Source organism: Pristis pectinata, chromosome 9, assembly GCF_009764475.1.
Source record: "Pristis pectinata isolate sPriPec2 chromosome 9, sPriPec2.1.pri, whole genome shotgun sequence".
Classification (NCBI taxonomy): Eukaryota; Metazoa; Chordata; class Chondrichthyes; order Rhinopristiformes; family Pristidae; genus Pristis; species Pristis pectinata.
Genome location: NC_067413.1, coordinates 73,021,803 through 73,165,981, shown reverse-complemented (window position 1 = coordinate 73,165,981; position 144,179 = coordinate 73,021,803). Strand labels below are relative to the sequence as shown.

The 144,179-nt window shown below is 39.4% G+C and overlaps 3 protein-coding genes across 4 annotated transcripts; 2 read left to right on the top strand and 1 right to left on the bottom strand.

The window, feature by feature from the left end:
• Positions 1 to 57,462: 57,462 nt before the first annotated feature.
• Positions 57,463 to 66,946, bottom strand: mrpl15 (mitochondrial ribosomal protein L15). The gene is made up of 5 exons (XM_052022835.1): positions 66,798 to 66,946; positions 61,740 to 61,897; positions 60,456 to 60,621; positions 58,638 to 58,761; positions 57,463 to 57,892 (listed from the first exon to the last, which is right to left on the bottom strand). The coding sequence occupies exons 1-5, from the start codon at positions 66,894 to 66,896 to the stop codon at positions 57,549 to 57,551; spliced, it is 891 nt and encodes a 296-aa protein (XP_051878795.1). The 5' UTR covers positions 66,897 to 66,946; the 3' UTR covers positions 57,463 to 57,548.
• Positions 66,947 to 67,023: 77 nt separating this feature from the next.
• lypla1 (lysophospholipase 1) lies at positions 67,024 to 95,415 on the top strand. The gene is made up of 9 exons (XM_052022834.1): positions 67,024 to 67,566; positions 74,351 to 74,382; positions 75,891 to 75,956; positions 79,750 to 79,797; positions 82,089 to 82,159; positions 88,171 to 88,244; positions 89,611 to 89,712; positions 92,397 to 92,573; positions 93,964 to 95,415. The coding sequence occupies exons 1-9, from the start codon at positions 67,054 to 67,056 to the stop codon at positions 94,015 to 94,017; spliced, it is 1,137 nt and encodes a 378-aa protein (XP_051878794.1). The 5' UTR covers positions 67,024 to 67,053; the 3' UTR covers positions 94,018 to 95,415.
• A 14,068-nt stretch (positions 95,416 to 109,483) lies between these two features.
• Positions 109,484 to 143,865, top strand: tcea1 (transcription elongation factor A (SII), 1). Of its 2 annotated transcripts, none has more exons than XM_052022941.1 (10): positions 109,484 to 110,115; positions 115,488 to 115,550; positions 120,231 to 120,336; positions 125,551 to 125,638; positions 126,140 to 126,285; positions 130,739 to 130,795; positions 133,982 to 134,136; positions 138,843 to 138,989; positions 140,864 to 140,935; positions 143,569 to 143,865. In XM_052022941.1, the coding sequence occupies exons 1-10, from the start codon at positions 110,041 to 110,043 to the stop codon at positions 143,575 to 143,577; spliced, it is 918 nt and encodes a 305-aa protein (XP_051878901.1). In that variant the 5' UTR covers positions 109,484 to 110,040; the 3' UTR covers positions 143,578 to 143,865. The 2 variants fall into 2 exon arrangements, with proteins under 2 accessions (XP_051878901.1, XP_051878902.1); XM_052022942.1 differs by lacking the exon at positions 109,484 to 110,115 and adding an exon at positions 110,128 to 110,624.
• The last annotated feature ends 314 nt before the right edge of the window (positions 143,866 to 144,179 follow it).

Here is a 144,179-nt window from a genome sequence, read left to right as displayed (position 1 = left end):
ATATTATATTTAGGATTTCCATGCAACTTCCTTTGTGATTTAGTTGTAATGATGCAATATTAATATTGAAAAGGGTTAATTTTTATATGATTGTCATCATTTCAAAATTTAGATTTTCCTATCTGAGATATTTTAATGGGTCATCACTGGGCTAACAATAACATTAATCAGGTCAGCTCGACTGTTAGGTCCTCTCAGTAATGATCATTGTACACTTAATTCCCTGATCTGCTTGGTTAAGAGAGCGAGAAGCCTGAACACGCATTAACTTTGTCAGTGTGTTTCTTGGCTGATTGTTGGGAGTTGAAGTGAAGTGATCTTGGAATGAACCTGCTTCTTATTCTGTACCATGTGGTGACTCTTGGTCTTTGTTCAAAGATTCTATACAACAATGCATCTGGAATCAGATACTTGACATTAAGGAGAAACTCAGGACACCACATTTTGATGTCCAATACAATTCTCATCCAAGCTTGCAAAAAATTTACCAAAATATTAACAATATACAACCTTATAAGCATACAAATTAAGAGCAGGAGTAGGCCACTTGACCCCTCAAGTTTGCTCCATAATTCAACATGATCATGGTTGATCTGAGTGTATCCTCAACTCTGCATTCCTGTCCACCTATGGTAACCTTTCAACCCCTTACATATCAGCTACCTATCTACCTCCGACTTAAAATTATTCAAAGACACTGTTTCCATTACCATTTGAGGAAGAGTATAAAGACTCACATTCTTCCTTAAATAGGTAATTCCTCATGTTTAATCAGAGACCACTAACTCTGGATTCTCCCACAAGAGGAAATATTCTCCAACCTATTCTCTATCGAGACTCCTTAGGATCTTACATGTTTCAATCTTGTCCCATCTCACTCATGTAAACTTCTGTAGATACAAGCCTTTTCTCGACCTTTCCTCACAAGACAATCAATCCATTCCAGGTATCCCTTGAGTAAACCTTCTCTGAACTGCATCCAATGTATTGGCATTCTTCCTTAAATAAGGGGATCAATACTACATGCAGTCCACCAAATGTAACCTCACTAATTCCTAATATACTGAAGCATACCCTCCCTACTTTTGAAATTCAATTCCCCTAGCAATAAACCATAACATTCCTTTGGCTTTCCTACTTGCTGTATCTGTTTATTAGCTTGTTGCAAATCATATACAAGGTCATCCAGGTCCCTCCACATTTCAGAGCTGTGCAATCTCTCCATATTTAGGTAATATGTTTACTTATTATTTGTTCTGAGAAAATGGAAAATTTCATGTTTTCCCGCATTACACTCCATTTGTCATTCATTTTGTCTATCTATATCTATTTGTAGTTTTCTTATGTCCTCTTCACAACTTACTTTCCTACCTTTCTTCATATCATCAGCAGATTGAGCATTATACCCTCAGTCCTTTCATCCAAGTCCCACCATCAACCCATTTGGCACACCATTCATTACATCTCACCAACTAGAAAAGGGCTAATTTATGCCAATTCTCCATTTCCTACGGCCTATCCATGCCCATATGTTACCTCCTACACCAAGAGCTTTTATTTTCTGCGATAACCTTGATGCAGTACCTTATCAAATGTCTTCTGGAAATTTAAGTATAGTCCATCCATTGACTACCCTTTATCCACAACACATTTTACTTCTTCAGAGGACTCCAATAAACTAGTCAAACATGATTTCCCTTTCACAAAACCATGTTTACTTTTCCTGATTATATTGATTTTTTCTTAGTGCCCTGCTATATTAATAGCTTCTAGCATTTTTTCCATGACTGATATTACTTGCCTGTATTTTCCTGCTTTCTGTCTTTGTCCCTTTTTGAATAAGGGAGTTACATTTGCTGTTCTTTAATCCAATGGCAGCTTTACTGAATCTTGGGAACTTTGGAAAATTACACCCAATGGATCATTTCTTTTAAAACCCTGAGATGAAGTCCATCAGGACCCAGAGACCTGCAGCCTGCATCTCCAACAATATTTCTAGTACCACTCCCCTGGTGATTGTATTTTTCCTGATGTCCTCTTTATTTTCCAATTCCCAATTTACAGCTACTTCTGGGATGTTGTCCTAACAACGTCCCCTTATATAGCACCTTAAATATAGTAAAGTCATCCCAGGGCACTTCAAAGAAATGTTATCGATATAAATGTTAAACTGAGCCACATAAGGGTATATGGCCAAAAGCTCCATTAGAGAGATAGAGGTTAAGACCGATTTTGAAGGAGAAAAGAGAGGCGGAGAAGTGAAGTTGAAGTCATAACAGAACAATTAAACTTGGAGATGAGCAAAAGCCAAGAGTGCAGATATCTGAGAAGGACATAAGGGTTGGAGGGGATTACAGAGATAACAAGATTAAGGGAAGAGCATGGTGGAATTTGAAAAGGACGAAAGCTTTATAAATGGAGTCTGTATAGGTCAGCAGGAACAGGGATGATGAATGAACAGGTGTGACTTGGGACACAAGCACCTGTATTTTGGTTGGACTCAAGTTTAAGTGGGTAGAACAAGGAAGGCTGGCCAGGATTGCCTTGGCGTAATTAAGTCTAAAGGTAACAAAGACATGAATAAGCAGCACATAATGTGTTGCAGAAGAAGTCTTTTGTAACCTGATTTCACCTTCAGATGCCCTCACAGTTTGTATGTGCCATTTGAACTTACCAACATGGAGAGAGCCAAACAATGTAATATTATTATTCCTCATATCAATACTTAACTACAAATCAAGGCCTTTTATTATTTGTGTGTGTGTGTTTTTAATGTGCCAGTCAAGCACTGCATGAGGTGAGAAACGAAGGAATTAGCTGTTCAGAATGCCAGCTTCCTCGCTGAATCACAGGTCGTCTCGCACCGCCAGAGCTGAATTCAGATTGGGCGATGCTTACAATTTGATTTACGAGTTAGTAGGCACCCAGTTGGTTGCATGAAATCACAAACATGTTCTAAAGGTCTTTGTGGTAATTAAAACTTTTCAAATTAAGTTGATGAATTAATTGAAATTCTAGAAGCATGTCATTAAATGTGAAGCAATAATCCCACCCGGACTGAAGGTCACCTGGATTTGAATCAGTTTCTCTGAAACCTGGAACTCTACCATTTCAACCTCAGCATTGAGCTCATTACTTGTTTTTCACTCTTTTAGCCTTTTGTGAATGTCATCCGAATAAAAACAATTTAAGTAGAATTACTTGAACACATTCACGAAACAACAGAAATTAAGAAATATTATCAAGTATGTATAGTCACTTAATTTACTTGAGTTGAAATCAGCATCTGATTCCACTATAGCAGAACTGGTAGGTGATCTAGACCTCCAGTGACCCAACACTTGAGGCTCTTATTTTCCAACCTGAGATCTTATCCATTTGTGGTGGTGATTCAGCTCCAGAGGATGGCTCCTCCAGCCCAGCCTCTAAAGAATAGGCTGTGACAGTATCCAGCTGATACCTGCAGGTAAGCAACCATAGGAAGCTAGATCATCAGAAGGGCTGGCTTTAGGAAGAGGCAAAGATATGTGACTTCTCCAGCCATGTCAACTTGCATTATGAAGGGAGGGCTGCGAGGGATGGGTAGCAGCCACTTGAGCTTGTCATGATTCGTGTGTGCTGTGGGACAGATTAAGCAAGGATTAGGTATGTCAACATCCTCCTCCAGCATTCCTATGATGGATGGCACATTTCCCTTGAGAAGAAAGCACTGGTATGGAAACAGGTTTTGCCTGCTTGAGGGAATGCCTTCCCATGCAAGAGAATAGAGAGTGTTTAAGGGTAGCCTTGTTGTTTGAGACACATCGCTCTCTCTTATAGTCCATGCCAACAAAGCTTCTCTCCTCTGTATAATGTAAGGCTGTTTTACTGAGCAGGGTTAACCCCTGCTGGAGATGTCGTTCTCTTGATCTTCTTGCCCTTCTGTTCTTTAGACTCCGTCTCATAGCCTGTGTCTCAAGGGAAATACAGCTGATATGTGCGGTGGCCACTAGAATAGATCCTGTGGCAAGGACTTTAACCTTGACCACCACAGAGAGAACAGTACAGGCATGAGAGAATGGTTGAAGGTCTTCATTGAGAATGTGAATATATTAATCATAAGAGATGTCTAGGTAGGATGCAGTATCTCTGAAAATTCTCTGGGAGTAAGCTACTTGCTGATTGACATGTCTTTGCCTCTTGCTCTGGGGTTCCTAGCCTACCCTGAATGGCCATCCATGACTTTAACAATGCATCCAGTAAAAAAGTGCTGCCAGGGGAGTTGTTATGGGCCAGCCAAGGAATGAATATTCCAGTAGCTAAAGGCTAAAGAGTGCAGTCCTGGTTATTTTCAACACAAATCGTGCAGAAAGATGATGCCAGAAAACTGCCAGGAGCACTAATATGGATTGCACACTGAAGCGCCCAGTCCATTTTCACAAAGGGTGCAACTTCACCCAGAGATATTGGTTGTATATTTTGGTCTGTCCTGGGTAGCACCCAAAAATCCTTTGAATGAGATAGAACATAGAACAGTACAGCACAGGAACTAGCCCTTCAGCCCACGATGTTGTGCCAAACCAATTAAACTAATGTTACCTAATTACACTAATCCCTTTTGCCTGCACATGGTCCATATCCCTCTATTCTCTGCATATTCACGTCATTGAGTCTATTGTTCTTTAAGAAGTGAATTAGGCAACTGTTTGAAAAGAAAAATATGGGGAACACATTGAAGAATGGAATCAGTTGGTTCATGGGCAAAACGTGGACACAGATCTTATCCTTATTATGACGGGGGGGGGGGGTGGTGAGGGGGGCATTTGGCCAATCATGTCCAAATGGACTCCCAGTCCTGTAATTCCATTAGTCCAAAACCCATATCCTTATCTTCCTGCACTCCTGCAACTTATTTTCTCACATATTTGCCCATGAAATCTCCTTTGGTTCTTTTTGCTCTTAATCAACACCAGGGATGATTTAGCATGTCTTTGGAATGTGAGAGGAAACCAATCTAGAGGAAAGCCATGCAATCATGGTGAGTATATATAAACTCCACAAAGACAGCACCCAAGGTCAGGATTGAACCCAGATCCTGGAGCTGTGAGATGGCACTGTGCTGCCCATAAATTTTTAAAAAAAGCCAATCACCTCCTGTTGTATGGCACCTGCATGGTGATGTTCCAGTATAATTCACTGCCTTCAGAAAAATAAGGCAAATTAGGCAAATAAAATTGGTTATTTTATACTTTCATTATTTTGCATTCTATTTTATTATGCCAGTCAGCTGGAAGAGAGGAAAATGAAAGATGATATCAAGTTGTTACCATCTGACTTGAATGGCTAAAGCTGATTTTCTTACTTCTGAAGTAACTTCAAGTGATTAGTGGCTTCAGACCAGGTTCAAATCAAATCTATTTATTATCTTTAACAATATCTAAACCTGCACATCAATCTACTTGTTTCTCTTGAGAGGGCTTTTGCTAAGTAAATGCAACTGTTAAAGTAATTAAGTCAGGAATGCTACAGAAAGTTGACTTAATCCATTAATTTGGCCCATGAGTAAGTGAGTCACGGCAGTGGAATTAGTTCTTCCACATGCAACAGGAAAAAACTGATATTACTGCAAAACGTTGTTGCGTCAATGTTTCAGAAATTGGCCTTGTAATACATTGAGTCAAGGAAACAGACAGATGGCAGCTTTCTTCATTATCCTCACAATGTTATCTTTGCTTAGGAAACATTTTTCTTGCTTTAGGGAATTCGGGAAAGCTCAAAGCAACTTATAAAAATATCGTATTGTCGTTATCTTTAAAAATCAGTTTTTAGCAAATATTATTCAGGGAATCGCAGAATCCAGGATAAGATATCCTGAGGTGTGATTCTTACGACTCCAACTGTGTGCTGTAATCCAGGATTCCTGCCTCTAACAGCAGTCGTCTTCCGAAATGGGTTGGTTTCCTTGCAGTAATGAAGCTTGATAATACTTACCCATGTTTAAAAAGGCATACAGCCTAATCACAATACCGATTACGTTGACTGCTGCAAATGCTGTATATTAATTTCCACAGAGGAAATTCATGAAACCCCATGAGTAATTAATCCCATTGGATTATTTTTTAACATGCATGAAAGAGAGAGAGAGAAAATATCAGCTTTGATCAGTGTTTTGAGGTCTGCTTCTGTACAACTCTCCTGCATGCCCATCTCCCACACTCACAACTCTTGCTTCACTTGACTTCCCCACCCAAGGAGTCATACAGTCATAGAGTTATACAGCACGGAAACAGGCCTTTTGGTCCATCTCATCTATGCTGTTCACCTGCCAATCTTCCCATACCCACCACCCCACCTGCCTTTACCACTCATCCTATCCCCCAAACCATTGACTGCCTTAAGCACAAATTACATGACCTCACCCACCTAATATCCAACAACCCCTCATCATCAATCACATAAGGCCTCTCCCACTGACAAACACATGCTTCCCCATGCATCCCACCATCGATCGTGTTCCTCCAACTTCGTGCCTCTTTCCCCTTTCCACCCCCACAGACCCAGTTGTGGTCCTGACTTGTGATTTTCTTTTTGTAGTGGACATGTGCGTGTGAGTGTACCTTTAAGAATTAAGTGCACCATGTAACATAACTCTGATACATCATTGCATGAGACATTGTTGTTTTGTTTAAGAACCACTCTCTTCAATAATGGTTGTTCTGATGTTAAAATGGATCAGTCTGAATGATGGTACTTGCAGCAACACTAAAGAACTCCACGAACACTACATTATTCAAACTCTGAAAAGGCATAGTATATGAAGAAAGGATCTTCCCTTGTGTAAGGCTGATTCAGAATCCCAGTGCTACACTAAAGAAACCAACAGAGACTATACTAACAATGACCATACTAACAATGAGTGACACCACAGTGTGGTGAAACCTTAGGCAGGTTTTCCAATTAAGAGCCCATCAAGTGAGGAAAAAATGGAAGTGGGAGCTATGTTCAGGAAGCTTGGTAATTATAAGTGGACTCATATGGCATCATTGTACAGAGAGTCAGCTGTTATAAGTTCTTGGGAATACATACAGCAGACGACCTGTCCTGGTCAATGAACATCTCTCCCCTCGCCACGAAGGCACAGCAGTGTCTCCATTTTTTACAGCAGCTGAAAAGAGCAAACCTGCCCTCCCCCACCCTCACCAAATTCTACCGGGGTACCATTGAGAGTGTCCTGACCAGCCGCATCTCTGCCTGGTATGGCAACTGTAACATCTCTGACCGTAAGTCTTTGCAGAGAATTGCGAGCACAGCGAGGAAGAGCATTGGAGTACCTCTTCCCTCCATCTCGGGTATTTACAATACACAATGCACACGTAAGGTTTATAGAATCATAGATGACCCTTCTCATCCCTCCCATGACCTATTCGTCCCACTGCCGTTTAGCAAGCGGTACCGGAGCATCCGGGTCAGAACTACTAGATTACACAACAGCTTATCCCCCAGGCTGTCAGGCTCCTGAAAACCCTGGTAGACAAATGCCGCATCAAAAGCTCTGGTTTGCACAATGGTGTATAAGAACTTTGGCTGCTGCTGAACATGTTTATACAATGAGTACAACACACTGAGCTTGTATTTATCTTTGTCCAACTCGGTTTTACACTAACTCGGCACTAAATTTGTATTTTGTATATACAGTTTATTTGCATTATTTGTACTTGCACTATTCCTTTTTTTTGATTTTTGTTTGTGTTTATTGTATGTCTTCTGTTCTATGTATGTCCTCTGTTGTGTGAGTCTGGGGGAAACGACATTTTGTTCCACCATGTGTTTTTATAGCATGGATGAATGACAATAAAGTAACTTGAACTTGAACTTGAACCCAGTATACATACATGTGGAGTTGTTACTTGGGATCTCAGGGAGAGGCACAGAACAGAGGAACGTGATGAAACAAGAAGAGAGAAAGACAATGTTGTTTCTAGCACTAGGGCCAGATGTATGTGAGAGCACCTGAAGTCAAGGAAGAGATCTTATATCATAAAAACATTGAAGGGACTTTTCAGTCTGATGTTGTCTGAAGTTGTTAAGAGAACTCAAGTAAAGCTGGTCATTATAGTTAAAAACACTCAAGGAAGCATGCAAGATTACCAACAGAAGAGAAGTGGCCAATGAGAATATAAGAGTTAATTCTGAGGTTACAAGCAAGGAACAGGTTGACTGAGTCCACAATGGTAATGTGGCCTTTTCTCGTCAAGACCAAGTCACATGAACCATCTCAAGTTGTCTTGGCAAAAAGCCAGCACATCACAAGAGTGCAAAAGATGGTAAGCTCTGAGTTCTGTAGGTGGAATAGACAGGAGACTTTGCCATGGATGCCTTGCTATAGATGCTATGGGGGGACAAAATGTCCACCCTAGCCTTCAAAGATACAACAACTGATAGAGAAATGGTCCCTCTAGTTTTAGAAGCAGGGAGGTAAGTCCATTAAACAGATCTGCTGGAGCACTGTACATACACCAGTTTTGCACTGCAAAGAGGTGGAAATAGAAATATTCAATGTTTTTTGTTCCATATCTGAAGAGAGTGTTAAAGATAATATGTGTAAGGCCATCACATTGATTGAGGGAGCAACATAGATACCAAGGCTAGTCATTCTGTGGTGGGTCAAGATGATGCATATGTGGAACATTTCCACCATGCACTAAGGCAGACCAGGGCGGTGTTTTGCGTCTACTTGGGAGATGTTCTCAGAGCCATCAGTGTAATATAGTATTGGGTGCCTGGCAGGGATAGTTAGATTCAATTACCTATCATAGGTGAAGTTATGGACATATATGATCTATCTGACTCAGTCAGATTGAGGACTGTACTGTTAGAGGACTCTAAACCTTGGGTAGTGAGGAGAACCAGAAGTCACTCACAGTCCAGGCTGCACTAGTGCTAGCTGAGCAGAGCACTGACCAGGTGAGCTTGCAAGGTGTCAAGGAGTCTACAGCTGACAGACAAATGTAGACAGACAACAGGTTGCAACTCAAACCAAATGGTTATAGGAAACAGTGAGTGACTGTCTGTAATGAGATTATCAAAGAAAAGAGATTTAGAGTTTGCAAATCAGCATCTCAACATGTACAAGGTAGTTTTTCAGAAACTACAAGAAATATGGCTGACAACTTAATGTACATGGAAGAAGAAAAGCCTTCACTCTGTATCGAGATAAAGCAACCTAAGTCATCAGATGAAGCTGGAAGGTTTACAAACACTGGTAGCAATTTCAGACACAGATTCGGTCATTGTGACTGGCTATGATGATTAAGGCTTAGTTTTCTCAACAAAATTCTCGACTGTGAGCTGTAGTTAACATCTCTATAATGATCAAGGTTCCAATGGAACAATGCAAGATAGAGAACATGTTTGTGTTTGAGTATAAGAGCTGAAATGTCATGTTGCAGTTGTACAAAACATTGGTTACGCAGCACTTAGATGATTGTGTACAGATCTGGTCACAACACGACAGAATGGGTGTGGTAGCAATAGAGAGAGAGAGTACAGAATAGATATACCACGATGTTGTCTAGAATGGAGGGCTGTAGCTATAAGGAAAGATTGGATCACAGAAATGTAAAAGGCTGAAGGGTGACCTTACGGAGGTTTATAAAATTATGAGGGACATTAATAGGATAGATAGAGTCTTTTTCCCAGGGCAGGGGACTCTAGAGGGCATATGTTTAAGGTGAGAGAGGAGAAATTTAAAGGAGATCTGAGGGGTATGATTTTTACACAGAGGGTGGTGAATATTTGGAATGAGCTATTAGATGTGGAGATGTTAGAATTAAAAGGCATTTGGTCAGGTAGTTGGATCAGAAAGGAGCAGAAGTATACATGAATAAATGGGATTTGTGTAGATAGGCATCATGGTTGATATCGATGAAATGGGCCACAAGGCTCCATTTCTCAGTACATTTCTATGATTCTATTGTTTAATTGCATTTGTTATAGTTATTAATGAGAATTATTATACATTTGCATTAAGATTATATTAAGCTTATACTGCCTACACTGAGTTCCATCTTATGTAGATAATTATATTAATGTAATAATTGGAGATGTTAACTACAAATTACATTGAAGAGTCTGAGTGATGACAAAACTAAGAAATGAGCAAGTTTATATCTGGTTGAATTACTTCCGTAAATAAGTAGTCAATTGATAGTATAATTTAATACATGTAGGTGGTTTTGTAAATTTGCTTGTATTTATTATCCCTTGAAGGGGAAGCAGTGAAGTTTATATGAGCATAAGCAAACCTTTATGAACTGAATATACCACATAATATGGCCTTCATACATTATTATCCTATTTTTTGCTGTTTAGTTTGAGAATGGCTAGCTTCAATAAAGAATGTTCTGTTGTTAACACGATCCAGTCTGAGGTATATAACTTGCTGCAACAATAGAGAAACCTACAGACACTACATTTTTCTAACTCCGCAATGGCATCGTATATGCAAAAAGACCAGCCCTTGCACAAGGCCGATTCATTTCAGAGTGGAAAGCCCATGATCAAAACGTCATGGAAATTCTACACTGAACACTATTTACTCCTTTAAGGCCTTCCCCGCAACTTATCCCTTTGCCTGTGGTTTCAATCACCTCTCCCCGCGTAGGTGGGTGTCAACCCTTTCTGACAACACTCATTTTATGTGCCTTGGAACATTTTGCAAAATTAAAGGCACCAGATAAATAAAGGTTGAAGTTTCTTTGTTGATGCATTCTCCACTTGTTGGGGTGAATGCAACTGCACCAACCCTCAAGAATCTTTACTTCATCTGACCAAAGTGTTCTGATTTATTGACACGAGTCTATAGGTCTCTCCACCACCTCTGGCATATTATTGCTGCAGTGTGTTTTTCCTTATATATTCATTCAAGGGAATGTGGGCTTTGCAGGCTGAGCCAGCATTTTCCCATCCCTAGTTGCCCTTGAGAAGGTGGTGGTGAGCTGCCTTCTTGAACCGCTGCAGTCCTTGAGGTGTGGGTATACTCACAATGCTGTTAGGGAGAGAGTTCCAGGATTTTGACCAAGGGACGGTGAAGGAACAGCAATAGATTTCCAAGTCAGGATGATGTGTGGCTTGGAGGGCAACTTCCAGGTGCTGGTGTTCCCATGTTTTTGTTGCCCTCATCCTTCTAGCTGGTAGAAGTCGTGGGTTTAGAAGGTGCTGTCTAAGGAGTCTTGGTGAGTTGCTGCAGTGCATCCTGTATATGGTACAAACAGCTGCTGCTGTGTGTCGGTATGGTTGTGGATGGGGTGCCTATCAAACTGGCTGCTATGTCCTGTATGGTGTGACCTTCAGGAGTGGTGTTGAAGCTGCACTTATCCAGGCAAGTGGAGAGTCTTCCATCACACTCCTGACCCGAGCCTTGTAGATGGTGGACAATCTTTGGGCAGTTAGGATGTGAGTTACTCATTGCAGGATTCCTAGCCTCTGACCTGTTCTTGTAGCCGCATTGTGTATAAAGTTACTCCAGTTCAGTTTCTAGACAATGGAACCTCGAGGATATTGATAGTGGGGGATTCAGTGATGGTAATGCCATTGAATGTCAGAGGGCAATAGCTGGATTTCCTCTTGTTGGATATCGTCATTGCCTGGCACTTGCATGGCAAGAATGTTACCTTCCACCTCCCAGCTTAGGCCCACACTTGGTTGTGGACTGCTTCATTTTCTGAGGAGTTGCAATCGGTACTGAACAGTGTGCAATCATCAGTGAACATCCTTACTTCTCTCCTTACGAATGAAGGAAGGTCATTGATGAAGCAACTGAGGGTGGTTGGGCCTAGAACACTACTACCCTGAGGATCTCCTGCAGAGATCCTGTAGCTCTGTGGCTGAGGTCATTGACCTCCAACCACCACAACCATCTTCATTTGTGCCAGGTATGATTCCAACAGCAGAGGGTTTTCCTCTGATTACCATTGACTCCAGTTTAGCCAGGACTCCTTGGTGCTATACTTGATCAAAAGCTGCTTGATGTCAAGGGCAGTTACTCTCACTTGAACTCTGGAATTCAGCTCTTCTGTCCTTGTTTGGACTAAGAAGATAAGGAGGTCAGGAGCTGAGTGAGTTTTGTGGAACCCAAAATGGAGCCTCTGTGAACAGGTTGTTAAACAAGTACGGCTTCCTTCCATGATCCCTAATGATCAAGAGTACACTCATGGAGTGGTAAATGGCCAGATATACCTGGGCAATTTAAGATAAGATAAGATAAGATAAGATATTTATTTATTAGTCACATGTAAATTGAAATACACAGTGAAATGCATCTTTTTGCGTTACTGAGAATGTGCTGGGGGCAGCCTGCAAGTGTCGCCACTCTTCTGGCGCCAGCATAGCATGCCCACAACGCCTAACCTGTACGTCTTTGGAACGTGGGAGGAAACCAGAGCACCCAGAGGAAACCCATGCAGACACACGGTGAGAACGTACAAACTCCTTACAGAGAGCGGCGGGAATTGAACCCGGGTCGCTGGTGCTGTAATACCGTTATGCTAACCGCTACACTACCATGCCGCCTAGTAAGATTTCTTTATTAGTCACATGTACATCGAAGCACACAGTGAAATGCATCTTTGCGTCAAATGTGCTGGGGGTGGCCCGCTAGTGTTGCCACGTTTCTGGCGCCAACATAGTATGCCCACAACTTCCTAACCAGTACGTCTTTTGGAATGTGGGAGGAAAGCAGAGCACCCGGAGGAAACCCACGCAGACACGGGGAGAACGTACAAACTCCTTACAGACAGCAGCCAGAACTGAACCCAGGTCGCTGGAGCTGTAATAGCGTTACACTAACCGCTACACTACCGTGCTGCCCATGCCGACAATTTTCCATATTTTCGGGTAGATACCTGTGTTGTAGCTGTATTGGAACAGCTTGGCCAAGGACACGGCAAGTTCTGGAGTACAAGTCTTCAGTACTCTTGCTGGAATGTTGTCAGGACCATAAACTTTGTTATATTTAATGTTTTTAACCTACAGGACTTATGGCAGAGACAGACCAAGAATTCTACGACAGCATCTCCGAAAATTGCAAAATGTACAACTAGAAGGAAAAGAGCAGCAGATGAGTATGAACGCCATCTTCTTCGTTTCAAGCACTGTCCTTACAGGCTACTTATCACACATTTCTTTATTACGTCTAGTTCAAACTCCTCAAACTCTTGCATGCCTTTACATCAGCCTTGGAGATCATTCCCCTCATAGACTTAAGCAGTTCAAAAAAGCCAAATGCCACCCATTCACGGATAATTCAGAAACCAACAATATCCACTTCCTAAGAATAAAATAAAAGTGAAAAGTGCATCTGCTCTATTTTAGATTTTTCTCTCATCATTCCTTCTCCCACACCTCACATGAATAAACAGGTCAACAACTATGTTATCCCATGGACCCTCACATCCATCAGAATCAGAATCAGGTTTATTATCACTGGCATATGCCGTGAAATTTGTTGCTTTGTGGCAGCAGTAAAGTGCAAGGCATAAAGTTACTGTAAGTTACAAAAATAAATAAATAATGCAAAAGAGGAATAACGAGGCAGCGTTCATGGGTTCATGGGTCGTTCAGAAATCTGATGGCAGGGGAGAAGAAGTTGTTCCTGAAACATTGAGAGTGAGTCTTCGGGCTCCTGTACCTCCTCCCCAATGGTAACAATGAGATGAGAGCACATCCTGGATGATGAGGGTCCTTAATGATGGATGCTGCCTTCTTGAGGGACCGCCTCTTGAAGATGTCCTCAATGGCAGGGAGGGTTGTGTCCGTGATAGAGATGGCTGAGTCTACAACCCCCTGCAGCCTCTTTTCCCATTTGCTCTACTTCTGACCTGCTCTTAACTACATCACAGGTACCCTCTATTCCCTGTGCAATTTTCTGGATAATCAAGTGCCTCCAAGGTATTGTTGTTCACTACTCTTTCATCTTTAACAGTATTTATTGTTCTCTAAGCACATCTCAATCCAAATGCAGCATATCTAAAATTCATAGGAGATGCAATTTTTTTCCCATTCAACTTTTCTAACATCAGTTGTATGTGAAGCCCAAAATTTCTCTTCTCTTGTTGCCATATCCATGTTGATGCTGTAACCTTCTTACCATTAAGCCAAATGTAGGTTTATTAATTGAAATACCCAATACCTCCAGCAAAATTGTGAGTATGAGGTTGTGTGGCTCTCTGACAAATCCATTCTATTATTCATACTCATAAACTTTGTGTCTTGGAAATTCCAACAATGCTTTAATCAACACCAGCTTGTATGGTTGTTCTTCAGCCTTCTTTACTATGCACTGACATCAGGTATTTATTTTAAGATTAAGATATCTTTATTAGTCATATGTACATCGAAACACACAGAATTATAACTAATTAATACGGCCAGTTTTCCGTTCATTATTGATAAGGTACTGCGGCTGAAAAGCTTGAAGATATCAAGGCTGTAATATATTTAATTGTCAACAAAGATTATGTAAAGCAAAAATCTGCAGGTGCTGAATGTCTGAAATCGAAACAGAAAATGCTGGAAACACTCAGCAGGTCAGACAGTACCTTTGAAGAAGGAAAAAATATCTAATGGTTCAGATCAATGATTTATTAGTTATAGACAGTTGCAGTCTGCTGTATTTTCAGGATTAACGAGCACTTGGCACAGCATTCAGAGTGGTTTCATGCAAGAAATGTTGAAGGTGTTGACAGACCTTAAAGAATGGACGAAGCATATCGGGAAATATCGGGTAAAAAAAATTTGGAGGTTTCATGGGTTTCGCTTCGGCAGGCGTCGGGACTTCGGAACAGATAAGTTTTTCTTTTTTTGTTATAAGTTTTTTTATTATTTGAGGTTTTGTTTTATAAGCTTATTTTTTATAAGTTTTTTTAATATAAGTTCTCATCAGGAATAGTGGGGGCAGGACTGCGCAGGCGCGTGACGTCAGCAGGTAAAGTGCGGGCAGTTTAAAAAGCAAACCGCCATATCCAGCGGGCAGCGTCGGAGCAGGCAGCTGAGTGAGTGGGAGCAGAGTGATTTGGGCTTTGGCTTAAGGGGCTTTGGCCTAAAGGGGCAAGGTGGGAGAGTAGCTGGTAAGTAAAAGTAAGGTTTTAACTGTTATAAATTTTTAAGCAGGAAAAACTAGGTAGGGGGAGAAAAAAGAATTAGTTCAGATGGAGGACAGGGTGGTGCGCTGCAGCTGCTTGATGTGGGAGCTCGTGGACCTTGCTGTTGTCCACGATGACCACGTCTGTAGTAAGTGCTTGAGGCTGGAGGAACTTCAGTTCAAAATTGATGAGCTGGACTTGCAGCTTCAAACACAGTGGAGCATCAGGGAAGGAGACAGTTATGTAGATGCTGTACATCAGGAGACAGTCACCCCCCTTAGAGCAGGTACTTCTGGAGTCCAGGAAGTAGAGAGAAGGGTGACTGTCAGGGGAGGGAAAAGGAAAAAGAAAACGAACAGGCAGATAGTGGAGAGGACCCCAGAGGCTGTTCCCCTCAATAAGAGGTTTTCCACTTTGGAGGCTGTTGAGGGGGACGACTTGCAGGGATCAAGCAGCAGTAGCCAGGTCTCTGGCACTGGGACCGGTCCTGTTTCTCAGAAGGGAAGGGAGAAGAAGAGGAAGGTAGTAGTGATAGGGGCTCGATAGTCAGGGAAACAGATAGGAGGTTCTGTGGCAGTGAGCATGAATCCTGGATGGTATGTTGCCTCCCAGGTGCCCGGGTCCAGGATGTCACTGATCGGGTCCACAGGATCCTTGAGTGGGAGGGAGAACAGCCAGAAGTCGTGGTTCATGTTGGTACCAACAACATCGATAGGAGGGGGGATGAGGTCCTGAAAAGTGAGTTTAGGGAGCTGGGCAGAAGGCTGAAGAACAGGACCTCAAGGGTAGCAATCTTGGGATTGCTGCCAGTGCCACATGATAGTGAAGGTAGGAATAGGAGGAGATGGCAAATAAATGCGTGGCTGAGAAGTTGGTGCAGGAGGGAAGGTTTTAGATTTTTGGATCATTGGGATCTCTTCTGGGGAAGATGGGACCTGTACAGAGAGGACAGGTTACACCCAAACCTGAGGGGGGCCAATATCCTTGCAGCCAGGTTTGCTAGGGTGGTTCGGGAGGGTTTAAACTAGTTTGCGAGGGGGATGGGAACCGGAGGAATAGGTCAGAGGAAGAAGGTGATGGGAAAAAGTCAGATCTAACAGGTAGAGAGGCTTTGAGGAAGGAGAAGCAGAGTACAGGTGATAAAAGTAGTAAGGCGGATGGGCTAAAGTGCATTTACTTAAATGCAAGAAGCATCAGGAATAAGGGAGATGAACTGAGAGCTTGGATAAGTACATGGGACTACGATATTGTGGCTATTACAGAGACATGGCTGACACCAGGACAGGAATGGATATTGAATATTCCTGGTTTTCAGTGTTTTAAAAGGGATATGGAGCGGGGGAAAAGAGGAGAACAGGTCGCGATACTGGTCAGGGACACTATTACAGCTGCAGAAAGGGTGGATAATGTAGAAGGATCCTCTCTGGAGTCAATATGGGTGGAAGTTAGGAACAAGAAAGGAGCAGTTACTCTACTGGGAGTATTCTATAGGCCCCCTGGTAGCAGTAGGGATACTGAGGAGTGGATTGGGAGGCAGATTTTGGAAAGATGCAAAAATAAAAGGGTTATTATCATGGGAGACTTCAACTTCCCAAATATTGATTGGCACCTGCTTAGTGCCAAAGGTTTAGATGGGGCGGAGGTTGTTAAGTGTGTCCAGGATAGCTTCCTGTCACAGTATGTTGACAGGCTGACTAGAGGGGATGCCATATTAGATCTAGTTTTAGGTAATGAACCGGGTCAGGTGACAGATCTATCGGTGGGTGAGCATCTGGGGGACAGTGACCACTGCTCCATAACCTTTAGCATTGTCATGGACAGGGATAGGAGCAAAGAGGATGGGAAGATATTTAATTGGGGAAAGGTGAATTATGAGGCTATAAGGCGAGAATTTGAGAGTGTAAATTGGGGTGACGTTTTTGAAGGGAAATGTACTGTGGAGATATGGTCAATGTTCAGGGATCTCTTGCAGGATGTTAGGGATAAATTTGTCCTGGTGAGGCAGAGAAGGAATGGCAGGGTGAAGGAACCATGGGTGACAAGACAGGTGGAACAACTAGTTAGGAAGAAGAAGGCAGCATACATAACGTGTAAGCAGCAAGGATCAGATAGGGCTCGTGAGGAATATAGAGCAGCAAGGAAGGAACTTAAGAAGGGGCTGAGGGGAGCAAGAAGGGGACATGAAAAGGCTTTGGCAAGTAGGGTTACTGAGAATCCCAAGGCTTTTTACTCGTATGTGAAGAGCAGAAGGATGGCTAGAGTAAAGGTAGGTCCAATTAAAGACAAAGGTGGGAAGATGTGCCTGGAAGCTGTGGAAGTGGGTGAGGTTCTCAATGAATACTTCTCTTCAGTATTCACCAAGGAAAGGGGTCTTGATGACACTGAGGACAGTGTTGGTAAGGGTAATGTTCTAGAGTATGTAGATATCAAGAGAGAGGATGTGTTGGAGCTGTTGGAAAATATTAGGACAGGTAAGTCCCCGGGGCCTGATGGAATATTCCCCAGACTGCTTCGTGAGGTGAGGGAGGAGATTGCTGAACTGTTGGCTAGGATCTTTGAGTCCTCGTTGTCCACGGGGATGGTACTGGAGGATTAGAGGGTGGCGAATATTGTCCCTTTATTCAAAAAAGGTAGTAGGGATAGTCCAAGGAATTACAGACCAGTGAGCCTTATGTCTGTGGTAGGCAAGCTGCTGGAAAGGATTCTGAGAGATAGGATCTATGAGCACTTAGAGAATCATGGACTGATTAGGGACAGCCAGCATGGATTTGTGAAGGGAAGATCTTGCCTCACTAGCCTGATAGGGTTCTTTGAGAAGGTGACCAGGAAGATTGATGAGGGTAGTGCAATAACTGTGGTCTACATGGATTTTAGTAAGGCATTTGACAAGGTTCCGCATGGTAGGCTTCTTCAGAAGGTCAGAGGCCAAGGGATCCAGGGGGGCTTGGCCGTGTGGATTCAGAATTGGCTTGTCTGTAGAAAGCAGATGGTTGTGGTGGAGGGAGTGCATTCAGACTGGAATGCTGTGACTAGTGGTGTCCCACAGGGATCGGTTCTGGGACCTCTACTTTTTGTGACATTTATTAATGACTTAGATGAGGGGGTGGAAGGGTGGGTTAGCCAGTTTGCAGTTGACACAAAGGTCGGTGGTGTTGTGGATAGTGTGGAGGGCTGTTGAAGCTTACAGAGGGATATTGATAGGATGCAGAGCTGGGCTGACAAGTGGCAGATGGAGTTCAATCCGGAGAAGTGCGAGGTGGTACACTTTGGAAGGACAAACTCCAGGGCAGAGTACTGGGTGAATGGCAAGGTACTTGGCAGTGTGGAGGAGCAGAGGGATCCAGGGGTTCATATCCACAGATCACTGAAAGTTGCCACATAGGTGGATAGGGTAGTTAAGAAAGTTTATGGGATGTTAGCTTTCATAAATCGTGGGATTGAGTTTAAGAGCCACGAAGTAATGATGCAGCTTTACAAAACTCTGGTTAGATCACACTTAGAGTACTGTGTCCATTTCTGGTTGCCTCATTATAGGAAGGATGTGGAGGTGTTGGAAAGGGTGCAGAGGAGATTTACCAGGATGCTGCCTGGATTAGAGAGTATGGATTATGAGGAGAGGCTAAAGGAGCTAGGGCTTCACTCATTGGAGAGAAGGAGGATGAAGGGAGACATGTTAGAAGTATACAAAATATTAAGAGGAATAGATAGAGTGGACAGCCAGCGCCTCTTTCCCAGGGAACCAATGCTCAATACAAGAGGGCATAGCTTTAAGGTAATGGGTGGGAAGTTCGAGGGAGATGTCAGAGGGAGGTTTTTCACCCAGAGAGTGGTTGGTGCATGGAATACGCTGCCTGGGGTGGTGGTGGAGGCTGATACGTTGTTGATACGTCAAGTTCAAGAGATTGTTGGATAAGCATATGGAGGAATTTAAAATAGAAGGATATGTGGGAGGAAGGGTTTAGATAGTCTTAGGAGTGGTTTGAAGATTGGCACAACATGGTGGGCCAAAGGCCCTGTATTGTGCTGTATTGTTCTATGGTTTTCTATGTTTTTTTTATGGTCAATAATGTTTCTATAATAATATTACATTTTAGCCTTACATCATTAAAGGGAACAAACAAAATCAGCCTATACTGTACCTCCCAAAGAGAAAAATATATGATTGGATTATTATAAAGGGGCAGTTAATATGTTTCTGCATATAGAAAGGATTGGAAGACTAAAAATAGAAATTCAATTAAAGACCTTCCACTTTGTGGCTGAAAGATGAATAGCTGGGAGTTAAAAATCAGAAAGGGAAAGGTCAGTCATGCCATTGATACCCAAAGACTACCTCACGTCACAATCAGCTGGGTCTGTGAACAGGACCACGTACCAGATTTACCACAAGATAAATATCTGCAAGAGCTTAATTGTTGCTTCCACTACGTAAGCCGTGGGATGTCTGTCTTACTGAGGCTTTTGAATTGTACTGAAAACAGACTTCAAGTTTGTGCATCTCTCTCTGCTGAATTGTGGGAGACACTATATAAATAACACAATAAGGACCTGGCAGATTCCTTTACTGCATATAGCAGCACCTCTGGAGTAATCTAATGGATCTTTGTTCCATTTTCTGGGAAACTGATTATTGAGTGTTTCCTTGTCCAAGGTGTGTTTTATTTTATATGAACTTATCTGGTGCTCCTGACACAAAGAGTCAGTGTGCAAGACAGCAGAACTGTGTTTTCAGACCAAAGAACAGCAGAGGTACATAAATATTATATCCACCAGCCCCAATCTTATTTTCCTATTAACTTCAATGCAAAGGAAAATCAAGCATGATGTACAATTGGTAGCTGATCCCTACCACCACTTTAATGCCCCTGTCTAAGTTAAAAGATCCAGAACCTACACAGAACCCTTCTTGCTACTGAAAGATGACCTATCATATGGTGTAGCAGCCATTCTATCTGTGAATGGCAGCACCACAGCAGTCATTCAGTCACTTAACACTCCTGCTGAGCATATTCTTGAATGATGTTTGTAACAGAGTAATTGTTGACATTACACAGCAGCCTCCCACCACAGGTCCTTTGCATAGATCACACTTTGTCATGTGTATCCTGCAGCACATGTTCCTGGACTTTGGAATGTGCTAGCTGATGACACTCAATCATGGACAGTTCTTTATGCTCGAAGACCAGTAGGTTTTGGGCTAGTCACAGTACCTCTTTTGCCAAGCTGATGGTCTATTGGCAGTGACTGAGACCTGCCTCAGCATGCAACCCAGGGAACACCCCATGGAGAACTGAATCATATGCTATCAGGCTGTTATGAATAAACCTGGAAGGATACCAACACATCTCTCTCCACATCTTCATATTTTCTCCATTTCCCCTGCCCCCCTCTTTCCTTCAGCTCCCTCAAACTCAGCAGACATGAAGGCAGCTTGTGGATATGCTGAGGTTCTAAGACTATGGGAAGGAGCCCCACAGAGACAGAGTTGCTCACCAGCATCTTGTGAAAATCCCAGTGCATGTTGGGACAGATCTGATGATGATATATTTTGTCAATGGTCTCAACCATCTGGTTAGAGAAATGCCCGATTAGATCCATCTTTCGCCCTCCATCAGGATTTAAACACATTCTGGGCTGACTATTATTCAATGGCTTTGTAAATGAAATGGTTCCCCTCAACAACTTCTCTGCCTGGGAAGAGTAAGGTGTGCCGCAGGGAATATTGAATATAAAAACAGAGAAGTTACCACTATATCCTATGCCTGCTCAGCTAGTGTAGTCAGGTCCAGCCTTTTCATAATAAGGGACAGTTAGAATCACAGCACAAAGTAACAAAAGAATACTTGTGTACCAGAGGTCTATATACATCTGTAAGCAGCCACACACAAAAGTGGCCATCAGGGTCTACGCAGCATTGGAAATGCTTTTCTTCTTTTGTCTGGTTCCTTATATAGAGTATTTCTGTAGATGCAATCTACCTTGGTCAACCAGATGTTTAACCTCTTTTATATACAATGTTCAAAGGACACATCATATGTGATGTCTTCATAAAATAAATGAGATTGTAATAACTGTAAAGCATGAAGATATTTATAGTAAATGTTTTAAATATTGCCTGTATTTGTATGAACTGTGTATGTGCAATTTTCAGTGGTTTTTTTTCTGTGAAATAGTTAATTCTGTATATAAAAAAACAATTGTTAAATAGTGTTGTAAAATAAAGCCATGCAATTAGTCCATACATCAGCAGATTTTTTTTTGTGTCTGATTGTAACCCTGAAAAGCACCTTGGGAAGTTTTATATGATGCACAGTTGAAGCAAGGGCTCTTAAAAGGGCTCACTCTAAATTCAAAATTATATTTAGTATGATTGTGGTCAACTGGTGATATTTAACACTACTTCATAAAACTGCATATATGCTTTTATTTTATTAAGGCAATACTTTTCACATGTTTTGTCAAACTTGATCCTTTATTTATTTTAATGTAATATGATATTTCAATTACTGGTAACAACATAGGATTCAAAGAACAGTTAAAATAGAGGATGCTAACAAACTGAATACATATTGCATTGCTGCCAGTTGCATCATATTCCCTTCTATGGCAAATATCTGGTAAAGTACTAGAACACATCATCCTGATAGTAAGAATGTTGTGCTATTGGAGTAAATAGAACATTTTCTTTGGATTTCAGAATTATGACTTCATGAGACAAACTTTGGAATGAACTTAAATTAATTATATTTTGAAAACAGAAGAAGAGTAGCATTATTTAAAGTTATTCACACTTGGAGCAGTCTGTCAGTAATTTAGAAGAACTAGGTATTTTAAATGAACCTGTATGCAATTGAAATTCGGACAATGAAGCACCAGAAGGCTTAGTTTAGCACTTTTCACTTGTGAGTGTGTGCACTTTTCAAAAATTTATAGTTTAAGCTTGGTGTTTCAATTTATTAATAATAATAATTTCTTTTTTAGTCACACGTACGTCAAAACACACAGTGAAATGCATCTTTGCATAGAATGTACTGTGGGCAGCCCACAAGCATCGCCATGCTTCCAGCGCCACATATCATGTCCACAGCTTCCTAACCCATATGTCTTTGTAATGTGGGAGGAAACCAGAGCACCCAGAGGAAACCAACGCAGTCATGGGGAGAACATACGAACTGCTTACAGACAGCAGCCAGAATTGAACCCAGGTCACTGGCGCTGTAATAGCATTACGCTAACTGCCATACTACTGTGCCTGCCTTCAACTACCAAACCTATAATGGAATAAACCAAATACTTGCATTTATGGCTCCATGATATCTTGGCAAATTTTGGCGTGGATCAGGACAATAAACCTTAATGTAAAGTATTGTTAAAACTTAGTTTTCCTTGGCAATTTAATACGACACATACATCCTTTTAGCTAAAGTAAACATTAATAAAAATGTTAAAATGTAGAATTTTCAAGCACTGGTTGAGTTACAAAATATGTGTGAATGAGATAGTGAGTGTCTTAGTAGTTTCTAACTGGCCTTCTCATAATACGACCAGTGCTAAAGCCAAGCTCTAATTCTGATGAAGCATTGTACTTGCACTGCAGGTAGTGGCTCCGCTAACAACTCACAGACACATTCAATTCACTGCTGTTCTTAGTCTCAGATTAATCAGCTAATTACTAGTACTTGAAAGAATGATTATGCAATTTTGCCCAATTCCTGATCCCCACTCTCCACAAAACAAAGACAGGCTAAGAAAAACTTGCCAACCTGTGCTAGGAATTGACACTATGAATGAAGAGGGGTATTACTCAAATTGTCAGTGGTCTACTTCTGAAATTACATTAGAGAATATAGTTATGTTAGTTCCTTCTTGCATTCAAACAAAATGCACCTTCCTTTCCTTAAGCAAATGCATTTAATATATCCATTTAAGTTTAGTGATGTTACATTTTCAACAGCATATTTCTTTCTGACAGTTATGCCTTTACAAGTTAAATTATTAGTAAATGAACAGTTGAATTTATCACTTTTATATTCATTAAGGGAAATTGACTGCAGATACAATTTTAGCAGTAAACTTACAGCAATTGGAAGAATTTTAGGGGAATCAGTTACTTTATTACGGTGTGAATAGAGACAGAGGCTTATGGCTCAACCCTAAATTTCAGTTACCAGCTGGATTAGGAAGTGTTTGTTGACAATTTCTGAGTTAGATGAATAGACAGCAATAGACAGAAACAACATATTGGATCATAATCTTCTGTAAAAGTATCAGTGAAGCATATGGCACTCATTGTTATTCATGCCAATACACACTTAAATACTGATTTCCAAAGATTGCCCTCTCTAGACAGTGGTGCCAAAATGGAATCTTGTTATCTGCCTTATGATTGAAATGCTTTGAATGTCGTGAGGTTGTTGTAGTTACACAGTAGGAAAGTTTATCAGAGAAATGTTAGTCTTGTTTATTTCAATTCTCTTCAAATAATATGAAAAGTATTAATCACTGCCAAACAGTCTCTCTAGTATTGAAAATAAACCACTGCAGGCGTAAGGTTTTATTCTTCCATTTTCCTTGTTGTTAAAAATGCTAAATTGAAAATTCAATTTTTTTACCTTTTCCTTTCTGTGTTTTTTTTCTCTTTAAATATAATCTTTCTTTCCTTTTTTTTTCAGTCTTTCAGAGGAGAATGTGGAGGCAGATACAATTATAACGCTTGTAAGGCATTCAGACAGGTACTTAGATAGGAAAGCCATAGAGGGATATGGGCTAATGCAGGCAAATGGGATTAGCATACTCACCAATTTTTATAGATGCACCATAGAAAGCATCCCATCTGGAAGCAGCACAGTTTAGTATAGCAACTTCTCTGCCAAAGACTGCAAGAAATGCCAGAGAGTTGCGGACACAGCTCAATCCATCATGAAAACCAACGTCCACTCCATGGACTATGTTTATACTTTGGAAAAGCAGCCAACATAATACTCCCACTCTAGGCATTCTTTTCTACCCCACTTCCATCGAGCAGAAGATACAAAAGCTTGAAAACATGCACCATCAGGCTAAAGGACAGCTTCTATCCTGCTGTTATAAGACTATTGAATGGATCTTTTGTATGATAAAGACCTCATAACCCCACAGTTTACCTCGTTAAGCTCTGCACTTTCTCTGTACCTCTAACTGTAACACTATATTCTGCATTCTCTTATTGCTTTTTCCTTGTACAACCTCAATGTACTTATGTTGTAAAATGATCTGTATGGATGGCATGCAAAACAAAGTTTTCCATTGCATCTTGGTACATGGGACAATAATAAACCAATTACCAATTACCACCACAGTCAGTATGAAGGAGGTGGGCCAAATAGGTCCATTTCTGTGCTGTGTGTTTCTATGATTCTATGTTGCCCTTCTACAACAAGTTATAGTTCATTTCTGGTGAAGTAAGCATCATAAGAAGTTATTTTGTAAAACTATCCCTTCTGTTGGTATTCTTGTGCTTTTGTAATCAGTGCAGGTTCGTAGGGATGAAGTAAGTGTAATGGAATTAAGTTACACTATCATAAAAGCAGACCCCTCCTTCATTGGTTCAAAGGCAAAAATTAAATAACCTTTCTGCAAGTGTTTTCCCATTTCTAGATTTATTTTAGATATTGCTACTGAGAAAAGGACAAATCAATGCTCTGGTTCTACTCTAAATAAAATGTTCACTTTGACTCAGGCAAATATTTAATTGCTGCATGTACCTGCATTCAAGACTCAATTTATGATGAGCTGAGCAAGATTTGCAAAGCCAAAAACTAGCACAATGATTCACTCCTTGTGTGCTCATGTGGGAACAGTAGAATAGGCTACTACTTTGCCTGTACTGTGTTAAGAAAAATTTTCCCACATAGGTTTCAATTTTTATTTAATTAAGCATTAAAAAAAGGTTTTCAGAATTTTTCTAACTTATCATAAAAGCAAAATTCAGTACTGTATCTCTTGTCAGCAGCAAGGAGGACAAAGCAACTCAATTTAGTATGGAAGGCTTTTACTTCACCAAACTGTACGGTCGGAGTTAATGGCACTGGTAGTTGTTAACAGGACAAATGTTCTATCAATACTTTGCAGGTTTTCATTTCTTAGAAATTTCAAACTTCCAAAGGTCATCTGTGTTAATAGTGCTCAAGAGCTTTACAGTGATATGACAGTGTTTATGAGTAAGGTAACCTATAGAATATTTAGGTAAATAAAAAATCTTATAGCTACTGCACCAGAAGATCAAGGGAATTTGGAATCTGCTGGTGTTGTGCAAGTATCTCTTTTTGTTTACTCACAAAGGACATAGTTCGGAAGTGCTGTAAGTTTAATTACATTCAAATTAAACATTTAAATGTGCCTAAAGCTTATAACATATGACATTCATTTTTGATGAGCTTTTTATTCTGTCTATTTAGTCCTCTGTGTGTTGGCACATTAAATTTCAGTTAGAGCTTGGCCATTTATTTTTTGAGATGTGGGCCACATTCATCACTGATCCCTAGTTCCCTGCAATGGAAGAGATGAGCATTCTCCACAGTCCTTCTGATGAGTGAATTATGGAAATTAGAAAATAGTCAGGGATTTCACTGGGGAAAATGGAGGGTTCACTGGGGAAAATGTGTCTTTTAGGATGGATGAACTAAAATAGGATGACTGGGTTTCCTTGTCCATTTTTATCTTATATTGTGATCTTTCATGAAACAGCAGAGGGAGTGCTTTCACTGCCAGCCTCAATACCATAAACAAAAGGGAAAATAAAGATCAGTCAGGATTCCCAATCCAGAATGCTGTGAACTGACCACTGCTTAGAAGTTTGTATGCATATTTGTGTGGTCGTATATGAGTTTAGTGAGAATAAATTCTTGGCTGTGACAATCTTCATGATTGAATTCCCTGTCAAAATTTATCTTCAGTGTACACCCATGAAGAATGATTATTTGAGCAAGTAGAGAAACAAATAAATAAAAAGAAAATTAAGATATGGGGTAGGGGACACATTTTTTTGGAATGTCGGTTTATAGTCTATTTCTGATAGTCCTTCATAAAGTGGTGCCTTTGATAGCCCTTCATAAGGTGGCAATGAGCTGCTTTCCTGATAGTTGCATTCTTCTGGTGAAGGTATTTGCACAGTTTTGTTGGGTACGGAGTTCCAGGATATACACCCAGTAACAATGAAGGGACAACAATATATTACCAAATCAAAATTTCGTGTGACTTGGAGGAGAACGTGCAGATGGTGGTGTTCCCATGATCCTACTGTCCTTGTCTGACTTGGTATGGAAAGTCATAGGTACAGAAGCTATGGTCATGGAAGCCTAGGTGAATAAATGTGGTTCATATTGTGGATGGCCCACACTGCAGCAATGATGTAACAATGATAGAGGCAAGGAATGTTCAGACCTGTGGATGGAGTGTATTGTCATAGACTGTTTCAAGCTTCTTGTAAGTTATGAGAGCTGCATTCATCCAGACAAGTAAAGAATATTCTATCACACACTTGACTTATGCCTTGTAAAGTGTGGAAAGGTTTTGGAGTATCAGGAAATGAGTCAATCACTGAATGGGTACCTCGCTCTTGTATCCACAGTATTTATGAGGCCGTTTCAGTTAAGTTTCTGGTCAACAATGTCCCCCAAGATGTTGATGGTGGAGTGACTCGGCAATAATAACGCTATTAAATGTCAAGAGTAGGTGGTTAGACTGTGTTTTCTGGAGGTGATTATTACCTGGTACTTTTGTGATGTGAATGTTATTTGTCATTTATTAGCACATTCCTGAAGGTTATCTAGATCTTGCTGCTTATGGATTTGTAAATGAAATTGAACATTGTGCAATCATCAGCAAACATTCCTGCTCCTCACCTTAAAGTAGAAGGAAGGTCATTGATGAAGTAGCTAGAGATGGGTGGGCCTTGGACACTATCCTGAGGAATTCCTGCAGTGACATCCAGGTACTAGGAATGATGTGTAAAGAAAATCAATATTTGTCACTGTCAATACACAATGTATGCTGAGGTATTTTTTCAAGTATTTTTAGTACGATGCTAAAGCTGATAGCGGTGCTTAATGTTGAACAAAAGTTGGATAGCTCGTGCTGGAGACAGGCATTATAAATTGTGGGTTTGTTCTCAGTGAGTAGTTCAGTAAAAGAAAACCAGGGTGTAGTTCCAGGATGTTAAATATGAGCAATAAATAAGAGGATAGATCCATGGGGGAAGAAATATTAAGGGGAAAAAAACAAGCAAAACCTCAGCCAAAATGGTTTGATAAATTTAACAAGAGGTCTCTGTGTGAGTTGTCAAACTTATGGGGTAATAAAGAACTCACGCAATCCAATAAATTATGGAATTACAGGTTGTTTTCCAACAACGCAAAGCTTGTTCTGCCAAAAAAGTCCAGTAGCTCTTTGAACAAAGTTATATAATGCAATTTCCATGATTTATTTCTGACCGTTAGAGAATGTTTGGAAGTTGGTAAAAAGGTGCAGCCAGACATTCAGTCGCTGAATGCTGTGTTACTCAGCATTAGTGGTCAAAAATTGACTTTAGCCAAAGTGAAATAATCATTTCTTAGTCATTTCATCTCCCCAGAAATTCTACCAGGCACCTCCCAGTCTGAGTCAACAACAATCTGCCGGAAGAACTCAGCGGGTCGAGCAGCATCTGTGAGATGAAAGGAATTGTCAATGGTTCTGGTTGAAACCCTGAATCAGGACTGAGAGTGGGCAGTGGAGATGGCCTCTTTTTAATGGCCATCTCCCCTCTCCACTCTCAGTCCTGATGCAGGGTTTCAACCCAAAACAATTACTTTCAACCTACAGATGCTGCTTGACTCGCTGTTCCTCTAGCAGATTATTTGTAGCTGCAGATTGCAGCACCTGCAGTCTCTTATGTCTCCAGTTTGAGTCAACCTGGAATGTACTAGTCAGCAGCATTACACCAGAAGGCCAACAGATTTCAGGCAGACCAAAAAGTGGCTTTTACTGAGTTGATGATCTTTTGGTAGAAGTTGATATTTGTCCTTGTATGCATCCCTGGGATACCTTAGCACGACAGTCAAGGATCTAATTTTTTTTAGATATCACTACTGTAATATAAGAAATAAGATAGCCCATTTTGTATATCAAGCTCCGATGATCCAAATGAGCAAATAATTAGTTATATTAATTTTGATTGAGGGATAAATATCAGTCAGGACAGCTGGAATAACTTCCCTACACTTCTTTAAAATGGTTTCATGTGATCACTAACATCTAACTAATAGAACAGACTGTGACTCCGATAGGTTAGCACTTGCTCAGTCACGTGCTGACATGTCAGTCTAGTTTGGTGTGCTCAAGTCTATGGAGTGGAACTTGAATCCACAACTTTCTTATTCAGAGTTTAAAAAACCTTTATTAGGTTATTCCTCTGATAAATATTGGTTTAAGGAATACTTTTATTTATTTATTTATGTAAGTTATGTAAGCTTAGAAACTGGATCCAATAGAGCCTCTATTTTAATGTGCAAACTGGAAAATTAGCCTTAGCACTTCTGTCCAGAATTAACTGTACAGCATCTAATTTTCCCATACCTAATGACATCACAGTTGTGCAGCACCTGGTTCATCCCTTGCCAGTATAAATTGAAGCCTTTGGATGCAAGCTGCAAGTGATAAGAAGATTGAACAACTCACAGTGAAGTCACCAATGAGTCATTACTTAAAGAGTCTTGCACACAGCATCTGTCATCCTTAGTTTTCAATGCTCAGAATCCTTCAAACCTCATCTTGGTTTGTTCCATCCATGACTGTGGCCTTTTTATACTGCTGCATGCTGCTATCTTGACCTCATGGATTATCCCACAGTTCACAGAGATGGGAGGACCAAGGACTCAATCAAGACAAGCAATCACATGGACCAATTAACGCAGAAGATCTCCAATGCCCCCCTTCCCTGAATTTTCCCTCACCTTCATTGCCATGGGGAGAGTTCCCTTAAGATCTGACACCTTCCCAGTAATCAGCAAGGCAAAGATACAGCAGTTGGAAGCTTTTCAATTCACTCCCATTGCAAACCATACAGTTCTCATTTTAGCATATGAAATCATTGTAAACCATGGTAAGGCTGCCTTAACATATTTTTGGCTAATTCCATCATTTACTGTAGAGGATCCAGTTGTCCACTAACATTATTTGCAGGTCATGTTTACCTCACGGAGAAAGGGTGAAATCCAAATTGCAGATAATACAAATTTAGTTTGGTGATCTAGCTCAAAATAGTCAGAATTTTGAATGATTAACAAGTGTTCAATGATGAACTGTTTAGAGTTTTCAATCATAATCTCTGACCGCTGTTGTCTGCGATGTTTATTAATGATTTGGATGAAAATGTTGATGGGTGGATTAGCAAATTTGCAGATGATGCCAAGATTGGTAGAGTTGTGGACAGTGTAACGGATCATCAAAGAATACAGCAGGAAATAGATCAGTTACAGATATGGGCAGAGAAGTGGCAGATAGAGTTTAATCCAGGCAAGTGCAAGGTGTTGCACTTTGGAGGCTAAATGAAAGGAGAAAGTATAAAGATAATGGTAGGCCCCTAATAGCATAGAGGTACAGAGGGATCTTAGGGTCAGGGTCCATAGTTCATTGAAAGTGGCTACAGCAAGTGGATAAGGTAGTAAAGAAGGCGTATGGAATGTTTGCCTTCATTGGCAGGGGTGTTGAGTATAAGAATAAAGAAGTCATGCTGCAGTCATATAAAACTTTAGTCAGACTACATTTGGAGTATTGCATGCAGTGCTGGTTGCCCCATTATAGGAAGGATGTGGAGACTGTGGACAGGGTGCAGAAGAGGTTTACCAGGATGCTGCCTGGATTAGAGGATATGAGCTATAAGGAAAGGCTGGATAAACTTGGGTTGTTCTCCTTAGAGCAAAGGAGGCTGAGGGGAGACCTGATAGAGGTTCTTCAAATGATGAGAGGCATAGATAGGGTAGACAGTCAGAATCTTGTCCCCAGAGTAGAAATGTTAAACACCAGAGGACATGCTTTTAAGGATAGAGGGGGGAAGTTTAAAGGTGACACGAAGGGCAAGTTTTTTATGCAGGGAGTGGTAGGTGCCTGGAATGGGTTGTCAAGGGTAGTAGTGGAATCAGGCAGTTTGGCGGAGTTTAAGAGGCTTTTGGATAGAGACATGAATATAAAGGGAATGGAGGGATATGGTGATACACAGGAGGAGGACATTTAGTATAAATTGGCATCAAGATCAGCACAACATCGTGGGCTGAATGGGATGTCCAGTGCTGTACTGTTCTATGTTCTATGTTCCACAAATCATAAAACTCCTATTGTAAAATCCTATTTCAGTTAGATGAAAATTATTAAGAACTACTACAATATTCAGCTTACTTATTTCACCACTGAGTAAAGTTGGCCTTTTATGCTTCATTCATTTACAATGGAAAGGTCAGAGAAATAAAATTATTTTTAGGAAGCTTGATAGTGAAGACAATGATTGACATTTTTAATCTACATGCATTCACTTTCAGGATGTCATCTCTCATTCAAACTCAGTGCAACATAAACAAAAAACAATGTCAGACTATACTGAGGTCAGTAATGCATTTAGTTGGCAACACTCATGTAACATAATAAGTTGCATGTAGTTGCCTGACATGTCTGTTCTGCTTGAGGAGTATGGAGTAAGATCTTTTATGGAATAACCTTAGAAACACAGCTTTATACAATGGTTAGAAATAGTAATTTTAAAGGTTTTTATTCTACAGTACTTTCTTGCCAACATGGTTCTTTCACTTGGTTTTCTCTTTACCTGATTTGTAACAAATGTCATCACAGGCTTGATCCTTATAAAAGATGGATTATGAATAGCTGCCTTTTTTACAATTGATGCTTTGCTTCAGAGCTGGCACGTTGCATTGATCAAACCATTGTTATCTGTTGTTGACTAGGAAGTTATACACGGTGGTTTTTGTTCTGTTATAATTGTTATCATTTTTTAAATACTATTTAAGGGTGAAACCTCTCAAATTAAGTTGACACAGTTTTAATGATTTGATTGCTAACATCCCTGCAGTCTCATTCACTAGAAAATAAATCAATACTTGAGCATTTCTAAAATTATTCAATATGATGTCCAACTATGCTTAATCTATAATATTATTTACCATAATGGAACATGACTATTGCCAAGATTACCATGAATAAGTACACAGCCTCACCTACATTTTTCACATTTAATTTGTTCTGTGATGTGATGCAAACTTGGTCCAGTTGTGCCCTGAAATTATCAGAATATTGTACATTCCAGCTCTCGTTCTGGTGTCAGTACAGTGATTTAACCTCCAGGTCTCCCATACACTTAGATGAGGTGATAATTTTCTTTGTGCTTATTCATGTTTGTGTTTGTCCTTCTGAAGAGAACAGTGTGGCAAGAAGGGTTTGAACAATGTACTTCAATTAACACAAAATGTTATCTATCACCTATGTAGCAATTATCAAGGTGATAAAAATACATTATGTGAAGACACTTATGATATTCTAACAATGTGATGCAGTATTTAAATCCACCATTATTTTAAAAAAAGCTTTGGTTAAATTACACGTAGCCAAGCCAGTGTGAATCAGAAGGGGTGTGATACTAGCTTCTCAAAGCAGTCTCCTCCTCGTCGTCGTGGCTATCCCTCGAGGTCAAGGATGATGGTCTTCGTTCCGTTGATCTATCTATGGGCTCTCAAGTGGCTTATGAGTCCAATCTTGGCTCTGAAAGTTCTTCCGCATTCAGGACAGGTAGTTCCAGATGGCAGGTTGGGCTTTGGTTGTTGCTGCCTCTCTTTCCATTTTCTTCTCTTTTCCTCTAATTCTGCACATCTGTTGGCTTCGAGAGTTGCTGTTCCTTCTCGGATGATGGTTTGCCAGAGTTTCCTGTCCTTGGCATTGGTTTCCCAATCGTTGATGTCGATGTCACATTTCTTCATGTTGGCTTTTAAGACATCTTCGAATCTCTTCTGTTGTCCGCCTCTTTTACGTTTGCCTACTTTAAGCTAGGAGTAGAAGATTTGTTTCGGCAGACGTTCGTCTTTCATCCAAACAACATGACCGCTCCATCTCAGTTGGTTCTTGATAACGTAGGCTTCAATGCTTGTTGTTTTTGCTTCATTTAACACGCTGACATTGGTTCTTCTATCTTCCCAGCTGATATTTAAGATATTTCGAAGATAGCGTTGATGGAACTTTTCAAGTGCCTTCAGATGTCATCTCAAACCATATGCGAATCATGTTTGTAATCAAATTACACTATATATTTCACTATGTTATGAAGCTAAAACTGTAATTATAATGTGTTTGAATTTAATGGGAAGTGCACAGAACTTCTGAGAAGTCATAAGCTACTTTTTATGAATGGTTCTGCTGAACAAAACCCTCATGCAGGTTTCATTCCGCAGTCTGAAAATAGGCTGACAGGATTCAATAAGGACAGTGGCCAGGAAGAGCCATATGGAAGTCAGTATAATTAGCAGAGGTCTTTAGCAATATAATTAAGAACTTTATTCAGAAAGGTGGATGTGAGACTGGTGGCACACTTCTATGTTATTAGCTGATGTTAAAACACTAGTGGAGTGTGAAACAGGATGTGATGTAGGTCACTTTTGGGTTGGTTTGGCAGAATTTGCTACAGAAACCAAAATACAAATCAGCAGAGACTCAATGGGACGAGTGAACTCCATTTGTGCAGTATCAATTCCATGTTTCCATTATCTAGATCTCCATCTAATAGCTCCATTCCATCATTTATCATTCAGGTCAATATGGCTATAAATAGAAACTAATGAAGCTGTATGTATATGTAGCAATTACAGTAACAGCAAAATACTTGATTTCCATATAACGTTATCCAAATCCTGCTTCCCTGGAAACCTAACTTGACAAAATAACATTTTGATTTGTAACGGTACAGACCTCCACTTTTTCTATGAAATGTATTGTTACAGAGTTCAACAATAGTAATGGCTCATCTAAATAAGTACATTTCAAACTTGGTAAACATATTATGTAGGTAACCAGGTAACTGCATATTGCAGGTAACAGTACAATACTATATGTCATAACTAAGCATGTAGGCAACTATACAACTAAGAAAATTGATGAAGGCAGAGTGGTGAATGTGATTTACTTGGACTTTAGAAAGACCTTTAACAAGGTCCCACATAGTAAGTTGGTCCAGAAGGTTAAGGCACAAGGGATCCAAACTGTTGGCAAACTGGATCCAAAATTGTCTGGGTGATAGGAGGCAGAAGGTAGTAATGAATGGGTGTTTTACTGACTGGAAATCTGTAACAAGTGGTATACCGCAGGGATAGGTGTTAAGACCTATGACTTGGTATGAATAGGGGATATGATTAGTAATTTTCCAGATGACACAAACATTGGTGGAATCATAGATAGAGAACAAGGTTGTCTCAGGACAGAGTGGGTCATAGATCAGCTGGAGGTGGCACGTGGAATTTAATCCAGACAAGTGTGAGGTAATGCACTTTAGGAGGTCAAATTCTGGTAGGATATATGGGGTAAATAACAGGTACCTTAGGAGTGTTGATATACAAAGAATCCTTGGGATGCAAGTCCATAACTCCCTGGAAGTGCTGATACAATTGGATGGGGTAGTGAAAAATGCCTTTGTAGGTTGAGGTATTGAGTATAAAAGTTGGGACGTCATATTGCAGTTTTACAAAACATTGGTTAGGCAGCACTTAGAAGATTTGTGTACGGTTCTGGTCACCACACTACAGGAAGGATATTTTCAGGAGAATTCAGGAGAGACTGGCCAGGATGTTGCCTGGGAATGGTGGGGCTGTCAATATCAGGGGTGATTGGATAGGTTGGGTTTATTATCACTAGAACATAGGAGGCTGAGGACTGACTTTATAGAGGTTTACAAAATTATGAGGGCATAGAAAAGATAGAATCTTTTTCTCAGGGCAAGAGAGCACAGGCTTAATGTGAGAGAGGATAAATTTAAAGGAAACCTGAAAGGTAAGTTTCGCACACAAATAGTGATGAATATTTGGAATAAGCTGCCAGAGAAGCTGGTGGAGACAGATAGAATTATAAGTTTTAAAGGGAATGTGGACAGGTATTTGGATAGGAAAGGTGTAGAGGGCTACAGACTTAATGTGAGCAAATGAGATTAGTGTAGATTGGCATCATGGTTGGCATGGACGTGCTGGGCTGAATGGTCCCTTTTCTGTGCTGTATGATTCTATGAAATAATAATTACTGATTTTTTGCTCACTTAGGGAAAAACTAATGGAATTCTGAAATACCTGAACAGTTTCAATCTGAATACTCAAGAAAAGGAGCATTTTTTTTCTCCCTCAAGATGCTCCTTAATGCATACCTCTCTCACCAAACCTTTGCTTCTCTATTCCAATAACTGCTAAAGAGTGGAATTTTATCTAGTGAGCTCCTGTGAAGTGCCTGGGACATTTTACTATGCCAGTGGTGCTATGTAACTAGGATTTGCTGACATTGTAGTTTGTAGCTGAACTTCCTAAAAAGATATTGCACTTTAATACATCATTATGTAGGAATTCCTGCTAAAAGGATCACTAAATTTCAAAAAAGGATTTACGTACTTGAAAGAAGTGCTTGTATAGCAATATCTGTTCTAAACTAGTCATTAGCATGTACCTTCAGGTTTAACATGGGCTTTCCAATACAGATTTAAAGATCTATTCAAAGACGCAAACCACATTAAAATGATGGAATTCTCTTTCAAAATTGATGGTATACAGCTATACATATTAATGCATTTTTAATTCAGAGCCCATAGAGTATCCTTTCATTTTAACTTAGTTATTAGAATTCACTTAAAAAATATATTTGAATATAAATCAATAGTTGAAATATTTCAGTGTGACCTCAACCCCTCCCCACCACTACCCCACCCCACCAAGTAATTTTATCTATATGTACTTCCTGATAATAGAACACAAACATTATAGTCTTGATTGACTAAGGGTTCATTGACAACATGCTCCTCTTGCATATTTCTAACCTCTATTTGATTTGTGATCATTGCCAAAATTCAGTCTGGGCTTTGGTGTGAAATTCAGCAAATACTGTATGCTCCGCCTTTTACTTTCCTACTTCATATTTTCTCAATTGTAGGAAATTGAAGATAATGACAAAATTCTAAAATATTCTGGCATGCACAGAGAGTTATGGCTACTTTCATTAACCTTTGCATGATTCAGTATATGTGGTAGTATTCAGTTTAGACAGCAGATAACAATGCAAATTAAACATTTTTCAACATTCCATTTGGTAAGCAAAATACTTAATACAGATCTCAGCCTTATCGATCGTGATGTTCCAGTGTCAGACCTCCTTTTTTGGTCTCAAGCTACATGGCTGGCTATAGTAATATCAATGTGGTGCGGAAAAACTTGGACTTGGACAATTTTCTATCTTGGGGTGATAAATGACAAGTAACATATAAACAATACAAGCCTCAGGCAGTCACCAACTTTTATTGATACACCATAGAAAGCATCCTATCTAGATGCATCACGGCTTGATATGGCAACTGCTCTGCCCAGAACCACAAGAAACTGTAGAGAGTTGTGGACGCAACCCAGCACATCATGGAAACCAGTCTCCTCTCTATGGACTCTGTCTATACCTCTCACTGCCTTGGTGAAGCAGCCAGCATAATCAAAGACCTCACCCACCCGGGTCATTCTCTCTTCTCCCCTCTCCCATCAGGCAAAGGATACAGGAGCCTGAGGGTACATACCACCAGGTTCAAGGACAGCTTCTATCCCATGGTGATAAGACTATTGAATGGTTTCCTTATCAAGATGGACCCTTGACCTCACAATCTACCTTGTTATGACCTTGCACCTTATTGTCTACCTGCAATGAATTTCCTGTAGCTGTGACACTTTACTCTGTATTCTGTTATTGTTTTTACCCCGTACTACCTCAATGTACTGTGTAATGAATTGATCTGTGTGAATGGTATGCAAGAGAAGTCTTTCACTGTACCTTGGTACAAGTGACAATAATAAACCAATACCAATACTAATATCAGAGGTAGCAGGACCCAACTGGAGGATAAAGTATACATCCATGTTCAAATATCCCAAGAAAAGACAGATGTAACAAAGACCCATATTGTTTCCTCTTTTATTTCAATGCTGAGGTAGAGATATTGGATGAACATGGTGAAAATTATATAAGTAGGACCAGAAAACAGAGCCTTTAAAGTGGCAGATGCCATCAGAAGAAACACATTGATGGTGGATAGAGAATGGGCAAAGGGAGAAAAACATATGATTGATTGAAAGAATTCAGTATTTTGGCAAATTCAGACTGAAACGATGGGTCTACTCAAGAAGTCCTGTTTGTGAATATTAAGAAGGAGGTGATAGTGTGTTGTATGTGGTTGAGGGATCGATAGATTGCAACTTGTGAAAAAATAATAGACAGGGGAGATGAGCTTAGTGTCTGCCAAGTGCTTCCTGGACATCCCAAAATATCAACCATCTATTTCCCTCTAAAGATGCTGCCTGACGTGCTGGGTTCCTCCAGCAGTTTGTTTCTTGAGTCAGTCAAGACATGGTAGACATTTAAGAAGGCCTTTCAGTCTGTACAGAGCAGGTACATTCCAACAAGAAAGAAAATTCCAAGGCAAGGATCCACCATTTGGGATTAATAAGAATAATTTGTATCAAAATTAGAGAAAAAAAACATAATTGCACTGATGACATACTGGTGGCACATCAAAAGATTGGACAGAATATATAGAAAAAGGAAGAAATGTCTGAAAGATTATTAAGGGAAAAAAATAGAATACAAGATAAAGTGAACCAGAGATATAAAAACAGATAGTAAGAATTTCCATACAAATCTTGAAAAGAAAAGAGTTAACAAAGTGACTGCTGGTCCTGTTGAAAGTGAGCCTGGGAAATGTGGAAAACAAGGAGATGGCAAATGAATTATTTTGGATCAGTCTTCACTGTAGAGGATACAAGTAGCATTCCATAAATAATTGTAAATTGCAAATTGGAAGGAAGGGAGGAACTCAGGAAAAGTACAATCACCAGAAAAGTGGTACTGAGCAAATTGTTCGAACTGCAGATTGACAAGCCTTAGGGTCTTGACGGATTTAATTTTATGATCTTAAAGGTCACTAATGTGTATTGGCATGCATTTACAAACCATTAGCCCAGATTTAATTCAGTGTTTGCTATCATTCCACTCTAGAGCTGATACCAGCTTCCAAAATATACACAAGCACGATTAAATAGGGAATTCCAGAAGTTCCTATTACGAAGGGCCTTTAGCCTGAAACATTAACTCTGTTTCTTTTCCCACAGAAACTGCTGACCTGCTGAGAGTACCCAGCATTTTCTGTTTTTGTTTCATCTTTCCCAGCATCTTCTTCAGTTTTATGAATGAGAGCTTGCTCAACACAGAAACCTATTTAGGGCCTTCTCAATGTAACATCTGAAGTCTGCAATATGATGAGAACTTATTTTACAAATCATTCTTGCTGAAAATGGATGAAGTGTAAATTAATTTTTAACTGAGTACTAAGCCATAATTGTGCCTATAACTTCCCTGGTCCTAAAGAACTAAGTTAATATGTGTGAATTACAATATCCACAAGAAATTATTTCAAAAAATTATTGATTTTAAAATAACTTTTCTTTATTTTTAACTGATGAAAATCAAAATAATTGCAGATGCTGGAGATCTGAAATAAAAACAGAAAATGCTAGAAAAACTCAACAGGTCAAGCAGCATCTGTAGAAAGAGAAACAGTCAATATTTCAGGTCAAACACACTTTCAGAACTTTCACCAGGTGCTACCTGACCTGCTGAATTTTTCCAACATTTTCTGATTTTACTTCATTTTTAGCTGTTGATTTATGAAATTTCACCCTCCACCTAAGCTCATGTCTTTATTAAAACCTTTTTTTGAAGTCTATGAACTATGATCAAAATATCAGTTCAAGGTTATCCTTTTTACTTCTTTGCTTGCTATCTATGAGAATTCTTCAATGTGATTTGTTTGGCTCAGCCAGTTTGTTGATACCAATGTTGCTGGATGCCAAGAATCCCCTAGAACTGACAACAACCAAAGTCAGAACAGGGAAAGTCCACATTACTGAAATTGTTAGATCATTGTGGGATGCTTTCTTCTAAATCAATGGCAAGTGTCATTGCTTCACCACTGAACTACAAAATGTAGACCAATACTATGTCTGAAACTAAATATGAGATATACAACATTGTTCTTTCTTCATGGCATTAAATCAAAATAGATTTAAACAGAAGGTTTAAATGATGGAAATGATAAAGATTCTTGAACCATTCCAACATTGATTTATATTAGTTAGTATTTGAAGTACTCAGAACTTTGTGTTCACAAAATTGAAGACTGGCATCATAATTGTATGGGAATTTGACAGAGTTGGGCTTCATTCTATCCATTATATCACATGGCTCCTATTTCAGATATAATCAATCTGGTTTGGGCAAGTCTCAACACATTAGCATGAACAGTTTATTTTGGACTTATTGGCATAAAGTAAACAACACGATCCTTGATATTGTATGATCTGAGTTTGGTGCAGTGCGCAGAGGTGTTTAATCATACATCAGTACTTAATAACCAATGCAAAATTGTTTCTAAGCAGCAGTCTACATTTTTATAGGAATATTGTCTTGTTATGCACTTAAATATTATGGTATATTTGAGTAATTGCTTCCAAAAACACATCAGTTGTAACTGCAAAAGAATTGTTCAAAAAAGGATGATTTTCATTATTTCCATGTTGAAAATATGAGCAGGTTGCTTTAGTCTGGCACCTCACCCAGTGCTAGGTCCCAACACAGACAAAACTCAACTTCAGACAGAGTGAGCTGAAATTTGACTGATCACTTTAGTATTTTCAAGATCTGTAATATTTTTGTTGCATTTTCTAGTTTGCATCTCAACATAATAAACTGTTGATACAGTCACAAAAATAATATTCTTTTAATTGAACGTTTGCAGATAGTATTGCCCAGTGAGGTCAAAGGATAAGCAATTTTACAACAAAAGTGCAATATTATGATATAAAATATACAATAGTGTCAGAAGACAAAAGTAATGTATATTTTCCCTCTTGGCCTGACTGTAATGTTTGACGAAGTTGACCACACCGCCTACATCCAAAGACTCTCCATTGTCATCTAACTGGGTGAAAGCTCACTCACCTAGTTCCATTTTTACCTATCCAGTTGTAGTGGGAGAATCATTGATAATGAATCTCTTGTCTCACTAGCACCATTACCTCTAGTCTATCCTTGTCTCCCTCTTACTTATCCTGAATCAGGTACCAGTTTCCCCACTGTCACTCTAATGATTCTCAGCTCTATTTCTTGACCCATCTATTCTTTCTCTCCAATTCCTCCAACTTCCACAAATGGACGAGCAGCAACTCTCTCCAAAACAGTAAATGGAAGTTGTTGACTGTACTCATCAGAAACTCTGTTGCCTACTCACCTGCTCTATCCCCCTTCCAATTGCATTCAACTGAACAAATACAACAATTTGGTCTCATATTTACTCTTGACACGAACCTCGAGCTGAAGGGCTACTCCTGCACCTAATCTTTTAGACTACCATTTTCCACCACAAAAACATTATATGCCTCTGCTCCAGCTTTCAGCTCATCTGATGCTGAAACCATCCTTGTCTTTGTTGTCTCTACCCTTGTCTAATGCAAGACAATCATGATTGGCCTTTCTCACTACTCTCTCCCAAAACCTGGAAGTCAAACAACTGTCTATGCCCTAATGTACCAAGTTCTGTTCACCCATTTCACCTGTGCCTGCCCACACTGCCTTCCAAATAAGCAATACCTTGATTTAAAAATTCTCACCCTTGATTTCAAATCCCTCTATGGTTGAACACTCCCTTTCTGTGAAATGGCCTCCATTCCCACAACCCCCTCAGATATCTGTTCTCTAATTCTGGCATCTTGCTCATCTCCAAAGTTAAACACACCACCACCGGTATCTGTTCCTCCAGCAGTGAAGGTTCTGGAGTCCAGAACTCCCTCCATAAACCCCTTCTTCATTTTTCCTCCTTTAAGATACCCCTTTAAATTCCCTCTTTTGGACACATTCTTGATTTTTTAAATTTATTTTTCATGATGTGAATGTCACTGGCATGTAATGCCCTTACCATCTGCTTCTGTGAAGTACTAATGACAGTTTGTTGTCCTAAAGCTGTTATATAAATGAAAGGTAGTGCAGTAGTTAGCATAAGTACATTTATAGCTGAAGTGACTTGCTGAGCACCCCAGAGTTGTACTGCTTTGGAACAGTTTTGAAGATAATTGCATTGGAGACTTTCTGGGTGTAATCTTATCCAGTTTATCTGGTGAATTGGATATCCAATTTGTTTTTTGATTTTTGGGCAGAGGGGATGGGATGGTTCTATTGGTAAAAAATGAAATCAAATCCTTAGCAAGAAGTGAATCCTTGTGGGTAGAGTTAAGAAACTGCAAGGGTAAAAAGACCCTGATGGGAATTATATACGGGCCTCCGAATAGTAGCCAGGGTGTGTAGTACAAATTACAACAGGATATAGAAAAGGTATATAAGGAAGGCAATGTCACGGTCATAATGGGGGACTTAAGTATGCAGGTAGACTGGGAAAATCAGGTTGGCACTGGATCCCAAGAGAAGGAATTTGTAGAATGCCTGCAAGATGGCTTTGAAGAGCAACTTGTGATCGAGTTCACCAGAGAAAAGACAATTCTGGATTTGGTGTTGTGCAATGAACTAGATTTGGTTGGGGAACTTAAGGCAAAGGAACCCTTATGAGGCAGCGATCATAATACGATAGAATTCACCCTGCAGTTTGAGAGGAAGAAGCTAAAATTGGATGTATGGGTATTACAATTGAGTAAAGATAACTACAGAGGCATGAGTGAGGAGCTGGCCAAAGATGTTTGAAAGGGGACCCTACCAGGATGATGGTGGAGCAGTAATAGCAGGAGATTCTGGGAGTAATTTGGAAGACACAGGATCACTTCATCCCAAAGAAGAAGAAGCATTCTAAAGGGAGGATGAGGCAACCGTGGCTGACAAGGGAAGTCAAAGACCGCATAAAAGCAAAAGAGAGGGCATACAATGTTGCAAAAATTAGCGAGAAGCTGGAGGATTGGGAAGCTTTTAAAAACCAACAGAAGGCAACTAAAAAAGCAATAAGGGGAGAAAAGATAAACCAGCCAATAATAGAAAAGACGATACCAAAGGTTTTTTTCAAATATATAAAGAGTAAAATAGAGGCAAGAGTGGACATCAGACCACTGGAAAATGATGCTGGAGAAATAGTAATGGGGAACAAAGAAACGGCGGACAAACTGAATAAGTATTTTGTGTCAGTCTTCACTGTGGAAGACACCAGCAACATGTCAGAAATTCGAGAGAGTCAGGGGACAGAAATGAGTGTAGTGGCTATGACTAAGGAGAAGGTGCTTGAGAAACTGAAAGGTCTGAAGGTGGATAAGTCATCTGGACCAGATGGACTACAACCCAGGATTCTGAAAAAGGTAGCTGAAGAGATTGTGGAGGCATTAGTAGTGATCTTTCAAGAATCACTAGAATCACAAATGGTACTAGAGGACTGGAAAATTGCAAATGTCACTCCACTCTTTAAGAAGGGAGGGAGGCAAAAGACAGGAAATTATCAGCCAGTTAGCCTGACTTCAGTGGTTGGTAAGATTTTAGAGTCCATTATTAAGGATGAGGTTTTGGGTACTTGGAAGCACATGATAAAATAGGCTAGAGTCAGCAGGGTTTCCTTAAGGGGAGATCTTGCCTGAAAAATCTGTTGGAATTCTTTGAGGCAGTAGCAGGCAGGATAGACAAAGGAGAATCAGTGGATGTTGTTTACTTAGATTTTCAGAAGGCCTTTGGCAAGGTGCCACACATGAGGCTACTAAACAAGATAGGAGCCCGTGGTATTACAGGAAAGGTACTAGCATGGATATAAGATTGGCTGACTGTCAGGAGGCAAAGAGTGGGAATAAAGGGGACCTTTTCTAGTTAGCTGCCGGTGACTAGTGGTGTTCCGCAGGGGTCAGTGTTGGGTCCGCTACTTTCCACATGATATGTTGATATGAGGATGACAGAATTAATGGCTTTGTGGCCAAGTTTGGGAATGATACAAAGATAGGTGGAGGAGCAAGTAGTTTGAGGAAGCAGGGAGTCTGCAGAAGGACTTGGACAGGTTGGGAGAATGGGCAAAGAAGTGGCAGATTGAATACAGTGTAGGGAAGTGTATGGTCATGCACTTTGGTAGAAGGAATAGGGTGTAGACTATTTTCTAAATGGGGAGCAAATTCAGAAATCAGAGGTGCAAAGGGACTTGGAAGTCCTAGTGCAGGATTCCCTAAAGGTTGGCAAATGCAATGCTTGCATTCATTTCGAGAGGACTAGAATATAAAAGCAAAGATGTAATGCTGAGGCTTTATAAGGCGTTGGTCAGAACCACATCTGGAGTATTGTGAGCAGTATTGGGCCCCATATCTAAGGAAGGATGTTCTGGCATTGGAGAAAGTCTAGAGGAGGTTTATGAGAATGATTCCGAGGGTGAGAGGGTTAACATATGAGGAGCGTTTGATGGCTCTGGGCCTGTACTCGCTGGAGTTTAGAAGGATGAGGGGAGATCTCATTGAAACCTACCAAATATCGAAAGGCCTGGATAGAGTGGATGTGGAGAGGATGTTTCTAGTAGTGGGAGACTCTAGGACCAGAGGGCACAGCCTCGGAATAAATGGACATCCCTTTAGAACAGAGTTGAGGAGGAATTTCTTCAGCCAGAGAGTAGTGAATCTGTGGAATTCATTGCCACAAATGGCTGTGGAGGCCAAGTCACTGGGTATATTTAAAGTGGGGGTTGGTAGGTTCTTGGTAAGTAAGGGTGCCAAAGTTTACGGGGAGAAGGAAGGAGAATGGGGTTGAGAGGCAAAAATAAATCAGCTATGATCGAATGGGATAATTCTGCTCCTACGTCTTATGGTCTTATAGATCTTTCTTTTGTTTCTCTGTGTTATAACAATCAAGGTGCTTAAAATTGTTTGACAGATATTTACTTCGCTGGTACTTCTTCTCATCCTCGAGGAGATCGGCATGAGAGATAACTACTGAAGAAAAAACTGAGGCAGAGATGTCAACTGCTGGTGCAACTCCACTGCTAGGAAGTTGAGCATTTGGCACCTTCATTGACAATGCTAAACTTTAAAACCTGCTTCACCAAATATCATCAGGGATAAGTTGGACAGTGTTGAAAAAGAAGTACTGAGATCTCAATATATGCTTAATTAGTTAAGTATGCTTAACATATGTTTATTTAATTTCGCGCAGGAGGCACATAAACTTTGTACAGTAACCTTCGTATCATTGTTTCATTGCTGAGCCAGCATTAAGCACAAAGGTTTCAGCACCAGTCAAGACCACTCTCGAAACTTCAACTGTCCATTTCCCTCCACAGATTCTGCATGACCTGCTGAGTTCCTCCAGCTTTTTGTGTGTTGCTCCGGATTCCAGCATTTACAAACTCTTGTATCTTGAAGTTGAATCAATATCAGACGTTTCATGTCATTACCCAAAGTCAAACTTGAAGTTAAAAGGCATTGTTGTATATATTACCAACACCACACTTCCCACCAATACTCCACCCTCACCCCAGGAAACTGTGAGAATCACAGATTCAGATTCAACTCATGAAGAGTAACATTTTACCTACATTATATTGTGATAGCCTGCCTAAGGGCGCCATCTATTGTTTTACTCTAAGGTTGCAATTGTCATTCAGCCTACCATTGCAGTGAATGGACAATGCACAAGCTCCCCTATCGAGGCAGTGCATTGCCACGTGCAGTTCACATTGAAAATGAAATCAACACAAGAACCACCAAAGCAAATATTGATTATCAGCAAATGTTTGGTAGTGAAGAAGTACAGTCAACACATAAAAATGAAGTCTGCAAAGCTATTCTGTTCTCAACAATGACATATGCATGCAAAACCAGGCCAGGGTACCAAAGTCATGCCTCAAAGCTGAACTACCTTTCACATGAGCTTTGTGGGCTGGCATGACACACTAAGGTTCCCAGACACAGGGAATTTCATGTGGGCAGGTATTCTAAACATTCCTGCTCAGCTAATGAGATCACAGGTGAGGTGGAATGGCTGCCTCACCAGGATTTCAGATAAGTGATTTCCACACATATATTTCCTTATTATATAGAAGGAGATCATTTGGTTCATTGAATCTAGGCCAGCTGATAGAGCAATCCCATACCCCCACTACTGTTCCCTGTAACCTATTCTCCCCATATTCCCATCAATTCTACGACCCACCTACGCTAAGGTCAATTTTATGGTGGCCAATTAACCCAGCAAACCACGTCTTTGAAACGTGGGAGGAAACCAGAGCATCTAGAGGAAACCCTAGTGGTCACAGATAGAACATGCAAATGCCGCGCAGACAGCACTAGAGGTCTGGATTGAACTTGGGTTACTGGAACTGTGAGACAGCAGGTGTACTGGCTGTATCAGACCTTATACAGCAAGGTAAAGAAGGGAAAGCATTCACAAGAAAATTGGAAGAAAGATTTCGAGTTTTCCCTCATGTCAACCTTCAGTTTTAAGGTACTTCAAGGTATTTCAGTTTTAGCCTGGAGTCTTGGACAAATCTCATCCAACTTTCAGGCAAATATTTTGTTGTCTGATCTTACGCAGATGCTAATGGATATAATTTTTTATAGCACTGATTATGAGTCTAAGGTGGCACTCCTGTTTCTGAGATTGAAAGTTATAGATTCAACTCCCAGTCCAAGGGCTTGAACACATTTTCTGACTGATAATCCAGGATAGTAATGAAGCATGTTGTACTATTAAAGGTGTTGTCTTTCAGATGAAATGGTAAGGTGCTCGTATTTGAAGAAGAGCAGAGCTTTTCCCTTATACTTTGCTCAAAACAATGTTTTTGGCCAACACCATCAGATCAGATCATCTGGCCTGTGATCATTATTTTGCCTTTTCCAAGACATTATTGTGCACAAATTGGATGTCACATTTTCTTGTATTACACTCTCTATGGTGCGAATGTAAGTTCTTTTATTAATCATCTTTGAATGAAGAAAACTATTATTATTAATGAACACTTCAATTATTATAAATTTTGTTGAAAGCAAAAGACACCAAAGGAGAAAGAAAGCATTTAGTAAGTAAGATTAGTCAGGGTTTTAGCTGCTAATCACTTGGAAAGTCTGTGAAAAGTCTGTTTGATGACAATAGGCCTGTTCCCAATGATGATATTCCCCATAAAATATGTAAAACAGGCTCACACATTAATATATCCACTTGACTGAGATTATACGGGGCTTCCAACACCTGTAGAATCTTACTGCGACATAGAGAAGATAAGATGAAATGAAAGGTTAAAGATAGCCTCAGGTTCTTAAACTGTAAGTCATAATCTGCATAACTGCTATTATAGAAGAATATTTTTAATGATTTTAACCTCCTTGAATGTCCATCCAATTTGGTCACAGACTTAATCTGGCTGCAAATGAAGGAAATGTCGAGTGAGCATACATAACATATCAAGGGAAATAATGATACCACAAATTGGCAGAACCAAGAACCATCAATTTTTAAATGTTCCCCAAATCTTCAGAGCTCATTTATAATGCAATAAAACACTATAGCCCAGTAAACTGACCACTTATTCTCCATGTCTAAACCTATTCTCCATGTCTAAACCATCAATAAAGTCAATTTTCTCTGGGAATATGGCACTAGAATCATTTCCAGGTGAAATTTGCCCAGGCATTTTCATGTACAATTCACTTTCTGTGATTTTCCTGTCATCAATCTCACACCTAATGAGGACTCATGTTTTTCTACTTTGCCAACATAAATTGGATCCTTTGGGTGCAAACCATGACATTTGTTGGGCACACGGTATGACTAGGAATACCTCATGTTATTTTATAATGCTTGTGTCAACTTAAAGGGATACTCTGCAGACTGCAGACTGCTCAAACACCTTCCAAATGTGTGAAACTAACAGGGGCAGTTTTTTCAGCATTTAGCATTTTGTTGGCATATCTTTAGTGACACTGAGAGCAGCTCCTTTCTAGCTGATGCATGACAGGATCTGCAAGGCACTGCCACACCAGTATTACCTATCGCTGCACAATGAAGGATGTTATTTTCCCTTTGTCAAGAGGCATTTCAACAATACTATTATGTTCAAAATCCTTTACAATAAAAAAATAGGTATTACAATTGAGGAAATACTTTGGGATGGCTGGCTCTATCAGCTTGCCGCCTGATAGGCCATGATGGGAGGTGGCTTGGTGCCCTTGAGAGGGTGGACATCAAAACCTGCATGTCAGTTGACCTTTCTAGACTGGGCGGATAAAGGTACAATGTTTGTCTGGCACTCAGGCCACTCACAATCGTTTCAACATCCAGGCCCAGAGCTGAGCCAGCTGACAAAATCCTGGCCAAAGGTGTCCACGGTGTTGTTTTCACTCCTCTTCTCGGGATCACCTCTCTGCACAACTCATGCAGGACTTTGTTTGTGGTAAAGAGGGGTGGGACATGTCTCTGCTCCTGAAGAAGAGAGATGAGTTCTTGCAAGCCATTTCTCTGCTTCTGAGGGAGAGTTATCTGCTCACAAGTGGCATCTCTCTGTTTGTGCAGGACAACAATCTGGTCACAGGCAACATTCCTCAGCTCATATGTAGCATTCTGCTACTCCTATAGCAGTGCATGCCACTCACAAGGCAGGCCTCACATCTTGCTAACCATCTGACTGTGCAGCTGCATTAGCCTCGTCATAAACACACCTTGGTTGCGGTCCTCATTTGAGGCAGTAAGATGTGCAGATCCTCCCTGCAATGAGATACACATCAGATTCCCTGCGATACATACCCGACTGTAGACACTGACTGTGCCTGTTATGTCTCTCTGAGACACTGGTCCCTCTTAACGTGAATTATTCTTCCCTTGAGATGTCAGTTTCTTACACAGTGCTGAGGAGCGTTGAGTGCGGTGATACACAGTGGTCATCATCTTCATCATCGTCATGATTATCATCGTCCCTCCTCAGTCACTCATGGTCTCCTCAATATGGGTCAGGCACTGCACTGCACACGCAAGGACTGCCCTCCCATGTAAGTAACCTCTCTCCTATTCCTCACTATCTTTGTCAAAATGGAGGAGATGAAGAACATTATATCACTTTTTCAATATCCTACATTTAGAAGCATGACAGTGTGGAAGTGGCAAGTGGTGTAATAGAGAATGTAGTGTGTCAGGTTGTTGATGATATGTGTGTGTGCATTTGTGTGTACGTGTGTGTGTGTGTGTGTGTGTGTGAGAGAGAGAGAGAGAAAAGAGTTATGTTAAAATACATGACTTTGATATATGTCAATAACTAACTACTTGGAAATTAACTTAAATAAATCAAAAGGTTTAAATTACCTGAAACTTCATTATTTTCACAGTCAGGACCAAATTTCCCCGCGAACTACAAGGAATATGCAGGAAATTTGCACTCTGCTGCTGGGGTCCAGCACTGAAGTAGGGTCGGAATGACAACAGTGTGGAACTCTCAAGAAGTCTGGGCTTCCACATTTGCATAACTGGCCTTCCGAAGTTATTGTCAATCTGACTCTCCCCACACCATTGCTTCAAGTAAATACAATAAGTGCAATTATTTTTGATTATGATCACTCTTTCTTTGAAATGTTGTTCAGCTGAATTTTTAAAATTCTCTCCAAGGTTTATTGAAAAACAAACACTTCAGATTGAATACTGAGGAGGTCAATCAGCACACAAGTATGATTTTTAAGAGGTGACATCATGTGGCACACACCAGTAACAACTTCCTACTATGCAGCCTGGCAGCAGCCTTTCCTGTTATGGCAGTCCTGTAAAGTCAAGCAAAAAGCTTATATAAATGTCCCAACAAACATAGGAAATTAAATAGAAGCTGTTGCAGCTGATAATTTCCAACATATAAACATGCCATAGACTCTTGAAATCCCAGAAGGAAAAATCTATTACAAGCAGAACTTGCTAAATTGAGAAATGCACAATGTCTGTACCGTTGAAATTTTTTTAAAAACTAAGATGTGCCTTAGAACTGATCAATTATTCCTAATACATTGAGTACCTATTTCACACATCTTTTTGCTTATAGTTCTAATTACATGGTTAACCAGATCTTTCTAATCTTGGTTGATGACTGGATTAAAATCAATGTCATCTTATTTCAGTGGGGTTAGCCATGATTTGGAGGTTAAGAGTTCATTCCCCAGTATTTATTTAAGATCATAATCTACTCTGGCACTTTGGTGCATTTTTGGAGGTACTACCTTTTGGATAAAGGCCAGAATGCTTTTCCATGTAAAAGATTCCATCATGCCATTCAATAAATGAGATTCTTTAAGTGTTCTGGCCAACACCATCAAAGCAAATTAACTAGTTATTTATCTCTTTTGCTTTTTTGTGGAATCTTGATTTGTGCCAACCACAACACCAGTCAGCAGGCCTTAAAGAGATGATTACTATGTCTAATCATGTAAATGAAGAGAGAGAACAAAAGATTGGACTGAGAGAGAAAAAATGGTCAGAAAGGAAATATGATATTTGTTAAATTTCTCTGAAAAATTCAAAAGCTAAAGGAATTTGGGTGGCACAATGGTACAGCTATTAGATCTACTGCCACACAGTGCCAGAGACCCGGGTTCAATTCTGACATCAACTGGTGTCTGTGTGGAGTTTGTACATTCTTGCTGGGACCACATGGGTTACCTCTGGTTTCCTCCCACATTCCAAAGACATGTGGGTTGGTAATGGCCACTGTAAATTGCCCTTTGTATATAGGTGAATGGTAGAATCCAGGGAGAGTTGATGAGAACATGGGGAGAATATGAAAAAGGATTAATATAGGATCAGTGTAAATGGGTGGTTAATGGTTGGCATGGACACAGTAGGCCGAAGGTCCTGTATTGTTATGACTCTATGAATGAAATTTCACCATCTTGAAAAATTTTCCTGTACCCGAGAAGCTGAATGACAACATTTATCATTTCTTTAAAAATGTAGAAACATAGTTAATTACTAGACCTAAAAATTTACAAATATGTCAGTTCACAACCAATGTGTAATTACAGCAACTTGATGTACAAGCATGTGTCAGGAGAAACAGGCAGCAAAGGGGAGGTTTTCACAAAGCAACCAGCATAATCCAACTCAGATAGGAATTCTTGAATATTGATATTTAAACACGTATCTACTCCTCATCCTTAGTTGTTGTAACATGCAAAAATAGTTGTGAGCATCATTAGGCTTCACATCATCTCTAACAATCAGAAATTTATTAAAGATATTCCAGCCTACCAGGACCACCATTAGTAAAGACTGACCAGGTGTCCTCTTGAGTATATGAAACAGAGAAAACTATAAAATTACTAAAGCTAAGGGAGACTTTCAAACAAAAGGAAACACCTACTGCTCAAAAATCAGCTCTGAAAAAAGGGAGACAAGAAATAATTGAAATGGAAGAGAGATATGGACAGATTATAAAGAAAGTTACAAGTATACCTAATAATTATTCATGCTCATTGCACTGAAAAACTCTAAAAAATAAAGTGCAGTTTTCAAAACTGGTAGATTTAGAAAGCTTCAATGAGTTGCACAGGTCCACTTTCTGAAAGATCTTGCAACAAGTACCCTTCCAGATAAGTTGATTCATTTCCCATCATTTTGAAAATTGTAAATCTACTTTCAACCTAAAAGTTGTACATCCCATAAGAATTAAATAATGAAAATAACGAGACTTATAAGGACTGAACTACAACTATCCTTTCATTGAAAATTAAGTCGCAGGTGAAAAATGTTAGTCTGTAAACTGAAACCTTTTACATTTCTACAGTAATGCCAGGCAAGGAGAAGTGTATAGGGTGGGTTGATATGTTTAGGATGTACCTCTTTACCTTTTTGAAATATCCATTCTTATTTTTAAGTTACTTTGAGAGAAATAAAGGGGAGTCATTGCAGCTAATGCAAAACCTACGATGAATCCTGATGAACAGGCACCCTGATTCAAACATTTACCTGACACTTCCTCTTTTGGATACTTCACACCACCTTGTATTTACATTGCTGTTTTTTTAAGGTAGAAAAAAGACTCAGGGCTGGAAATGGGACAGAAGTTTGTAGGGATTTTTTTTTGTACATAGTGTTAAAGTTAACAGATCTGAAGGTGAAGAGACAGAAGGGAGAGTCATTAATGGAGGAGACAGGAAAGGAAGATGTATTATCAGGAGTTTGGGGTTTTAGAGTTTAAGAGCATGGGATGGAACTTTTGGACATAAATAGAGATAGGAATAAACTCAAAACATATTCATGATAATGGATCAGAGAGCCGAATGTATGACTCAAAGACTAACATGGAAGACACAGTTTTAGGTTAACAACATTAGCGCTAGTACTGGGAAAAGAGGGAGCTGTTCTATTGGGACAAGCTCCACTTAAACCAGATTGGACAAGTGTCCTGAGAATTAAATAACTAGACATGCAAATATGCCTTTACACTGAAAAAGGAAGGGAGAGTGTTCAAGTAGGTAGGAATTTATAAATTAAAAAAACAAAATAAGGCTATGGACCAGTGTAGCAATGTTTATAATAAAAAACACCAAATATGATGGGGAAAACTAGTTTAAAGCCAAAAGTGTAACAATGGTGATTATACAATGATTAAATTACTAGTAATTGACCATAACATAACTAGTAATTCAGATTCCTAAATTAACAATCCAGAGACCAGAGTTCAAATCCCACCATGGCAGTTTAGAAATTTAAAATAAAAAAAAATCATTAGTAATGATGATTACAAGACCAACAAATAATTGACAGATGTCTTTTAGGGGAAGAAAATCTGTCATCCTTACCCAGTCTGGCTTGTACATGAAAACAAAATTCCAATGAAGTTGACTCTGAAATGACCTAGAAAGCAAAGCAGTTCAAGGCACTTAAAGACAGGCAATAATGCCCAGATCCTGAAAAAGTAATTTTTTTTTAATGAATTAGATTGTTAGGGGGAAATGATTAAAATAAAGTTGCTTTTTCTGAATACACACACATTCATAACAAGATGAATAAATTAATAGTATGAAAAGAGATAAATGGGTTTGATCTAATAACCATCAGAGAGATATTACCAAGGTTTGTAACTAAATGTTATTTTGAAATAACAGACAAAATGAAAGAAGATTAGATAATCCTGATAATAAATAAAAACATATGGGTAGTAGTGAGGATTGAGCCTGGTGTGATGAAGGAAAAGGCACCACCAAGATGTGAGAGAAGCCAAGCTTGTCCTAGTGATAAAATCAATTGGGAAGATACGTGATGGAATCCATTACTGCTCACAGCACTTCTGTGAAGGGGAAGAAATCACAGTCTATAAACCAGATTTGCATAAGTTCTTTGGTATTAATAATCAGTAATGAGAGCTACTTGAGTATTACTGAAGTTGCACTCATCCAGGCAAGTATTCTGTCATATTCCTGACTTACGCCTTGTGGATAATGGAAAGGCTCTGGGGTGTTAGAATGCTGATGGCGGTGGGTGGAGGGGGAGCAGCATGGAGAGGAGATCTCAGCAATGGCAATGTTATTGAATGTCAAGAATAAATGGCTCGACACTCCTCTGTAGGAAATGGCCATTGTCTGGCACATCTGTGCAACTTATCAGCCCATGTCTGAATGTTCTGAACTGCTAATATTGCAAACGTAACGGAGGGGGGGGGGGGGTTACAAAGTGAAGATCTAAATTGATCTATTACTTCCTTGAAACATATTTCAATGGAAAGTTTCTGGACCATATACACAAAAAATGGTTTCTAATTTCCTATTCTACCAGCAAGCAATAGAATGGTGCTTATGTTACATTTCAACAATCATATAATGAGATTTTACTGTTTGATAAAGATACACAGTACAGATTTTGAAAAGAGGCTTCTCTGAACAAAAAAATCAAAAATTCACTCACAACTGGAAAATAGAGAGGATTCAAATGCCTTATATGCCCATTATAACTAGATTCTAGCCTTGTGCAAGACTTCTTCCCATGTTGAAAAACTTAATTGGAATCAGTAATAAATACCATCCAAATCAATAGTATAAACAATCATTATTTATTTATATATGAGAAAGTATGGTAAATTGTGGTTCAGAATATTTCCCTTTGCCAAACTGAGATTGAAAGATGCACTGTACATGTAAGTGAAGCCCATGCCAGTGTTTATCATAGTTTTCTGAAAAATCCAAAACTATAGACAAAGCAACTAATGTACATTACTTCTTTTAAAAATGTCATTGTAAATTCATACGACTCAGGATTTTACATTTATAAAAGATTGTCCGTTGTAGGATTACAAAATACATAAAGTATGTTTCAAATACAAATAAAAGCCAGTAAGAATAATCTCATCTTAATTTAGTCAAACACATTTCAGTAGGCCTTGAATTTACTTAAAGTCAGTCATTATACAGCATTTTTAAAAAAAAATATGATGCATTGTGGCAATTGAAACCATGTGCTGATTTACAGCTTCATGCCTAGTTAATGTTCAAATTTAGCAAAAAAATAAGCAGGTTGCTCTGATTCCGATGCAATTTGTAAGAATGCAAAAGCAGACAACATTGTAGCCAGGATGCAGCTGCTCCCTGTCTAACATCATGTCCATTCAATCAGTGCAGTCCTATCACCTCCTGTAAGCAAGCATCTGTTTCCTGTTTTCATTTACACAATTAACTATTTTCCCTCCTCATTTCCATGTCACCTGCAGTAACATTTGAAAATTAACTAAAAGTGAAAATTTATTTATTATATACATTACACAAAATATAATCACCATGGTACATCCTCTCATTATGCAGAAAAAAATCAGTCAACACATTAGCATGAGCAACCTCAAGAGCATTTTTTTTCCTTTTCAGTGATTATAGCTTACATATTTCACTTTCCAACTTGGTACAAATAACAAAGGTCAATATCTTAACTTCATTCAACTTGCTTCAGTGGCCAAATTGCATATATAATGAACTATATATAATGAACTCTCTGACTTCAATCTATGAATTATGCATATGCTTGAGTATTGTAATAAGTAATGTCTCCATTGTCAGAGATGTCTTTCTTTTTGAAAAAGGTGTTAAATTGAACTTCCATCTGGCTGTTCAGGTAAAAGATCCCATACTATCATTCAAAGAACAATTGACAAAAATATAAATTGCCATTTATGAAATCTTGCAATATTCAAATTCGCTGACATGACCTAACTACCTACATTTCAACATTTACTGCATAAACAATCTACTATATAAAGAACTTTCATTTATCTATTCTTTTGTCAATTACCTTAGACTGTGGTTGCCAATTGTCCCACCATAAAACCTTTCATGCTTTTTTTTACTGGAACCTTCTTTTACTTCTATTAAATCTCTGTTTGACAGGCTCTGCTCTCTGGACTCTCAATCCCAGCTTCTCAAAACTCTTTGCTTAACTGAAGCCCCTTATCCCCGGTAATATTTTAGTATATTTCCTTTGCACCATCTTTTGGTTCTAAATGCAATATCCAGATTTAGATACAAATTCCCATACATATATGTAATGGGAATTAGGATGAAAAGATTTGAGGTGAAAACTAATTTAAAAACAAATTTTAAAAGTATCTTTATTCAAAAAATGATAATCTTACCAAGTGAGTGGAAGCAAAACCTTTGAGAAGTTCAGCATGCATTTGAATTCAAGGCAAAGTCAAAATATTGGAGGCGTAGATTTTGAAGAGCCTACTTTTTTTTCCTTGCAAGAAATTAGTCTATTATTAATCTTAGACACCTGTCAAAGACATCCTGTGCTAATTTGGTTCATCTCTATACCATCCATTATGTTTTGCAATTTGGTGACACAGTTCTCTGTGGCCCACAAGATGTTGGATTGGAAGAGTGAAACAATTTACTGGCTGTGCATGTGCAAGATAAATGGGGCAGGAGAATAGTGTATATCGGCAGTGCTGGAATCCCCACACATCGTAATAAAAGTGAGAAAAACACAACAAAAGTATATAATGAGTAATGCTGCATCCACAAATTTAGTGGGTTCAGACTCATTAACTTGGCTAAATTGTGTACTGTGTGCTTTGATATGATTACATTTCATAAGCAATTTACTTAATATTTTAATATATCCTACCACAGGTCCTATACCTTTTTATTTCATCCTCCCACAACCATGCATGAACTAGATTAGGCAGAGTCACCCTTGGGATGAAATAGCTATTAAGAGCAGGGTGTAAACAATTAATGCCAAATTTCCTCTTGTTATGACTTGACCCATGAGGGAACAACTTCATGTGGTTAGGTTAGAGGTCTTGGTAGTGCTGCATTCTTAATATTTTTTTTGATGTGTATGACGGGATTCAGCTGGGACTCAAGTCTTCACTTGGGGTGTAGGAAAGTGCTGACTTGCAATTAGAATCACACCTCTCTCTCCTACTTCCTTGAAATTCACATTGGTGTCCAGAGGTCTTTGCCCTCTCAACCAGGATATCCACCTCAGACACTTGAGCTGCTGATATGAAAAAGGATGACTGATCAATATTCCCAGCCCAGCATTCTTCATTGTCTTGGTGTTATAGGGATGGAGTTCAACAAAATCCCAGATTTGGTCACGTGAGCTCAGAGAGTACGAACGCAAACATGAGACTGCAGATGCTGGAACCTGGAGCAACAAATAATATGCTGGAAGAATTCAGTGGATCGAGCAACCTCTTTGGGGGGAAAGGAATTGTCTTTGTTTCGGGTTGAAACCCAGCATCAGGATTGAGAATGGAGAGAGGACATGGCCAGTACAAAGAGGACAGGGGGTCGGGGTGGGTGCAGGATAGGAGTCTGAGGTGATAGGTGGACTGAGGAGGGGTGAAAGATTACAGGCAGGTTAAGCCAGGTAGGGGAGGCGATGGGTGGAGACAGAGGCAAGTGGATGACGGAGGCAGAGGAAAAAAGGGAAGGCAGATGGAGAGAGGCGAGGGGAGGGTGAAGACCGCTGCTGGAGGTTGATAAGCAGCAACACAAAGGCTACCAGTGTCGGAACCTGATGTCAGGGACGTGAAGAGCGTGGCAGATGGAACCAGAACCAGCTGGGGGAGGGGGGAAAGCCTGTGGGTGAACAGTGTGTGTAGTGGATGGATGGAAGCGAAGGGGTGGGGAGAGGGGGAGAGAGAGGGATCTACTAGCTGAGCCACTGTGCTGCCATAGCATCTTTAATGCACCAAAAGAGGATGAAGTCCAATTTTTAGGCAATTGGACTAAATTGCCTAAATTTAGTCTGTAAAATTAGGCAAAAATTAAAAGGACTGCGATTGGAGAGAGGAGATGGCCAGTACAAAACAAAACAAAAATTGTTTATCAAATATTCATTCAGTGATTTGTTCATTTTGCGACACTTCTTTTCACAGATGATACGTTTTGAAGCTACCCTGCAAACTAACTTGCTTGATTTGTCATTTTAAAAAATGGGTGGGTGTAAGAAAAAGAACTAATGTTATCGCTCCATACACCTCAAAACAGATACTGATTGGGGCGTACAAAGAATAGCTGTCCCAATTATTGATTCATATTGCTACAATATGGATAACTGAATCCTCCTTGAGTTCTTCCCACCAATTCAAATAATAACTTGTAACATGAAAGATGCTAGATTGGCCACTTTATGCAGTTGTGCTAGGTACATGTTTCATATGCAGCTGGAACTCAAATATCTACTTGTTAATTATTGCATGGCCAACCATTTTACAGGGCAGTTGAGGAAGGAGGATGATAGAGTGGATGGGGGGGGGGGGGGGGAGGCAAGAATGGGGCATAGAAAGAGGGAAGAGTGTGGCAGAAGGAAACAGTCATTTATTTGTGGCAATGTTAACAGTTTACATCAGAATATATTTTTATGTTGCAAAATCAGAAATTGGATAGCTGAAAAGTGTAGGTCATCTCTGACTTCCTTCTTAGTCAAGGTTGGGTGGTCCTAGATGGACAAGCACAGGCTAATCTACCATTGTCATAAACTAGCAAGTTGCATGACTTGGAAAACAACTAGGGGTCTATTTTCCCCTAGTACTTTGTTGGTGGGTAACATTGAATCCTAAGCATCAATGCTCATATACTCTTAGTACATGATGCCATTTTGACAAAGGAGTTTAACAGGTGACGGAATGGCCACCCAAAGCATGATTATAATTCAGATGGTCAATACAAATTCTATCACTCTTTTTAGATGCTGAACAATTGCAGCAGAAGCCCAGAAAGCCTTCAAATTAGTAACTTCTCCTAACAGTGACCTGCTGAACAGGAGGAAAGAGACCATTGGTTACACTTCTAAAGATCTTCTTAAACCCATGACAAGAGACTCTGCAGATGCTGGAATCTGAAGCAATACACACAAAATGCTGGAGGAACTCAGCAGGTCAGGCAGCATCTATGGAGGGAAATAAACAGTCGACGTTTCAGGTCGAGACCCTTTAGGTCGGCTGTTTATTTCCCTCCATAGATGCTGCCTGACCTGCTGAGTTCCTCCAGCATTTTGTGTTTATTGTTTTTAAATGCACGTTCAGCTTTCACTGATCACAAATGGAAATCAACCTCATCCAAAGGACTTTTGATGCCTTCATCCCTCTATCAGCATTTATCCTAGAAATTACCTACCTAAAGAGCGAAAGGGAATGAGTGCTATGCAACTATACCTTAACTGCAGACTTCATGCGTACCACCATGTAAAGGGTCTGGTTGGACAGAGAACCATAGTCTGACAGAGGAAAAGGACAGATGAGGCCAGCAAGGCAGTACCAGTTGCCACAGAGAAAAAGGGAGCAGGCATCTCATAAAATATAAATTAGATTTATCAATGTAAATATTTGGAAAAAATAGGGAAATCTATTAATGGAGAATTAAGCAGACACCACAATGAAACAAAAATCAGTCAAGAAGAATGTACAGACAGAAGGCATAAGTTTACAAGGAAGAGCAGAAAGAATGAGACAAGGAGGGGAGTAATTGGTAGGCTCTACAAGTCAATTTAGTTTTTTTTTATTTTCCCCCGGAACAACAGCACAGTAGACTATATGCATAAATTATGTAATAAGTACACAATCAGAAATGAAGTAACCAAATATAAAACAAAGTCTTTTAATACATTATTCAGTTTACACAGATGAGAAATCAGCCTTGATATTTCTAGTTACAATGACATCATTACTCACAGTTCAGATCTATAGTAACGACATAGCTCTTCATCAGTTGGTTTTAATATTTTCTTATCAGGTAGGTTAACCAGCCAGCCAGGAGCAAGACCAAAGAAAATTTGCAAGGGATCCTTGCGCATTGTTAACATGCTATACATCATATCTTTGCTTATATCCGGTAAAATGTATCCATATTTCTTGGCAAGCATCATCCGTTCCTTTTGAACTTCTGCTGGATCTGCTAAATAACCACGATTTCGGGCATCTGAGTAGTAAGGAACTAGTTCTTCAGGTGGAAGCATACGTTTTGGAATGGGTTGTCCTCTTAGAAAAAATGGCACTGGCTTGCATAAAATATCTGTTTGAATGTAGAAAAAATAATAAATGCTGATATATGAAATATGAATTACTCAAAACTATAGTTTTCTGCATACCAGTTAAGATATTTAAATTGTAAGTCTAGCCTGGCAGAAGCGATGATATAACCAGGGAATTCTAAATGAAGTTCCACATTATATATTAGACTTACCACCACGTACTATTTTACAGGATTAACTAAATTTACTGCCAATGGGGCTGGAATTCAGCTCTGCTATGCTGTCTTCAGAGATATCAGGTTAGGAGCTTAAAATAGAACAGAAATTGATCAGGAAGGAAACTGATAAGCAAGGCAATCTCGTGGGGGGCAATCAGGAGGCCATCCTTTAAGGACTGCTGGTTAGGCAGTAGAAACACTTGGTTTTCTTCAGTTTAACTTGCATTTTGCCATCTGGATAACTTAATTTTGCTCAGAAGGGCTCAAACAAACAATCAGCCCACTAATTACACATCTAGGGAGCCCTAAGGTCTGCCTTAAGGCATGTGTCCCCATAGCAGTTGCACACTTTCAGCTTGTAATGAGCACATGCTGCTATGCTATTTCACACTTAAAGGTCCGTTTAATACCTGAAAATCAGGTATGGTCAAATTTCTAGGTCAAGGCATCAGCAACAGAAAAAATGTAGAATGAGGAATGAATTTCAAACAGCTATAGAACTATACAATAAGAGGCTCTGATTGATTTTAGAAAATCTATGCATGAACGGTTTAAAAACAGTGCTTACCTAAACTCCGTGGATCATAGAATCCAGTAGTTATAATTCCACCATTCCTCTCAATTGCAGCTATAGCAAGCTCTGATACCCACTGGACTTCGATGTTTACTTTTGCTGCAAAGTTGTCAGCACCCTAGAAATGTAAAAAAATTACAGTTGATTACAGCAGTCATGATAATTTTCATAAAAGCAATGAATTATTGATTCTGTTTTGTTTTATAGTAATTTATATGAAAACCACCCCTCTGAATGAACAAAGATTTCTTAAGACTATACCTACATCCTTACTAACAATACACCTCCTGGAAGGTTTGTCTTACAGGCTCACAAATCATATGCTTTTGCTTCCATCTAATGGCAGCCAGAAAAATAACTGTTCAAATAAACTGCAGCTATCTTTTTTCCTTTATTAAATTAGTTACAAAGGTTAGGTGGGACAAAAGAAAAATAAAGCCACTGATAAGAAAAACAATACTGCAAGACCTACTGCTGATTTGTAAAGTTCAGTTTGAGCATTTAATCAGCCTCAAGCTCTTTGCATACGACCTACTGGTGATATTCTCATCCAAGGATTCGTCACCTCCAGAAGACTATTCCAATGTTCACCTGAACAGCCTCCAACTTTTTTTGTAAATTACACTTCAGCTCATCAAAAATTCTGCTTTCCATTTCTAATCCAGTTTCTCATTCATTAATGCTGTCCTTACATATTATAAGTTAAAATTCAAATCATTTTAAAATCTCTTTCTAGCTTCACAAATCCAAACACTCTCCCAGCTCTACAACCCCAGAAGCCCCCATTCAGACTGCCATATCCCTTTCATATTTTAACCACCATAGGGACTGTCCTTTCAGCCATTAATGACTGTTCTGAAACTAAACCTTTCTGTCTCAACCCTCCTCCTAATCCTCTGATGTGACCAGCTTTTTACACCCTTGCTAATATCATCTGGTTCAGCACCCATTTTGTCTAATTACCCTCTGGACTATGGAATATTCTTCTAGTTATTTTTTTATATATGCAAGCTCATATGACATTTAGTTATAAATACTACAAAATGGAAAGGGGAAAGGAGAAGGTGATGGGAGAGGGGGAAGTGGGAGACAAAGGAGCTGAGAACAGATAGGAAAGTGGTGCACGAAGGAGAGATGGAGAGAAGGAGGGGACTTTGGAGAAGAGAGCTAGGACAGCAAAGGAGAGAGGACAGAGGATAAAAGGGCTAGACTGGAAGAGCGGTTGAACAGGGAAACAACTGGAAATGTGGGGGCAGGGGAAGAGGAGGATGAAGAAAAAGTGGAAAACTGGAGCTCTGTCGTTCTCTTGCCTGGAAGGTTCAGAATAGGTTTGAAATTGTGTTCTTTAAAATGCAGAAACATGAATGTTGCTCCAAAGACATTGGTTGAAAGATCTTTGACCTGAAATGTTATTTGTTTTTCTTCACAGACACAGCCTGACCTGCTGAATATTTCCATTCGTTTCTGTTTATATTTCAGATTTTGAGCATTTGTATTTGCTTTTGGACTTAAAGCCTTGCTACTAGTGGTTAAGTGACTTGTCTATGAGATACATCAGAGGAATTGTAGCCATTAGCAATTAAGACAAGATTTTAAGAATTCCTAATACAAACATCTCTTAATGAAATTTAGTTTTGAAGTTCTAGCTACTGCCGCTGTTAAGGATTTAACGTGGCAGATTTATCTCCTACTACTTGCATGTGAAAACAGGCTTCCAGGGAGTATTAAAGGATTGAAAACAGCAGGGCCTACTTGAACAACAGAGCTGTTACTCTATACGGTTAACAAAGAACACTGCTTGGTTTCAATTACCTCCTCCACTAGCTGGATTCCATAGTCTCGTTTCAGTGGCTGTACTGTAACTCCTCTTGCATTCACCAACTGAGTCAGGTCAATAGGTTGACATGGATCCACTCTGCCCAGGTCTATCAAATACTGCAGTCGATTCAAACTTAATGGCTGGTATTGACGCCGATAACTGAGAAAAGAAATCAGAAAAAAAAAATTTCCCTCAGCATAAATATAATAAATTTATAGAATTCTGCATCACATCTTTCTTGGCTTTTGAACCAGATGCTTCCACTAGGGAGTAAAATCTTATCTTTCAGTGTCATACTTTTTATACATACACATTTACACAGAAATACACATCCATGTGCACAAATCATACATGTCTATGACATAAACATAAACTTGCATCTACATTGCACCTCATGATACCACTAATCAGTTTACAGCCTATTAATGACTGATACACTGGAAGAAAGGTGGTAGATGATGAATGCACAGCAAAGAACAAAAAATAGCATTAGGTGATGACTACTTGTGTTCAAGTTCCTAGAGTAGACTTAAACCCACAGACCTGACTTAAGAGACTAACATGGTAGAACTGAGCCATGACTGACACCCTCTTGCACCTGCACTCACGCACGTACACCTACCTATAAATATATACACATAGCTAAACCTATGTCTAATGCCTACACAAATACACATATGCAAATGCTCTCAATAACCTGTGCATTTACACTTATTCATACATACAGACATGCATGCAAATATTTACACGTGGGTATTTATATAGATTTTATATTTACATGCATGTAAATGTGTGAATACCCACACAACTGAACTTGTGTGTATGCCTGCCCAGACTACACATACATCCAGACTTGCACATATTAGCTGATACACAACTAGTAACACTCTCACCTTTAAGTCAGAAGGATCCAGGTTCAAATACCACACCAGTGATGTCATCATGGAAATCTAAGCTAACAAGATCCCATCTACTCTTCCAGGTGGATAGAGAACATCCAATAACATACAACAATATCTACTGTTCAAAAATAGTTCCTTTGCTATAAACAGTTTGGGGGTGTTTAGAGATCATAAAAGGTACTACATAAATGAGTCTATTTCAACCTGTTTAGATATGCAAGATGTATGTACAAAAATGAATACATTAGTACTTGCACATGCATATATATATTGGGACAAATATATTTTTTGGATGATGTGGCATTCTGATGAAGGTTTAAAATTTGGGTGAAAACAATCTTAATGCATAGTCAATAGAAATATTTATTCACCAACCTGTGCCCCTTGTTGTATCCATACTTTGGAATAACAATATAAAATGGAGTCTGACCACCTTCAAATCCTAATCGTGGGCGGTTTCCACGTTGTGTCTGGCCTTTGTGACCTCTACCACTTTTTTTCCCTCCGTGGATGCCCCTGCCGCGTCTTTTTTCCTGGAAAGTAAGCATCATTTATCAGTAGCTATCCACGTCAGATCTTCCTCCTTTGTTCCAAGTGAATGCAAAACAAAATGGCTCACAATAAGTTACTTTACCCTTGTTTATGAAATTATAGTTGTAATATTCCTAATGTGGCCAAAGCTCTTAGAAGCATCTTGAGTACCATTTTTTATGTTGTTTGCAGAATCACTGAAGTCGGACGTAAACAATTTCAATTTATATTATATTGAGAACAAGGTAAAAATGTCTCAAGGTGCTTTAAAGGAGTATTGGTGTTGGCTTTATATACACTTTAATGATACCCAGTTTACCTCACTACCATCTCTTTGACCCTCCACACTGTCTTTAAATTGTTCCACATCAAATGAATAAGCAGAAATTTCCTCCATCAAAATATTAGCAAGACCAAAACTGTTGTGTTTAGTTCCATCAAAAAAACAATTCCCAGGCCAGCAACACTAACTTCTCCACAGCAAGTGTGAGAAACACAAACAGACTGTTCACAACTTTAGTATCACACTTAACCCAGAGTTAGAATTTACATCACAGAAGGAGCACACTCAGCTCAAGACAGCCAAAAATTGAACTAGTTAGGCTACTCCCACATACAAACTCTTATTTAGGGCTTTGTAGGTTATAACTCAAGTGTTTATCCAGGTACATTTTAAACACAGTGAGGGTTTTTGCCTTCATTACTCTTTCAGGAAATGAGATTCAGACCATCCTACTACACTAGTACCATCCTTAATATTGCCCCACAGAGCACTGATTTGTTACAGTGCTCTTAGACCTCCAATCTGAACATGCACAAGGTATGTAATGCCCATCCTTTAAATTTCTGCAAAATCCCCACCCATGGCTCCATATAGAGATGCTACCTTTGAGAGCTGGTGTTGGGGGTGCTGGTGCAAGTGGTGCAGCAGCTTAGTGCTGAGACACGGAGCTCAGGGCTGCACCTCAGCCAGCACGGTGCGAACAGGCCGTTGCTGGGTACTGGCAACTCCTGCTCCATGTTGATAGACCACTCAGATCTACGGCCCCTTTTTATCACCTCCTGCTAAAAATGGAGTTGATGGAAGCAGCTGTCCCTCTGTCAGGGGCATTACAGTACTCCAGACCTGGAAAAATCTCAAGGGTAATGTTCAAAAGTGGTCACTACCAGCTGAGCTTATACCATAGAGAAATCTCTGGGCTGAGGAGAGCTGTGCAGATAAACAAGGAGAGAGGTTGACTGTGACTTGCATCACATCCAACAGGAGATGATGAGAGAGATCAAAGGATCTGGGCAGTACATCAACACAAGAAGCAACCACAGCTGGTCCTCAGCAACATTGACACCCGCAAGTGTTGAGTGGCCACTCACCCCAACACACCACCACACACAAGTAGCCTCTCCAGACTAAGTCATGGGCAACACAAGAGCACCAGCAGAGTACATGGGTTCACTCCAGGTTCCCACCTTCCAGGTTCACTGCACAGCAGCAGGGCAGACAGGACTTCATATCCACTTCCCATCTCCCTGGTTCTTAACACAGCAATAAACAGCAGAGGGAGGGCAGAGGTTTGCATCAGCACATTGCTGTCATTAATGTAGCTTTATATGTATAATGCTATAAGGACTCCTAATATTGATTCCATTAAAGCCCTCATTCTGGGAACACACCCTGAACACCAGGCAAATTACCGATGTACTCTACTGCTGAAAAATGTTCTCAGTTTTCTTCTAATCCTTCTCCCATCTGACTTAAATATACAGTAAGTTCCCCTAGTTAAGAACCTGTCAAGGGAAATAGGTTCTTCCCATTTACTCTGTCTAGGTCACTCATAATTTGTAACACCTCAGTTAAGTTTTTCTTCAGTCTCCTTTGCTCCCAAGAAAACAACCCCATACTACACAGTTTCTAATTCTCCCTCCAGGCAACATCCTTCTTAATATTCTCTTCAATCCCTCTGGTACAGTTGCATCCTTCCCATAGATGGTGAGGAGAACCATACATAGTACTCTGTGGCTTAACTAAAGTGTTATACAGTTCTAGTTTGAATTCCTTGCTCTTATATTTTATGACTTCACTGACAATAGGCAAGTATTCCATGTACCTCAACTCCCTTGACCAATAACATTAAGCATCTTAGGCATGCACTTCAAGAACTTTCCCTCTACACAGTGCCCGATTGTGCATTGTGTAATGCTTCATCTTGCTTTCATTCCACAGGTTCACTACCTCACATCTACCTGGATTAAACTCTGTTTGCCACTTTCATGCCAATCCAAGCAGTCCATTGATAGGTTATTGCAATCTCAACCTTTCTTCCTTACCATCAATGACACAACTAGTTTTGGTATCATCAATGCTTTTTAATTATAGTCTCTACATTCAAGTGAAAATTATTAACGTATACAATGAAAGGCAATGACCTATAATGAACTTCACGGCTGCTTTTTAGGCAGTATCTCCTGGTTGAAAATAACTTGCTTCCACTCCAGTTCTGAGCTGCCTGATGAGGAGTGTCCTCTTCAGGAATCTGGCATCAAACATGTAAACACTGTGGCCTGCCATCAGAGATGACTGAGTGCTATTAAAGCTTCAATCCTGAAGATATTAACCTGAAAGAGGATGCTGATATTGCTTTACTTATTCTGCTGGTGGATTTGGAGGATTTTGCAGAAACAGTAGCAGTGGTGCTCCTCAATGCTTTGAGAAAGCCACTGTAGGGGTCCACATCTCATACGCTTACAGGAAGGCAGGGATCACTGTTGCCCAGATTGTCAAGACCTTTATGCCGGGTTTGAGTTCATCTTCAAAACTCTTTATCACAGGTAGCCAAAAACTATGTTGGCATACTGAATACAATGGTGAATGTCATCATCATCAATAACTGTCTTCATTGAGAGGTGGTTCCCAAGAAACTGGAAGTAATTCACATTTTCCACAGCATCAAGGACTTTTATTGTCTGGAGGCACCTTGGTAAAGGACCTTCCTTTGTGTATGTTAAGTATAAAGGCCTATTCTCTCATATATTTCAGTGATTGAATCAAAGATGTGCAAGCATAGTCTGTGGACTAAAAACTTGATGACTAGAGTTGAGGTGATCATGAGCTTTGAGATGATCATGATTATACTTCAAGAGTTGAGATGACATAGATTGAACAGTTTCTATTTGTTCTGTGTATTAACTCTAAACTGGGAAACTTTTCGGAGGCAAGGTGCAGCATTATAGTGCAAAAGCTTGAGAGAAGAGTTGGTGTGACAGTGCAGCCTCGCTTGACATCAGTCTGCACTGTGATTGGGTCAGTTGTGAACCTGTTGGTTAAGATCATGGCTTGCATGAACTATGTAGCAGATGTAAAATGGAGACTAATTTCTATAGGCAGCCACTGTACAACCTCCCATATATGCTGTTACTGTCTCTATTTACAAAATAGAGAACTATAGGCCTGTTAAACTGACATTAGTAGAACGGAAACTGCAGTAAGTCATTATTAAGGAAGTACTGATAGAGGCCACTTGTAAAATAATAATGCTTGGGTTGGGTCAATGTGGATTTACAAAAAGAAATCTATTTGTCAAATCAGTTATGGATTTTTTTTGAGGTTGCAGCTAACAGAATAGATAAGAACAAACCAGGGTATTTAGACTTTCAGAAGGTATTAGATAAGGTGCCATACAAGAGATTATTGAAATAGCAGGCATGGTATTGGGGGCAACATCCTGCAATTGCTTCAGTATTGGTTAATGAACAGAAAACAGAGAATGGTAATAAATTGGTCACTTTCAGGTAGGAAGGTTGTGGCAAGTGGAATGCCCACAAGGATTGGTGCTGGGCAACCAAATATTCACCATCTATAACAATAATTTGGATGAGAGAATCATGTGCAACATACCCAAGTTTGCTATGATACAAAGTTAGGTGGCAATGTAGGCTTAGCAAATACAGAGGAGCTTCAGGGACATACAGAGAGGCTAAGTGAATGTGCAAAAGCAGGGGATAATTGACCTTGGTAGAAAAACTTTGGTACCCAAATGGTTCACTCATCACTCCCAAACTCTCTGCTGAAACAAGCTCTTCATTAAACAAACCTAAATTTTCAAATTCACATCCTTGTTTTGAAAACTCTTCATGCTTTTGCCCCTCTCTATCTCTGGGATCATCCCCAGACCACTAACCCTCTTGAAATTCCTACATTTCTCTAACATCTCCATCATTGATCACAATGCCTTCAGCTGTTAAGATCCTGTTTGTAAATAGTGCACTATCAGTAATGCCTCCTCTTTGGCGAGAAGTTCACAAGCGCCTTAAATCATGTCAAGTTTTTGGGTCATCTGCTCTGATATGTTCTCAGGTGGCTTGGTATTAAGTACCGATTTGATAGCACTACCGCGAAATGCCTTGGGGAACGTTGTTCCGACATGAATTCAAATTGCTGTTGCAGTGGGGAGAGGTAAGGGGTTGAAGCGCTCCCTCCTTACGATCTGATTGCAAGGTACAGGCTGACCTCCCGGAGCGGCACTGCCGCAGGCACCGAACTGTGGGGCTGGCTGGGGTTTCAGTCCATCTCCTCCCGCTCCGTGGAGTGGAAGCCTGCAAATCCCGGTGGTGGGCTCCAGGGAGCAGCAGGCTCTCCCCAACGGGGGGGGGGGGGGGGGGGGGGCGGGAGCTGCGCAGGCATCTTGCTGTACCCCGAGTGACTATCACCTCGGTCACGCCGTGCCTGTGACGGGACTTTGGACCGGCGCTTCCAGCGCGGCCGGCCGGCTCCGGCGATCCCTTCCCCGAAGGGCAGGTGGAGGACGCCGGGCAGCGGGTCACCCTCCCACCCCGGGGGGGGGGGGGGAAGGCCCAACCCTCGCCACCCCGTTCCCGAGGGCGCCGCGCTCTTTCTCTCTCTCTCACCCTTTTCTTGGCTCCGGGGTTGGGCCGGAGGTTGGCGAGTGAAACCCGGGGCAGCCGCCGCAGCAACTCGAGGCCCGTCCGGGCGCCGTCCCACGACATCCTCGGCCCCGCCACTACCACAGTTTACCGCTGCCGCAAACAACCGCGCGACGCTGCTTTACGGCAGGCGCCCGCGCTCCCGGGGTTGACCCATTTGTCCTTTAATTTAACACCACCCGGTTTTTTTCCTCCTCTCCCCCCGAGTCTTTCCCATCTAATGCGCGCATCACAATTAATCCAAACTGTGTCAGCGGATGCATTGTTTATAAACGGTTTCAGAAGAACATTTGTCCACATTCATCCCCGAATACATTCGGGGTGGAGAAATGCAGCAAAAGAAAGAGGATCGGCACAACCACCAACTGCGCATGTGCCCGGGCTTGCTGCTGCGCCTGCTCAGTGGGACCAGGACGGTTGCTTCCGATTGACGTCCCAAGGAGCCAATCGCCGTGCGCAGACTGGACAGCGGGGTGCGGAGGCGTCAAATCGGCAGCGGGGAGGCGGGACTTCCGTCGGGGGGGTTGTAGGGTGGCGGTGCTGCGGGTGGGATTGGAGCTTCGGTGGCCCAGGAGCGGGGCTTTGCGGTGAAATCAGGAGAGGAGCCGAGTCTGCTGTGGAGTTGGCCTGGTGGTTAGCTGGACGATTGTTATTTTTGTTGTGTATGTGCGGTAATAACATGTCATCGCAGGTCCCTGTCATTATACCCGCTGTAAAGAAAGCAACGGCTGCGGTGAGTCTCACCTGGAAGGCGATGGACAAAGGGCGGGCGCACCTTCATTGATCAATGTTGTCCGGTTGTCCGTGCGGTTGTTGGTTAATTCCCGAGGCGAAGAAACGTGTCGCCTGGGATCACAGGGAAGCGGGGAGGGCGGCTACTGCTGCTTCCACGTATTTACTGTCTTAATGAGGACAACTTGTATTTATGTAACATCCTGCAGGGCGATCCGTTGCATTTCACAGTTAATTAAGTGCTCTAAAGTGTTGTTAATTTTGGAGGGGGGTGGGGGGGGGGGAACATGACAGCCAGTTCGCACACAGTCAGCTTCCACAGTCACACGAGGGTAATAACCAAATCATCTATTTTAGTAATATTGAATGAGAGAGAAATATTGCTGAGCGCACTGGGGCTAACTCCCTTGCTCTTCAGAATAGTGCCGTGAGAATTTTTCATTCCACCTGACAACACAGATTAAGAACTTCTCACCCCAAAGGGTTCCCTCGGTTCTGCCACGAAATGCAATACTTCATCAATTCTCCACTGGTAGGTCCTGCTAGATTTTTATACTTAAGTTACTGGAATGGGGTGTGAACCCCACACTTCCTCAAAAGTGGGTGTATAATTCCATGAAGAACATCTGACACATAACTCTGGAATGCAATTCATGGAGTTATACATATGCTTGTATAATTCTGGAATACAATTCATGGAGAAAACAAACACGAGGATGATGGAGGTATCTGACTACTTTAGAAGGTGACTGTGAAAGATAGTAGTAGACTAATTAGCAGCTTTTATGACTATGTTGTGTCAGAACCATTAAAGGCAAAGGAAATTGAAAAATTTCTGTTCTTGGGTGCCAACAAGTGTCCCAATCATGCAGCTAGTAGAGCTGCTCCCTTCCGTCTCCAGTGACCTGTGTTTAATTCTGAGAGTTTGCACGTTTGCCCTGTGACTGGGTGGGTTTCCTCCAGGTGCTCCCAAATCCCAATGATATGGATTGGCGGATGAATTGGCATCTGTAACTTTGTATGTATTAGGTGAATTATAGAATCTGCAGGGGAATGCGAGGAGAATAAAATGTGTAGTATTAGTGTAAATAGGTGGTTGATGGTCAGCACAGATTCAGTGAGCTGAAATGCCAATTATAAAGGCCAGCTATATGACTTCTGGAATAATAGATAATATTAAATGGACATTGCACTAATCTTCAACATTAAAGTTCATATCCGTCTAACTGCAGGGATGTACTCAACAGCATTTAACAAAATAGGTTTTGTTTTGGGGCTAGAATGTTTACAAGATTAAGGGTCAAGATCAGATATTCACCAGAGGTTCATTAAAGAGTATGCTTTACAAATTTTGTTCATATTTGTAACAGTCAGAACAGTGTTCTATCTATTCACTTTAAGAATACTCACACAAATTTAGTTTTCAAAACGGGACAAGGAGCCACAAGGTACTACTTGTATTAAAATGGAAGTTTCTTCATGGCTGTCAGACTTCTCAAAATGTTTTAAAGTTGTTGAAGTAATTTTGAAGTCTTGTCAGTGATGTAATGTTCTGATAATGACTGGAATTATTTTTGTTGTTAGTCATGTTGATGATGGGTTAAAAGCTGGCTAGGAGACCAGGTATGGATCTTCAGCTCTTCTTCAGAACACTGCCTTGAGGTCTTTTTATGTCCATCTAAGAGAAGATTTTTTTTTTCCCTTAAAAATGAATCTGGGACAAAAGCACAAGCAATAGTGCAGCATATTTGCACTGGAACATTAACCTAAGTGTTTGCATTCAAGGTTCTGGAGCAGGACATGAACCCGTAATTTTTAATTTGAACCTGTAATTTGGCACTAACCAAGTTGTGGCTGAACATTTCATGTTGAAGACCCTTAGAAAGGTATGACAAAGACACTTGGCCTGAATTGTTTACTCTTTTTCTCTTTCTACAGACACTGGCTGACCTACTGAGTGTTTCTAGCATTTTTTTTGTATTTCACTTTTCAGCATCTGCAGTTTTTTGATTTTCATTTTTATTCACTTTGCTTTAGTCCTCAACATATCAGACAGCATCTGTGTAGAGAGAAAGGATTAATGTTTCAGCTGATGATCTTTTGCCAAAGCTTGTCATTGACTTCGAGCATTAACTCACCTATAGATGTTGCCTGACTTCTCGTGCATTTCCAGCATAGTACTCTTTTTATTGATTTGTATATGGTCCAGAGCTGAAGCCCTTGTATTGATCTCTGGAGAAAGCCAACAAGTCATATCCTTGAATCCATTCATTTTATTCACTTAGTCTCCTACTTCCTACTCCATTTCCAATTCATGGCAGGTTTGCTTCTAATTTTATGCACTTCATTTTTGCAACCATTCAGAGGGTAATCACTAGCCAACCAAATAGATTATAAGACCATAAGATATAGGAGCAGAATTAGGCCATTCGGTACATTGTGCCTGCTGTGCCATTCAGTGAATTTTTTTTTACCCCTTCTCCACACCCTCTGTGGTGATGAATTCCACAGATTCACCACCCTCTGGTATAGGAAGTTCCTCCTCATTTCAATTTTCAAGGCACATCCCTTTATTCTGAGGCTGTGCCCTTGGATCCTAGACTCCTACTAATGGAAATATTCTCTGCATGTCAACTCTATCCAGGCTTTTCAGTATCCAGTAGGTTTCAATGAGATCACCACCTACCACCCCCCCCCCCCCCCCCCCCCCCCCCAAAATCCCTCTGAACTCTGTCAAGTACAGACCCAGACATATCAAACATTCCTCGTATGTAGAGCCTTTCATTCCTGGAATCATTCTTGTGAACCTCCTTTTGGCCCTTTCCAGGGCAAGCACATCCTTCCTTTAAATACGGGGCCCAAAATTGTTCACAATCTTCCAAATGCTGTCTGACCAACACCTTATAAAGCCTCAGCAGTACATCCTTGCTTTTATATTCTAGTCCTCTCAAAATGAGTGCTAACATTGCATTTGCCGCCTTTACTACTGATTCAGCCTGCAAGTTAACCTTAAGGGAATCATGAACACTCCCTAGTCCCTTTGCACCTCTGATTTCTGAATTTTCTCCCCATATAGAAAGTAGTCTATACCTTTATCCTTCCTACCAAAGTGCATACCCAACACTTCCTTGCGCCGTATTCCATCTGCCACCTCTTTGCCCACTCTCCTAACCTGTTCAAGTCCTTCCACAGAATCACTGAGTTGCATTTAACCCAGGCTCTCTCTGTAAGGAAGGCAAATTTCCTTACCCAAAGGAAATTAGTGAAATAGATTTTTGGGGCAATCATTGCTACTGGATTTTGTTTTATTTAATTTATGTGAGATTAAATTTGACAAGAGTCATGCTGGAATTGCCTGGGTTACAAGTCCTGTGATACTACCATTTACTGAATTGAAAAGCTTGGAAAAATTGAGATGTTTGGAATGTCTTGACCTATTTCTATTATTTTCTCATTATAACCAGCTTTTAATTATTTTCCTCTGCTGTGAAAATTACACAAAGTTCTCATCTAGCAAGTCTGCATTTACTTTATTTTCATCTGGTGTCTGTTGTTGGAGTCCACAATCCTCTTTTAACTCTTTCTGAATAGATTTATAAAATTTTGTAGGTTTTAATTTTTCTTTGTATTTCCTTTCATGCACTTCAATACATTCTTTACATTCTCATTAATTTTTGCATATTCTCAGTGTGGTGAGTTTCAGGTTTTCCTTGTTTTTCCAAGTATTTTGCCTTGATGCTTCAGTTTGAAACTTTGGTACTTTATCTTGAAACTTCGGTACTTTATCTTGAAACTTCAGTTTGAAACCAACTTCTCTCTCTCAAACAATGTTAAAGTCAGTCTGATTTATTCAGATTAGAACTGATTAACTAGATTTTTAGAATGCAGGAGTTTCTCAGTAGGTTACTCCCACACTAATCATGGAATTAATGAGGAGTTGCTACAATATGTAATGAACTGGCTGAATGCCTGTTGATAATATTTTATCAATGTATCTTCTTTATCGGTAACCGGGTTACTGATAGTGTTGTGTGGAGATGATTGCTAAAGCCTTTGTTTAATCTTGTTGTGATAGTGGGAAGAAAAATAGATTTGTGCTGAGTTCAGATGATGAATGACAAAACAGCATTGTTGGAATATTGAAAGGTTGGTGGGGGAGGGGGAATTGACCTATTTTGGCGAAAAATATTTAACTTGGATTTGTTGTGTTAATGCAGCAGGCACTGCCATCACAAAGTATCTTTATACTAACTGAAATCTTGTTTGGAGAGGGGAAAAGTCATAGTTCATAAATCTATGCACTGTGTGACACCACAGAATAAATGGTTTGCTGGACTAATTTCAATGGTCTATCCACTAAAATAGGAAACATAGTATTTGTCATGGTATTTGGCCTTTGTTAAGCCTCATCTGGAATATCGTGTCCATTTCTGGTCTTCATTACTTGGTGGCTGAAACTAAGGCTTTGAAAGAAGGTTTGGAGAAAGGTCACAATTATTCAAAGTGTAAAACACTAGCAGCTGAGGTAGGTTCAAGAGTTGGGTTTGTGTTGTTCAAGGAAATATAAACTCATGATTTAACTCAGATTAATAAAATCAACTAGACCCTTTAGGAATCATAAAATTAACTAGGTGCCTTGAATAATGACAAATCATTTCAACTAGTTGGACATGGGTATTAATTAAGGGTTAAAATAGGCTAAATGTCACACAATTTTTGTTATGGTTCCCAAATGCTAATTTCTTCAAAGAATTGGGTTTCGGAGAGTGTTATAGAAGAGACCTGAACTGTGTATTTCTAGCATATTCTGTTTTTATTACAATCCCAAATTTAGCTGAATTAGTCAGGCACAAGCTACCCATTAGAAATCAGCACGGACTCTGATAGGCTTATACTTACTCTGGCCTGAATGACAGCTTCCAGTAATTTCTCTGTAACTAACTAGTCCAACAGCTTTGCTGATTCTTTTAAATAGTAGATTAATGTGTGCTATTTTCCAATCCAGTGGAATATTTCCCAAACCAGAAGTGAAGAAGGATTGCAAATCTTAAATGGACTGTTTTTCTTTCTACAGATTATGGCTGAACCAGTGAATTTTTATGGCATTTTCTGTTTTTGCTCCTGATTTTTCAAGTTGGGAGCTTTAGATTGACACCTTTGCAATTTCCTCACCTAATTTTATTTTCCCATTTTGACTGGCATGAGATATTCCAGTCCCTGCAAGACACCATGGTTAACTTGGTTCATGGTAATTCTGCATTAAATGATAAAATTACAAACTTCTCAATTGATTAGAAAAAAATTACTTTGGAAAGTTTGAAGGAAACATTGAATTTTTATTCTGGATATAGTGAGATCTTAAAACCTGGAAGTAGGATGCCAACTTGGATCACAGTGGTGGATGCAGAAAAACTTAACTGTCATAGGGTATTGTTTTGTAATCCCAAGGGTCAAAGGTCTGCCATACCATTTTTTTAAAAATAAATTATCTAAAGGGATGACACTGGGTTAACTTGGTGCCATCAACCAAACGTGGCTCTTTAAAAGAGGAAATATTATAAAGAAATGTGAGTGTAAAAGGTACTTTCATTAAAGTTGTAAATTAGTGTGGTAAACTAATGTTATTGCTTGTCAGTGAAAAAAGAACTGCTTTCTTTCTAGTGTCCAATGGTTACAGAAGAGCTATTCAACTTTGCTGGGCAACACTTGCTTCTGACTCCTGGACTATCCAGGGTTAGGACAAGATTTCAGCTAGATCGCCACTCTCCTGTCATCATCACTTAAGGCCCACTTCCATTCTGGACCTATAACAGACTGCCCTGAATGTTTCCTGCTTTTTCCTTGTCAATGTAGCATTGATGAGTTCCTCCTCTTGATTCTGAGAATCACATGAGTGGTTGGTTCTGTATGGTAGGTGCCTATAACTCAAGGCTTGCTCTATCTTGACTGCAAAGTTTCTCTTTGGGGGAATGGCATTGCTCTAGGAACAGAATGTTGTTGGGCAGACAGTTGAATGATGACCATGAAGGGCAGTAATATATTTTCACATCAAGAGGTATATGATTTGGAGGGGAACGTGCAGGTAGTGATGTTCCGTGTGCTTGTTGTCCTCGGTAATAGAGCTTCATGTTTACGTCTTTCCAACTTTGCTCTACAGTTTGCATGACCTTTCCACCCAGTTAGTAGCCTAGTGTGACCACAGCTCAGGATCAGCTTGCACCTTAGAACGATGTTTATGGATGAACTTTCTGGCAAAATTTGTTACCATAATTTTTGACCAGGTTTTCATTTGAACATTTAAAGTTGTAGTTGCCTAGATAAATACTTGACGGGCAGTGCAAAGTACATAAAAAATTTATTTAGTGAGATATTCGAGGTTCTATTGTGCTATATATGGAAGATGTCTGTATTCCATTACAACAAAATATCAGTACCAGATTGTATTACAACTATGGAACAAAATCCTACGTATAGAAATAATTTTAGACTAGTGGACTAGTTAATATACAAATCCCAATCTTGTCACAGTTTGATTTAGCAATAAATATGACTGGAAATTATGCTATCAAGTAACAAAAAGAAATGGCCCCTTAATTTGTTGGGGTTGTGAATTTCAGCTTCAATGATTAAAAAAAGGTCTGTGTCAATTGTATTAGTATTTTCCATGCAAGGTAAATTATAGCAAGTTTTTACTTGGGATGTCAATGGAGACAAATTATATATTTTACTAGTAAAGCTCACTTTAAAGAAACTTCTTACAGAGTTTGTCCTACTTTTATTTGCAGGTTATCTTTCTCCATGGACTAGGAGACACTGGGTAAGAGGAGATTTAAAAAAAGTTCTCGTACACAAGATGGATATTACTATGAAACCTAAATTTTAGTCAGACATGTTAAGTTTCTCAGTTGGTCAAATTTGTGTGGAATTCAGATCAATAAGGTCATGTTTAATTTAGTTGACTCTGTTTGCTTCAGCTTAAAAAGAACTATTCCTGTACACTTTTTTTTTCAATGCCCACACATGTGAACAAGCCCATGTTCAAGTATTGAGGATAAATTTTGAGGGTCAGTTGTGTTCCTACCTCCACTGTCAAATCATAACCTAAAAGTCACTCCCTGGCCATGATTGAATGAGTTAAGAGGACTACAAGCATAAGGACTGCCCAGCTATAATACAATTATTATTATTATTTGAATTACTCCTTATTTTCAGTATTTTACATGAAAATGTGTGACAATTCAGTTTTGTTTATCAAAGTTAAAAAAAATGTTCAGTCAAAAATAATAAAATAATAAAAATTATAAAAGTTCGGTCAAAAAATGTAGCTAAAGCACAATAGCACATAGTAGCTGATTTTTGAAAATGTGCATGAACTACTAATTCTAATCCTTTCAAATGATGTAAACTCAACATCAGCCAGTTAAATCCTTTGTATATAGGAGAGTATTTTATCATTCTTCATGTGCCTCAATGCAGCATGATGTATATGAAATCTGTAATATAAACATGTCTTATTAAATTGAAAATCCAGGAAATCTGAAATCATTGCCAAAAATGCTGGAAATACTCAGCAGGTCAGGAGGTATATTTGGAACTGAATTCTGATGAAAGGTCAGCAGTCTGAATTGTTAACTGCTTCCCTTCATGTGTCTGACCTGCTTAGTATTTCCTGCATTGGCCTGTTCTTATTAAAAATAAATACAAGCCTGTTATTCGCTGCACATGCTTCCTGAACACATGAATTTCTTTCAAATATGGGTGGGAAGAAAATAAATGTTTCTACAAGCACTGCAAGATTAGTTGGGTTCCCGCTCCTGTGCTTAGTAGGCCCCAGGATTTTTTTTGCCAACCTGCAGCCAAGGAAGTTGGCATAGTGTGCAGCCTCATGGGACAGAAGTGGAACTGTGGAGATGGTAAGTTTGATATGGACAGGCCATCCTGTGTATTATATACCATGATACACTTGTCGTATTGTTGAACTCTTGATGGTAATGTAAAATATATTGTAATGATTGTCATTGGGCAGCCACCCAGACTTGTGTTATTCGGTTCACCATGTACCTTGTTCCACCCCAACTCTCAAATCTCCACCTGCATACTGCAAACACTTGCTCTTCAGCATTGGGGGAGTTATGTCATATTTTACACTTCAGATCAGAATACATATGTGGAACTTCAGATTCAGAAAGTACTAAACTTTCACTTGGAGTACAATTTCTTGGTCCATATATACCCTAGGGGAGCTGCTGTATGTGTTAAGGATCTATTTTAATCTGTTTTTTATGTACACCATTTTCTAGTACTTTACATGTTTGCATTTTACAGACATAGCTGGGCCGATGGATTGGCAACCATCAAGATACCACATGTTAAATACATTTGCCCACATGCGTAAGTACTCAAATGGAAAATTTAATATGGGCTGTTGTGACTGACTAAATTAAGCCACATGGAAGCTGTAACTGGGAAATATAAAAGTCTTTATTAAACATAGCAGATCTTTTGAAGAGAGAATCTAGCTCTCCTCACACAATGTTTTATAATTTACAAACACAAAGACAACAGTAAATGATTAACTACAGTTTCAATGGCTATAATCACCTATTTAGCTTTAACATTTTTAAATGTAGATAGGTAACTGCAGAACAATATAGAACCCTACAGCACAGTACAGGCACTTCAGCCCACAATGTTGTGCTGACATTTTATCCTGCTCTAATATCTATCTAACCCTTCCCTCCCATTTCTCTGTCATTCACGTGGTTATCTAAGAGTCTCTTAAATGTCCTTAATGTAGCTGCCCCCACAACCTGCTTTACAATGGGACCACATCCTAACTAGCAAAACCCTTTGAATGTTCAAAATACTAGTAGCTGTGGAAGTTATGGGCATGCTATGTTGGCGCCGGAAGTGTGGCAGGCTGCCACCCAGAACACGCTACGCAAAAATGCATTTCACTGTGTGTTTCAATGTACACGTGACTAATAAAGATATCTTATCTTGTAAACTGGTCCAAGAGCTTCTAAGCACAAATTCCAGACACCCAAAATATACCTCTTTTGTTAATGTTGAGGGATGGCTCCATTAATATATAACTAACTAGAATATTAAGTGACAAAATAGACCTGCCCTGAACTGTGCATTAACTAGCAGGGATGTGCCTTTAACAATGCATTAATACAGGAGGTAACCACTTAATGCCTTCCCTGATCTCCTCCTGAAGTTTTCAATGAGCACCAATTAACAGGAATATTCATCTATCGTCTTCATCTGCATAGTTTCAATGGTACAGAATCAAAATATCCCATACCCAATGATTGGTTTCAATGATCCCAAAGCATCAGTTAGAGATCAATTGTGAACAGGTTTTATTTCCTGAAGACTGGTTCTGCAGTCTTACTAGAGCAACAATGGATTGCAGATGCTGGAATCTAGATGAATGTTTGAAGCATTGTGTGAGGAGAGCTAGATTCTCTCTCTCCATCTAGAGAGAGGCATGGGTGGGGTGGGGCAGGAATTACTTAAAGTGGGAGAATTCAATGTTCATGCCATTCGGCTGCAAGGTTCCAAGACGGAAAATGAGGTGCTGTTCCTCCAGTTTGCACTTGGAATTCTCCTGGCAGCGGAGGGGGCCGATTTCTGACATATCTGTGATGGAGTGGGAGGGGAGTTGAAGTGACTGACAATGGGGAGATGCAGATCGCGGTTACAGACGGAGCGCAGGTGTTCTGCGAAACGGTCACCTTGTCTATGTTTGGTCTCGCCACTGTAGAGGAAGCCATACTTGGAACACTGAATGCAGTAGATGATGCTGTCTACACGGAGCTATGTGGTTCTGCAGTCTCTTGGGTCCTCATTTTAATGAATATCTGCTATCCATAATATCATAACTCCAGAATATTCCCTAACATGGGCCATTTTTACTCACTTAAATATTGACAGGAAAATAGAATAAAACATTTCATACAATTCCATAAAAAGACGTGAAAAATCTTATCAATGGGACATGCTTCCTGAACAAGTGAATTCCACTTCCTACTAATTGGAAAAGCATGCATTTTAACTAAATTTTGAAAGCAAGTATAAATAGTTGAAGGATTTTTTTTATTAACTTATGAAGAGAAAATGGAAACATTCTGATAACAGACAGATAAGCACATTTGTATTTGCTTATTAAAGAAGCTGATCAGAAAGATGTGCAGGGATTGTTTGCAAAGACCATTTTTAATGTTTATAGAAATTCCTAGAAAGTTGCAAGTCTTGTCAGACCTAGAGAATTCTCAATCAGTACACTACACAGTGCAGTCAAGCCAATATCTACCTTTCTGGTTGCTAATTGAAATTCACTTGTGAGCCAAACATACTTCACCTTGGTTTTCCCAAGGGAAAGTTACTAGGAATGATAACTCCTTTGGGATGTTGGGAAGGGATGACATTTTGTTTCTTTTGGTAGTTTGTTTATTGTAAGTGGCACAGCAGTTACTGTTACTGCCTCACAGTTCCAGCAGTCCAGGTTCAATCCTGACCTTGGGTGTTGTCTACATGGAGCTTGTGTGTTCACCCTGTGATCGTGTGGGTTTCCAGTGGGTTCTCTGGTTTCCTCCCACATCCGAAAACATTCAGGTTGATGGGCTCCTGTAAATTACCCTTTGTGGGTGGCAGGAGTTGTGATTATGTGTGAGAGAGAGTAGGCTACGGGGAAATAAATGGGGCAATGGAACTGATGTGAATGTTCCAAAAAGATGGCATAGACTTAATGGACCAAATGACAGTCTCGTATGTCAAAAGAAAAAAAAATGAAAAATAATTTAACTTTCTATAAAAACCATAGCTCAAAACAGAAAATTTGCTTTAATCAAAAAGCTAAACTCATTAGTGATGTAATTGTGGGAGCATCATTAAGATCTTGTGTTTCTGACTTGCAGATTTAATATAATCCTCCATTTGTTTGCAGATTTAACATAATCCTCCATTTGTTTTATGTTGGCTTCATGCTTGCCTGCTGATCATTAACAGTCATTCAGGCCTTGATCCCAATGCCAAGTTTAATAACTTGCTCATCCGCAACATCAAATACCACCTGCTTTTATTTTCAGTCTCTGTTCTTCGTAGAGCCCATTTATAAGCCTCCCATTTCCAAGTCTGTCAGAAGTAGGATTCAAGTCAGTTGGAGTTGGGGAATTTAGCAGTTCATTATTGTCTTAATAATTCAGGTACATGGATTAATTATCTAGAGCTATGCATTTGAATTCCACTACTGTGATTTTAGATTGTTGATTAAATAAAATCTGGAATGAAAAAAAGTACTTGACAGTAATGTTGTCCATGAATCTATTCTGTTGTTGCAAAAACTGAAACAGTTGATTCTAAGAGAAGGAAATATGCTGTTCTTGGCCTGAATGTGACTCTAGTCCCATAACAATGTAGTTGACTCTCATCTGCCCTCGCTCATCTGCAGCCATGCACTTCAGTAGCTTGCCAAGGCGTTCCTTCAAAATCCAAAATCCTCAATGTCTGCTGTCTGGAAGGACAAGATCAGCAAGTGCATGGGAATACTTGTACCTGCATGTTCCCTTCATTGCTCACAATTCGGATTTGGAAAACAAAACTGTTCCTTCATTGTCTACGTGTCAAGATCCTTCAGCTCTTTGTTTAATGTCGAAATACTTTGACAGAATATAGCAGTTAAAAAAGAATGCTCATCATTATTTTCTCAAGCAGTTGTTTATTGGCAATAGGCAATATTTGCCAACGTAGCCCATGTTCTATACAAGGAAATCACCTTAAACAGGATTTTTTTTCATTAATATCTCAGATTCTATTCAAATATAACCACTTATCTTAAATTTTATACTTTTACTATTACAACATGCATTTCTGGATTTGAGTGAACTTGTTGCAGGGGTCATATTTATTTTTGTATTTGAATTGTAACTTCTTTCTGGGATTCATCTTCATTTCTTCTGTAAAAGTAGAAGTGATAATTTTGAATTTATATCGCACCAGTTGAACATTGGAATTCACTGAGCAACTTGAACTGTTTAAAATGTATTATGGAGCTTTATTATTATCTGTTATGAGTTGTTGCAGAAAAGTTTTAACATTTCTAATTTGTTTTAATGGAGAGACTATGATTAAAATGTTATTATTTTTGCTAACATGTGATCTGTGGTGTTTTTTGTAGGCCTATTGCTCCTGTCACAATGAACTTCAATATGAATATGTCATCTTGGTAAGTGAAAAATGAAAATTATTCATAATCAGTATGGTGGTGCAGAAAACCAGGAGGAGTATGGTGATTACCAAAATTTTTGAATGCATTAGTAATGTTAATCAAGCAATAATAGAAATGTACAACAAGAAATAGGCCTCCTAACGCCCACATTGACCATGGCGACCGTGATGCTGATCCACTTCCCTGCACTTAGGCCCATATCCCCCTTCTCATTTCCTATCTAAATTCCTGTCCAAATACCTTTTAAACTTTGTAAATATATCTGCCTCCATTATCTCCTCTGGCAGCTCATTCCAAATATTCACCACCCTTTGTACGAAAAATATACCCCTCGGGTCTCATTTAAATTTCCCCTCTCACCTTAAACCTGTGCCCCCTAGTTTTAGACACCCCTGGGAAAAATTCTGTCTATCCTATCTATGCCCTGCATAATTTTGTAAACCTGCATAAGGTCACCCCGTGGCCTCCTACATTCCAGTGAGAATAAACCCAGCCTATCCAATCTCTCTTTATATGGGTCTGCTACTCTTCTGTCAGCTATACCATGAGAAGTTGGGTTTTCTGGAAGAGATAATTCACTTCCTGGCCCATGAGTTCTTTTCCAGAATCTGCAGGATTAAATTTAGGAATATCATAAAATGATTGTCATCAGCCTGGATGGAGCATCAACAACTGCATCCACTATCGAGGATAAAATGTTTTTTTGATCAGTATTCCTGTCGCTGTTCTCCCACTTTCTACATCATTGGTTTCCTAAGATCATACTATTTACAGATATAGTAGGGCTTAGATTTTATTCAGTACTTAGTTTATTTACTTTGCATGTGTCACAATCTTTAAATGTTTTGCTTCAGATAAAGTACTTTTAAAATATAGCCACTATTACATAAGAAAAAGAAGCAGAGATGGGCCCACTCTACCATCTGTGATAATTGTAACTGATATTCTATCTCAGGGACATTTTCCTGGACTAGCCCCGTTTCTCCAGAAATGTTTTAATGCATTCATTAAAGACAGGAATAACTTTATGACTGGGCTTCTATTCTAGAATAGAAAACTCCAAAAGTTCACCACTCTACAATTTCTCCTCATCTGTCCTAAACAGCCTACCTCTCAATCTGAGCCTATTCCCCTGGTTCTAAACTCCTCTTCCCTGCATTGAGCACGTAAGAATTTTATAAGTTTGAATGAGATCTCTTATTTTTCTAAACTCTAGTGAATATTGACTTGTTTACTCAATTCTCTTTATAAGTCAAACTCATCAATTCCAGTAATGTTTTGAAATTTATTAATACTTATTTAAATCCTCCTGTGATAAATGTTAATGTGCCAATTACCTTTCTAATCACTTGTTGCATCTGCACATTGGCTTTTCAATCACTTGGAAGGATACCTGGATCCCTTTTTGAAGATTTCTCATCATTTAAAAAATACTCTGCTTTTTTTTTGTGCGCCAAAGTTGATGACTTCACATTCTTCCATATTAAATTTTATCTACCATGTTCTCGCCCACTCACTCAGTTTGTTTAAATGCCAGCCTCTCTGCATTCTACTCACAATCCCACCTAGTTTAGCTTCATAAGCAAACTCAGAAATAAGACATTTGGATCCAAGCACTAGTCCCTGCAGTACCCCACAAGTCAGAACCTGCTAACCTGAGAACAATCTCTTTATTCCCACTCTATGAAATAATCAATAAAATTTTGGAACATGATAAATATAAGATTCAGTAACTGTCAAAACTCTGGCATGTAGATTATTGAGTCCTTGGGATTTATTAGCTATCAATTTCACCAACCTTTCCAGTACTTTTTTTTTGACTAATTTCTTTCAATTCTTCGTTTTTTTTCTAGATCTTTGGTTCTTTAAGAAGTTGTTTAATCCTTTAATTTTTCCATTTCCCTCTCTGTAAGGGACCCACATTTGCCCTTGCCTGTCTTTTTTGTTTTAACATTCTTACTGTTATTCTGGAAATACTTATCATTTAAGCATAAAGTGACTACAGTGAAGTTAATAAACAAGGTTCATCGCTTTACCTAATGCTTGGTGGCAACCCAGAAATTGAAGGGCATTAACCTCCAAAGGATAAGTTTTTTTCAGAATAAGCATATTCAAAGTGAGTTAGGAATCAAAAATAATTGAGGTTAGGAATCAAATGGTAACTAATCAAAATGTTTTCTTGTGAATCCTTTAAGTTCTGAGCAGCATGTCTAACCCAAACTCTGATAACTTGAACAAAATCAAGAAGTGATTTTTCAATCTGTTAATAAAATGTTTTCTTCCCATAGGTTTGATATCTTTGGACTTACTGTGGATTCTTCTGAAGATGAGGGAGGCATCAAGAAAGCTGCAGAAAGTGGTGAGATAAGAAACCCTAATTAACTCTGCATATGGCTATAATCCTTGCCTTAATTAGGCAAGAGTTTTTTTTACAACAGGGTTGCTATGAAATTGTTGCTTCCTCTATTAACTTTAAAATGTTTGATAGGTAACTTTTTAGATAGTTACGTTCCTCCTCTGCCATCCCTTTTAATTTCCAAATCTTTGTTACTTTTAACATTTGTCTTCAGTTCACAAAATTTCTTCCCTCTTTCCACTGGCCTACCTTTTATATTTTATCCCGGACAGGAATTCCTCTGTGAGGGAAGAAGAACTGATTTTTATGGGGCTATTTATGCTTGTGTAAAAATAATGATTTGTTGCAACCTGAAGTTTTGTCGACAAGTGAATAAGATTTTCTCTCTGAATTCAGGAAATTATGCTAAAAGGATTTCCCATCAACTGTTGGGTCCCAACATTCTTCATGGCTACCCTGGATACAAAAGTGTATTAACCATTACATTCATCTTGAGGCCTCGAATTGTAGTATCTGTCTTTGATGCCTGCTTTTTTTATTTTGATATTATTCATAACTCTGGCATTTGCTTCTACTTGTGCCCTAAAGAGTGTAAACTTCACTTCTTCACTACTAACAATGACCAGGAAAATTTGTGAATGATTGTTAGTGATAAACACAAAATCCTGTATGATGACTTGGAAACCATGGTTTCTATCTTATTTTTATGTTAACTTCGTCAGTCTCCACGCTTAGGTTGTATTTAATGTGCAACTTTTAGTATTTTGTGTGACACTGAAATTTATGATTTTGCTTTATGCTTTTTTAGCTTAAACTATTCTAGAACCTTGGCCCAAGACCATTCAGTACAAAGTCCACCACACCCACTATCATCACTGTTATCTAGCTCCATTAGTTCCTCATGCCCCATGGAATCAGTTTCATAACTGAATAATGAGATTCAAATTATTTCAAAAGCACCTCTAGGCCATTTCTGCTTATTGCATTCTTTTGCATATCTTAACCATCTGAGTCTGATTTTTTTTTTGTTGTTGCAGCTGCTTCAAACCTCATGAGTTTAACTTGGTGTTCAGTTTTAGAAGTCTAAGGATTTGTCTTTGATTTCTTTTGCTTGTGCCCTATTCACTTAAATTCTTCTGCCCTTTGCTCCTTTTATGACTTTGGTACACTTGGGAGCACTTCAAAAAAAAAAGCAGAGAAGCATGGTAAGGGGAATAAAATCTTCTATAATGTATTTTGTTTTCAGTTGGAGGGTTGACAATCACTGGAAAAGAATAACATCTAAACCGATCATAAGTACAAAAGTAAAGTGCTCCAGATGTTTGAAACCTGAAATAAAAACAGAAACTGTTAGAAATACTCAGCTGTTTGGGCTGCACCTGTGGAGAGGAAAAACTGTCAGCTTTGATGAAAAGTCACTGACCTGAAATGTCATATGTATCTCTCCACAGATGCTGTCTGACCTGCTGAGTATTTCCAAAATCTTCCATTTATTTTGGTCTGATCTCTCATAGGGTTCATTGTCAATATTCTTCACTTGAATTAACTGACAACTTCTGATTTAAAATGTACATATCTTTGAGACAATGATCTTTAAGGCAGGCCATAAAAAGTTTCAAATTATCCATCTTATTTGTATATTATTTTGGTCAAACAAAAAATGGCCAAGGTGTAAAAAAAAATCACTCGGCACAATTTAAATTCATTTCACTACTAAACATGAACTTGTAGTGGAGTTCTGAGTGTGGTTCAATAATCTTGTCCAGGCAAATATCCTCAATGGATTAAGATGGACTGTCTCCCTGAGTGAAAGGTTGTGGATTCAAATCCTACTATAGAAATGAGCACAGACACTAAGGAGATGAGTAGTCTGATGAGTAATCTTTTGTATAATTCATTAATTCAAGGTTCCACCTGCCTTCCATGTGGGTGAGAAATGACCTTGACGCTATTTCAGAGAAGAGCAGGATGGCTCTTGCCATTTCCCAACCTTTATCCCCTAACTAGCATAAGTGAAACAGATTATTTAATCATTAAATAAAACTAGAAGATACTGGAGTAGTGTGAGGGAAGTGAATTTTGATGAGCAGGACGATTTGTATGAAAGATTAGTGTTCTCTTTCCACAAATACTGTCACCAGAATTTTCTTCTTTTTGTTTTAAATTTCCATAATCTGGAGCATTTTACACTAAGCCCATTAAGTCATCATAAATTGTCTTAAGCGCTTCCTGCACCATATCTCAGCACTTCAGAAAAGTGTTTTCTTGCCAATAAAGTATATTCTGACATCCTGAGATCCAGCAAGATGCAATTTCAAGGCATGCTAATTCTTTATCAGCTAACTTTGAATGACCCCAATGTTCTTATTTGTTTCCCTCCCTGATAAGTTTCTCACATCATGGATGTTCTTAATGTGCGTAGAAATTTTATTTTGCCAGACCAAATGCATCCAAGTTTTGCAAGTTATCTGTATCTTTTAATCTATCACAAAAATCAAATTAATTTAGTTTTAGACATTGCAAAAATTATAATTTTAAAGCACAATAATGCATTTAACAATTTCATTTTGCCTCTGCATTAATGATTTCCTCATCTTCTGAATGAAGATTGTAAATATGTTGTATATTAATAATTGCTTTAAAGGAGTGAAACAAAATAAGGCAAGGTTTTTAATGTAGAATCATATGAGATTCAAGTATGGTTATGGACTTCATATGATATGAGTGCAATGGTTGTAGGCTAGCAAGAGGAGAATAAGGTTTTCATAATATTTAAGTTGATTGCCATTACCAAAGTAGCTCTCTTCATTTTCTTTCATGGCTAACTCAATTACATGACAGTTGAAATCTTTGTAGTGAAGTTTTATCCTCCGAAGTACTTTCAGATGAATCACACTGACCCTAAGTTTAATAGCTGTGTGTTAATGAAAACTACAAATATCTTATTGCCCATTTTTTTCTTAATCAGTGATTATTTTAAAAAGTGAAGTGGAATTATAACCAGGAGGGCAGCATTTGACATCATAATTTGCCTTAATGGAAGACCAGGTGGTATAAAAATTAGGATGGGAGTCTTGCTATTTGAGTACTATCATATCAACCCATACAACCTTTCATCAAGAGTATATAAAAGATTTTGGGTGAGAGATAGTAGCACCAGCACAGGTGTAAAATACGTATTACATTTTTAATGCATTTTCATAACCAAGATGGGTGTTGAGCCACATACAATCGTCCCGGTGCTAAAGAAAAATAAGGTAATGTGACTTAATGACTATCACCAGCTAGCTATGACGTCAACAAATTGCTTCGAGAGGTTGGTCATGGCACACATTGACTCCAGTCTCACAGATGACCTTGATCCACTGCAATTCGCCTACTGCTGAAACAAGTCCACAGCAGATGCCATCTCCCTGGCCCTACACTCATCTCTGGAGCATCTGGATAACAAAGCCACCTATGTCAGACTCCTATTTATTGACTACAGCTCCACCTTCAATACCATAATTCCAAACGAATTCATCTCCAAACTCCTAGACCTAGGACTCAGCACCTTCCTTTGTTACTAGATCTTTGACTTTCTGACCAACAGACCAGCAATCAGTAAGGATAGGCAGTCATAATCATCCTCAACATGGTGCCCTGGAAGGCTGCATCCTCATCCCCTTACTTTACTCCATATACACTCACGACTCTGTGGCCAGATTCTGCTCTAACTCTGCCTACAAGTTTACAGATGACACCACTGTGGTGGGCCAGATCTCAAAAAACGATGAGATGGAGTACAGGAAGGAGAGAGTAAGCCTAGTGGCATAGTGTCAAGACAGCAACATTTCCCTCAATGTCAGCAACAGAAAAGAGCTGGTCATTGACTTTCTTGAAGTTGGATGGAGCACATGCCCGTATATGTATGAATGGTGGTGAGGTGGACGTGGTTGAAAGCTTCAAGTTCCTAGGTGTAAACATCACCAATAGCTTGAGTGGTCCAACCATGTAGATGCTATGACCAATAAAGCACACCAGCACCTCTACTGCCTCAGAAGGCTAAGAAATTGGGTATACCCCCACTGACCCTCACCAATTTTCATAGATGCACCACAGTAAGCATCCTACCTAGATGCAACACAGTTTGTTATGGCAACTGCTCCGCCTAGGATTGCAAGAAATTGCAGAAAGTTGTGGACACAGGTCAGTCCGTCATGAAAACCAACCTCTCTTCCATGGACTCTGTCTGGACTGCCTGCTGCCTCAGGAAAGCAGCCAACATAAAGACTCCTCCCACCCTAGATATGGTCTCTTCCCTCTCCCTCCGCCCCTCCAATCCCCCTCAATTGGGCAGAAGATACAAAAGCTTGAAAATGTGCACAACCAAGCTTAAGAACAGCTTCTATCACTTTGTTATGAGACTCTTGAATGGACTTCTTGTATGATAAAGATGAACTCTTCACAGTCTTCCTTGTCATGGCTCTTGCACCTTATTGTCTACTTGCACTGCACCTTCTCTGTAACTGTAACATTATATTCTGCATTCTGCTATTGCTTTTTCCTTTGTCTTACCTCGATGTACTTATGTTTTGAAATTATCTGTATGGATGACATACAAATCAAAGTTTTTCACTGCATCTCTGTACATGTGACAATAAGAAACCAATTACTAAGCTTTGTTAAAGAGGATGAGCAAAGAATTGGACAAACAACTGGTTATAAAGCAAATTTAAACAAAGAAAGATAAAAAGATGTATGTTTCAGGGGAACAATTCTGGAGGACTAGATTCTGGAAGCTGAAGATACAGTTGTATATAGTGATAGTAGGCTTGGAAAAGATTACAAACATATAGAAGTAGTTTGGGGGTAAGCTTAAATTCATAGTGTCGAATGTGGGAGGCAATATAGAGCAGCATAGGAATTCTCAAATTAGGAGCTGTCTGCAGCATTTGTGAATTCAACAGCCTATTGGATTAGATAATTGGAGGTCGACAGTAGAAGAGGATAAATGGAGAGGATATGAGGATGTTGCAGGATGGCAATATTGCACATAGCCTGGTTGAATTGATTAAAGGCTTGGTTGGAATCAGTACCAAAAGTATGATATTTGTGGCATGTACTTATGACAATGGCTGCTTTGGTTTCTCCATTTTTTTAGTTGGAGAATATTCTAACTCCTCTAAGGTTGGATGTCACACAATCTGATATCTGAGGCAATGGAAGAAATAAGACGGGTAGTGAAAATGTAGAGTTGGCTGTCAAGAGTATATCTGTCTGCCGAGGTTGGCCTAAGGAAGGACATGGGGACAGTGGCCATGATTGGATCCTTGGGACACTTGAAGGAACTGCAGGATAGTGGGAAGAAAATGCATTGGTGGAGGTAACTAGCTAGGATCAGGAAGGTTAAAAATGAAGTTAAGTAGAATGTTGGGAATACTAAGCAAGTTCGGCAGCATCTCTGGACAGAGAAATGGTCAGTACTTCAGCTCAATGTTTTCAGATTTTCAGCAGGTAGATTTTTGTTTTGCTTTTCAGTTTCAGGGAATGAAATCAAGTGAAAGACGAGCCAATGAATAGGGAATAGGCATTGGCAGAGGAATTATGCGATGGGCATCATCAATGGGTAAAGGCAGGCTGAGGAGAGATTAAGCAACTTGGTCAGAGTAATGGCATTTCCATTTCTAAGTTCAGAAATCGTAACACTTTTGTGCCCTGGCAGGATCAGAAACTGGCAGGAAATACTGAAAGTGGTGTTGTAGGAAAGGTAGCCATGTATTAGTATGGATTAGAATCTTGGTCGATGGAGAAAGGAGAGTTTATACGGTTTAGAGATTTCTCAAGGATATGATAATCAAGGGTTTTATTATAGGTAGTGTATTGGTGGGGAAAGTTGATACAATTTTGTAAGTCCATAACTTAGGATTCCATTTTAAATCTAATAGATGCAACTAAGCAGATTCCATCATATTTTTGATACATTGAATGAAATTTTGTAACATCTGTTAATTTTTATCACTTTTGTTTTGCAGTTAAAGCAATGATAGATCTGGAAGTTAAGAATGGAATACCATCTCATCGAATTATTTTGGGAGGATTTTCTCAGGTAAAATATGTTCACATGGCATTGTCTGTATTCGTTTGGTCTATTAGAAGCTTGAGATTGGATGTCACTAAATATAAGTTGATCTATTGGGTAACTTTCTATTCGAAGATACTGTAGAAAATAACTGCAAAAATGAATAGCAAGCCTTAATTTTTACAAACTTTGAATCGAGGGATGTAATTGTCCCATAATTTTAAATGAAGTAACTTCAATAATTTCTCTATGTATTGATCAGTGTCCCCCTCCAGTCATTTTCAGGTATTATGGTTTGTCTCAGGTGCCAACCAGGGAGAGTTTGCAGAACATGCCCTGATGTGACACTATGGTCCGTCTTAGTGCCCGACTGTTGCTGACGTATTCTTTTAATCCATTATTTTTGCAGTTTTTCCATCTTTCTGAATTGTATGTATTAGAGACCATATAATCAGTGTATTAGATATTTTTTAGAGCTAATAACATAGGACTAGGAAACAAATATAGCTACTGATTTTTTCCACTTTTTCTGATAGGAGCATTGTTAAATTGCTTTGATAATTGTATTGTTCATTTTAAGATGGTGCATATATGTTCTGGTGTTGGTCATGTTGTAGATTATATGGAATTTATTACTGGATTGAATTTCTAATGAAAATTAGAATTATTTCCTATTTTACAATAAAGGAAAATATTTTTTTCTTAAAAAAGCAGCTGAAATAAAACAAAATGCTGGAAACACAATGGGTCAGGCAACATCTATGGAAACTGGAAGAGTTAACTCTTCATGTCCAAGACCTTTTATCACAACTAGGGAAGAGTTAATTCTCAGTAACAAGATGGGGGAGAGATGAGTAGAACAAAGCACGTGTCTCTGATAGGGTGAGACTAAATGCACATGATGCTTCGTGTTACGTGCTGCTAATAGCAGGACTGTAGGACCAGCCAAATAGGGCAGGCTATACTAATGGAGGGAAGAACTGTGCCACGATCATAGATGAATGACTGGTTTTGATACAGATTGGAAAAAGAGCAAAGCTTATCTTTCTGTCTGTGGCGTCTTGCACGATTATAATGAGGCCTAAGGCAAGCTTGAGGAACATGCCTCATCTTCCATCTGGGCACATTGTGGCCTCCTGGACTTGTTCTCGAATTCTTCAGCTATTGACAACTTGCCCATTCTTTGCTGAGTGTTTCCAGCATATTGTGTTCTTATTCTTATTATACAGTCATTGATCATTTATAGTGGTTGGATCAGCAAACAACAGCTGGAAACTCCTTTTAAAAAAAATTAAAGCTTCAATTAGAGCAACAGTTAGAAAATGTTAGCATGAGTAGTTTGTTATAATGAGGTTTAACAATGATTAAATTCTTTATTTAATTTATTCTGTAGGGAGGTGCTCTTTCATTGTACACGGCACTGACAACACATCAGAAGCTTGGAGGTGTGATTGCCCTTAGCTGTTGGCTTCCACTTCGGAATGCTTTTCCAGAGGTACTAATTAAATAACCATTATCCTCCTTTGGGTGATTACTAAATGAGCAACAAAGATCCAGCACTCTCCCACTATGCAAGATAAGAGAGATGTTGGAAAGCTTAAACATGGTGTAATGGTGGAAATTTTATTTTAAGAAAAAATAATTCTACTGAGAAGGCTGCAAAAACTGATTTTTGAAGAAGTAAAGCTGTATATGAAATGTTGTTTTGGTTTGGCAGCTATAACGTATCTGCTTTTTTGGTGATATGTAATGTGGAAATTTGTGTGTCGTCACAAATATGGTTATTTTACTGGTCTGTTATTGAAGACGGCCATGACATAAGTACAAATTTCATGCAATTCAAGCAATCACATCATTGGTTAAGGAAAAAGTTATGTGAGTTCATGATTGCTTTAAAGATACCAACATAAACATACCAACTCAATTTTTAAGCTAAATTTACTGTAATTGGTATTCCCATCCTTCGAATTCTTGTGCATTTAAAATGGCCTAAAAGTCCTAAATGTCTGTGCATATTGCCATGTCTATGTGTACTAGATTATCAATTTTCAATTAGGAAAGGCTTTTTCTTCAAAATCTGAGACATCTTGTGGATTTTGAAGTCTATTAGGATACTTCCAGATTCTCCATGCGTCTAATGCACTAATGCCAAGTCATGTGCAGAGGTAATCAGCATGCAAAGCATATTTGAATGCTAATCGTAAAATTGCAGATGCTGGTAATCTGAAATAAAAATAGGAAATGCTGGAAACACTCAATAGGTCAGACAGCATCTGTGGAAAGAGAAACAGAGTTAACCTTTCAGATTGAAGATCCTTTGTCAGATTGTTCTGACAAAGGGTCTTCAACTTGAAATGTTAACTCTGCCTGACTTGCTGAGTGTTTTCGGCATTTTCTGTTACATCACTCATTCATGCCTGTGCATCCTGCAGAAGGAACAGATCACATACACAGGAGCTGGACTTCGTAAGATCTATTTTGTCAAAAGTTAAGAGATTGGACAGACCAGGACCCATCCTGTAGAGGCTGGCACTGGAAACTGGCACCAACTTCAGTTAGGACTATTGAACTTACAAACACAGGGCATCCCTTCCTCATACACTCCCATGTCCCAGTTTTCCCCAACAGCAGTGATCCACTGCTCCCAGCACCTGATCTTTCTTATTTGAAAATGCATTCGTTGAAATAATTTAATAAGCTGAAATGGTGGGATAGTCTTAGTGGGATAACATAAACTATTTGTTTCCTTCACTCTAATTCCAAGTGTGAAGTGCCCTCATCCATGCAACCTTTCTCATTGAACTTTTTACTGGCAAGAATTGCTATTGTTGTTTCTTTTATTATTTGATCCCATAAATAATGATGGTGATGACCAAGTAATTTGTTTTTATATTTATCGGAGAAATTAATTTTGACCAGGATATCAGGGATAACACCCCCACCACCACCACCTCCTCCTCCTCCTCCTCCTCCTCCTCCTCCTCCTCCTCCTCCTCTGAAAGAGTGGAATGGGATCTTTTATGATCATGCAAGGGTTGATAGTCTCAGTTTAATCTGTCATATACAAAGTTGCACATCTAACAGTGCAGCCCTTCTCATTGCTGTATTGGAGTGTTCACTTTGTGCTCAAGTCTAAAGAAGGATTTGAACTCTCAACTACCAGAGGAGAGAATGCTACCAGCTTAATCACAGCTATTATAGCATCTATGTTTACTTTGGCTTTTAATTTCACCTTGTGTTTTAATTATTATAAACCAAAGGCTTTAATAATCAACTTTGGGTTTAAGTTGGAACAGTACTGTACATTCATTTGAACCCCTTTGCAATGAAATATAATTTTTTAAAAAATCTTTAGTTTTCATTTCTTATATTAAAGAAAATGAATGTATTCTAACTGCAGCAGTTCCCACTCTACTCAATTATTCATTACACTATCACAAGGTTGATTCATTACATGGTTTATTAAGTATCAGTTCAGTGCCCATTGCTAATTATATTGTGAATATATTTAAAATTGAAAGAAATTGAAGTCACTAGTGAAACTAATTGTTCCTTTTTGTTTCGTCTGCAACTCGTAAGAATATTCATGTTCTTAGATGTAAAACATTGTTGTGTCATTTTACATATTGCTTAACAGGCAAAAGCTGAGCAAAGATGTTTTATTAAACAAGGTTCATTGCCAGATTTCCCTGCCCTTGTCCAACTATTTGACAACACTTGTGCCACGGTTTATCTAGCCACAATTATCTCAGCAACCCAGTGGGATTTATGTAATTAAGTTGTGAGCATAAACAACTTGCACTGCTACAAAATTCATACAGCATTAGAAGAAAAATACTGTTACTAATGGATTATTTTGATTGTACGATTGTAAACTTTATGTATCAGGGCTCTTAAGCTATTTTTTGACTATGTTTGCCACATGTGGAAAGGTTAAATGGTAATCTTAAATATTTGAGTCTGTATATTTGCTAAAAATTGACTAGAGTGCAAAAATCGATTATTTGAGTAACAGTGCACAATTTTGAATGGAAATATGCACTGTAACATATTCATTTTCCAGGATTTTCATTTCTATAAAATATATTGCAGAATTTCACATAACTTTTATTCCTGTTTATTTTTATTGAGCAGTGCATCAGCACAAGTCCTAGTTATTATTGTCTTTTTGTTCCCAAGGCAGCTGTTAATAGTCCAAACAAAGATATTCATGTTCTTCAATGTCACGGAGAGGATGACGCTCTTGTGCCTCTAACGTTTGGTGATCTTACTGCTGATAAATTAAAAACTATCATCAATCCAGACAACGTCACTTTCAAGTCCTACCCACACATGATGCATAGTTCTTGTCCCAGGGTAAGCAACAAAAAATCTTAAAATGTTGAAGTTGAATATATTCTAAAAATATTGTCAAAAATTATGGTTGTATTGAACGAATGACAGGATAGCCACCTTACCTAGGTGTTTTAATGTCAGTCTATAGAATTTAAATGTCACCTGATAAGCTGTTAAAATGGCAGAATTGTTCTTTTCAAAATACGTAGTTTCAAGTACAATTTAAGGAACTTTTTCAGAATTCTGTGATATTTATGATTATTTTGCCCTCCTTTTTTGACCCTCATTTCACCTGGAGAGACAAATCCTGTGTGTTCCACCTCCATTGGTTCAGTGATTAAGTGAATCATTCTCTATGGTACAGATTTATAGACCAGAAAGATCTTTATTGGATTCTAGTCTTTACCAAGGTTAACTACTCTAAGCCAGGCTGATGAAAAAAGTACCAGATAATCCTACATGTCTGAATTTTAAAAGCAAAGAAACACCTTATTTCATGGGCAGCATTAGAAAATACATACATCTAAATAGTTCTTTTTCATGATTTTTTTTAATCATACCAATATACCCTATCAAAACTATTTTTCACACTGTGGACTCCAAAATGAAATAAGAACCTCATTATTACAAAATGCAATGCATCAGCTGTTTGCCATCTTTGTTTCAAAAAACAAAATTGTAATACATTCAATACCACTGTATTCCTCAATGACCCTCTCTTTCTCCACTGCTAGTACTACCAGAAAATTAGCAGTCTAAAAGTTGGTTAACTGCCAAGTATCATGGTGAAGAATACTTTTATGAGTAAATGCAATCATTTTGAAAATGATTTGAGATGAAAATGTAGCTTCTAAAGGTGCCATATATTGTTCCATATTCAAATGCCACAAGCAGCCCTCGCCCTAATAAGGAGAAGGAAGAACACTGAAGTTTTTATTGTTAAACATTTACATTTAGCAGCTGTGGAGTAAGGCCACATGAAGGAGGATGCATCTATTTATTAATTAATTTATTATCACATCGATTATTTGGAATTAGAAGTTGCTGTAAGAGGAATATACTTTTGACATAAGATTTGAATTGAAAGTGACAAGGGTCAGGAAGCCGAGACAGACATGGGATATTTTGGTTTCAAAATGGAATTTGGGGATATTTGGGCTTAAAATGGTGCAGTGGAGCTCAGCATTTTGGTGATCATGTTTGGAGCTGGGGTTTTCATGGTTAATAGGTAGCCTGCTATACTAAGGGGCTAGACTCTACTTGGTTTAATCCCTTGAAATGCATTCTATCTGGTGTTTACCCCTGCTCCCATGAGGGACAGATTTCAATGTTCTGATTGTCACATACATTAAAGCCAGTTTCTGGCTGTTTACATTAAAACAATTCTAACTATCTTTTATTTTAATATTAGGAAATGTTGGATGTCAAAGCGTTCATTGAAAAGCAGCTACCTCCAATCAACTAATAAGATACCAGAAACATTTTTCTAAGAAGCTGCACCAGCATCTGATCATGATAGACCCTAATCCTTCCTTTCACTTGCCTCCATAAGATGCCAGTCATCCATCATTTTAACATTTGCACATTTTTTTCCTGAATTTATTTTCTAATTTTCACTAAGGAACTTTGTGCTACATTGGGGTTGTGCTGCCTGCTGGTTTATAAATACTGAGCACTGCAGTAATCGCAGGCAGCATTTAAGATGCTCATCTATAATGCGAGCATTTGAAATTTTACTTTGTCCAAGTACTTTTTGCTTTATTCAGACTGAGATTCATTTTATCTTGACTAAGTGTGGTATTGGTGAGTGTATGACCATTTAGAAAAATGTTAGAAAATGCAAGTTTCTATAATCTCCCAAAAAGTCACTTGCTATTGGTCTTTTAATGCAGCAAATATCGTCATAGAAAAGTCATATTTGATAACCAATGGTTCTTGTCTCATATGTGTACTGTTCTGATTAGTTTAAAAGTGCATTTCTTCTCTAAAAAGCATTTGACATCCACATAGCACAGTGTAAAAACATTAGGAAGAAGTGTTCTAATGGAACAACAGTTTCCAAGTTAATGTGTAGACAAAGCTGCATGAAGCCAAGAGCAGCGTAACAATTGGTACTTGCTCATTTGAATAAATGCAGCTTGTTTAGGCAATATTAATTATGTAATCCAATATACCAATTTAAGAAACAATTCTAAATTGAGCGATTATTGGTTTTATTGTAGTTTTCTTCGATATATACAGTTCCAAGTTCTCAACTGTGCAGGGATATCTTTATATGATTTATATATTCCAGTTAGATTTGTGCAAAGTTGTAATGATGGATGTGGCTTGTGTATTTTATTTACTTTTTGTATAATGTGGAATTTACCTACATTTTTAAAAATAAGAGTATGGATTCATCTCGGTCTAATATGTGGCTTGTGTAACACAAATAATTCTAGAATGCAAATAGGTTTCAGTGGCAAGCATGCTTCATAATTCTCAAAGTAGCATGATGAGATTTAATAGAACCATCTGTCACAATTGGTATGATGTTTAATTTATTTCTGAAAAATAAGACTTTTGTACAGGAATTGCATTTTTTTTTTAAATGTTAATTCCCAGGGAAACGAGGTGAAGTTCCTTTTCAAACAGATACATTTTACCATCAAGTTCGAAATATTTTCAGAAATAAATTATGTTCCAATTGAATGAACATAAAAATGTAAAGGAATGCTTAATGGGATTTAGGAGCAAAAAAAACTTGTGTGGCAGATAAACATTTTGGGAATACGTTCACAGTCACAAGAAATGTACCTGACTTCGTAAGGTAAAACCAATGTGTGTGTAAAGATTTTTGTTAATTAAATTCATTACTGTGAAAGAGAGTCCTGCAGTTTCTGTACAACATGTAACTGTGAAGAAGTGCTGCTAACAGCTGATTCACAAATATTTGCCAAGATTAAGATAAATATGCCCTATTTTAGTGCATATAGTAATTTCAGAAAATTAGCTAAAAATATGATTTTAAAATAAACCACCAATTGGTACTGGACCATTGAGCTCTCTTGGGCTATGTATTTTTAGTTATTTCCTTCTGAGTTATTTGTTTTCTCTTAGACTAAAATTGTTTAAATATTTTCAAACCAAAATCCAGTGTGGATAAAATAGATAGGGGCTTTGTCTAAGATGTCCAGGCTATGACAAATGGACTTCTAACTGTGTTCTACTTGTACTTATTTGCTGGTTTGTCCTGTTGGAATTTTGTGGGCTGGGAACTTTACAAAGGATTGTCCTTAATGCCGTTGTCTGAATTGGTGAATAAAACCAAAATTAGAAAAGAAAAATTTGTTTGCATCAGTAATTTGAAGCTTTGTGTAGACTCTGAGAGTTTACAAACCCATGGAGGTAAGTACCAGATGAACAAACTGAAAATGGCATTGGAAATCTGAAAAATAATTAATAGTAAAGCACATAATGTAGAGAATTTAAAAATAAAATTGCATTACATCATATAGGTTTTGGCCTAAGTAATGCAGTGGTGGTACTGTGATTGAATTATCCAGTTAGAAACCCGGATTAGCAATCCAGAGATCCAAGTTCAAATCCCAGCATGCAGGTGTGGAATTTAACATCAGTTAGATTTGAAGGATGGTCCCTAGTATTGATAATAAAGAAAACAAAATTAATTACTGGATTATGATGAAAAACCCATCTGATTTAATATGTCCTTCACGGGAAATCTGCCAACTTTGCATGGTCTAACCTATATATGACTGTATCCATCAATGGTTGAATCTTAAATGCCCTCTGAAATGGCCCAGCAAGTCTTCCAGGGGTGGGAAAAAACTAGTGTCATAGGGTTAAATATTTGTTTTGTTCATTTTGCAGAATATGGTACTTGCCAATGATACGAGGTGGTTGAGGCAAATAACTCAGATGCTTTCACGATTATGTAAGAAAAGTGGGAATAAAATAAATTTGAGCTGAGGGAGATGGAATGGAAAGAGACTTGCAAAGAGTACAAATATCAGTACAGATAGTTAAATTAAGCATCCTGTTCCTGTGCTGTGTATTCTATTCAACTCACAGCTCAGTCTCACAAGTATTAGTATATTGAGAAAACATGAAACTAGAACACTCCCTGGAGTCAACGTAAAATTACATCAATCTTCTGAGAGAAGTGTATAACCATAAACTTAGGAGGGAAGTAAAATAAATAATACGGTAAAATTATTAACCACCTGCCCCTTCAGCCATCTCCTGCTCCATCAGTGGAAGAGGCTGAAGTTCTTGCATTGACCTCATTAACCACCTCAATACCCACAAAACCCCCTCCATTGATTTCAGGATGAGGAATGGGATTGACCCAAGAGCCTGGTATTTCACAACTTGTGACTGTTTTAGTGTTTAGATTGAGCAAGACTACTATTTTAAAGTCAAATTCCTGTTTCTTTTCACTTGGAATTTTATGATTATTTTCTTAAATAATACATTTATTTTCAGAAATGTGTAGAACAGGCATTGCAATGCTATCTCTTATGTGCCAACCAATACATCATCGATGACTACATAGAAGAACATAATAAGACAGTGGACATGTTTACACTTTTCAGAGAAATATGTTCAATGTATTTTGGACGTGAAGTACAGGTCCTCTATTGTTTACCTCACACCATCACCATAAATAGACTCATTCCAAGATGTGTCTATGGGGATGGTGTGAGGTTAAAAAAAAATCAAAGAGCTTATAGTAACATAATGGGTTTCACCTGAGCCTACTGACAGACAAGTCTTTATGAAACCACACCTTGTATTTTAGGGGGGAAAAAAAACAAATTTGTTCCTTTCTGATTGCACTGGAGGCCTCCATAAAGCTGATATAATAAGTGGTAATAATAAGTTGAATAATTATCTTCAGATAGTCAGATTTTCAGAATTATCTTAGATAGGCACATGAATGTGCTTATCTAAGAGCCTCTTGAATGCCTCTATCATATTTGCCTCCGCTACCACCCCTGGCAGCACATTCCAGGCACCTACCACTCTGTGTAAGAAAAGTTGCCCTGCACATCTCTTTTCAACTTACCCCCCTCACCTTAAACGCATGCCCTCTAGTATTAGACAAGTCTTGTGTAAAAACATGTTTATCCATAAATTGTCCTGCATCATCAAAGATGTAGTTATCGTACAAAACTGATTGTTGGTGAGTAAAAGGCTGTAAATTAATTCTGAGCTGGGCTAATATAGCACTGCTTCAAATCAATAAAATGGTGGGTGTTCTGTGGTGTAATTGTTCAGCCAACAATTCTGACTATTCTAGTGGTATATTGAATCAGGATGAAGACATCAGCCTTTGTTCTAGAATCTATCCCCCCCCCCCCCCCCCCCCCATCTGTCTCCTTTTAAATAGCCCAGGCAGAGAATGGTCTAAAAATGAAGGAATTGTTCTGCTACCTGAGAAATAAATATTCACATGCATGGTCCTACATTTGTCTATTGACCGGCTGTACATTTAGATTTGCAAAATGAAAGCATTAAATGTGACCACTGGCTGTTAATCATTCCATCAATGCCACTGAGTATAGCTGCAAGAACAGAATCATGCACTATAGCCCACTTTCCAAACATCTTTCAGTTATATCTAGGAAAAAATTAGTATATAATAAATCAATCTTGATACCATTTTTGGCACCCTCTTTTCCACACCTGCAACATTTCAGTTAGTCATCTCAAGTGCAACAAAATTGAAGAGGGACAGAGTAACACACACATCCTTCATTCACATCCTTGCCATCTTCCACATGTGTACATAATGATATAGTCTCAAAGGAAAACTGCAAGAAAGAAATCATAACAATTGATTATGACTTTTAAATTTACAACCTAACCTTTAATTATAAAAATTTTAAAAGTTTTTCCATGACTTGGTGGATTTTCACCTGCGAGCATACACAGAATCATCAAGGAATGATGAATAATTAGCAAATTTTTTGCCCTTCCAATAATCTGACTCCCTGGTTTCTTCCCCTTCACCTAAAGATCCATTGTGTATCCATATGTTAAGTCACACTTCAGATAATATCCCTTCCGAGATCAGTGATATTTTTAGTTTTATTTGTGAAGCGATAGTTATCATAAATTGTCATAGAGCAATATAGCACAAATACAGGCCTTTTGGCCCAACGAATCCATCCCAACCACATTGTCCACCTAGCTAGTTCCAGTTTCCTGCATTCTGCCCACATCTCTCCAGGCCCCTCCCCTCCATGTACCTATCCCAAGTGCTTCTTAAATGATACTATTGTACCTGCCTCAATCACTTTCTCTGGCAGCTCGTTCCATATACTCACCACTCTCTGTATGAAAACGTTGCCCCTCAGGTCCCTTTTAAATCTTTCCCCTCTCACCCTAAATTGATGCCCCCTAGTTTTGGACTCCCCTACCATGGAGAAAAGACTGTTACTGTCCACCTCCCCTGTGCCACTCATAATTTAAAATATTTTTATAAGGTTGCCCCACATTGTCCTACATTCCAAGGAATAAAGACCTAGCCTGGCCAACCTCTCCCTATAACTCAGGCCCCCTAGTCCTGGCCACATCCTTGTAAATCTTTTCTGCATGAACAATATAATTATGCATTTTACTGATTCTTGTTAACAGAATATTGAAGAAGTAATGGTGAAACTTTATAAACACTGATTCAACAACAACTGAAGCATTGCATCCAATTCTGGGCACTGCACTTAAGAAAGGATATGAATAACTAGAAGAGGGTGCAGAAAAGATTTACTAGGATGATTCCAGGTAAAAGACTCGTGATACAAGAAGACTTGAAAGAGAGGATATGCGATATAACTGTTCAAGATAGTGAGAGATCCAGACAGAGCGGATAGAAACTATTCCCATGCTGAGAACCAGGGGATATGCATTTAGATGATCAGTATTGGCCCCATATCTAAGGAAGGATGTGTTAACATTGGAGAGGGTCCAGAGGAGGTTTACAAGAATAATTCTGGGAATGAAAGGATTAATGTATGAGGAGCATTTGATGGCTGTGGGCCTTTACTCGCTGGAGTTTAGAAGGATGAGGGGGGAGCTCATTGAAACTTACCGAATATTGAAAGGCTTGTACATGGAGAGGAGGTTTCCAATAGTGGGTGAGTAGGACCAGAGGGCACAGCCTCAGAATAAAAGGATGTCGCTTTAGAACAAAGCTGAGGAGGAATTTATTTAGCCAGAGGGTGGTGAATCTGTGGAATTCATTGCCACAGATGGTTGTGGAAGCCAAAGTCATTGGGTATATTTAAAGCAGAGGTTGACAGGTTCTTGATGAGTAAGGGCATCAAAGGTTACAGGGAGAAGGCAGGAGAATGAGGTTGGGAGGGAAAAATAAATCAGTAATGATTGAATGGCGGAGCAGACTCGATGGGCCAAATGGCCTAATTCTGTTCCTATGTCTTATGTCTAATATGAGAACTAAAGATGGCATGAAGAAAACGTATTCTACACAGTGCATGGTTAGCTCATGTGTTAAAGTCGTTCCGCGCTATAATAGAGCAAAGACAAACAAAACCAAGGAGCGTACATCAAGCACTTTTATTTTTCTTTTGCTAGCGGGAGTGAGTAATACAGAGAAGGGGAAAACAGTGTAACCTGAGCCCTGTATTGGTACTTACTCAAGATACAAAGCCTCGGTCCCTTGTTATACTTAAAACAAAGAAGCCTACGTGCTATGTTTCACATGCCAAGCTATGGTACCTAATTATTTTTTCTTAATTAAATTGATTTACTTCTTCCCTCATCTCTGCTATTTCCTTACCTTTAAGCACTTTGTAACCCGGCAGCAGTCCATCATGTTACAATCTAAAGTCACAGACAGCTCCAGGCTCCAAGGATAACCGCTTATTAAAAAAGACTTACAAAGAGAGGAGTATTCCTAACTACTTTGATTTACACAAGGCACCTGGGTTCATCGTGCATCTCCGCTATAGTCAGCCGTAGTTAAGCCATAGCAAGCTGAACAACATTAACCCTTACATTCTCAGTTACTTTTACACATGGAATACATTATTTTACAGGATTGTGGAAGCAAATTGTAGTTTTCTCATGAAAATTGGATCAGAACTTGAGGCAAAACTGCAAGCCTATAATCAAGGGTGGGAGATTGGAACTAACTACAATGCTTTTGAAGAGAGCTGGTATGAACTCAAGTACCTAATGGCCTCCTATGGAGTTACAATACTATAATAATAAAAAAAAATTTAATGACTCATTTTTCAAATGCACGTGTTTATTCTACTGTATAAGTTTGACCCAGTGTTACAAGCTAATGAAACACTGGGTCCTTGACTTGAAACATGGAATGCTGCCTGACCTGCTGAGAGCTTCCATATTTTCTGTCATTTTGTGTCATTTTCCATATGTCTGATTCATTATTTGCTTGTCAGTATATTACAGTTCATATTGGTTACAATAGGTGGTTTTTTATAATTGCTTAATTTGCACTATTTAAAGTAAAAAAGACTAAATATATTTAAACAGGAATAGACTGCAGCATTTAATATTATTTTGCAAGGTACTGTAAGAGATTACTGTATGGCTACTCAAAGTCTTTGCTGAGCTACGCTCCTGCATACCATTGAGCTGCTGGTTTTCATTGTTTAAATCAATGCTGGCGATAAATTGCAAATCTGAGGTTGCTGATACAATCAAACAGTGGTGATCTGAGCCACTATTTATCTGTCAATGAGATATTAGTGCTAAAAAAAATCATAAAATTCAAACAAAAGGAAAAGGTTAATAAGAAATACAAGCATTATTAGAATGACTTTAGGGCTTCATTGCAACTATTTCAGCCTTTGAAGCCAGCTCAAATAAACTCATTTGAAAGGGAAAGACTTGTATTTTGTCCTACATCACACGATAATGTAAGATAAAACAGAAAACACTAGAAACAGTAGCACCTGTGGAAAGAAAAACAAAATTAACATTTCAAGTTGAACACCATTAATCATAACTAATTTTATTTCAGATTTCCAGCATCGGCACTTTTTATGATTTTTTCAGTAATCATGTCACATGTGATGCTAGCCCATTGAGCCTGATTTACCACTCTGCAAAATTATGGCTGAGTTTCTGCCAACAATACCACTTTCCCATCCTATCCACATAACCTAGATTCTTCTTGTAACTAAAAATTTGTCAATATTGGTCTTGAATATATTCATGGACTGAGTATCCATTGTCCTTTGATATAGGAAATTCTATAGCTTCACAAATCTTGAGTGAAGAAATTTCTCCTTCTACCAGTCCTTAATGGCTATCCTTTACCCTGAGTCTATGGTCCTTAATTCCAGGTTCTACATGAAGAGAATGAGCCTCTCACCCCTTTCAAATTGCCATATGTTTCAATGGGATTACCTTTTCTAGACTCCAAGACATCTTTTCAGTTATCTGTTACGGACTCAGTGAATATCCCTTTTAGATAGAGAGAGAGAGAGAGTGTGTGTGTGTGTGTGTGTGTGTGTGTGTGTGTGTGTGTGTGTGTGTGTGTGTGTGTGTGTGTGTGTGTGTGTGTGTGTGTGTGTGTGTGTGTGTGTGTGTCGAGCTTACGTCAATAGAAGATAAAGGACGTAATGACGTTGTTGAAGAAGTCAGAAGAGAGAGAGAAGGGAGAGAGACACCAGCCTGCTAGTTTTTCTCTATCAATGGATGAGAAACAATAACTGTGTCTGCCACTGAAATCCATGTATGGAAATTGGAAGTAATCCGGTGGAGTTCACTTTGTTGCTGACCTGTAGAAGGAAACAGATATTTGTGTGTGGACGACCACGATTCGGATGCTTTTCGGGCTGAGGAAGTCACTACCGAGTAAACACTGAAGTGTCGTTTGGGTTCCATCGTGAAACATTCGGACTTCGTAATTACTCTCTCTCTGTTTCTCTACATCTACGTCTTATCTTCAGACAACGGTGGTTGTTGAAGAAGCCCTTGCTCATGTTTCACCTTATGGCTTGCGGAACTGAACTTTAAGAACCATTCCTGAACGTGGAGTTTGGGACTTTGTCACACACACACATGAAGAGTTTAGTTTTGGGGTTAACGTTCAAGGTTTAACATTTTTGAATTCTAACATACTAACATTTTTACTTTTATTTTACGTATTATCATAAGTAGTGATTAATAAAATAGTTTTTAACACTGAATCACGCTCAGTGTGTTTCTTTTGTTGCTGGTTCGTGACATATCCTTTTCAATTTCTCTTCTTAGGTTGGTCCTGTTATCTCAGAATCAATCTTAAATATTTTTTGCAACACTTCTGAGGCAAATATTTCCTTCCTTTTGTAAGAAGACCAAATATATACGTTACTCCATGTGTCTCATCGGAGCCTTATGTAATTGCAACAAGACTTCCTTACTTTTATTTGCAACTTCCTCACAATAAAAACAGGCATACCAATTGACATCTTAATTCCTGCACTCAATGAACTATACTCCATGATCAGCAGTCTGGAAATGGGATATTGTGAGGCCCTATTCATCGTAGCTGGTGACTTCAACCAGGCCAACTTCAAGAGTGTGTTACCAAAATACTACCAGCACGCCTGTCCCACCAGGGGCCCAAGCATCCTTGACCATTGCTACACAACCACCAAAGATGCCTACCAAGCCACCCCCACCCATATTTTGGTTAATCAGATCACCAGACTGTGGTCCTTCCTGTGTCAAACAGAAACTGAAACATGAGGACCCGGTACAGAAAGTCATACAGTGCTGGTCTGGGGAAATAGATGAGCTTCTACGCGACTGCTTTGAATCAGTAGACTGGTCCACGTTCAAAGACTTAGCGCCAGCCTAGATGAGTATGTCATCCCCATCACAGACTTTATCAGCAACTGTGTTGAGGACTGTGGTACAAATCCAGGTGTTCCCAAACTGGAAACCATGAATTTCCACTCCCTACTGAAGTCCAGGACTGTGGCGTTCAAATCAGCTGACTCTAACCTATACAAGAAATCGGGATACGACCTCGGTAAAGCAATCAGGGATGCCAAGAGACAATACCAGTCCAAAACTGAGTCCTAGACCAGCCGTCAGTTGTGGCAGAGCTTATACAGTATGATATAACAAGCCACGAAATGAAGTCGGGCAGCATCGCCAACAACAGTGCATCCCTTCCCAATGAGCTTAACACATTCAATTAATGTTTTGAGCAGAAGGGGATAGGAATGTCACCACCAGCCCGACAGCCTCCAATGCACCTGAACCCAAAGTCACCATTGCAGACGTAAGACGAGTCTTCCGGAGAGTGAACCCGTGGAAAGGATCTGGCCCAGATGGTGTCCCTGGCCATGTCCTTAGACCCTGCACAGATCAACTAGTGGAGGTATTTGCAGATATTCTTAACCTCTTCCTGCTTCAATCTGAGATTCCCACCTGCTTTAAGAAGACAACTATCATCCTGCCACCTAAGAAAAACAAGGTAACATGCCTTAATGGCCACCAACTGGTGGCTCTGACATCCACTATCATGAAGCGCTTCGAGACGCTGGTCATCGCGCATTAACCCCAACCCACTGCAATTCGCCTACCGTCAAAACAGGTTTATGGCGGATGCCATCTCCCTGGCCCTTCACTCATCCCTGGAGCATCTGGACAGTAGACTATTGGTTATTGACTATAGCTCCGCCTTCAATACTATAATTCCAAGCAAACTCATCTCCAACTTCCCAGACCTGGGACTCAATGCCTCCCTTTGCAACTGGATCCTTGACTTCCTAATCAACAGACTGCAATCAGTAAGGATAGGTAGCAACACTTCCGTCACAATTATTCTCAACACTGGTGTCCCACAAGGCTGCGTCCTCAGCCCCCTACTTTATTTTGTATACACTCACGACTGTGTGGCTATATTTTGTTCTAATTCCATCAACAAGTTTGCAGATGATACCACCATAGTGGGCCGTATCTCAAATAATTATGAGTTGGACTACAGGAAGGTGATAGAGAGCCTAGTGACATGGTGTCATGACAACAACTTTTCCCTCAATGTCAGCAAAACAAAAGGGCCAGTCATTGACTTCAGAAAGGGGTGCAGTGCACATGCTCCTGTTTACATCAATGTTGCTAAGGTTGGGAGGGTTGAGAGTTTCAAGTTCCTATGAGTGAATATCACCAATAGCCTGTCCTGGTCGAACCACATAGACGCTAGGGCCAAGAAAGCTCAGAGCCTCTACTTCCTCAGGAGGCTAAAAAAATTTGGCATGTCCCCTTTGACCCTCACCAATTTTTATCGATGCACCATAGAAAACGTCCTAACTGGACACTTCATGGCTTGGAATGGCAACTGCTCTGCACTTTCTCTGTAACAGTTTATTTTGCATTCTATTATTGTTTTACCTTGTACTACCTCAAAGCACTGTTAAAATGAATTGATCTGTATAAATGATGTGCAAAACAAGTTTTTCACTGTACCTTGGTACATGTGACAATAATAAACCAATTTACCAATTCCACATTGTCCCCCATGTTAACATTTTGATTTGTGTAATGCGCAGGAGATAGCGATATTGCTATAGTGCAATGGCACATAAATTTTTTTGAGATTTCCAATCAAAACCTCTTCTGAGGGCCACTCATGAAAACATATTTTATTCTGTCCAAGCCATTTAGAAAAATACATTTAATCCAATTCTTATATAAGTGAGCAAATGTTTCCCGCTGCCCTAAATCAGGAAGATAAATCCATTTCTTTCCGAATCTGCCCTTGATAACTACTCTACTTCAAGTTCTAATGGTACACAACTTTACAAAAGAAAAAAATTCACCTAAAATTGGCCATAAGCAGACAAAACCTTGATAACAGTTTTTGTCCCCCCATCAGGGGGAAAAGCTTCACAGGATCAACTCTATTAAGCCTCTGCAGGATTTCATGTTTCAATGAGATCATCTCTCATTCTTCTAAATTTCAGAGTATTAGACTGTTCTGCCCTGTCTTTCTTCATAAACCAACCCCAGCATCCCAGGAGTCAATCAACTGAACCTTTGTCTATCATCTTTTTAACAAATGAAATATTTTACATAATGGAAAAATATACACAGAACATGTAACTACATTATTCAGGAAAAATGCAGCAACATCTTACAAATTTACAGTCAATACATTTATATATTATATTGTGTGCACTTCTGTCGCCACACTACAAGAAAGAGGTGATTAAGCTAGAGAGATGCAGAAAAGATTCACAAGGATGTTGCCTGGATTGGAAGGCTTGAGTCATAACGAGAGATTGGATAGACTAGGTCTGTTTTCCCTTGAGCAAAGGAGGTGAAGATATGACATGATAGGGGTATATAAAATTGTGAGAGGCATAAATAGGATAGATAGCCAGAGTCTGTTTCCCATGGTAGGGATGTCTAAAACTAAATAGGTGGGAGGTGAGAGGGAGGAGGTTTTAAAGGTGATCTGGGGTGTAAATTTTTCATACAGAGTAGCTGGATTCTGGAATGAGCTGCTGGAGGTGGGAACAGTAACAACATTTAACAGACGTCTGGACAGGTATATGAACAATGCAGAGAGGGATATGGAATTAATGCAAGCAAGTGTGATTAGTATAAAGGGCATGATGGTCGGCATAGAAGCAGTAGGCTGAAGGGCCTGTTTCTGTTGTACAACTCTATGACTCTGTTAGTTATTACTCTAATATACAAAACAATCTCATTCATTTTTTAAGTATGCACCACATATGCTCTGTCCTCTTGCACCTTATGTACAAAGGAGTTTTGTTGTGGTTGGCATTACAACAACCATCCCCCACAGGTCCTTTGCGTAAATTGCATCTTGCTTAAGTGCATCCCATAGCTCATATCCCTGGACCTTGCAGCGTGCTAGTACAGCAGTTTTTGGATGGATGATACAGCTCTTTCACCAAGTTTCTCATCTTACATCAGCACTCAAAGGCTCTTCTATTATGTGTTTCTGGCAAAAGCCCAGAGAAGAATGGTGTGTCGACACACACAAAATGCTGGAGGATCTCAGCAGTTCAAGCAGCATCTATGGAGAGAAATAAACGATGTTTTGGGTTGAGACCCTTCATCAGGTCTGGAAAGGAAGGGGCAAGAAGCTGGAATAAGCAGGTGGGGGGAGGGGGAGGAGCACATTCAGACAGATGATAGTTGAGTTCAGGTGATAGGCAAGTCCAGGTGAGAGGGGGAAGGTGGAGGGAGGGGGAAGGTGGAGGGAGGGGGAAGGTGGAGGGAGGGGGAAGTAAGAAGCTGAGAGGTGATAGGTAGAAGAGGCAAAGGGCTGAAGGAGAAGGAATCTGGTAGGAGAGGGCAGTGGACTATGGAATAAAGGGAAGCAGGTTGAGAAGGGATGGCTGGTCATGAGGGCGGGGTAAGGGGAAAGAGAAGGGGGAAGGGAGCCACAGGAATAGGGAAGACAAAGGAGAAAAAGGGGGGGGGGGGAGGGGAGGGGAGGGGTTACCGGAAGTGAGAGAAATCGATGTTGAGGCCGTCAGGTTGGAGACTACCAAGGCGAAATATGAGGCGTTGTTCATCCCACCTACGTCTGGCCTGAATGTGGCAGTAGAGGAGGCCATGGATAGACATGTCAGGATGGGATTGGGATGTGGAATTGAAGTGGGTGGCCACCGGGAGATCCTTGCTTTTGTGGCGGACGGAACAAAGGTGCTCAGCGAAGTGATCACCCAATCTGCGTTGGGTTTCACCAATGTAGGGGAGGCCGCACCGGATGCAATAAATGACGTGTCGTGGAGCTGCTGGGGAGGAAATAGGACAGATAGCAACACATCTCTCCACATCTTGCATTCAAAGGTTCACTCCAAGAAGAGGTGGATGAAAATCTTTACCCTGCCACAGTTTCAGGGGCAGCATGAACTAAGATTCCCAAATGTATTGGAAGGATCACACAGGGAAGGCCTTCCTCACCATAATCTGGGCTACAACCCTATTGACGGTTTTGGTAATGAGATGTTTCCCCTTTGGATATTGACACATAGCACACAAACCAAATATATCTTACCTTAAACAAGATAGTTAGGAAACATAAAAGATTAAGCAGTCAATTTGAATTAATGAAAAGGGTATCACAATTTATGAAATTTATTGGAATACAGGAAGATGTAACTACCAGGGTAGATAAAGGAGGTGATAAGGAGGAGATAAAGTAGATAAAGGACCCTGCCAGGTGTAGTGCATTTGTACTTCCAAAAGGCATTTGATGTGGTGCCACATAAAGGATTATTTATGAGCTAAGGGCCCATACAATTGAGGGTTATATAGAACATGAATGGAGGATTGTTTAACAGACATAAAACAAAGATAAACAGCCAGGGCCTCTCCAAAGTTGACTTTAGTTATGGCAAGATTCTTATTCTTGTACTCCATTCTCCTTAAAGGCCAAACTTCCATTTGCCGTCTTAATTGTTCAGTTTTTGTGCACCTATCTGCTAACGTTTTGTTAATCATGAGGTCAACTAAGTCTTCCTAAGTAACATTGTTTAATAATTTCACACTACTTAAATAACAGTCTTTTTGATTCATCCTATCAATGTGGATAGGCTCACATTTGCTCTCAAACTCCATCTGCCAAATTTCACCATATTTTTGCTCACTTGGTTAATCTATATGTCTTTGTAGATTCCTTGTATTCTCATCACAATGTACTTTCTCACTCATCTTTATGTTATTAAAAAACTTGAATTATGGGAGGTACTAACTGTAATGTATCCACGAGTATAATTATAAATTGTTGAGGCACTCTAGTAACTATAACTTGCCAGCTGAAAGGGACCTGTTTATCCCCACTGTTAAACAATTCATGATATATTATGCTCAACTCTGAGTCTTTATCTTGTGTGATAACCTTGTCCATGGCATCATATGGAGTGGCACAGTGGTACAGCAACTGCCTCACATTGCTAGCAACTCAGGTTCCATCCTGACCTCCAGCTGTGTGGAGTTTGCGCATTCTCACTGTGCCCACGTGGGCTTCCTTCAGATGTTCTGGTTTCCTCCTACATTCAAAAAGCACGTTGGTTGGTAGGTTAATTAGCCATTGTAAATAGCTACTAGTGTTAGATGAGAGAAATGTAGGGAGAATAAAATGGGCTATGGTAGGATTAACGTAAAAATGGGTGTTGAATGGTTGACGTGAATTTAATAGGCCGAAGGGCCTGTTTTCATGCTGCACCTCTCTCATTACATTACAGATTTTTTGGAAGTTCAAATGCATTAAGCTTACAGGCACTCTTTTAGCTATCCCGGCAGTTATATCCTCAAAGAAGTCTAATATGCTAAATTCATAAATCCCCGTTGTCTCTGCCTAATTATGTTATGCTCTTCTAAGTGTCCTATTATCACTTCCAGCATTTTTCTGACAATTGGTGTTATACTAAGTGAACTGCAGTTTCCAGTATTTTTTTAAAAGGGGAAAGAAACCTTTGGTACATTCTAATACTCAAAGGCAAGTTCTAGAAGACCACAATAACATAGTTACGTACCCAACATTTTACACACAAATTTGTGAACTCGTTCAACTCCATTTAGCACTTGCAACAAATCTGAAATTGTTTGATGACAGCACAAAAATATAACGTTAAAGCTGAGCTGGAATTTTATCTTGCACTAGTATGTGCACTTAGGTGACGTTAATTTTCCACAATGTCCGTTTCGTTTTACCCCAAATTATCCGAATTCACCCTAAATATTGCCTCTTTTCCAGTAAATGGTGCACAACAGTAGAATGAACACAATTATTTGCATTCCGTTTTCATATTACTTAAATGGTAGGTTTATTTTTCTCAGTGAAATATTCATTAACCATGGCTACATTTACCAGTTATATATAATTCTGGGTGTTTACTACTTTTCTAAAAAAATAAAGCCACAGTCAACACAAGATGTTTAAACGCAATTGACGTGGGTGTGGTAAGTTTCAAAACGCCACCACAAAATATGTCGACGACTAAGATTTGCTTCAAGCATCATGTTAGCGCGACGTTAAACTTACGCTATCAAAGTAATACTATTTAAACAAAACCTTTGGTATAATTATTCCACAAGACCATCCCAATATGCAGCCCTACACATTCCTGCAGCAGCGTCAGAAACACCACAGCGCGGCCATCAATGTCCCTCCGTCAGGCTCCGCTCATCAGTCAGGTGACAAAAGGGTAATCTCTTACAAATAATGTGCCGAAACCTACACCGCCGGTGTAAACTGCGCACAAAATAATAATTAATTATTTAAGCAGCGATCGGAAAATCTGGAAACCCTCAACATTCGACGTTGCTATGTATTGATTAGTTGCGGCTGTTCAGATCGCTTCCTTTATTTACATGATGGCCGTTCCATTAGTTTGGGCTTTCTCTATGTGAGCGGTTCGCGCCCGTGGCAGCGGCTCGCCGAAGCTGGAGGAGGGGTTGGGGGGGAAAATCTGTGGCGAAAACGCTCATTTCAGCTGGTTGCAAACGAACGAGCGCGATGAGTAAAAAAGAGGAAGAGGATATCGTCCGAATTGCAAAAAAGATAGATAAGATGGTGTCGAAGAAGAACACGGTGAGTTGTTTTGAGAGGCCGTCAACTGTCACAGAAAGCCGGGCCCCAGCGCGCGCCCCGCTCGCAGGCAGGGCGACGTTCGCGGGCCCGGCGCGCGCCTTCCCCCGCCCAACGTTCCCGGGCCCGGGGGACGCGCGCCGCCCAACCTCGCGCTCGGACAATCGGCTGAATGTTCCCGGACCCGGAGGTTGGGGGGGAGGGGGGCGGCGCGCAGGCGCGCCCGGACAATCGGCCGACCGTTCCCGGGCCCGGGGGGGGGCGCCTTTTCCCATCCTAACATTCAGGGCGCTGCAGCGTCTTCTTGGCAACAGTCAGACGCCAACTCCGGAGTTCACAACTGGACGAACTCCTGAGCCTGCTAATGGGGAAGTTATCAGCCTTCGGATGGACAGCACTAAATGTAACGTGCTGGAACTTCGAAATTCGATTCATTTGATTTGTGTGGGTTTTACAGCTGCAAAATACCACGACTTCCACGTGTTCTTCGTATCCACAATCTACCAAAACGAGTAGGCCCGATCACTTGTATAAATTGCAGAACAGTTAAACAAATAGTCTGCTATTGTTATTCGGAAGTATAGTGATGTAGAAGGTTAAGCATGTTTTTTAAGTGCTGTATGATCTTTTTGTGGCGAAAAATCGTTTGGTAACAGCAACGAGCAAATAATGGCACACGATGAAAACTACTTGCAACAACTGAACACAGGTTTTGCCTCTGCAAAGCAGCAGGAGGTGGAACAAGGTGGAGGAGAAAGACTAGATGGAGATGATGATACCTTCTCGATGTGCTGTCAGGAGCTTTATTGGCTGGTGATTAATTTGAGGATCCCACTCTGCTGACTGTGCCTTCAAACTAGTAGTTTGACTGTAATGTTGTCAGATTTTGCTATCCTGTTGTTTTGGAATTTTGAGTGGTAAGTTACCATGGTATCACATAAATATCTGGCAGTGACTGCATCAAGGTCTACCTGCGTTGTGTATGATCTGTGTACACAGAGCATGTTGAATGTGCACAGGTGATGTTAGTGCACAGGCAATGCAAAAATAAAGGCTTGCCTGTGAAATTTAAAACACATGCAATTCAGACAGACCATTAACTAACTGGTCAAGCCATGTATGTGTTTATAGCTTCAAGAGCATGTCATAACCTAGGTGTACTGTGAGTAATTCACATCCTGATTCTTCCAAAAGCATTCCATAATCTCCAAGATACAATCAGGGATTGTGCTGGAATATTCTCCAGTTGTCCAGATGAAAGCCAGGTCCAGCAGAAAATAATAAGTTCTGTTTGAGCCAGAACAAAGGAACTGGCTTGATTAACACCCTATGCACCACCCTAAACATTCACAAGATCACCAGCAGACTGGTGAGCTGTGTACCTTCTATAAAATACAGTGCAATTACATGCCAGAGTTGCCTCTTGTAGCATCTCCTCATCTGTAGTCTCAACCACGTAGAACAAAAGCAGCAGACTCATGCTCATGCCATCATTGCCAAGTTCCAGCCACCTTGACTTTGTAATATATTGTCATTTCTTTGTTGTTGCTGGGTCTAAATCCTGATACTCCCTATGTAATAGCATTATGAGATTACCTTCACCAGATAGACTGCTGTGTTTAAGAAGTGGCCTATCACCATTTTTTGGGGGACAAATAATAAATGCTGATGTTGACAAGGCCATATCATGTAATGGAAATTTTTTTTAAAAGTTTGCATCGGCCAAAATGGGGTACTGTATCTTCATTGTAGGGATGTGCCAGGCATCTGTCGGAAGTCAGTTCCATTCCTTTGACTTCAAATGAGGGAACCAAAGACTGGTGGTGGAATTTTGTGTAGATGGGGGTCAATGCTTAGCAATTATTTACTAAGCAATTACTGGTGACTAGGAAAAAGAGTTCTTTAGCATGGTCCACGAGGTGATAGCCTTCCTCTGGAAATCATTCTTGCTATGAGAAACGGAGGTTATCTCCCTATTGTGTAGCAGGAGGCACAGTCTTGCATCTGGCTATCAGAATGCATTTGGGGGCTAAAATTTTCTGATCCAGTGATGGCTAAGACCTTCTGCCTTCACGTACTTGTACCAGCACTGCTTTGCCAGTAAGAGTGAAGGTCACTGTCACCTGGAGTTTCTTCAGTTCTGGATAATTTCAGGCAATGGATGATAGATACTACATTGTCCAGTTTTCCTTATGTGGCGCTTAAGGTTCTCCATGTAAACCCGGAGCTCGTTTTGAACTGCCCTGAGCATTTGGTGATTTGTGAACACAAAAAAAGACACCTCAGAGTATTCTGGGTGCAGCAAGGCATCCTTGGGATATTTGTTCTATTGTATTTCTCTTGGGGAGGAAGGATTATCTCTTCTTACTTTTGTCTTTTCACCCCAATTTGGTTCCTGATTGTACTGCCTGGTGAAATTACATGGAAAGCTATAGCATCTCTATGAATCTAGTGAGTATGCTGTCGGAGTTTTCAAATTGAGGTTCTTTTGCTCGAACTAATCAGGAGTGCCCTGCAGTACTCTTCAGAGAGGATTGAAGTACACAGGGATCTGTGGACATGAAAACCATGCACTGATGACAATGAGAATCCTTCAGTATTGTACAGAAATTCCTTTCTGGGTTATGCACATTCGAGAGTAAGACTTGTACCCATGACTTTGACAGGAATATACAGTGCTGTCACTGAAACAAGTTGATTAAAATTAGTAAAAGTGAATTTTGCTGTGACATTTGTAAACTAGGAATAAAAAAATATTCAGTAGCTTCTAATTAAACAGTAGCTTCAGTATGGTTGCATTCCTTGATGTGTCCTGAATGAAGATCTTCCACACTGTCCCTTAATGGAGTATTTCAAATTGTTTGTTCATCTCTGAAGATAAATATTTTTGTGATGAAATGCAACCAAAAATTGAAGAGCAGGCAGGTTAGTAGGGCAATGTAGAAGGTTGTGTCATTCTGGTTATATAAAGGACATGACTACTGAAGTTGTGAGAATATGCCATGCTCTGCACAATTTGTCATGGGTTGCTGGTAAATCTTGGATCAGAGTCAATATACCAGTTCTTAAGGTCTCTGCCAAATTGTAGAATGAACTTAAAATGGTGAAAGAGTTGAGGACAAGACAGACTAAATTGTAGAAATGTATTGGGGTTGATCTTCAGCTACTTCAACTTTGCCAGTTGCCTGCTCCCTGGACAAGGCTTTCTAACATAGTTTAGGGTGCAGAATTCCATTGGGACCTCAACTCTAGCACATCAGCGAGGCCCAGAGCCTCTCCCAAGTGGCTAGCTGGAGTAATGAGATTGGCACTGCAAGTGGTAAGGCTCTGGCCCATGCTCATTAATTGTCAAACTTGCTGTATAAGATGAATATTTATAAATGTCATAATCTTGTTTGACATTCTTTTAAATAGTTAATGTTGAAATTATTAAATGTTAAAAAAATAAAAAATATGCATAATTAAAAACAATAACACTCAATGAACTTAATCACATAGAAAGCTTTACTTTTCCCCTGGCTCCATATTTCTGTGATTTTCAATGGGCTTGCTGTACTCACACCAGGTTAACCTAGTGCTGGATTACCAGTGATGGTAGCCTGTCAATTTTCTTCCATGTGCACCCCATTCCAAATGCTGTTGCCTCCTGCCTGATATCGGGCCTTGTTTACATTTGAACTTTGACATGGTGATGGTGAGAAGGCAACCAAAATATTTGCTGTTCCAATGTATTACTGCAATTTCTAGGCAATTAATGTGGCATTTGAAGTTTTTGAGATTGCAGTGAGATAGAACAATTCGAAGTTGTAGTTGTCACACACTTTCAGACGTTCCAATTTCAATTCACAGATGTAATGTGTGTGTGGTGGAAAGTTTTATTTGATGATCTTAAATTTCTAATTTTCTCTTCTCAATTTTGAATCGTTGCTACAGGTCTAGTACAACAAAGTACTGCATCTTTGTCTGGCTTTCTACCTGTGGATTTTGCAACAAGCATTTGTGTGTATTGGTAGTGGCTAACTTTATCTGAAATGCATTAGAAGTTGTAATGTAAACAAGGCTACTTTGGAATCAGAAAACGCAAGAGCAGTTGATTTCTTGCTGCTGCTATTTAAGGTCAATACGTTGCCAAAATGCATGTTGAAAGAAATCTGTTTACATTACCTGGTCACCTAATACTTACATAAGGTACTGAAAGCACAAGACTAAATTTTTTGATAAGAATGAAGGTTACTCTTAACTCTTCTTAAAGACAAAATACGTTGGCTGATCAGTGACATATTAATCACACACCCTCCTAATTGGAGTGTGATGTTTAATTATCACTCTAAGCTACCTTATTAAGGGTGATTGGGTAATACTATTGGGGAAATGTGTATATGTAAATAAATGTTTGGATCAATAAACAACAATTGCTGTTTAAAGTTTCTCTTGATCTTGGTAGGGCCAGTTATCAAGCTGCCAGGACAATCAGCCCTTTGTCTCTAAACTGAAAGATGATATGCATCTTTAAAAACAAAACTGTACATTTTCATAAAATACATACTCTAAATAAGATAACATCTAATCTTGTTCTCTCAGCTTTATTTCTCATCAATTACAGTTAAGTATAAATTGCAGATTATTCAGACCCTTTAACATCTAATATGAAATTAAATTGATAGTATTACACCTTTCAATTTCACAGATTAAATACAGACTGCATTGCAAATTGTTAGTAAACTTGCCATATACTGTGTGTTTAATAAATGAGATTTAACCAGTTTTTTGTTAACTTGGTCACTCCAAATATTTTCCTCACCTCCAGTCCTAACTGTGAATTACTATAGTATATTGTGAAAGACCTTAGAGGAACAACTCCAGAACTGAGAGGGCAAATGGTTCATTTTGAGATGAGGTGTGGCTACCAAAGATATTAGGAGGCTGACTGAAAAGGTTTCTTTTAGGTAATTTGGGGCATTTTGTATAGGTTTGGGCATTGTTGGAGGTCTGATCTAGTGAATAGATGTGGAGCCATCTGAAGTCATCTGGGGCTATGATCCTTGTCTGTTCTCCTTGATATCCTGTTTTGGAGAAATGTGATAAAGCAAAGCACACCTAGCACTAATGAGGACCTTAAAACATTTCCTTGTTCTGCTTAAGCTCTGGTCTGGTTCTATTGAATTCTAAAATTCTCATGTAGAAGTATGACAACCTGATGCCTTAATTTGGATTGGGATCCAACCATACAGAAATGCTTGTTAACATTTCTGAAATGATTTACCAACCAAGGTTGTTCTATGAAGTTTTGTTTGTACTTTCAGTATATCTTTATTTGACATTGGCTATTTGGTTCTGAATTTTTACATTCTAAAAAGTTGAACTGTATTTTACAGGTTGGTGCCTTGGACTTGCTGAAAGAGCTAAAGAGCATTCCTATGACCTTGGAACTTTTGCAGGTATGTTGTCTTGGGAACAAAGTTTCAACAAAAACAATACTTTTAATTTTAATGCAAGTATAAGTTGGGAGATGTAAAATAGGCTGCTGGTACTCTCGCTCATTTTACATTTTTACAAAAGAAAAGAAAGTCTTCATTTTGCTTAGTAAATGCAAGTTTTTATTAAGTGCAATAACATTTATTTTTACTATCAGCCTATTTTTTTTCGAACTATTCTGTTCATAACTGAAATTGCTGTTTTGACCACAGACCACCAAATACTTAAGGAAAGCATTAAAATCTTTATCATGATGAAAAGCACGACGATGCTGGACAGTACCTGCACTTCCCGTAATATCATCTACTGCATTTGGTGCTCCAAGTGTGGCCTCCTCTACATTGGTGAGACCAAATGCAGACTAGGTGACCATTTCACAGAACACCTGCGCTCTGTCTGTAACTGCGATCTGCATCTCCCCGTCGCCAGTCACTTCAACTCCCCCCCAGTATCAGTCCTCAGCCTACTCCACTGCCAGGAGAATTCCAAGCGCAAACTGGATGGAAAGCACCTCATTTTCCATCTTGGAACCTTGCAGCCTAACGGTATGAACGTTGAATTCTCCCACTTTAGGTAACCCCCACCCCCCTTCCCCACAAACAACTCCCCACCCCACCTTGCTTCTTCTATCCTTCCTTTTCCTAGCCTTTTTTGTTCTTTACTATTTATTTTCCCCCTCTCTCCTTGCCTTCGACCCATCCCCTGGTGGATCTGCTCTCCCCTCCTCCCCTGCACCTGCCTATCACTATCTCTTACCTGCATCTACCTATCACCACATTGTGCCTACTGTGCCTCCCCTCTTTTGTCCACCTATCACTGCTCTGCTTTTCCCTCCTATATATTGGGCTTCCCCTTTTCCTATCCTCAGTCCTGAAGAAGAGTCCTGACTCAAAGCGTTGACTGCCTGCTTTTCTCCATAAATGCTGCCTGGCCTGCTGAATTCCTCCAGCATCATTGTGTTTTTCATCTAGATTCCAGCATCTGCAGTCCTTTGTTTCTCTCAAGTCTTTATCATTTCGTCCCACCAGACTGTACTGAATGAGGGCATTAAGAGTTAAGCTTGTAGCATAGCACTTTGTAGGGCAGAGAAGGTAGGGGTGGCAGGCTCTATTCTGAGTCATCTGGGTTTTTAATATCAAAATATAAACTTTTAAGTATTTTTCCTGGTGATAGTTCAGAATTGACCACAATTATCAAATTTTTTTATTAGTTGCATTGCTGGTCCAGATGAATAAAATTAGGCTTCCATATCTTGCTTATTAAAACAGCCCATTCTTGATTTGTGTCTAATGAGAAAACAATGATCGAGAATATTCCTTTACGTGAATCTTCATGGATTGTTATGATACAACCATAAAGTACATAACATTCTAGCTGTTTGTGGGAAATTAAAGTGTGCAAAGAGGCTGCCATGTTTCCTGCATTACCCTGGAAGTGTGGTAAATATTCTTAAACTGGTTGTAAAGTGCTTAGGGATGCATTGAAAGGCAATATAGAAATGCAAGTCTTCAATTAGAGTTAAATAATTGTGTATTTTTTATTCTCAGCCCTCACATTCCAGGTCTTCTTGCTGTTCATTCTTTGGCCCTAGCTTCTGTCTTGGGCTTGCAAGATCACACTGCAGACTGCAATGAGGTCTCTGCAGCTGCTTGACTAGTACTGCAGTGTGCCTGTGGACTGGTGCAAGCGACAAAATTTCTTCTCAAAATCTATAGCATTTGCCACTGTCATCCTGGTAATTTCATGGCTGTCATTGTGTCTGCTCTCAACAGCTGTGGTTGGAGAGTGCTTTGATATACATAGCTGTGGAAGTAAAAAGTAGCCCTTTCTCACTCCCCCACCCGAAGGATCCAAATTTCTGGGCAGTGCTGACTGCTGAAAGTGTCCAACATTGCAGTCTCCATCAGATTGAAGGAGCCATGAATGTTTTATACATGTGGCATTCACTGAAAGGAAATTCTTTGCATATCCCAGAACAAGCTGCATATTGAGGAAACCATTCCTATTGATGAGGCCCTAATGGGGATGTGAATGTAGTTTATGGCTGTCTGCATGCAATTCTAGCAAATCCCTGTGCCTAAGGTGCCACTTCTTTCCTCACTGAAAAGTGAAATTAGTACCTTCACAACCACTCTGATGCAGCATATTGGGAGACAAGCCAGAAATCTGAGCAACTACACAATTTACAAAAGTAGAATTAACTGCTGTAAGTGTTGTATAAAATGTATAACTGGTATCTGTTTTTGATTGATTATGATAGATCACTGCCAGTATGTGAAATTAACAGATTATTTTGTTGGAAGAGAAAAATTAAGCAACAATTAATTTTAATCAAATCATATCACTGTCAATAGAGATGTACACCAGTAACACTTACAGCAAATGGTACTATGTCAAAGTTGTTGGAAAAACGTGGGCTGTTGCCTAGAAATTCATTGCCAGTCTTCTTAAGTTTTTACTGAAGCTTAATGCTAATTTTGCATCAGATATTAAAAACATTTCACAATTCTATTCAGTACCACAGATTGTGCACTGGAACACAATTCTCATTTAACAGAACATGAACTCAGAAGATTTATGGATATGATTGAATATTACCTATGGGAGACAGTCCCGTGAATGACCAGATAACAACTTAATACCCAGTCAATAGTGCTAATCATTGTGTATAGTAGTGTCAGGACATTGTACTCTTATGTCTGAAATTCAGTGGAATGAGTTTAACAGGCATAGTACAACACATGGGTGCTACTATAATGACTGTTTAGCACTACCGACTTGGGATAAATTTCTAGTCGTACTTTTTGTTTATAAGGAAATGGAATCATTGATAGTTGAAATGTAAGTGTACCTGGCAAATAGTCTTTGATAAGTAGTTTTTAGGTTGGGTTCTATATTTACAGATGCAATTACAATATTCTATATTCACTGAATCTTTATAAACTGATGCTGTTTGTGAGGCTAAACTGGAGAATGTGAAATGGAAGTTGCTTTTCCAATGTTTAGTAATTACAGATAATTACTTCACTTTTCCCCTCTGGTATCGCTATAATATTATAAGAAAGAAATAGTCCATTTTTGGCCATCTATTATCCTAAGTATTCTTGTTCTCATTAAATTGTTTTCCTGTAAGTTACATCAATCTTTCCACTTTATCTCCTGTGTTATATGATATTGTAAATACTTTCCACTCATTATTTTCATTACATTGGAAGCAGGGATAGGCCATAAGAGTCCCTTAACTTGCTCTGGCATGCATTATGATCATGGTTGATTCTGTACTTCGGAGCAGTTGGCTGCTCTGTCTGCTTTATTCCTGATTCCCTATGTGTTCAACAATATATTGATCTCAATCTTGAACATATTCAAGACAAAGTATCCACAGTCCTCTGGGATAGAGAATTTCAGAGATTTACGACTTCCTATGTAAAGAAATATCTGTGTCCTAGATGACCTTTTATCCTGAGACTACCCTTCTAATTCTAGACTTTCCAACTTGAGGAACTAGCCTCTTTGCGTCATTCATCCTGTCAAATCTCCTTCAGGATCTTTTGAGTCTCAATGAGATTGCCTGTCATTCTTCTAAACTGAATATACCCCAATCTTGCTCAATCTCACCTCTTAGATCAGGTTCCTCATCCTTAGAATTGGTGTCATAGATCTGCACTACACTGCTTCCAAGACAAGTATATATTTCCTTGGATACCAAAACTTCATCCAGCACTCCAGGTTCACTCCAAAGTCCTCTGGTCACCTTTTTAATAAAAATGTACCATTCAAAATCACTGTCATTGGCCCTTTCCTTAAACTTCATACTCTCCATAATAAATTGCTAGTTCATGTCCTGTTTTGTTTCTTCATCAAAGCACTTAACCCTGTTATAACATTTCAAATCTTTACAACCAATCTATGTTGAAACACTTCCTAACTGGGTTTCCATCTCTGCCTCTGCAGTGAAATGGCCCTAATCAGAGTGTTAAATGAGGTACTATTTGACTGTGATGTTGGTCTACTATTCTTCCTACAACCTTTCAACCCTTACATCCTCCATTTTCCAAATGAATGGGACTGCTGCCATCCAGTACTAGTCTTGCCTGTTGCATCTTAACCAGAAGATGCTTGCAATTACCTTTTCCTTGCCTTCAACTATTAGCCACAAAACTGTCCAAAATCTGTTCACTGCTGCCCTTTTATTCCTTATTAGCATCATCTGAAGGCATGGCCTCTGGTTCTAAATGTGAGCTGATAACGCCCAGCTATACTCCTCCACTGATCTTTGTATTATGAGCCTGAGTTGTCTCACATTTAGTTTCCTCCAGTTCAACATCAAAAAGATTGATGTAATAATTTTCAGTTCTGTACACGAAGCTTCAAACCCTTAGACTCTAATTTCTTCTTGCATCTTTCTAAGCTATCTGAGATTTTCATAGCCTTGGTATCCATGTAATCTCAATGTGGTTTTATCACAAAGATGGGCTAGTTCCATCTTCGTAATGCTCCACTCCTGCCTCAGCCAAATTATCGTGGTCTGTTCGAAAGTTTGTCTGTGGGAATGAAATTTGTTGTAAATCTTTGCAGTTGCTTTATGTTCAAACATTGGAACTAATTAATTTGGTAAGTAATATCCATTCATTGTTTTGCAGTCTACCAGAATTGGGATGTCTGTAAATGCTATCAGGAAGCAAAGTAAAGAAGAAGATGTCATATCTTTGGCAAAATCGCTCATTAAATCCTGGAAGAAACTCTTGGGTAAGGCACTATATACTCTGGACTTGGTCTAAACCCATTAATTTCCCATCTTGCAAAGATTACTTGTGGTATCTGGATTATGACGATGGATAATTTATGGAACTCTTTGCCAAACACACAGCAGAAGCAAAGATGATTAATCTTGTTTCTGGGGCTGTTGAAAGTTTATTTTAAAAGTCCTTAAATAGAAAGTATTGAAGTAATGAAGGTCCAATAAAGACAAAAATGAGTTGCCACTGGCCTCCTCTGTAGGTTATTCTATTTATCCTTTCAGAATGTGCATAACCTTTCATAGCATTGACTAACTCTCCTTGTTTTTTCATTTATGCTTGTATAATTTCTGAAAAGTTATTAAGGTCTTGATACCTTTCTGTATAATTTGATCATGCATGCCAAAGTGCAAGTGCTGTCTCTTTAAACCTCAAATGTCTCCATTTAGTGGCTGAGGTAGTCACCTTCAAGGTAAAAATATAAACTGCATAGTTGTCATGTGTAGATTTGGTGGAGTTCTGAGTTGGTCTGAAGTACTCTGTTACAATAGAGCTCTCAAATTAACTTCCTAATATTGCAAGCTGTCTTGTTCATTGCTGTATGTGTAGGTTTCCTGCTTTTCCTGAGGTTTTGTAAATTGCTAGCTAGTGCTGAAGGTGAGCCCTTGTACTGGGAAGATAAGGGGGAAAATAAAGTTGTACATTAAAATCAATGTCAAAAGTGGGAGAATAGAAAGCTGTAAGAAAATCTTGCACATTGTGAGGTAAAATAAGAAAGGTACTTTATAGGACGTGTATAAATACAGAATGAAACTTTCAATACGTCAGCTGTTATTTTACAGGTTTTACTGACTCTGAACAACCTTTAGACAATGGGGGGGGGAAGATTGTGCAAATTATTTTCCAATGTGTGATTCTGAGTTTTAAAAAACTGCATATTAAACTAGTATGCAAATAATTGTTCCCAGTGTCACTCATTAGAATGCAGGGAATTGTATAAATGGCATTATACAATTAAATACATTTATATACATATAAATCGTTTATCAACATCATTTATATACATATAAATCGGGGGTAGGGGGTGGTGTGCAATGAGGAATTATATAACTTCCTCGGCTGTGTGTTGTTCTTTTAAAGTTAGGTTAATGTAAAGTTTTGCAAAGCAATTTTGCATGTAAGTTCATAAGGAGTAAGCAGATGCAGATGGAACATCACCCAAAATCACTTTTCCTGCTTTGTCACTTGTAGAATTTCTATATTTATAGCATTTCGTAGAATTGGGCACATGCACCCAGGACATAGAACAATCACAGCACAATTCAGGCCCTTCGGCCCACAAAGCTGTGCTGAACATGTCCCTACCCTAGAAATTACTAGGCTTACCCATAGCCCTCTATTTTACTCAGCTCCATGTACCTATCTAACAGTCTCTTGAAAGACCCTATCGTATCAGCCTCCACCACCGTTTCCGGCAGCCCATTCCATGCACTCACCACTCTCAGTAAAAAAACTTACCCCTGACATCTCCTCTATATCTACTCCCCAGACATCTTAAAAGAAATATCTTCTAACCTTTGTTAATGGCTATGGCCACATAGAAATGAATTATCTGTAGCAGGAAAACATGCAGTTGGTATTTAGCTTATGTATGTATGTATCTCTTCCTATGGAAGGACCAATTGCTATAGCATGAGGTTGCCAAGCTACCAGATTCTTAAAGTCTGCTATAGGTTATTGTGGCAATGCCATATCAAACAAGTGAAAAGTAAGCATGGGTAGGACACAGCGGTTAACTTCTTAAGAAGAATGGTCTCTCCAATGTGAACTGAAAAATGTCATGCTGTTACTGTTGAGGGTGACCTGTCTCAATGACTACTGTCTGGTAGTGCTTACATCCATTGTAATGAAGTGCTTCAAGAAATGGGTTTGGCTCGAATTAACTCCTGCCTCATAAGGACCTGAGCCCTCTTCAGTTCGCCTGTTGCCACAATAGATCTGCAGCTGGCTTTCCACTTTGCTGTGGGCCACCTGGACAACCTGAACATATACGGTGTTCAACTTATTATCAAGCTCCAAGACCTGGGCCTCTGTACATCTCTCTGCAGTTGGGTCCTAGACTTCCTCACTGGGAGACCACAGTCAGTGTGGATCAGAAACCTCATCTCCTCCTCACTGACCATCAACACAGGCGTACCTCAGGGCTATATGCTTAGCCCCCTGCTCTACTCTCTCTCTCTACCTCCGACTGTGTGGCTAAGCATAGCTCCTCAGCCATCTACAAATTTGCCGATGTCACCACCGATGTTGGCAGAATCACAGATGGTGACGAGGAGGCGTACAGGAGTGAGATGTGTCAGCTGGTTGAGTGGTGTCGCAACAGCAACCTTGTGCTCAACGTCAGCAAAATGAAAGGGGAAGTCAAGCAAACTAGTGCCAGTCCTCATTGAATGGTCTGGGATGGAAAGGGTAAGCAGCTACAAGTTCTTGGGTGTCAACATCTTGGAGAACCTATCCTGCGCCCAACACTTAGATACAACCATGAAGAAGGTGTGTCAGCATCTCTACTTTCTTAGAAGTATAAGGAGATTTGGTATATCACCGAAGACTCTAACAAGCTACTGCAGATGTACAGTGAAAAGCATTCTGACTGATTGTATCATGGCTTGGTATGGAAATTCCAATGCACAGGAATACCAGAGGCTACAGGTTGTTGGACTTGGCCAGTTCCGTCATGGGTACAGCTCTCCCCACCACTGAGGACATTTACGAGAGATGATGTCTCGGGAAGGCGACATCCATCATTGAGGACCCCACCTGGGCCGTGCCCTCTTCTCGTTGCTGCCATCAGGCAGGAGGTACAGGAGCCTGAAGACCCACACCTGAAAGTTCAACAGCAGCTTCTTCCCCACTGCCATCAGATGATTGAACCCACCTGAACAAATCTAATACTACCTCGGACTATATTTCCTTCAAATTGCACTAATGTTGTTATGTTTATATTTGTTTAAGTTGTGTATAATTTATGTTAATTTAAGTTTTTGTTAATTAACATTTGTCATGTTTGTAATGTGCTGTGCTGCTGCTGCAAAGAGCTAATTTTCATGGCATTTATACCCTGGGTATGTATGCCCATGACAATAAACTTCAACTTGAACAGGTGTCTGTTGACCACAAAAGGATCATGTTGTATTCCAAAGGTCATTATCCTGGGTGTTGCTCTGATAGCTTTATTTTGTGGCATTCCACAATACCTTTTGGTTGGAGGACAATTGTGGCATTCACTGAGAATCCTTTTAAAAACCAGTGGAGAACAAAGGCTTGGACATCTTAATATCTATCTTTTGTTTTTCAGTTGCCACCTCCAAATTTTGGAAGGCAGAAGTGAATGTAAAAAGGCAGCAACTTTTTACAGTGATTCAAATGTTACATCAGAGGGAGTGATTTTTTTTGTGATTTAAAATAGTTTGTTGGTTGATCATTTCTACCAGTTAGGTAAACAAATGAAGATTCCAACTAACGACTGGGCATCCAATGTCAGAATTGAACCTGGGTCTCTGGTGCTCACAGCACCAAAGTCCTTGGTTCAATCCTATCCTTGGGTGCCGTCTATGTGGAGTTTGTGCTTTCTTCCTGTAACCACATGGGTTTCCTTGTGGTACCCTGCTTTCCTACAACATCCCAAAGATGTAGATTGGTACTGTTAGCCACTGTAAATTGCCCCTGGTGTGTAGTAAGTGATCGATTTGTGTGCGTGGGTGGTGGGGCAGAGGGCGAGGTGGGAGTCTTTAAGAATAAAGAAAAGTGGGATTAACCTACTATTAGTGTAAATGACTGATTGTTAGCACAGGCTTGTTAGGCCAGAGGGACTGTTCCGTGCTGTATCTCTCCATAACTTTACGATTCCGATTTTCTCTTCTGTTGCCAGAGATAAGATAAGATATTTATTTATTAGTCACATGTACATCGAAACACACAGTGAAGTGCATATTTGCGTAGAATGTTCTGGGGGCAGCCCGCAAGTGTCACCATACTTCCTGTGCCAACATAGCATGCCCACAACTTCCTAACACAAACATCTTTGGAATGTGGGAGGGAACCGTAGCACCCGGAGGAAACCCACGCAGACACACGGGGAGAATGTACAAACTCCCGGTTGAGTGTACTGTTTCTGTCCTTTTATTCAACAAACACATTTGCTTTTGTAGATAGTAGACTCTACCTAAAACAGTGGCACCTTTTTTTATTGGCAAGCCTCTTTTGTGGAAGAAACTTTCAGACCCTCACCAGGAGCAAAGCTTCTCCCATACATCCACTTTTGTTGTAAGCAATTAGAGATGCTGGCATGAGAGCTAATACTATAAATCTGCTCAACCTCAATAAAAATTCAGATCAAAATTGGGCAGCATTTTAGATTGTACACAGGATATAGTGATGCCTCAGCAGGGTATGGATAGGCAAAGCAAATAGACAAGGGCAGAGCAGATGGAAAAATAACTTGGAAAAAGTTAGAGGTCATCCAATCTGTAGAAAAAAGTAGAAATGGAGTATTATTTTTTAATGGTGAGAAAATGAAAAGTGTCAGTGTTCGGATGAATCTGGGTGTCCTTGTATACAAATTGCTGAAAGTTAAGGTAGAAGTTCAGTAAGCAATGAGAAGGACAGACAGTATGTTGGTCTTTCTTGCAAGCAGCATCTTTTCTAATTATACAGGGCCCTGGTGAAACCACATCTTTCTGTGAGGTTAAGTAACACGTCTCATAATTTACGACAGTATTTATTCAAGTTAAAATGCATAATTGACACCAGGCCTAATTAGTGGAATAGAGCCTTGGCAAAGTTTCATTTTAACAGAAGCATTTGGCGAGGGGAGGGGGAGAAGAACTTGATGGCATTGATAACCTGAGCATATGGTTTTGCCAGCGGTTGGTTTTCTTTCAGATCTTTCACAGCAATAGCTTGCACTGGCCTGCCCCAAGTGACAGCAGTGTCAGTGGGTGGGCAGGTCCTTACCTTTTTGGATCTGGACCTGCCTTTCAGTAAATTCATCCTTCCATGAGCAATTCAGGTAGGTGTGTCACTTGTAAAAGCCCGAGTAGCTGCACTTAACAAATTCTGACCATTAGCCACTGCCTTCTTCGTTTTGGTAAGAGATTTTTACGAAGTGCATCTTGGAGGAAATGAATATTTTGAAATGGTGTTTGATTCACGTGCTATTTTGCAGATGGACCAACAGTTGAGAAATCCACAGAAGAGAAGAAAAAGGATTCTGTTTCCTTGGCACAAAACAGCCCAGAAGCAAAAGAGGAAAGGTATGAGTTTCTTAAAATTTGAATAAGAAAATGAATACTTCTATTGATTTCTGACATCCATCCTCAACTGTGTGAGTTTTAGGTTTGGCAAGTAAAGATACCAACTTTATGTTTGGCTTGATAGCCTATAGAAATGGAACACCTTTTCACTCTTTCATTCCCTTCTCTTATGTCCTTCCTCATTTTATCATCTCTGTGCTTTATATATTTTACGTATTGTTTACTTTGTTAAACTAGCTCTTTCATATGAAGTGTTCACTGATTTGAAAAATTAAAACACAGTTTATACCTGACAGACAAGACCTATGAATGGAGTACACCAAAGTGACATATCTGTGGATAAAATAGATTATTGTTAAAACTTGGATGCAATATCAGATACTGGAAAAATTGTGTATAGCACATTGGATAAAGTCTTCATATGGAAGTTATTGCAGAGCTAGAGTAAATCAACCTGTTTAGATTCTAACCAAACACTTGAATTTTGGTTTCTCTTTTTAGTTCAGGAAGCAATTCCAGTAATTCCCATGAAGCATTCTATTCTCCATCACCTTTCCAACTTAAAAGTTACCCTCAGGCTCCTTTCACCACCGACTCAGTACGGATCAAGTGTAGAGAAATGTTAGCTGCTGCAATGAAAACAGACGGTAAGTTGTACTTCAATTACCTTTTTTAAAAAAAAACAAATATAGAATAAAACTTTAGCTCAATGGCAGCATTCCCATCTCTACATTCACATCTCACTTCAGAAAACCCTAGCAAGCAGCCTTGAGCATTCTGGGTTCTGAAAAATGGTTGAATCTTGCAGGATGCTCTCATCTAATGGGAGTAGAGAGGCGACATCTTCAAATCCAGCTGGTTCTCTTGGCAAGGGCACGTGAGTCGTGTATAACTTCAGTAAAGGTTTGTGTTCACTTAACTAAAGGTTTTTGTTATGGAAACCAGCTAGAACATGATTTGCTGGATGTAGAAGCATTGATTCAAATAGCTTGCTGATGATATGAAAATAAGTGGAAGGGCATGTTGTGATGAGGACATTGTGATTCTGCAATGGGATATAGCTCGAGCAAGTGATTGGGCAAACACTTGACAAATAGAGTTTTTAATGTGGGGAAGCGCAAGGTCATGCACTTTAGTAAGAGGAATCAAAAGGTGATTATTATCTAAATGAAAAGAGACCATAAATGAGTGAAGTTCTCAGGGATATAGGTGTTCTCAGGGATGCAGGTGTCCTAGTGAGCAAGTTAGCAGACAGGTCCAACAAATAGAAGGTAAACAGCTTGTTGGCCTTTATGGCAAAGGGGTTGGAGTTTATGAATAGGGAGGCTTTGTTACAGTTGTAAAAGGTGTTGGTGAGGCCACACCTGAAATACTGTGCCCAGTTTTGGTCACCTTACCTAAAGAAGGATACAGTAGCATTGGAGGCAGTCCAAAGGAGATTCACCAAGCTAATTCTTGGTATCAAAGGGTTGTTCTAACAAGAGAGGCAAGACAATTTGGGTTTATTTTCCTTGGAGTTTTGAAAAATGAGGGGTGACCTTATTCAAATATATCATAAGCGGGCTTGACAGGGTAGACGTTAAGACGTTTTCACTAGTGGGAGAATCACAAAGAAGGGAACATAGCCACAAAATAAGGGGCTGGCCATTGAAAACTGGGGTCTGTAGAAGCTGCTTCTCTCAGAGGGTAATGAATCATTGGAATTCTCTGCCCCTGAGAGTGGTGGAGGAGAGATCATTAATTATAGGTGGAGATGGATGAATATGTGAAAGATCGAGGAACTGAAGGTTATGGAAACTGTCACAAAAGAGGAGTTGAGGCCAACATAGATCAGTCATGATCATATTGAATGGCAGGGCAGGCTTGAGGGGCTGAGTGGCCTACTTCTGCTCTTATTTTCTTGTGCTCATGTGTTGCTAAGCATGGCAGAGAAAGGGGTAGAAGTTGTAAAATCTCAATGATCTTTCTCCACCCCCGGCCCACTATATTGTCAAGCAGCACAGTGGTGCAACAGTTAGTGCTGCTACCACACAGCTCCAGTGACCTGGGTTTGATTCTGGCCCTGTCTGTATGTGGTTTGCACCTTCTCTCCGTGACAAAGTGGGTTTCCCCTGGATGCTCTGCTTCCCTCCCACATCCCAAAGGCATGCTGGTGGGTTAAAAGGTGACTATATATTGCCTCTAGTTTGGGTAGATGAGGGAAATCGGGAGTTGATGGGCATCTGGGAGAGAAAGGTTGCGGGGAGATGGATGGGGGAGTAGGACAGACAGGTTTGCTTCAAGAGCCAGCGTGGACTTGATGCGCCAAAGGCATCCCTCTGTGTCTTAAGGAAAATATAAGAAATAAAATTTTAGATCACTAGTTAATGTCCCCAAAAATGAAACAACAATTTTAATCTGACATTTTTAAAATTAAATTTGTCTTTTTTGAAATTTATTTGATGCATTAATGCTTTATTCTTTCACAGCATTATCTGAAACTTGCAGGCTGTCAGTTCACTAAACATAAAACAATTCCACTTAAATCATTTATTTCTTTAAAAGTCAAAAGCTAGATATGATCTCAAACTGAAGTTGACATAGGACGACTAGTCACTGGGCACCACAGAAGCCTATGAGTAGTCATGGTGTCCATGGCAATAGAAACTCCTGTTTGTCCTTGCAGCATTGTACAGAGTTGACCAATGGATTCTAGCACTGCTGCAACCAGGCCTTGGGTTCTTTTGTACACTTCCTAAAGATTCAATTTGATTGGATTCAGATATTAGTGGAATTTTTTTTTTAAAGCAGGTCTGTAGCTTTTGTATCCCAATGTCATACAGCTGTGCTATGAACTGGACTTGCAGTTCTTCATGTTTCTTTAAAATGTTCCTCCCCAGTCATGCTCTGCTCTTCACCCTGTGCTTGATTGTAAAAGCAATGTGTGATAATCCTGCACTTGCTGTGAAAAAGAGCTAATAAAACCAATTTAGGAATACTTAAAGTATTGCACATTTAAATCTGTTTATTTTAACTGCAGATGGAATTAAAATATTCTCATTGGCTCAGATTTTCCTGAGAAATAATCACCATTTCATCTGCACACCAAAGTTTGAAACTTCTTGATGGGTTCTCACTGGCAATTTCCTGACTATGCAGTAACGGTGGACTCCTCATGAAGACCAGTGCCAAAGCACCAATTTCATAGGTTTCCCAGCAATTACATTGGGAATTGTGCCTGCTGACCCTTTGTCAGGATAGACCTGACAATCAAAAGCAAAGTATTGCAGATGCTGGAAATCTGAAATAAAACAGAAAATGCTGGAAATACTCCGCAGGTTGGGCATCTGTGGAGGGAGAAACCAAGTTAATGTTTTAGGTCAATAATATTTCATTAGAAGTGACACCTCCACAGTTGATGTCTGATCTGTTGAGTACTTCCAGCATTTTCTGTTTTCATTTTAGAGCTGGCAAGTGTTCAGCAACTTCATTCATCAGGTGGGGGAGTTAAGTTTCACATTCGTATGTTCTTCCACTTAAATTAACTTAATTCCCTTATTTAATTTGAAGTATATTTCTTTTTTAAAGAACTTCATTATTTTTATCATAAAATCTTAAATCTTTCAATGGATTGGATAATTTTTAAATGCTTTTGAATGTTTGAATTTGAGCAACATTCTCAAACATTCCTGCTAGTTGATGGGTGGTTAGCCTGGGGTGTAGCTTAGCTCTTTGCAAAGCATTAACTATTCAATTTGCAGCTAGTTTTGGGGGAGGTGTTCTCTCAAAAGATCCATTTCAGACAAGTGCAGAACAAACAGATGGGGATGGGAAGTAGGTTGTAGCTCCAGGAAATTCCAGGTTACTACTTTGTTCAATGTGACATTTAGTTTTGGAGATGAGCTAATAAATCTCATTGTTCAGAGATGGAGATTCAATCTATTCATTACACTGAAGTATGTAACAAGGCAATAGTAGCTTCAGTATTTTGATTGAAATGTGCAGTGTCCAGTATGGCATGGACACCAGTGTGTCCTATAAAAGCAATCTGTCCAGGCTGTATTTGGAATATGAAAGGAGGAGAATACAGAAATTTCATGTTTGACAACTGTGGCAAAATTATGCATATACCTGTTATAAATACAGTAACAATTCTGTCATAATAACATAAGAAATGGAAGCAGGAGTCGGCTATTCTGTCTTTTGCAACTGCTCTGCTATGCAACTGTATTTTTAATTATTTTGTTATTTTCTTGTACTGCCTCCATATTCTTAGATTTTTGGATATTAAGGGAATCAATCAGTTTCTATTTCGGTATACTCAAAAGACTGAGCCTCTACTGTAGTATGAGATGGTTTTAGCCAAGGGTAACGTCATCCCTGCATCTGCCCTGCTGTGCCCTGCAAGAATTCAATGAAGTCACTTTTCATTTTTCTAAAGTCTAGTGAGTATAGGCCCAACCTACTTAATTGGTTAGCCTGGAAACTTGGAGAAGATCTTCCCATGTGAAGTGTATCCACTGGCTTTATGATTGGCCCTTAACTGGAGTGGTGGTTGGGTTCTTGTGTTCCAGTTATGCAGTTTACATTAAAGTGCTCTTGTATGTTATATTTGGTATTCAGTGACTATACTGTTAATACTGTAGAGAACATTGTATTATTTGATGATGATTATTAAGCAGTAAGGATAATTAAAGGATTCAGACAGTTTGCTGTGAAATTAAAGCCATTATGTTTGTTACTATCATCTGAAATTAGATTATGGTATTTATCTGATGTGATCTCTGCACTGATGCCAACTTTTATGTGAAATCTCAGACAGAAGGATCAACTACTGCCATCCCACAGCAAACTTATCTGGAAATTCATTGTCTTCACTTTGTGTGTGTGTGTGTGTGTGTGTACCTGTGCGTGTTTGTGGGGGTGGCAAGACTAATTATTGGCATGTGTGTGGGGGGGAGGCGGTGCCAGGGAGAGGTTGGACGGGCATGGGAGAGGGTTAATTGTTTGTTTTGCGGGGTGGTTTGTGTGTGCAGCTAAGCGGGGAAGGGGTTTGTTTGTTTAGGAGGAAGTTAGCATTGATGTTGTTACTCATTACTGTTCTCCATCTCTTCTGTTTAGGTGATTACATAGCCATTGGCTCAGACTGTGACGAGCTTGGAGCTCAAATTGAGGAAAATATCCTTCTCAAGAAATAATCTGAGGGCCTGGCTGCTTCAGTGGTCAGAATTTGGCTGAACAACCCTATCAAACTTCAAAATAACTGACTTTGAAAGCAGTATCAAAAAGCACGTGTGTTAAAAGTTGGGGGGTGGGGGTGTTGAGGGTGGTAGTGATGGTTGTTAGTGGACTAAATGAGATTATGGCACGCCTTATTAATGTTTATTGGTTTACTATTTATTCAGCTTTTCATTTCCCTTCACCTGGGTTCTGCCAAAACTGAGGAACTAGTTAGATAATCAAGAACTGGGAGGCACAGCCTATGGGTAGAACAGCATTTTTGTTTTTATTTCAGATTTCCAATATCTACAATATTTTGTGAACTCCCACAACACTCAAGAAACTCAACATCACTTAATGTAGCCCCTTGATTGATAGGTTGTGTTAAGTAGGACATTCGGGATTTTAATCCAAAATGATGAACAAATGGTTGTGCATTTTCCAACTAGGGATGGATTTGATAGCTGCAAGTTGTGATGCTGTGCACCTGCTGTCCTTATTGAGGTCATAAAATTTGTACATTTGGGAGTTGCTGTCAAAGAAGCTGTGGTAAGTTGTTGCAATCCATTTACAGGTGCTACAGTATGCAGCCACAGATGACTAGTGGTGGAAAGAGTGAATGCTTAAACATATTTGGGTACCTGTCAATCAAGTGGAATGCATTAAGTGATGTTGAGTTTCTTGAGTGTTGTGGAGATGCGAATGCGCTATATTCTGTCACACTCTTGATTTGTATCTTGTGGATGGTGGAAAGGTTTTATGGAGTCAAGGGACTAGAAAAGGTTCAGGCCAAAAAGTTATTTGCTTGGTGGGGGGTGGGGGGGGGGTGATAAAATGATGCCATGAATTGAAAATTGGGTTAACTCAGAATGGAGCAATCTTGTGCATTATTTTGGATGCCTTGGCATCCAGTGGGAAAATTATCATCTCATCTTTCTGTGAGAATTTTGTTGCCCTTGGCATTCTTTCTCCCATATCCTCAATAGTTGTGCAACACACAAAATTAGCCGGCAGTGATATTTTTTGCCTTGCTGCTTTGAAAAATGAAAGTTCTTATTTACTGACAGAACAGTCAGATTTTACTTATTCCCCGTTGTTCCTGTAATAGTGCTATTGAAATGCCCAGTGCCTAAACTGCATCCTTTATCCTCCACTGAATTTGAGACTCCCTGTGACCTTAAATACAACCTTGCATATGTGTCTTGACTGCTTGACCACTGTCCTTCACCAGCCTGTACTGGTTCACTTAGATAGCCCCAATCCCTGGAAACATTCCCCTACCCTTTTCCCATCATAGTAGCAATCATTCATTCAGTGGCAAACATAACTGGTATTGACTGATATTTCGGTGTGTTTGTTTAAGAGCTTCCTACAGAGATTTGCACCTGCTGTGTCCCATGCTTACAACTACTGAAACTTGCAATGTGTTAGTAGAGAAGGCTGCTCTGAAACTGACACTATTAAATCCACAGCAAAAGCAAACAATGCTTTTCTGTAAGCCTAGCAATTAAAGTTATTGCTCTTTAAGTGACTTTCACAGACACTGTTTGGGTGACCCATAATGCTAATTTAACACTAGAAAAAGAGGGAGTGGAACAATTTCTAGACCATGTGTGTCACTTGCCACAGAATACCTGTATCTTGCACTTGTTACTGCAATATGCAGAGATGGAGTGTGCATTTTTCTGTGACACTTCACAAGGCTTGAATCTACAAAATGTTTTGCAGGCTGGCCCACTGTGTGCTTTCTTTTTATGGACATATCTTCCTTTTCCCCAATATCAATGGCTAATTTCCCCTTTGCTACACTGTTTGTTCCACCATGGAGACAGTGCAGACTTCCACTGGGAGCCTAGTACTTGGATGCCAGGCACATTACAGGAACTGTCTTAGAACAGACAGCCAACCAGACTCCCGGAAGCACAATGACAACTGGTGAGAGGCCCTTCATTGGACTTGCAGATTGTCAGTGTGTTTGGAGAGATTCATTGACAATCATGAACACTCAGTGACATCGAGGGCACAAATTGTGACTGTGGACAGCTCTGGTTACAACCGGTTTGAAGCAATACAGACCCAGCAGGCAGATTTCCCAACCTGAGAAAGGAGGTTCCTGTGGGAGATCATGCTATCCCATTGGACTCGTGAGGAGTCCACCAGAGCAGCACTGATAGCTGCAAATGGCCAGACGTAAGCTGCCACTGCTGACTTGACCTGGTGTCAGTGTTGGAAATAAGCACCTTTGCAGGGAAACCAAGGTAAATCCTAGCTATAGCATTGGCTTTGGGGGGTGGGGGGGTGAGGTTTGCCCCACCTTGTGCTAAGAGTCAAGCTGACAAATTTGTAACATTTTGGAGGGTACATTATTTTTAAAGCATGCTCTTCCTTAAATTTAAATTTTGGCATTAAGTTATCATGGTTAAATGGTCTAAATTATACTTTGCTACCATATGGAAAGCTTCCATTAGCACCTTGAACAAATCTAGATACAATGGCTTAGAATGTTTTTTTTGGCTTGAGCTCTTTTACATTTACACTTATAGATCACAAATGCAAAACAATGCCCTAACCATGGAAACCACATTCCACTCCCCCCACCATCCCCCACTTCTCTCTTTTTGTGCTGAAGAACAAATGTGTGTGAAAAAATCTGTGGACTACAATTCAGTATAAACAAACAACATTTGAGCTTTTCCTCGTCGAAGAAGAATATTGATATCTGGAGATTGCTTGACACAAACAGAATTGTGAGGTCCATGCATTTGACCAAGTCCCAGGATGTTTTTTTTATCAACAACAGTTCTCCCATAAGTGTGCAAAGTCAGTTGAACACCCTGTAAATACCAACAGGCAGAACGTGTTCATCTCCCTCTCAGAATCCTCTCCTTCTATTAAATAAATATTACCCCCTTTTTAAAAAGTATAAAAAAGCATATAGCTAAGAATAAGAGTCACTTGGGTTTATCACAAGATGGTTGTTAAGTTTATTAAATTGCTAAAATATTTGTTGAATATAATTGGAATAGAGTAATATTAGGATAGCTGTAGAGTGATTTATTACATGAACTTCCTGGTATTCAATTAATAATAATTAACACTTTTTTAACAAAAGTTATAACTTGAGTTTCCTTAACAGTTTCTGACGTGTGTATCAAGAATTTAAAAACACAGATATGAAATATAAAAACAGAGTGAGGAGCAGAATCGCAAATTTAAAAGATTCAAAGAACCCGAATCTGAGGAGGAATGTCCTATGTGGAAATATTGCACCAGATAGACTGGCAAAAATGACCGCAGAGGTAAGTTAACATTTGTTTGATTTCAATTTGAAATATCAACCAGAACAATATTGGACTTTTTACGTCAGTCAAGAATGGGCTTCCCAATCAAAAGGGTTTTTGGTCTCTTGAGGATAACTATTGGTGATTCGGAAGAGACTGTGTGTAGTTCATGCAGGCAAACTACCCCATTTGTACCAAAGTGCTTAGTTTGCATTTGTTGGTACTTCATTTATTTGGAAACATCTTTATACCCTGTGAGGTTGATGGTATCAGAGGTGGTGGAAGTCGAATGGAAACTACTTGAATCTTGAAAAAGTAACTGGAGGAGAGAGAGCAACAAATGGTTGGGGAATGTGAATGGTTGCTGGAGGGAGGGAGAGAGAGAAATTAAGTGGCGAGGGTGTCCATTTTAGCCTTTGACAACTGTTGTATAAATTTGTCTGGGCATTGGGTACTTTTGATGGCTCTTCGTCAAAGGCCTGAGCATTACCTCACTGAAGTTAAGTTTGATACTGAATTTTTTTGTATTATTTGCTGTGCATTGTTTTAAAAAGTCATATTTGTATAAAAACTGGTTAAAGATTTAGTTGAGTCATTGGTATTGATGTTTCTCATTGTGACTGATGTAGAAATATGACAAGCAGATGTTTTTAAACAAAAATATATTTTATTTGGTTTATAAGTAATTCCATTTCACTGTAAAGCAGATAGTCAAATGTTTTACTGGAGCTTTAATACTGTGACACACAGCTAAAGTAAATACAGGCTGGAGCAGTAAACTAATTATCCTTAATTTGTGAATATCCATTTTGTGTTATGTTTTGTTGACTTCTTTCTGAAATTTCTTTATCCAATCATCTAGTCCTCTACCTTGATTAACTTTTTTGTTATGTTGAAGAATTCTCTTTAAGTTGGTCAGACAAATCCCTGCTCCCCTTCCTTGATTAACCTGTAACTTACCCCAAGAATGGTCTCCAGTAACTTCCCCACTACCAACATTTGCTATGGTTTCCTTGTTTATCCTGTAAATACATGTAGGAATAGTAAAAATCTTCTAACCTTAAGTGGGACAGCTGAGCAGTATGCTGCAATTTGCAAACGAGCAAGATCATGTCATTAAAACATCACATGAGCAATATCATATGACTGAATGACATTTGGTCAAATTTTAAATGGTCAAATCTCCAGGAATGTGTGATGACGGAACTAGCAACCATTTACAAGAATGGAAAAACAAAAGGCAATTCTAACAGAGAACCTAAACTTTGAATCTACAGAAATCTGTCCCACTTAGTGAAACTACTTTAAACTTCACAGTTCAGACGACAACTGATCTTTCTTTAAATGGACCACCTTCAAGGAAGGACAGATGTTTGCATTCTCAAAGTGAACCAGGGGTCAATATTAGCTTTCACTTGCCCAGACCACTGCTACAAGGAAGTTTTCCAAATTTTCTTCTTTATTTTTGAAGTATTGAAGAGCTGCAGATTTTTTTTCTATATCTTCTTAAATGGACTGGAGTTGATAAACTACCTAATTCAGATTGATTGCATTTTGGGAAGAAGCATAGATTAATCATTATTGGATTCGAAGGGAATGCTGGAGGATTGGAAATTTGGTTACATATGAACTATTCAAGGTCAAGGCGAGATTTAGTGTACTGTGAAGGTCAAAAGACATTCCAGAGGCTGTAATTCAATCTGGCACCAATATGGTTAAAAGCAGTTGGTTGGGTTTGACCAGAGTTAATACACAATTTTAAAGTGATGGTTATCAATACTGAAACATAAATCTATTCTACCTATTCCAGTGCTGGATAGAAAGCAAGTTTGTCATTTATGATTGATTATCAGGATCAAGGGCCTCAATGTACCTCAGCTGAGCCTAACAAAGACTTGTCTTTCATTGTTCTAACTTGCATCAGTCCCTCTCTGATGTTGCTGTTCATTTCTCAGCTGCTTTCTTAAAAAAAAGCTTTGTCACATTTTTATGTTTGTACTAAATTTTCATGAAAATAGCTAAATAATAAATGCTTTTCACATCAGAACAATCAGTTTGTCCTGATGACATTTTCCAATAAATACATTCTCATGAGTACAAGAAGAACTTGCAGTTCCCCTGCCTCTCATCTGTGAAAACATTTCTTCATCTGTTACGTTGGAGAATACCATATAGTCACTTCTTTCTCCTTTTTGGGTGTTTCAGCATTTCGCTTCACCTTGAGCTTTGGCACAGTATGCTGCTCTGGCGTCCCCTTTATGGCTAGAAGATTTTGCCATTCCTATATATTTTTTACAGAGATAAAGCAGAAAATTACTGCTAATGTTGGTGATGATTAAAAGGAATATGAGAATTGTTTCCACCTGGGGTTTTCTTTCCAGGATCTGGAATACTCTGCCTAGAAAGTGGTGCTAAATGATCTTAAAATGGAATTGAACAAGTACCTGTTTAGTTAGCCAATGCCTTTCCCAACAAGGGAAGCATGGATTAATCAAAGGGAAATTGTGTTTGACTAACTTGACAGACTTGAGCATTACAAAAAAAGGTTGATCAAGGAAAAATGCTAGACATTGGATATAGGACTCACAGAAGTGAAGTCACCAAGGTGTAACATAACAGGCTTGTTAAGAAGATAGAAGTCCATAAAATCAGGGGAAGTGGTGGAAAGTGAATATAAATTTGGCTTGTGACACAAAGCAAAAGACTGTGGTGAATGGATTTTTTTTTGGTTTGGTAGATGTTTTCCCCAAGCAACAGGCTAAACTGCCTGGAGTCAGCTGCTGTGGAAGCAGCCTTATAAAATTCATAAATGATGGGAATCTTGGCAAAGTAGTAGATAGTGATGAAGACAACCTTGGCCTTCGGGATGACTTAGAATGGGGAAATAGACAAAAACATGACAAATGAAAATCAGTGCAGAAAAGTAAAATGAACCCACTTTGGAGGATTTAATATGAAATAGTGTAATTTCAAAAGGATACAATCCAGAATGATGTAATTTTAAAAAGAGAAGAGGAATTGTGTTGTTGATATCACAAAACCTTAGAGGTTATCTAAGCAAGTTGGTATGGTAGTTTTTTTTATATACATATATATAAAAAGGATGTAAAGCTCATTTGGGTTTATAATAGAGAATTAAATATTTAAATAAAACAGTCAGGCTATAACTTCCTGGTTGGCTGCCAACTGGAGAATATTGGACAAATCTAGTCTTTGGAAAGGGTGCAAAGGAGCATTTACTGGCATGTTACTGGAGTGAGAAAGTGACTTCCATCATGAACAAAATTTGGAAGAGTTAGGATAGAACATAGAACAATTACAGCACAATTCAGGCCCTTCGGCCCACAAAGCTGTACCGAACATGTCCCTACCCTAGAAATTACTAGGCTTACCCATAGCCCTCTATTTTACTCAGCTCCATATACTGATCTAACAGTCTCTTGAAAGACCCTATCGTATCAGCCTCCACCACCATTTCCGGCAGCCCATTCCACGCACTCACCACTCTCTGAGTAAAAAAACTTACCCCTGACATCTCCTCTATATCTACTCCCCAGCACCTTAAACCTATGTCCTCTTGTGGCCACCAATTCAGCCCTGGGGAAAAGCCTCTGACTATCTACCCTATCAATACCTCTCATCATCTTATACACCTCTATCAGGTCCCCCCTCATCCTCTGTCTCTCCAAGGAAAAAAGGCCGAGTTCCCTCAACCTGCTTTCATAAGGCATGCTCCGCATCCCAGGCAGCATCCTTGTAAATCTCCTCTGCACCCTATATGGCTTCCACATCTTTCCTGTAGTGAGGTTGGTTGGTAGGATGTGATGGTTCTTTTTGGAACAGGAAGATTAGGAAATTACCAAGTCTTTGCCAAGATTTTTAAGATGATAGTTATGTTAGGGAGAAGTTGTCTCTAATGAATGAGCCAATAACTAGAGGCCTTGGATTCAAAATAATTGGCAAACCATCTAAAGGGAAGATGAGAATATCCACCTGGGCCAAAGAAATAAACCTGTTTCTTATTCTGAGTTGTTGCATCATAGCCTGGTATAGACTCCAGTGCACAGGCTGCAGAGGGTTGTAGACTCAGCCAGCTCCATCACGGGCACAACCCTCCCCACCATCAAAGACATTTCAAGAAGTGGTGCCTCAAAAAGGTGGCATCCATCACCAAGAACCCATGCCATCTGCTACATGCCCTCTTCACATTACTACCATTGGGAAGGAGGTATAGGAGCCTGAAGACCCGCACTCAATCATTTTGGAACAGTTTCTTCCCCTCAGCCATCAGAGTTCTGAAACTACTCATGAACACTACTTCATAATTTTGTTTTTTGCACTGTTTATTTTGTAATTTATAATAATTTTATGTCTTTGCACTGTTCTGCTGCTACAAAACAACAAATTTCACATCATATAAGTCAGTGATAATAAACCTGATCTTGATTCTGCTTAAATTGGCTGCTGTATTTTGTACTTGGCAACAGTGACTCCAGTTGAGGTATTTTTATTGGCTGTAAGCACTTGGCGACATCCTGAAATGTCATGTGCTATCCAAATACTTAATGCATTTGTCTGTCTGCTTTCAGTTTTATTTGTATTTAATTTGCAGATTTGTTTTTGATCAGCACTGTAGCGCACCTTTTGGGTAACTCATCTTTTGCATTGCCATCTCTTGTGCAAATCTTTTGCTGATGTGATTGCTTTGATGTAAATCATTCCAGGAAATGGCAAGTGATGAGCTTAAGGAAATGCGAAAAGCTTTAACCAAAGAAGCCATCCGAGAACATCAAATGGCTAAGACTGCTGGTACTGACACTGACCTGTTCAAGTGTGGCAAATGCAAGATGAAGAATTGTACCTATACCCAGGTAAGCATTTTGGGTAAGCACTGCAAGTTGCTAATGGAAAGGGAAATAAAAAAGAGCTACCCTTGCATATTCACAATCTATTTTCTATACCCCACAACTTTCCAGGCATTCTACAAACAAAATGTCTTTAATATAAGATAACCTGCAGAATTACACGACCACTTTACTAATATTCATGTAATATTTAAATGCACAGTTTGCAATCTGAGTCTTAGAGGGTACATAAGATCATAAGAAATAGGAGCAGGAGTAGGCCATCTGACCTGTCGAGCCCGCTCTGCCATTCAATAAGATCATGGCTGATCTGTCTGTGGACTCAGATCCACCTACCTGCCTTTTCTCCATAACCCTTAATTCCCCTACTATGCAAACCTTTATCTAACTGTGTCTTAAATATATTTAATGCGGTAGCCTCTACTGCTTCCTTGGGCAGAGAATTCCACAGATTCTCTACTCTCTGGGGGAGAAACAGTTTCTCCTCATCTGTCCTAAATCCACTCCCCTGAATCTTGAGGCTATGTCCCCTAGTTCTAGTCTCAGCTACCAGTGGAAACAACCTTTCTGCCTCTATATTTTATCCCTTTCATAATTTTATGTTTCTATAAGATCCCCTCTCATTCTTGTGAATTCCAGCGAGTATAGTCCCAGATGACTCAATCTCTCCTCATAGGCTAACCCCTCATCTCCAGAATCAACCTGGTGAACCTCCTCTGCACCGCCTCAAAAGCCAGTATATCTTTCCTCAAGTAAGGAGACCAGAACTGCACGCAGTACTCCAGGTGCAGCCTCACCAGTACCCTGTACAGTTGCAGCATAACCTCCCTGCTCTTAAATTCAATCCCAGTAGCAATGAAGGTCAGCATTCCATTTGCCGCCTTGATAACCTGTTGCACCTGCAAACCAACCTTTTAGGATTCATGTACAAGCACTCCCAAGTCCCTCCGCACAACATTTAAATAATCTGATCTTTTTTTCCTTCCTCAGTGGATGACCTCACATTTACCAACATTGTACTCCATCTGTCAGACCCTTGCCCACTCACTTAATCTATCTACATCTCTCTGCAGACTCTCCGCATCCTCTGCACAATTTGCTTTTCCACTCAGTTTAGTGTCATCAGAAAACTTAGATATGCTACACTCGGTCCCCTCTTCCAAATCATTACTGTTTTCTTGAAGGCCCATTTATAAAATTATAAAATCATTATGGCACAGAAGAGGTTGTACCTGCTTGTGATGAAGCAATCCTATCCAATCCATTTCCTATTCTTCCCCATAGCTCTCCAAATTATTTTCCATCAAACATCTATCTAGTTTTGAAAGCTCGTCTGCCCTCTTCCAAGTGACAACATTATCTATACCTATGCCAGTAGTTGCCCAAGACACAGGAAACAATGTCACAAGATGTAAATTTCACAGGTCTGAGGTGCTCTGCCCTGCCTGTGTTCATTAGATAACTCACTAAGCAGAAGTAAAATAGCAGAACAGCACCCCTTCCCCTCACTGCACCAAATTCCCCCACTCATCAAAATCCCAAGTTTCAAACTCTGGAGAAACTGGACTCCACGTTGCTTGCTGCATGTTAGAAACATCCTCCTGTATTTATACTAATTAAAATTCTGAAGACTTGACTTAGCCCCTGCTGACAGTAATTACCTGGTTACCAGTTCTAGCTAGCAGTGACTATGCAGTTGCCACCAGCAAGCAGCTGTACTATCTGTTGTCTCTATTTCTGCTTTCATTGTTCTCCATTTACATGTAGAAGCTTTTAAAATCAATTTTTATATATTTTATTGAATTGCTGCCCTTTATACATTTTCTGGTTAACATTTTGAAGTGGAAACAGCTAGCGTAATTTTTAACATGTTCTCTTAGGTTCAGACTCGCAGTGCTGATGAACCAATGACTACGTTTGTCGTATGCAATAACTGTGGAAATAGATGGAAGGTAAGGATTTTTCATGCTTGGGTTTGAAACGTGGATTAGAAAAATAGCTGAGTAACTTGTATGTAAAATATAGGTTACATATATTCTACATGCTATTAGATGCATCTTGGATAAGTGCTTTTGTAATTTGGGAAAAGTGTAGCTGCAGTAAGTTTTTTAAAAGGGGTTGATGAAACGAAAAGGAGGATTTTAAACCAGTGTGTTTGGCTAGGAAGTCATCTTGAACAAATCCACTTTAAGTTTTAACAGGTGTGCAACCAACCAATTTCCCACTCGCTATTTCACTGCCCCATCCCACCCTTTCCCAAGCTCTCTCTCTGTCACACCTCGGGGCATTCCTAAAAGATAAAAACTACTTTCATTTATATGGTGTCTTCCACCAACTTTACAGAAGTACTTTATAACCAATGGAATACCTTTCTAAAAAAAAATGCAGTTTAAAAAAAAGCTCTTATAAACAGTAATGTGATAATCCATTTTGAAAATGTTGATTGAGGCATTTGCTGGGACACTGCCCAAATATATTAAGTTTTTCTTTGTGCCCTGGTACTACTTTATTAATATTTGACGCCTGCCATTTTCTTGTTAACCAGTGTCAAACTATTTGTCTCTAGTTTTCTATTTCTTCTGACTCTCCTTTCTTGAATTCCAGAATTACATTTGCTACCTTCCAATCCACAGTGACTACAGTTTCTGAAAGGTTACTACCAAGATGCATACAATCACTGCAACCATCTCATTTAGAAGCTAGAGTGTGGATCTTCAAGGTCCAGGCAAATTATCAGCTTTTAACCCTTTTAATTTCTCCAGAGCTCCTTTATGAACATTAATTATTTCCATGTTCCTCATTCTCATTATACCCTTGGTTGCCAGTTTTATGTCCACCTGAAATGGCAGATGGGTTTATGACATTCAAGGGACAGCACCTTGGAGGGTGCTGTTCTTCCTCAGTAGGGTACCTTCAGTCTATTTGAACCTTTCTGTTGGCATCTTTGGGACGTAATAATTTAAAGGCAAAAGTGCTTCCCTACTGTACTTTCTGATCTCCCCTTAACCTTGTCTTTCCAAACTGTAAACCCTTCCTCCCCACCCCTCCTCTATCTCCACTCTGTCAGCATATTTTTCCATTCTTTCTGGTGTCCAAATATCTGACCTACAATCAGTTTTTCCATATTCCTCCCTGCCTGTCTCCCCCTCAAGTTGCCAGATAGTCTGTGAGCTTCCATGTGACCTACTGTATTCGGAAACTACCAAAGGAAAATGATAATCTAGTCCTGCCACTAAATTAGACTTACCTCAAAGAAATTAGCCTTTCTCTGTTTCCCAAGAGCAAAACACTTCCCCATCCCCACACCCTCTTCATTATATGAATTCAGGGTATTATTTCCCACTTCCGTGCACAGGACAGGGTAGTGGTGCAGCAAGTAGAGCCACTGACTCAGTGCCAGAGACCTACGCGGAGTTTACATATTCTCCCTTAAACTGCGAGGGTTTATTCCGGGTGCCCCAGTTTCCTCGCATGTCCTAAAAACGTGGGTTGGTAGGTTAATTCTCTGCTGTAAATTGCCCCTAATGTGTAAGTGGATGGCAGTATCTGGGGGAGTTGATGGGAGTGTGGGGAGAATAAAAAATGGGATCAATGTGGGATTAGTGTACATGAATGGTTGATAGTTGGCATGGACTTGATGGGCCAAAGGGCCTGTTCCTGTGCTGTGTTTCTCTGTACATTTGATTTTTATTCATACATAGGAAATGGGTGTTGCTGGCACTTTTTTTTCCTTTTACGAAGGTGATTTATTCAGTGATTACAGAATCACATTATTACAATACTTCATGATGCATACTATTTACAGTTTCAAAATATAACACGGTCATCACTATCCAGAAAGCACTCGAGTTCCTGAGGCGCCCACCGGTCCCGGAAATCCCCTGTTGTACCCATGGATACTGCATGCTCCTTCTCAGGGATGCAGGCACGGACATAACCCCAGAAGAGGGGCAGGCAATTGGCTCAGGCAGAACCCCCGACTGCCCACCGCCTAGACCCATGAATGGGTACCTTGGCCAGGCCCAGGAGCAAACCGACCAGGAGATACCCCCCCCCCCCCCCCCCCCCGCCGCACACCGGATGACCAAAGATCAGGAGCATAAGGCTGAAGTGCATTGCTGGCATTGTTAAAATGAAGTGTTTGTCTGGAGGAGCATTTTGAAGAATCAGGAATAAATGTTTGTAATTTATGATATTAATTTGAATTTCTGGTTTGGCTAGATATTCAGTGTTTCCTTGCAAAGGTTGGCACAGAGGTTTGTTTTATATGTAGGCACTGTTATTTTCAGCATTCAAATATTCGTATAGTTAATATGATTGGCTAAAGCACAAAATGCTAGATGTACTTAGCAGATCAAGCAGCAAATTGTTTACAGTTAATCACTTTTCCTAACAGCTAACTGCTTATTTCTAACCCTTCCTGGTTCTGATGAGAAGTCATTGACCTACTGAGTATTACCAGCATTTTCTGTTTTATTTCACGTCTCCAGCATCTGTAGTATTTTCTTTTGTGGTTGTGACTGGCTAACTTGATTTTTGTTTATGGTATGGTATAGCAGATTAAATTTTTTTTTGCTTTTCACAGTTCTGTTGAGATCCTGAAGAAACTCCAGGAGAGAATTCCTTGGACCAACAGTTAATGAATTTCAGTTTCTAATTAGTTGTGCAAATGAGAAGTTAGAACTTCAAGAATATTTGTAGAACAATACATCCCTGTCTCATTTTTTTGTATAAATCTAGTTTCCTTAACACCATTCTATTGTCTTTTTCCTTGCAGAATAGTTCACTGAAACAAAAACTTTCACTTGTACAACCAGGCAGCATCTAAATGTATGAAAATTTTCTTTTTATATGTAGTTTGACATTAAAGTTTTAAAACTTCCTCAATGTTTTCTTTGCTTCTTGGTTTCTTTTGAAATTTGAAACATTTATTCTTTATGGCAATTGCTAATTGGCCATAACTTTGCTTTCTTGCATTCTGTGAAATGAATGCAAGTAATAACATAAACTTGTTCACGAGTACACTATCTGTTTGTAATATTATTGTTTCCTATTGTATAAAATCCTTCTATTGATGTCTGCTGGGGTGGTGGGAGGATGGAATACCAACAGATGAAAAAATTGTGTTATGGTTAGCTGACATTTGGAGTTTGATTTTTATTCATACTGAGGAAATGAGTGGTACTGTCATAGCTG

Coding starts and splice junctions, on each gene's coding strand:
- mrpl15 (XM_052022835.1), bottom strand. CDS start 66,896: ATGTCGTGGGACGGCGCCCGGACGGGCCTCGAGTTGCTGCGGCGGCTG. Junction 60,622..61,739: donor GGATACAACAAGGGGCACAG/GTTGGTGAATAA, acceptor TTCTTTTCTCAG/TTATCGGCGTCAATACCAGC. Junction 58,762..60,455: donor GAATCCAGCTAGTGGAGGAG/GTAATTGAAACC, acceptor TTACATTTCTAG/GGTGCTGACAACTTTGCAGC.
- lypla1 (XM_052022834.1), top strand. CDS start 67,054: ATGCGCGCATCACAATTAATCCAAACTGTGTCAGCGGATGCATTGTTT. Junction 74,383..75,890: donor CATGGACTAGGAGACACTGG/GTAAGAGGAGAT, acceptor TGCATTTTACAG/ACATAGCTGGGCCGATGGAT. Junction 82,160..88,170: donor CAAGAAAGCTGCAGAAAGTG/GTGAGATAAGAA, acceptor TTTGTTTTGCAG/TTAAAGCAATGATAGATCTG.
- tcea1 (XM_052022941.1), top strand. CDS start 110,041: ATGAGTAAAAAAGAGGAAGAGGATATCGTCCGAATTGCAAAAAAGATA. Junction 115,551..120,230: donor TGACCTTGGAACTTTTGCAG/GTATGTTGTCTT, acceptor ATTGTTTTGCAG/TCTACCAGAATTGGGATGTC. Junction 120,337..125,550: donor ATCCTGGAAGAAACTCTTGG/GTAAGGCACTAT, acceptor GCTATTTTGCAG/ATGGACCAACAGTTGAGAAA.